General features: G+C 45.1%; 3 protein-coding genes and 1 long non-coding RNA gene across 6 annotated transcripts; 1 reads left to right on the forward strand and 3 right to left on the reverse strand.

Moving 5' to 3' along the window:
* Positions 1–22,794: 22,794 nt before the first annotated feature.
* LOC123413025 lies at positions 22,795–42,592 on the reverse strand. Its single transcript, XM_045105972.1, has 33 exons — positions 41,465–42,592; positions 41,157–41,214; positions 40,325–40,447; positions 39,997–40,054; positions 39,780–39,916; positions 33,708–33,866; positions 33,535–33,618; positions 33,138–33,305; positions 32,716–32,868; positions 32,430–32,621; positions 32,280–32,345; positions 32,065–32,160; positions 31,843–31,929; positions 31,604–31,720; positions 31,304–31,511; positions 31,153–31,217; positions 30,568–30,626; positions 30,356–30,487; positions 30,126–30,285; positions 29,708–30,037; positions 28,655–28,837; positions 28,503–28,564; positions 26,492–26,567; positions 26,059–26,208; positions 25,841–25,968; positions 25,377–25,497; positions 25,229–25,302; positions 25,006–25,150; positions 24,719–24,868; positions 24,215–24,310; positions 24,033–24,128; positions 23,739–23,950; positions 22,795–23,411 (listed from the first exon to the last, which is right to left on the reverse strand). Exons 1-33 carry the CDS (start codon positions 42,022–42,024, stop codon positions 23,150–23,152), a joined length of 4,767 nt encoding a protein of 1,588 aa, XP_044961907.1. The 5' UTR covers positions 42,025–42,592; the 3' UTR covers positions 22,795–23,149.
* A 27,134-nt stretch (positions 42,593–69,726) lies between these two features.
* Positions 69,727–79,081, reverse strand: LOC123413121 (putative disease resistance protein RGA3). 3 transcript variants are annotated; one of them, XM_045106076.1, is made up of 7 exons: positions 78,942–79,081; positions 78,551–78,823; positions 77,720–78,442; positions 71,572–73,693; positions 70,420–71,452; positions 70,152–70,321; positions 69,727–69,950 (listed from the first exon to the last, which is right to left on the reverse strand). In XM_045106076.1, the coding sequence occupies exons 2-5, from the start codon at positions 78,803–78,805 to the stop codon at positions 70,497–70,499; spliced, it is 4,056 nt and encodes a 1,351-aa protein (XP_044962011.1). In that variant the 5' UTR covers positions 78,806–78,823; positions 78,942–79,081; the 3' UTR covers positions 69,727–69,950; positions 70,152–70,321; positions 70,420–70,496. The 3 variants fall into 3 exon arrangements, with proteins under 3 accessions (XP_044962011.1, XP_044962010.1, XP_044962009.1); XM_045106075.1 differs by having other exon boundaries at positions 78,521–78,823; XM_045106074.1 differs by having other exon boundaries at positions 77,720–78,823.
* A 13,048-nt stretch (positions 79,082–92,129) lies between these two features.
* Positions 92,130–95,556, forward strand: LOC123410137. The gene is made up of 6 exons (XR_006612977.1): positions 92,130–92,265; positions 93,273–93,498; positions 93,648–93,752; positions 94,084–94,167; positions 94,303–94,667; positions 95,516–95,556. It is a non-coding gene; the product is annotated as an uncharacterized LOC123410137 (long non-coding RNA).
* Positions 95,557–99,954: 4,398 nt separating this feature from the next.
* LOC123409635 (disease resistance RPP13-like protein 4) lies at positions 99,955–115,748 on the reverse strand. Its single transcript, XM_045102494.1, has 5 exons — positions 114,708–115,748; positions 106,329–108,237; positions 106,120–106,271; positions 103,651–103,776; positions 99,955–99,981 (listed from the first exon to the last, which is right to left on the reverse strand). The coding sequence occupies exons 1-5, from the start codon at positions 115,746–115,748 to the stop codon at positions 99,955–99,957; spliced, it is 3,255 nt and encodes a 1,084-aa protein (XP_044958429.1).
* Between the last annotated feature and the right edge of the window lie 28,431 nt (positions 115,749–144,179).

Genomic DNA, 144,179 nt, shown 5'->3' on the forward strand with positions numbered 1-144,179 from the left:
TAACTAAGCTAATTATGTCATTTCGTAGGATAATTAGCCAATTTAGCCTTTCTTGGATGAGTCTAACCTACGTAGACGAAGAGAAAGAGAAGAAGAAGTAAAAGAAGGAGGAGGAGGAGGAGGAGGAGGAGAAGGAGAAGGAAGAGGAGAAGAAGAAAAAAAGAAGAAGGAGAAGGAGAAGGAGGAAGAAGGAGGAAGAAGAAGGAGAAGGAGGAGCTCCTTCTCCTTCTTCTCCTCCTTCTTATCCTCCTCCTTCTCCTTCTTCTTCTTCTCTTCTTGTTCTTCTTCCTTCCTTTCATTTTTCCTCTTTCTTCTCCTCTTGTCCCCTTCGTCGGGCTAAATTGGCTAAGAATGCCTTTTTGGAGCTAATTATGTCATTTCGAGGATAATTAGCTAAGTATAGGTCATGTTTTATTAAATAGACCATTTAGGAGCTAACTAAGCTAATTATGTCATCTAGGTGGAACCCTAGCTAGCTATAGGTCGTTTCGAAGCTAACTTGGGTAAAATAGGTCATTCCGGAGCAAACTATGCTTATTAAGCCATTTTGGATCTAGCTAGGCTAATTATAGGCCATTTAATACCTAAGTTAGGGAGAATAGGTCATCTTGCAGCTACGTAAGCCTTATTATGTCATTTAGGAGAGAACTTAGCTAACCGTAGGTCATTTTTTATTAAATAGGTCATTTTGGAGCTAACTAAACTAATTGTGTCATTTCGTAGGATAATTAGCCAATTTAGCCTTTCTTGGATGAGTCTAAGCTACGTAGACGAAGAGAAAGAGAAGAAGAAGTAAAAAAAGAGGAGGAGGAGGAGAAGGAGAAGGAAGAGGAGAAGAAGAAGAAAAGAAGAAGGAGAAGGAGAAGGAGGAAGAAGGAGGAAGAAGAAGGAGAAGGAGGAGCTCCTTCTCCTTCTTCTCCTTCTTCTTATCCTCCTCCTTCTCCTTCTTCTTCTTCTCTTCTTCTTCTTCTTCCTTCCTTCCATTTTTCCTCTTTCTTCTCCTCTTGTCCCCTTCGTCGGGCTAAATTGGCTAAGAATGCCTTTTTGGAGCTAATTATGTCATTTCGAGAATAATTAGCTAAGTATAGGTCATGTTTTATTAAATAGACCATTTAGGAGCTAACTAAGCTAATTATGTCGTCTAGGTGGAACCCTAGCTAACTATAGTTTGTTTCGGAGCTAACTCGGGTAAAATAGGTCATTCCAGAGCAAACTATGCTTATTAAGCCATTTTGGATCTAGCTAGGCTAATTATAGGCCATTTAATACCTAAGTTAGGAGGAATAGGTCATCTTGCAGCTACGTAAGCCTTATTATGTCATTTAGGAGAGAACTTAGCTAACTGTAGGTCATGTTTTATTAAATAGGTCATTTTGGAGCTAACTAAGCTAATTATGTCATTTCGTAGGATAATTAGCCAATTTAGCCTTTCTTGGATGAGTCTAAGCTACGTATAAGAAGAGTAAGAGAAGAAGAAGTAAAAGAAGGAGGAGGAGGAGGAGGAGGAGGAGAAGGAGAAGGAAGAGGAGAAGAAGAAGAAAAGAAGAAGAAGAAGGAGAAGGAGGAAGAAGGAGAAGGAGGAGCTCCTTCTCCTTCTTCTCCTCCTCCTTCTCCTTCTTCTTATCCTCCTCCTTCTCCTTCTTCTTCTTCTCCTCTTCTTCTTCTTCCTTCCTTTCATTTGTCCTCTTTTCTCTCCTCTTGTCCCCTTCATTGGGCTAAATTGGCTAAGAATTCCTTTTTGGAGCTAATTATGTCATTTCGAGGATAATTAGCTAAGTATAGGTCATGTTTTATTAAATAGACCATTTAGGAGCTAACTAAGCTAATTATGTCATCTAGGTGGAACCCTAGCTAACTATACGTCGTTTCGGAGCTAACTTGGGTAAAATAGGTCATTCCGGAGCAAACTATGCTTATTAAGCCATTTTGGATCTAGCTAAGCTAATTATAGGTCATTTAATACCTAAGTTAGGGGGAATAGGTCATCTTGCAGCTACGTAAGCCTTATTATGTCATTTAGGAGAGAACTTAGCTAACTGTAGGTCATTTTTTATTAAATAGGTCATTTTGGAGCTAACTAAGCTAATTATGTCATTTCGTAGGATAATTAGCCAATTTAGCCTTTCTTGGATGAGTCTAAGCTACGTAGAAGAAGAGAAAGAGAAGAAGAAGTAAAAGAAGGAGGAGGATTAGGAGGAGAAGGAGAAGGAAGAGTAGAAGAAGAAGAAAAGAAGAAGGAGAAGGAGAAGGAGGAAGAAGGAGGAAGAAGAAGGAGAAGGAGGAGCTCCTTCTCCTTCTTCTCCTCCTTATTCTCCTTCTTCTTATCCTCCTCCCTATGCTTCTTCTTCTTCTCCTCTTCTTCTTCTTCCTTCCTTTCATTTTTCCTCTTTCTTCTCCTCTTGTCCCCTTCTTTGGGTTAAATTGGCTTAGAATGCCTTTTTGGAGCTAATTATGTCATTTCGAGGATAATTAGCTAAGTATAGGTCATGTTTTATTAAATAGACCATTTAGGAACTAACTAAGCTAATTATGTCATCTAGGTGGAACCCTAGCTAACTATATGTCGTTGCGGAGCTAACTTGGGTAAAATAGGTCATTCCGGAGCAAACTATGCTTATTAAGCCATTTTGGATCTAGCTAGGCTAATTATAGGCCATTTAATACCTAAGTTTGGGGGAATAGGTCATCTTGCAGCTACGTAAGCCTTATTATGTCATTTAGGAGAGAACTTAGCTAACTATAGGTCATTTTTTATTAAATATGATATTTTTGAGCTAACTAAGCTAATTATGTCATTTCGTAGGATAATTAGCCAATTTAGCCTTTCTTGGAGCTAACTAAGCTAATTATGTCATTTAGATGCAAGTCTAGCTATTTTTTATTAAAACACTAGAAATAACATACCATTATCGTCATCACAGCGGTGAAGCACGGTGGCTCTGGCTTGTTTCACCTGGAGAAGGCTGCCTTGGAGAAGGGTCGCGCGATGCGTTTCGGGAGATATTCTGCACCAAACATCGTTTGCAATGTGTAGTTAGCATGAGGACACTCTTAAGATCACTGCACTGAAATGAAACTCACCGTCCCCGTCACGTTAATGACTGGCATCGATGGAGGGACTTGGCCGTTCTTCTCGCACATAGACTGTACATTTGGTTTCGACAAGTCAAACTTTTTATTTATTAATGAAATGGACATTCAAATGCAAGATTTGAAATAACATGAAGAAGAAACTTACCACGAAGAGCTCGTATATGGCCCTGTTAGACGCATCATTCCGTGCCCTCTCCGCCTCCACCAATGCAGTCGTCCTCTCCTCCAGCTCCCTAATTTCCTTATCCTTCCCCGCCATAGCCGCCTGCATTGCCTCTCTCTCTTTCTGAATAGCAGCCCGCAACACAACTCATTGTTAGCAATGTAATCATATTGGTTCCAACGCACAACATAATGTGGAAAGATAGTTGAGTCCATTAAACTAACCTCGATGGCGAGCTCGACTGGCCATGGACGACGTGTTATCTCCGGACAAGAGTTCGTTTGGCATGCCTTTATCTGCCGGAGAGTGCTAGGACAACGTATAAGGCCGTCTCCAATAGCGATCGACCCATGGGGCCTCCCGTTGCCAGCTATCATCACCAGCTCTGGATCAATAGGCCCCTCGCTCGGGTTAAAGTCCTCCCCTTTCCTCGCCTTCCTGTGATCTCTGTACTTCACGAGCTTGTGGTGCGAGATGATGTTGGTGAAGTTTTCTGGATGCTCGAGGTCAGACTCAGAGAATGCCTTGACCTTCTTGTACGAGGCAGTATGGGCCATCGCATACAAGTCATACATCTGTGGCGCCTCCGTCTTATTGTGACGCGCCTAAAAGAGAGAGAGAGAGAGGAAAATTTTATTAGTAAAGGACTCAAGATAGCATTAAGAATGAATTGCATGAGGCATGAAGCAAACCACATACCCAGTTCTCGCCAAATTGGATTAAGTTTACGCTCCCTTGATGGTGTGGCACGCCAACCATTTTGCCACGCCTCTCCTTGGCGTTGTTGTGGCTGGCCTCCCACGTTTCGGAGCACCACTGATCCACCAAGGCCTCCCAACAATCCATCTTATCCACACACCATCTCGGGGGCACCTAAGTTAGTAAAGAGAAATTTGAGCGCGTAAGAACCAAATCAAGGAAACTAACTACAAAGCCTTAATAATATGTAATTACCTTCATGTAATGCTCCTTCTCCATCTTAGCATCACGACACTTCGCCTTGTCAATCCTAATACGCCGCGTGGCATAGTAGTCTCTTACAGCCTGCACCGGAGCCTCGTGCCGAAAGTTTTGAAGTAGGCGGCGACATTCGGTTTCGATAACCTTTGCCACGTCCTCCTCGTATCCCTCCTCACACCTGTAGTAGGTCTGCAAACGAGACAACACCGATTAGTACAATAAATAGCTATGGTTGATTTATAATTGTGTGAAGGAGAAATTACCTAGAACTTTCGGATCACCATGTCCGCCCTCGTGTCGCACAAAACACCGTCGATCTGCACCTCCGGCGGGGCCGGGGCACCCAAGTAGTGCTCCCAGGTCATTCCTACCTCTCGCTCCAGACCAGGCAACGTAACAAACCCTGGGAAGTTTTTACGGCAAAGAACACCAAGGACGCTGTTGGGCTTGCGGACACCCTTGGCAACAATCCAACCCCTACAGTATGACAAATTAAAGCCAAATCATTAGATATTTGAGAAAACGCGAAGGCAAAAGGTTAAATAAGAGTAAATTAACTTACTTGTTCCCATTTGGCCTAATCGACCACCTCTGCTCGGGGGTCGCTGGCACGAGCGGGAGCCCCGAACTACCACGCTGGTAGACGGTAGCCCCCTCACCCAGCTCCTCGTCGCTACCAGCATCCCACTGGGTCTCTTGGGACGTACCCTCATCCCTGCTTTGCTCCAGAGTCGCCTGGAAGGAAGCCTCTGGGACACGAGTCTCGTGGGTCGAAGGCTCGTCGACCTGAGGCTCGTCAACCCGAGGCTCGTGAACCGGAGACCGTGTAGCCTCCACCTCAGACGAATGCACCCTAGAAGTCCTGTGCTCAGGTGAATCAGCTTGGGGTGGTGGCGGAGACCGTGTAGCCGCCACCTGAGAAGGCGTGGCAGCCACGGCCCTACCTCTCCAGCGGCCACGTGTACCTTTAGTACAACATAAATACCACCATGAGTAATAAAATGTATATAAATACCAATATACATACAACATGAGTACAACATAAATACCAACATGAATACAATGTGTACCTTTAGTGCCTCTCGGCTTCGCGGGGGGTCGACCTCCTCTCACGGGGGGCGCTCCTTGCATAGTAGAGAGCAACACTCTCCGAAGAGGCAAGGCAGGAATGGAAGTACCCATCCCATCACCCGCCGACGAAGAAGGAGCCGCGGAGTGCTTTCAACCCTTTCCCACCATCTTTCAACACCTGTCATGACAAAGAGTAAATGAAATTAGTACAACATAAATACCAACAGGAGTAATAAAATGTATATAATTTAAGTGTATCATCATCATAAATACCAACATGACTAATAAAAATTGAATACCTAACATGAACTCAAAATTTATATATAGTATAATAATTGAATACCTGACATGAACTAATAACAATCGTGCTCGTCTATATATGCTTCGGGGTCAATAAATGCATCATGATCATCACTATCATCAATAAATGCATCATCATCATCACTATCACGAAGAACATGTGGAAGGCCACCATTATGTAATCGGTCAAGAAGTGACAGGTCATCCGCAGCAGTAACCTCTTCTTCTTCCAGCTCTTCCTGTTCGGGCTCAGGGGTTAAGACGGATTCACTGTCGCTGTCTACTTCAATGTTCTGGGGTGAAGTAGAGCGGTTCTTGAAATGTTTCTTGGACATACGTGTTTCTTGGAAGAATTCTCCTTCATATGTGTCTGGGTTAATGTGAGGTTTGTAATCCTCTTCATTGAGGGTAGGTGGTCTAAAATGTGGTGGCACTTCATAAATGACATCCCAACCTTTGAGATTTGGATCAGTTTGGCAGGCCCACGGTAGATAGAAAACTTGCATCGCCTGTTGAGCCGTAATATAGACATCGGGAACATCTAAGTGGGTGTTTTGGTTGATTTCGACTAGTCCTATATGTTCATGAGTCCTTCTAGTCTCCCTCGGCTCAAACCAATAACATTTGAAGACTACGACGGTCGGTGGGTTTTTACCATAGAATAGAAGTTCATAAATTGCTTCAACTCTTCCATAATACTCGGTGTCTCCTTCGCCGATAGCAGAGACAGAACAATTTGTAGACTTTAGGTCGGGCATAGATAGCTCTTTGCCAAAGGTACGAAAGTGATACCCGTTGATGTTGTATTTGTCAAATGAACGGACCTTATAGTCAAAACCATTAGCGACTTGTCTCAACTCGGCGTCCATAGACTCTGCATCAGCCTACAAGTTTAATACGAAAGAATGGGTGCATTAGCCGCAAATTAGACCAAGAAATCAAATGGGCCCTTAATGGTAATTAATTACCCTTTGTTTGAACCAAGAGATGAAACCGGGATAGTCGCCTCCATGCTTTGCGAGAAGCTCATACTCTTCGACGGAATCCTTTTCGATGACCGCTCCATCCGAGAATTCGGCGACGTATCGACTATATCAAATATACGGGAATAAGAGTAGTTCAAAGCAATTAGAAGTTGCGGAACAATAAATTACCGAGAACTTACTCGATGTACGGCCGCACTTCTCTTAGGTTGGTGAATATATACAATGAAATGGTCCGCCATTCTTCGACATCCAACGATTTCCCTTTCGAAGCACCGGATGGTGCGAGCTTACCTTTGAATAGGCTGAGGTTGGATCAAACTTTTTTTCGATCGCCATCATTGTACCGAGGATTCGGGTTATGCAAATGATGATTTTTGGCTTCGTAGTGTGTTGTCACAAAGTTTGCCGCCTCCTCAGTAACGAATGCCTCGGCCATCGATGCTTCAATTCTACGTTTATTTTTACACTTAGCTCGAAGCGTCTTCTACATCCTCTCAGTTGAGTAGAACCATCGATTTTGAACGGGCCCCCCCATTCTTGCCTCGGTCGGGAGATGCAAAATCAAATGTTGCATTGGATTAAAGAAGCCCGGTGGAAAGATCTTTTCTAATTTGCAGATCAACTCCGGCGCCAACTCTTCCATTTCATCTAGCACGCCGGGCGATAGTTCTTTCGCACAAAGAGAACGGAAGAAATAGCTCAGCTCTGCTAGTACTAGCCATTCATCCTCAGGGATAAAGCCACGCAACATCACCGACATTACCCGCTCAATCCATATGTGCCAATCATGACTCTTGAGCCCAAATATTTTCAATTTCTCAAGACTTGCTCCCCTCTTTAGATTCGCAGCATACCCATCGGGGAACATCAACCGCATTTTCACCCACAATAGCATTTCCCTCATAGCTGGCCTTTCAAGATTGAACCATGCCTTTGGCTTCGCTATGCTTTGCTTTCCTTTCCGTTGTCGCAAGTTTTGCAACGGTCTATCACATAGAGCCTCCAGGTCGATTCTAGCCTTAGGATTATCTTTTGACTTCCCCTCTATGCCGAACAATGTACCAAAAATGGCCTCCGCAATATTCTTTTCAGTGTGCATCAGGTCAATGTTGTGTGGGCAAAGGAGGTCTTTGAAGTAAGGCAGATCCCATAAGCATGACTTGTGAGTCCAGGCGTGTTCCGTATTATACCCTTTGAAGTATCCTGGACGCAAAGGATCAGGCTCGAGAGCGTTTAACTGATCAAGGGTTTGTTGGCCTGTCAACGCAGCTGGTGCAGTGTTTTTGACAACTCTACCTTTGATGAAATTCTTCTTGTCTTTTCTGAACTGATGGTCAGGATCCAGGAATTGTCTATGCATGTCGAAGCAAGAATACTTGCGACCAGCCTGCAGCCAACGGAACTGAAGAGCTGCCTTACATGTGGTGCACGGGAACCTTCCATGCACACACCAGCCAGCGAATAGCGCAAACGCCGGATAATCATGCGTCGAGTACATGTACCACACATGCATTTTGAAATTTGTTTTGGTAGCCGCGTCGTAGGTCTTGATCCCATTATCCCAGGCTTCTTGCAACTCATCCTTAAGCGGCTGCATGTACACATTCATATTCTTCCCCGGATAGTTGGGCCCTGGAATTATCAACGTCAGGAAAATATTCTTTCTTTTCATAATTTCTCCGGGTGGCAAATTTAGTGGAATGACAAATACAGGCCAACAATTGTATTGTGTTGCCGTCATACCATACACATTGAACCCATCCATGCTGATGGCAACTCTAGGTTGCATTGGATCTTCTGATTTATCCTTATGTTATGCATCGAAGTGCCTCCACGCAAAACCATCTGAAGTGTGTACCAGCATCTTGTTCCCATCCGCATCTAGTTCGGTTCTTTTGCCCAATTTGTGCCATGTCATCTGTCTCACCGTCCCTTCGACAATGAAAAGACGTTGAAGTCTTGGTACGATTGGCAGATACCGAAGAACACTAAAGGGGATTTTGGTCTGATTCTTCTCACCCATGTCGTTGTCTACCACAATATACCTGGAAGAATTGCAAATGGGGCAATAGTTCAGGGCCGCATACTCAAGCCTAAATAAGGCACATCCATTCTCACAGGCATGTATCTTCTCACAGGGCATCTTAAGTACACGCAGGATTTTCTTTGACTGGTACAGGTTTGCAGGCAGTACATGGCCTTTGGGTAGAAAGCGTCCAAATATCGTCATCATCGCGTCGTAGCATTCTCTGCCTAGGTTGAATTGAGCCTTCAGAGCCATTACTTGTGCGATGGCATCCAGCTGACAAAGCTCAGTCTTCTCGTGGAGAGGACGTTTTGAAAACTCCAACATTTCATAGAAGGCCTTTGTAGATTCCTCTATCTCATCGTCCGAATCCCGAGCATCATCAAAGTCTTGCACCATGTCTTCAATCCCGGTACCATGCTCGTCGGTGCGACGACGAATCACCTCAGCTCTGGCACGTTGGTCAGACTCACCATGAAAAGTCCACACCGTATAATTAGGCGTAAAACCCCACTTCTGCAGGTGTTTACCCATTTCAAACTCTGTCTGCTTTTTCCAGTTGTCGCAGTTGGGACAGGGGCACCATGTTTTTTGCTGGCCATTTGCAAATGCGGCTCTCACAAACCCCTGGTTTTTGTTAACCATTCATGGGTCATGTCTTTCTGACTAGGGTGACCAGTGTACATCCAAGCACGATCACTCATGTTGCCTAGCTACCTATGGGGGCACAAGAAATAAATATATAATTCATCATCTATAGTCATACGCTAATCAAGTTTGTCAATTTTATTACGTCCATGCAACCTACACGCTAATAGGTAAAGATAGGTCCTAATCCCACCCGAGTATGTGTAGACTGGGTTCGTTTTCCCATGCTCTGCTCCAGATGCGACGCAGAATTTCGGCAGCACCTCCCCGTTGTTCTCCTGATACACGTCTCGGCAATAAGCAGAGAGGACGTGTACCCGGAGAACAACAGGGGAGGCACTGACGAAATTTCGCATCGGATCCGGAGCACAGCATACGAGAAAACAAACCCAATCTACACACACTCGGGCTGTCCATGGATAATGTTGGACAATTCGAAAAGATGGCGGTTATAAATATGCAAAGAAATGCATATTTATAGATGTCGCCCTTTCGAACGGGAGACGCATACTCATGATTGAAGAAACCTATAGCTAGCAAGTTTCATCGACACGAAGACCGGGACAGAGCAAATTAAGGGGGTAGGAGGAGAAGTCATTTGTGCTCACCAACAAACGCAAGGGCGGAGCTCGTCCGTCGAACAACTGCACATTGGAATTCACACGATCAACACAAATATGATGTTTTTATAATTAACATAATCGGAAAATATGTGACCTAACTCATAATTTACAAAACTATGACCTCGTGGGCCTCTGGAAGGCCGAAAAGCACCTTCTCGTTCAAAAGAAGGTAGAAGAGGTGTCGGGGGTCGGGGCTTAGTGGCGTTGGGAGTCAGTGCCATTGAGGGTCGGTGGTGTCGGGTGTCGGTGGCATCGGGGGTCGGGGGGTTAGTGGCGTCGGTTGTGGGGGTCAGTGGCGTCGGGGGTCCAGGGTCAGGGACGTCCGGTGTCAGTGGCGTCGGGGGTCGGGGGTTGGTGGCGTCGAGCGTCGGGGGTCGGGAGTCGTGGGCCGAGGGTCTGGGTCGGGGTCGGTGGCGTCGGGAGTCGAGGGTTAGTGGCGTCGGGGGTCAGTGGCGTCGGGGGTCGATGGTCGGGGGTCAGTGGCGTCGGGCGTCACGGGTCGGGGGTCGAGGGTCAGTTTCGGGGTGCCGGGGTTCCCTTTTCCTCTTCTTTCTTCTTCTCCTCTCTCCTCTTTTTCTTCTTCTACTTCTTTTCTTCTTCTTCTTCTTCTTCTTCTTCTTCTTCTTCTTCTTCTTCTTCTTTTTTCTCCTCCTACTCCCCCTCCTCTTTTTCTCCTCCTATTCTTTTTCTTCTTCTTCTTCTTCTTCTTCTTCTTCTTCTTCTTCTTCTTCTTCTTCTTCTTCTTCTTTCTCCTCCTCTTCCTCCTCCTCCTCCTCCTCCTCCTCCTCTTCTTCTTCTTCTTCTTCTTCTTCTTCTTCTTCTTCTTCTTCTTCTTTTTTCTCCTCCTCCTCCTCCTCCTCCTCTTCTTCTTCTTCTTCTTCTTCTTCTTCTTCTCCTTCTTCTTTTCGTTCTTCTTCTAATTATTTTCTTCTTTTCCTTTTTTCCTTTTCATTTTTTTCCTTTTACTTTTCCTCTTTTTTCTTCTAACCTAACTAAATAACCTAATTAGCCTAATAATCTAACCAAATAAACTAACTAAATTACCCTATATATAATAAAAAACTAACCTAATAAACTAACTAAAGTAATTAACCTTTTTAAAAAGAAAAAGAAGAAGAACTCAACTCACCGCGGTGGACGACGGCAGGGGGCGGCGGCGGCGGCGGTGGACGAGGGCAGGGGGGCAGGGGGCGCGCGGCAGGCGACCGGCGGGCGGGAGGGGAGGTGGCTGGCGGGCGGGGAGGAGGGGTGCCGCGACCGGGTGGGCAGGCGGCCGGCGGGCGGGGAGGAGGAGTGCCGCGGGCTGGAGGGCAGGCGGCCGGCGGGGGGGAGGAGGGGTGCCGCGGGCGGGAGGGGAGGCGGCCGGCGGGCGGGGGACGAGCGGCTGAGAGTAACAGTCGGAGCGGAGGAGACTGCCGGAGCGGATGAGAGTGAGAGGGAGAGGGAGACGGCCATTAGGGGGGGCTCGCTTTGCCGTCCGCCCCCCGACGGCAAAGAGAAGGAGGGAAGACGGCAAAGGGAGCGCCCGTTATGGGGTTCGAGGGGGTGTACGGTGGCACCCCCTTTGTCGTCTGCCACCCCTTTGTCGTCCGCCTGTGGTTCCTTTGCCGTCCGCTGGCCGACGACATAGGGAAGGCTGACGGCAAAGAATTTTTTGCCTTAGGTGTTCTCTTTGTCGTCTGCTTTGCGCCAGCTGATGGCAAAGAAGCTCTTTGCCATGTGTCAGCAGACGGCAAAGGAAAGGCAGACGACAAATTTGTGAATTCCAGTAGTGAAGGCAAACGAAAAAGGCAAATATTTTTGTAAATTTTTGTTTTTCAGAAGTGGGGGAGAGGAAAACGAGAGGCAAAAAAAGTAAGTGCAAGAGATGAGTATGTGACACATACTTGGACGAGTTCTTGACTTGATCCTCCCCGGCAACGGCGCGAGAAATCCTTCTGCTACTTCTCAAACAACAACGCCAAAAATTGACACGTTGACGGAGACTTGCTTGCGTTGGTTTTTCCCTTGAAGAGGAAAGGGTGATGCAACACAGGAGCAGTAAGTATTTCCCTCAGTTTGAGAACCAAGGTATCAATCCAGTAGGAGAATATCGTCAAGTCCAGAGTACCTGCGCAAACACAAACGAGCTTGCACCCAACGCTATAAAGGGGTTGTCACTCCCTTCAAGATTGATTGCAAAGTGAGATCTGAAGGCGGAAAGTGCAACGAAGTAAAAGAGTAAGGCTGAAAATATGGTGTGAAGTCGACCCGGGGGCCATAGTGTTCACTAGGGGCTTCTCTCAAAATAGCAAATATTACGGTGGGTGAACAAATTATTGTCGAGCAATTGATAAAACCGCGCAAAGTCATGACGATATCTAAGGCAATGATCATACATATAGGCATCACGTCCGAGACAAGTAGACCGATACTTTCTGCATCTACTACTATTACTCCACACATCGACCGCTATCCAGCATGCATCTAGTGCATTGAGTTCATGACGAACAGAGTAACACCTTAAGTAAGGTGACATGATGTAGAGGGATAAACTCAAACCAATGATGAAAACCCCATCTTTTTACCCTTGATGGCAACAACACGATGCATGCCTCGCTACCCCTTCTGTCACTGGGTGAGGTCACTGCACAGTATGAACCCAAAACCAAGCACTTCTCCCATTGCAAGAATCATAGATCAAGCTGGCCAAACAAAACCCACAACTCAAAGAGGATTACAAGGATATGAAATCATGCATATAAGAGATCAGAAGAAACTCAAATAAGATTCATAGATAATCTGATCATAAATCCACAATTCATCGGATCTCGGCAAACACACCGCAAAAGAAGATGACATCGGATAGATCTCCATAAAGATCATGGAGAACTTTGTATTGAAGATCAAAGAGAGAGAAGAAGCCATCTAGCTACTAGCTATGGACTCGTATGTCTATGGTGAACTACTCACGCATCATCGGAGAGGTCATGGTGTTGATGAAGAAACCCTCTGTATCCGAATCCCCCCTCCGGCAGGGCACCAGAGCGTGCCCTAGATGGGATCTTGCGGAGACAGAAGCTTGCGGCGGCGGAAAAGTACTTTCGATGATCTCCTGATTTTTTCTAGAATTATTGGGAATATATAGGCGAAAGACCTAGGGCAGAGGTGGCCCAGGGAGCCCACAAGCCTGGGAGGCGCGGGCCCCCCTGGCCGCGGCTAGGGGGCTTGTGGGGTCCCTGGTGGCCCCCTGCCTTGGTTCTCAAGTCCCCCGATCGTCTTCTGTTTCGGAAAAAATCTTTTGGAAGTTTCGTTCTGTTTGGACTCCGTTTAAAATCCTCCTCTCAAAAGGGTCAAAAACACGGAATAAACAGGAACTGGCACTTGGCACTGAGTTAATAAGTTAGTCCCAAAAAAATATATATAAGGTATACAAAACATCCAAAGTTTGACAAGATAATAGCATGAAATCATCAAAAATTATAGATACGTTGGAGACGTATCATTCCTCATGAAGAAAGGCTTCAAACCTGGTTCACGTGATCCTACTCTTCTCACAAAATCCTATGACAATGAACTATTTGTGTGCCAAATATATGTCGACGACATTATCTTTGGTTGTACTAACAAATGTTACAGTGATGAATTTGCTTACATGATGAGTGAAAAATATCAGATGTCTATGATGGGGGAGCTGAAATTCTTCTTAGGTCTTCAAATTCATCAACAATGCAATGGCCTCTTCATATCTTAGGAGAAATACATCAAGGACGTTCTGAGGAAATGCAACACGCATGAATGCAAAGGCGTCAAGATTCCTCTGCCTACCAACGGCCACCTCTACACTAACGAAAATGGTAAATATTTCGATCAGCAGGTATATCACTCGATTATTGGCTCTTTATTGTATCTATGTGCATCTAGGCCAGATATAATGCTTAGTGTTTGCATGTGTGCTCGTTTTCAAGAAAAACCGAAGGAATCACACCATATGGTTGTGAAACATATTCTTTGATACTTAGCTCACACACCAACACTAGGATTATGGTACCCCAAGGGGTCAAATATTCACCTTATTGGATATACTAATTCTGATTATGTTGGTGACCGTGTGGATCACAAGTCAACATCAGGCACATGCCATTTCCTTGGAAGATCATTAGTCTGATGGTCCTCAAAGAAGCAGAACTGTGTTTCTCTCTCCACTGCCGAAGCTGAGTACATTGCCGCTGGATCATGCTGTGCTCAACTGCTATGGATGAAGCAAACCCTCCGAGACTACGACATCAACATGAAGAATGAGCCCCTCTACTGCGACAATGAGAGTGCAATCAAGATCTCCTACAACCGAGTACAACACTCGAAGACTAAGCACATCCAGATTTGTCATCATTTTCTTCGTGACCATGTCCTCAAGGGCAATATCATCGTCCATGTGAAGACTGACGATCAACTAGCAGATATCTTCACAAAGCCCTTGGATGAGAGAAGGTTTTGCAAGTTGCGGTGTGAGCTAAATATCCTAGAGTCCTCAAATGTTTTGTTAAAACATGCACACATCCTAACACTTATGCAAAATTGATGACTTAGATGTGAAACACACGAAGAAACGATTTTCTTCAATCAATGAAGAACATCACTCTTAGTGTGAAGAAATTAATGAAGAATTTGGTTCTCAGGGCCCTACGACAATTGTACGCGGCGCCTGAAATCATCATTCTTACATGTTGGGTCACGTCACCACCCAACTTTGAAATTCTTCAAACTGGTTTTTCTTCAAAGTTGAAATTCATCAATCTGACACTGTGTCACAAAATCCTCAAATTTTCAAAATCTTCAAAATGTTTGATGATTTTCATTTGAGCATTATATATATATATATATATATATATATATATATAATGAGCTTTCAAAGTCCTCAACAGCATTCACTTATAGCTCAGTCCTCAATTTGATATTTCATCTAAGTGAATATGATCGGACCCGAATCCCCTCTATTCTAAGCTCAACCCAGTCTATTCTAAATTTTTCATATGCGTTCTATTTGACACTTGTTCAAAATCCTCACTGAGGCCTTGTCAGCTGAGGACTTTGCAACAAAATCCTCAAAAATCAAAATTTGTTTTCATAACGTTACACGGTTGTCACGATCGAATAACCACGAACTCCACCGCTTAAGTCGTGGGCACCACGTGTCATGCGGAGACGAAGGGGCAAGGGAAGTTCGGTCCAAAATTTTTGGCCCGAACAGTTTTTCACCTGAGCTATAAATAGGCCCTTACCCCCCCCCCCCCCCCCCCCGCTTCAGTCAAAACTCTTCCGTCCTCTCGTCTTCTCTTCTCGAGCTCAACCCTAGCGCCACCGCTAGCATCCTCGTCGTCGGAGAGGAAAAGCTTCGCTGCCTCGCCCTCGCCGTCGCCGGACTCATGATGACCGCAGAAAATCTTCCTCCGCCGCTGCCATAGCTAATTTCAGTTGACAAGTTAGGGCGCTGAAGATCTGCACCAAGGAACTTCTCCGTTTTTACTGCTTCAGTTCTTCGTGTTCTTCGCACAGGGTAAATTAAATCATTTTTACTGCGTGTGTTGATCTTTTAATTCTCTTTAGATTCGTGGAATCTATTTTTCCTCAGAAAGTGTGTCAGCCATGCACACTCATGCGTCAAACACTTGATGAATTTCACTAAGCCACTAAAATTCTTCATAAGATTCCTCAATTGTGTAAATTCTCAAATCTGCACAACTGTGGAACCCAAGATCAGAATGCTTAGTCAAATTCCTCAACTCACTTGTCAAATTCCTCAACTTTTAAATTTTTCAATTTGTTCAAATCTGAGAATGCATATGACCTCTCCAAATTCTTCGCACCTAAGCGTCACAGGTACAAAAATGTCAGCTGATGAATCTCTAGGTTCTCATCAACTTAACTCACTTGCAGCATTTCTGGAAGAAACTTTACTTGTGTCTTCAAAATCATCAACAGTTCACATTCCTCAACAAAATCCTCAGTTGAAGAAAATGGAGGAAGACCGGAAACAGAAAGGTGGAAAAAAGCTGGAACAGAATATAGCATTTGAAATTCCGGAAGAAATATATGCTGAGTACTGTAACCCTGATGAGGAAATACATGGTAAAGAGACCATGGCGAAGCAAAAAAAATAAGGCTTCAAAAGATTGAGCGCGGGTAGGCTAAAGAATAGAAGGAGTACATATATGTGACTCCAAAATAGGCAAAGAAGTTCGCCCTCAAGCCACCCCGCAAAAGGCCGCCACAGGGTGATCAACAAGCAGCTCATCCCTCAAGTGTAGCCACTATTGAGGATTATCCTGATGAGAAAGACAAATACTTTTCTAAGTTGCAGAAAAAGGCAAAAGCAGTTTTGACGAAATTCAATGAAGAATCTGTCGTTGCAGCCACTGCTGCAACTTCTTCAGCTCCTGAGGCCTCTGCTATAGCAGTTCCTCAAAAGAAGACTCTGCTGAAGAAATCCAAAGCTTCAACTACTGTGCCAAAAGAGCAATTGCCTCAGAAAGTTGCAACGGCTGCAAAATCCTCAATAGCACCATAGTCTTCACCCCCATGACAGAAGCAACTCACTAAGTTTCAACAATTGCCTCTCAAGTTTTTGATGTAATCAGTTGTAACTTAAGTCCGATGGTGTTCTAACTCTTTTGGATGGTTTTCCTCACATGCCTATTCCTCAGAGTTCATTAATGCAGGCATGTTGAAATTCGTCACACACCATTTTTCATCATGCATATCTAATTCCTCATACTATATGTCAAATGCATGCATGAATTGCAAGATACAAGGGGAGATCTCCATGATATAAATCATCAATGTGCATCTGCTGCTCAAAGAAAATTTCTCAAAATATGCACAACTTTAGGAGGAGTTTCTCTCTATCTTGAGTTCAAATTCCTCAAACTCAGTACTTACATTCCATATTATTATCCCCATTGAAAACTTAACCTAATTGTCACCAACCACCAACAAGGGGGAGATTGTAAGTGCATCTAGTGCACCTTTATGATTTTGGTGGTTTGAAGACTTATAGGTTAAGGGACTAATATGCTTGTGAGTGTACACATGCTCTATAAGTCGTTGAGGAGTTTGAGTTATCTGATGAATATCGACCCCTAAAAATGAATGTCTTCGGGTGAAGACTTTGGTCCTTCCTTGAAGACTTTGATCTCGAAGAAATTGCGAAGAAATAGATATTCCTCGTGAAGATATTGAAGATGAGGAATTCGGTGTGTCCTGAAGAAAACAGTCTGAAGACTTTGAATCGTGAAGATGTACTCTTTCTGTTTCATTTTCTTTACTCTTGACTCATAGGAACACCGTACTGTTAAAGGGGGTCGAAGTAAAACTACGGAATGAATTTCCTCATGATGCTCAACCCAAGCCTAAATCTACCAAAGCCTCAAAGTGAGGAATATTAGAGACATGAGGACTTTCACAGTTGAAAGTTCCGACCGTTGCCATGCCACACTCCACCTCACACATCTTATCCACCCAACGGTCACATTATTTAACGGCATTTATGTCAAATCATGTCGGGATGCTCCCAGGCTATAAATAGCCGCCCCCACAACCACTAGTTGGTTGGCTGCTCCGAGAGAAACTCACACTTGTCATTTAGAGCAAACCAAATTCCTCACAGTCCTCGAGTGAAAATCATCAAGTGAGGAAATACCCCAAACACCCAAACCCCAAACCAAAACCAAGTGATTCAGCATCACTGAAGAAGTTGTTCTTGTGTGGAACTGAAGCCTATTACCTTTGAGGACTGTGCATCCTCCAGACGGTTAGGCGTCATGGTCTAGAGCATCCAGCAGTCAATTGTGGATCGCCGGGTTACCAAGTTTGTGAGGGTTTGGAAGTCTGCCCTAAAGACTTACCATGAGTGTTGGGTGAGGACTGTGTGTCCTTAGCTCATGGAGAATACGGTAGGGACTGTGTGTCCTTTGGTTTTAATACCAAGCCGCTTAAAACTAGATGTACAACTGTCACAACAGTTGGAACTGGGTCATCAACAACTGTCTTCATCGAGCTACGGGTTCTATTTCTTCAACTCTTTCCTTTCCTAAAATTGTATGTTGAAGACTTTCATCTGTGCTGTTTGAAGAATTTGTCTAAAGAGTTTCTCTGAATTTCCTCAACCTCAAATTCTTCACTTGAGTTAATCTTCACCTGTGTACTCTATACTTGCGAACTGTGCAAACCGAATCTCGTAAACTTCATCGTGTATTCTGTTGTAGTCGTTTTTGCACTCTGATCCTGCACTATTTCCGCTGCACTTAATTCATCATTGAGGACTTTCCTCACAAGGAATTTCCTCAGCGATGAAATGCTAAAAATCGCCTATTCACCCCCCTCTAGTCGATATAACGTACTTTCAATATGCATCTTCTATGATGCTTTTGATGTTGGAGTTTTTGTCGGTTCTTCATTGGTAGAGGTTTCACATCTCTATATCATTGGCATTTTTATACCGCCACTTCTTAATATAGCTCTTGTCGTCTTCTATCCAATAAGCTTGAGTTTGCTCAATTTAGAGCTCGTGTACGAAAGTTATGGCGGTTCAGGTTTTATTGTATCCTTTTGTTTGCTTCGGTTTCTTTGTTGCTCTCTCGTGGTAGTACGCTCTCGGAAAGCGTTAGTATCGCCTATTAGTGGTAGTACCGCTCTAAGAAAGCGGTAGTACTGCCTATAGGTTGTAGTACCCATGTCCAGTTTCACCGGTACTACCACTGCTTCTGTGCGGTCTTGACTTTCCGTGTCGGACTAGGCGGTTTTGGCACGGTAGTACGAAGCGGTAGTACCGCCTACAACCGATAGTACCGATGATTACTACCACTCCACTTCCGCTTATAAGCGATAGTACAGCTAGGGAGAGCTATAGTACCACTCCGGCGGCACTACCGCCTCGTGGCTCCTCGCCACTACCCTGAGTACCGCTTGTCTACGGGCTGAGGGGGTAATGGTTGGATTTTTCCCCACCTATAAAAGGGGGTTTCTTCCCCAATGGATCTTATCTCTTGAGCTCTTGTTCTCCCCCCATTGTTGACCTTCTTTGAGCTTGCTATCTCTCAATCGCTCACGTGATTCTTGCTAGTTCTTGAGGGAAAAGAAAGAGGAGATCTAGATCTACATTTCCACCAATCACTTTCTCCTCTATGTGAGGGGAACCCTTTGGATCCAGATCTTGGAGTTCTTTGTGAGCTCCTTGTTCCTTCTCTCATATTCCTCCATAGATTTGTTGTGGTGGGGGGATTTGGGGGTTAGGGACTTGACCAATTCGTGTGTTCTTACCATTGCATTAGTTGCATCGGTTTGAGTTCTCCACACTGATACGTGGAAGTAAAGTTTGAGAAGCTTATTACTCTTGGGTGTTTGGACACCTTAGAGCTTGTGCCTCTTGGGTGCATTGGCGCCCTAGACGGTTGGTGGTGCTTCGGAGCTCAATCATTGTGATGGAAAGCTTCGGGCAAGCGTTGGGGTCTCGAATTAGGTTGTGGAGATTGCCTCGAGCAAAGTGTACGAGTACGGTGACCGTCCACGAGAGTTGCCAATTATACGGGTTCGGTGACTTCCCTCAAGGCTCCCTTAATGGAATCACATCATTTTTCCTTGTGCGAGGGTGTGAGGAGATTACGACGACCCTAGTGGTTTCTTGGGAAGCATTGTGCCTCCACACCGCTTCAAATGGAGATTAGCATCCGCTAGGGTGTGAACTTCAGGATACATCACCGTCTCCGCGTCCCTCGGTTATCTCTTATCCGAGTTCTTTACTTATGCACTTTACTTTGTGATAGCCATATTGTTTCTTGTTATATATCTTGTTATCACGTAGTTGTTTATCTTACTTAGAATAAGTTGATGGTGCACATAGGTGAGCCTAGTTGTTTCAGTTTTTGTGCTTGACAAATTAAACGCTAGTTTTATTCCGCATTTGTTCAAACCTAAACCGTTATTATTCTAAAGCGCCTATTCACACACCCCTCTAGGCGACATCCACGTCATTTCACTAGTTGCACTGCATCTTAGTCCTTTAGGAAGTCAATATACATCCATAGGGCAGTGTCCCCTGAGCAGTCTGGAAGCACGACCACTGTGAGAAGATACCACAGTGGATGTTCAGGAGCCAAGGCAGCGCTACACTGGATGTTAGGTTACCCTTAACAGGGGGGCAGTCACCGATGAGGGAGATAACCCTCTCATGTTAGTTCTTCCTCTTCACTCACCCAGTGAGCATGGCCTTCGATCTTTAGGGTCATGATCATCCCCCAATCCTCGAGGGTCATCGTCATCTCACCACATGGGAGATGGAAATTGTGTGCTTTCGGGCCGCCACCGGTCCACCAAAGGTGTGAGGGCTGAGTGGACGAGCGTGAGTGGCAAACGCTTAAACTACAACACGAAACCCAACAGGCAGGCTCTCCTGAAATGCAGCATGTAGCACTCGTCGTACTACATCTCAATGGCCTTGGTGTGACCCCTCATCCGCAGTGGCCGGAGCATCTGTCAAAATGTAGACGCAAATAATTAGTAACTTATTTTCATCAATTCAAAAGCTTTGGTTCAATATTTGGATCATAATAATTACCACTCCATTCTTTATGAAACGGGCACGGTGGCCCTTGTCGAACGCAGGGTCAACACATGGAGTACTAAGTGCCAATGTTTTCCGCAAGAGAGGGGTGTGAATAGGCGCTTTAAAATAGCATAAGCATAATTCAACAAACATTTGTAAAAAATCATTCATTCATTTGTAGACATGATTCATAAGCATAATTCATTCATTCATTTTGCATAAACATAATTCATTCACTCATTCATTCATTTTGCGTAATTCATTCATTCATTCATTTTGCATAATTCATTCGTTCATATTATTTTTTAACATGATTCATTCATTTATTCAACATTTGTAAAAAAGGAGCTTAATCAAAATTCCTCCAATATCCACTGTATGCATATGATTCATTCATAGCACCAACATGCATCATATCAAAACAAACATAGGAGTTAATTCCTCCAACATGCATCATATCACCATTTTTTCAAACAAAAATCATGAACTAGGGTTCATCTTCACACTACATACAATCATTCCAACTAGTGACTAGAGTTAATATTCAACCCTATAGAACATCTAGAATCAACCTAAAACAAACCTAGAATTAAAAAATGTAGTTCAAAAATGAGGTTGTCGAAAGCTATTTGACTAAAACTAATTGAAGGGATTGGAGGAGCTTACTTTTCTCTTTTCAGAGCCATCTCGATCCAAAAAAACAGCCTAGAATCGAAAGAGATCGGAGGAGGGGGTGGAGATGAGAGAGGGACCAACATAGATCTCCCTCTGTTCTTGCGGCGGGGCCCCGAGCTTACAACTACCTAGACCCTACTATTAGGGTCCCTGTCGGTAGGCTTTCACCGCTTACCGCAAGGTCATGCAACGGTAGGGTCAAACGGAGGTCACAGGAGCCGTTAGTTGCTGCTGACGTGGATTAGTCGTCTACTGCCGAAGTCGTCGGTGATAGGGTGTCTAATCCTATCCCCGGGGTCCCTGGCGGTAGGAAAAAGGGTCAATTCTCAAAGAAAATAATGAACCGGGGCCAGATCTCGCTAAACTAACTACAAAGGGTCAAAACATGAAGGCATGCCTGCTACACTATGCAGGGATGATCGGGAGGGGTGCTTATCTTGGGACGGATCTCAGTTCTTTCGCATGCACCCTCCTTGGTGTTCACGGCTAGTTGGTTCCCCGGTTGTTGTGGTGAAAGGAGTAGGTGTCCGAGCGTATTGAAGGAGTGTTGGTTTTGCCGCTAGAGGGTATATCAGTGTGTTAGAACCACATTTGCCTAAGGTTTTGACATTTGGGGAAATAAAATTGTGTTCCCAAGTGTGCCTTTGAATTTTCCTTGAATCCAACCCCTCAGTACAAGTGTACCACAAAAATACTCCCTCCGTCCCTTAATATATGATGTTTTTGTAGTTTAACCTGAATTGAACTGCAACAACGCCTTATATTAAGGAACATGTGTAATATATGTTATGTTAGTTACTTCCTCCTTTCCGGTTTATAGGGCTTAAATCTGAAATCTCATCAACCAAGGTGAACTGTAAGTGGATGACACTAGTTCTAAGTAGCCAATGAAATATTTCTCACATATTCAATTTTCAAGGCAATAAATGCATCATCCTTCCTTTCACTGGACTTGCATAGTGCATGTAGAAAAAGATGCATACATAGCCACTAATTTTCTTTCCCTTATGTCTATGAATTAAATAAGGTGTGAGACTCAAATCACTTTAACTCAATTAGACTCAAAATAAGCCTAGTATAATGAAAATCTGAATTTTTTAAGATGAGCCCTATAAACTGAAAAAGAGGGAGTATTATACAAGCGATGCCAGCAAATGAACCCTTCAATATAAAGCAAGCATGCTCTATAAACTATAAATGCGCCCGGAATTAGTTACCGATTCTGGCCAAAAATGAAATGCATTCCTTGTAGTTTACTCATAGAAAGAAAGATGAAACAATTATTTGCAAAGAACGAGCTCTCTTTTCCAACAACACGCAAGAGAGTTGTATGCCAATATAGCTGAGAAGTCAACATGTCTTCCATGAACACCAGAATGCTCTCTTGATTTACAACATCTTGACTTGGAACATAACAATCAAGTAGCATGTTCTTTTTTCATAGTTTGTGGAAAAAAAATACTACACCAAATAATACTTCCTCTGTCCCAAAATAAGTGACGCAAATTTTATACTAAGTTAGTACAAATTTTGTACTAAAACAGCAACACTTATTTTGAGACGGAGGGAGTATATGTGGACAAGTCCTCAGTCACAGTTGACATTAGTCAGCTTTACATATAACAACATAACCTGCAATATGGACATCGAATGCAAATCGAACTTTCATCTTAAATTATGAAAGAACCATCTTATTTCCCAAGTAAAGAGTACACTTTGTTTTTACAAGAATGCTAACAACAAATGTACTACAGCTCGAACCTTTACACATCATATACAATGGATGTGCTGTCGAGCCCTAACAGGAATCATGTATTGGTTACTGGGGGGGGGGGGGGAATCAGTGCGACGCTAGTCACGCTACCACTAACCAGCACAGACTATTTCTGGCAAGCTACAACTGATGGCAAGATCAAAACTGGTGGCGCAAACCAGCCATTTTCAGAAGTTGATCGGCCATAAATAAGCACATGAAAGAATCGAAAAGGGGAAAAAATAACTAGCCTGAAGAAGAATTTGTACATGCTATAAATTAGGGCCTTTAAAAGCAGAAGAAATGTTCTGGGAATATCCCACTAAGTCACTACGTCTTCTGACTGTTCTATGGGGAACCCTTTTGCTGTCCTTCCACGTGTTGTCTATTTCGCTATTTTGTCGCAGAAGCTTTATCAAATCTAGCCTAACCTGGGATTTCTCCCGCTGGTTGCTGATGCACTTATTATCCTCCACAATTTCCGGTTCATCACCGGATGCTGGAGGAGTGTGAGGTCCTGCTTCGGCACTTGATCTGAGACGTGGGGAAAACAGGTCATATGAAAGAACGGGCAATAAATAAGCACAGGATAAGCACGAGCAATTAGATCAACACTACCAGTGCCTTGCATGTTAATTGGGTATTTTGAGGGATCATTTCCAGTAATGATCATAAAAACAAATCATCATATTGGCAGTCTTAATTCCACTAATCAATGACTCCTAACGTCTTTGGTTCATGCTATCCTAGCATATAAAGTTATCAATGCGTTACTCCAACTCCAAGCAAGCACATCATGCAGTACAAACATCTAGACCAAGCTAACAGCTCCATGGACATGGTCAAAATGAGTATACATACCTATCCTCCTCCCTGGCTGACCGGGGAAGCGATATAAACCCTTCGCCATTATTAGGACTGCAAGCAGGACAATAGAATGTTTTTGGAGGGGGGCCACACAAGTTGATGCAATCAAAATGATACCACTCATCACACTGATCGCACGCTATCATGGCCCTGTTATCATATGGCTTGCGGCAAATGCAATAAAGAATGCTCCGATCTCTGAGTAACTGCAATGGAACTAGGCTGGTGAGAAAATAACTAACAAACAGCTCAATGAATAATTAATGAGATCTAGAATTCAGTATGTACCTTCAGTTCCTTCTCAACATGTACAGATAGATTCTCCCCTTGAACAATAAGTCCATACACAAGATCAAGTGGAAGCTCGCCACAATCAAACGCAGCCTGCATCACAGCATGCATGGTCTTAAGGTTTGCAGGGTTTCATTCCTATCTTGCAGAGTAAATAGCAAAAGAAACAGGCATCTCACCTTTCCTGCTTCCGCTAGCCACTGCTGACTGGTTTCCTTTATTTCACAGATCTGCGACTTGAAGAAATCTTCACCAGATATCTCTAAATTTGAACCCTAATAGAATCAGTGCATTAAAGAATAGATCAGGCCGAGTCAATTTAAAATAAGATTGCCATTGAAGAAAAATTAAAGATATAGAACTACATGATGCACTGCAACGAGGCTCATATAAACGAAGAGCATAACTGGCAACAATATCATGGACACAGTCATCTAAGGACTAAGAATACTATGTTCCATTAGCAGAATCAGAATGGCCTAAGTTAAATGGTTCATCACATCACATCAGGCAAGGGGGGCAATATTGAACTCCACAACACAGCTGTAATAGACCTCTTTTAAAACTGTCATGCTATCCGTGTCTCAGTTTCCCACATTGGTATCCTAACTTCCTAAGTCACTATGATTACCGAAGCGCCTATATTTGGGAAGAAAAAATATAGTTTGAATTAACTATATTACCTCTTTATAAAGGCGCATCACGTGTTGGATCGATGTCTTTTTTCCACCATACAAGATTTTATGAATTCGTTTCTTCCATATATATCTGCTCAATACCAACTCAATGTTACGGTTGATTTGCTGATCATATAAGCCGGCAGCTGATGTTGCCTACAAAAATGACCAAAAAGGTAAACAGCAATGCCATACTTGTTTATTTCTTCTAACCATCCATCATCGAAAGTGTCAAGAACATCTAACGTTCAAAAAAAATGTTAAAAATAAGGGACAAGATTACCAAGGATCACCTTTAGAGCAATCAGAAGAGGTTTGCACATCACACTAAGATCATTTCCGTTGCAAGAATCCGCGTCATGCAAAATTTGCACCAAATAGGACTTGAAGTCACAACCCTTCTTGATAATTTCTTCCAACAAATCCAACTCCTCAATTCTATTAAAGATCAGGTGAACCTTAGTAAGACCAAATGAGGAAGCTAAGTTTAAACTAAATAGTTATTTTTAAAATTACCCTGTGTAGAAACCCTTTGCAGAACTGAGGAGTTCACTAAGTGCACAAAGAGCAGGACGGCTCCCTTTAGAGATCTGTAACATTTGCATCGGTATCAGAATATAACATCAATCATCGACTTATTCAGATTTATGAAACTGATAATTACCTTCTCTTGTATTCCTTTCTCTAATGGATCCCCACTTTCTAAGCAGAAGCAAAATGGACAAATATATTCAGTAATTGTTCGTGTAGAAGCAAGCAGTGGTTCCACACAAGAGCTGTGGTACCTGCATAATAGATCATTCGATCAACAGACTGAGAGAAAATGCACAGAAAAATAAAACATGACAGACAGTATCAAGAAGGAATAGTTTGACCGAACTAGCTAGTTCCCTTCATTCAATACTCGCCGGAAAAAAAAATCCATTTGTAATGCATTTACTTGAGCAGAAAAATAGCGTGTTCTTGCGTTGGATTCAGAGAATCCCATCTCATGTACACTACTGATCCATGTGCATACAAACAAGCATAGCATTCTATAAGCATGATACACAGAAGCATAATATTATTTGATTGACACCTCAGAGTTTGGATGAACATGAAAAGCCAATCCAAGCACATGTAATTTACCAGTCTTGACATATTACACATCTGGAGGCTACATCATCTCCCACGTCACATGAACAGATGATACAGAACCCTTTCCTCTTACAATCCTCATCATATAACATATTAGCATTGTCCAATGATCCTCTGATCTGAAAACAGGATGTGAAAAGCTCAAAGCGTATGCAAATAAATAAATAAAATAAAACAACAAACCGTGCTCATTTCAAACAGAAACCAACCTTTAGAAGCATGGAGAGCACAGAACCATTATCACTCACATCAGGAGAAAGAGTACAGCGGCACTGATTGAACCACCCATCAATCTTTTTAATATCAAGAACAACCCTATCCATTTCACAACAATCAAGTGCAACAGACCGGCCACTGTCCTGTAAAGGTTCACATATCATGAATGTTAGCAGAAGATATTCAACACAACAGAATACAATCACTACTCAATATGTTCATGAAAATGCAAGGAAGAGCGGTGAAGCAAGTTAAAAGCTCGGTATGGTGCATATCTCGTGAACCTAAATCTTAGCAAGAATTACACAAATAAACATGAAGACAAGAAATACCATACTGCAAAATTATTTACAATGTTACAAAATTAACAGAAACAAAATAAATAAGAAATTCAGCACCTAGATATTGATAATATGAATGACTTACTCTAAGCCTTAGCAGTTCAGTCCAAGGTTGGAGATCACGCGATGTAAAGAAGGCATTACATTGCTCTGTCCATGACCTGAGAGAAAGGAAGAATTGTTGAATGATAAAATGATGGGCCTCAAATGCAACTTGATGGCTTGCACTATTACTTGAGTGCAGTAAAGTAAAGTAAAATGACTGGGAGCAGACAACGCAGCTTTCAAAAAAAGTGCACGAGGCAGAAAAAGGAGATAGTCCGGTACAGTGGTACTCTAGTAATAATCTGTTAAATCATTTCAAAGATATCTGCGCTAGTATATTCCAGCTTCAATATGGAAGCAAGATCTGGTTATTCATATCTACCAAATTGCTTCCTAGCTAGTGCAGCTGCACAATCTGGAGCGATCAAGTGCACCGTCCATCCACCCTCTGACGTGTTTTCGGCGTGATGCGCCAAGGAGAGTACGTAGTCCATAACAAGTGGTGGTTATCAACATTAATCACAGGTTGTGGGGCATACGATAATCAATGCATTCACACGAGGTTGGGGCAAATCTATGTGTCTTTGTGCATTAAATTTTGTCTCGCAAAATTTCAAAAAGTTATATCTTTTTGAAATTGCGATCTGTTTTCACCGTTAGGTGCGTTGCAACGACCTCTTAGAAACTACTCCCTCCGTCCCACAATATAAGACCTTTTTGCAAGCTATACTAGTTAATAAAACGTCTTATATTATGGGACCGAGGGAGTAGGTCCCATTTGCATATATTCTATGATTTTTTTTCCAAAATCAACTTTGGTATTATATGAGGCAACTTTTAGTGCTACAGTTGACAACTGCCTATTATGTACCTTACCATAACTGCCAATTAGTCTGATGCTCTCCTAAGTTGGCTACTATAGTTATCCTACCATCACGGCCAAATTGCTTATCATTGTCCCAAGTCGCCTTCTGTGACCAACAAGCATCCTAACACTATCCTAAGTTGTCCTGTGATATTTTCCGGTACTGTATGCAAATTAGAAACCATGAGAGGGAGAACCATGGCTTAGCCCGGTGGTGAGCAGGTGCTGACACCTGCCCACCCGCCCGAGTTCGAGTGACCCTACTTGCATTCTCGGTGTGTACTCAATTTCCGCCTTATTGAAACGCCATGGGCTTACTAAACCATGATCTGATTTTTTTTCAGAAACCATGATAAGCAACTTTGATAGCACAACCATGGTTCCTAATTTGTCTACATCACTACGAAGTTGCCTACGGGTGATGCTCAATTGCCTACAATACAATGTTAGTTGCTTATCATGCATCCTAAGTTGCCCACCAAGGGACCTAAGTTACCTACGATGTCAGAGTATTTGTGGGGCAACTTGGAACAATGTTAGAATACTCGTCAATCATGGTAGACAATTTAGAGATGATGTTATGCACCTTGGCAAACATGGTAGTCAACTTAAGGGGGCATTGGGTTGATAGGCAGTTATGGTAGGCAGCTTTAAAGGTGATATTACACAACTTGATAGTCATGATAGCCAACTTATAAGAGCTTGGGTGGATATGAAGTCATAGTATGCAACCCACCCAGAAAGTTGCTTCCTGTAGCACCGAAGTTTCCCCAAGTAGCACCAAAATTGTTCATGAGAAAAAAAAAACACATGGGATCTAGTTTTCAAGAACTTTTCACAAGAAACCCAACGGTAAAAACAGATCTTAATTCGGTTCAAAAGTTGTAGCTTTTTAAAAAAGGTAAAAACATTCCCTTTTACATGGTTGTCACAAGAAACACAGAGGTAAAAACAGATCTTGATTCGGTTCAGAAGTTGTAGCATTTTTAAAAACAGTAAAAACATTCCCTTTTACATGGGGTTTCCTAATCGCACGGATGTGACCAAGGGTGGGGGACCAGGTGATTCCATATCTGGAAACCACGTGAGGGCGAGCAGTACAGGAGCCTGGTGTTTTCCTTTTTGGAGGGTCTGCTCATCCACACTATCCCCATGAACAACACTGAGATGCTTACATGTGACTTACTTATGTTTCTTTATAGCATCCTCAAGCTTGGCAGTCATCATAGAATAAGGAACAGCAATTCCCTGTGACAAGAAAATATATAATTCAGATGAAACCCAAGAACAGCTGAAGTGAATGGAAGTGTGAAAAGTACGTCGGTTCAGAGAACTTGCCTGATGTTCTGCTAAAACATTTTCAACATTTTCCAGTCTACATCTTACAGAGTTTTCAGAACCAGGAAGCAAAACAAGTGCTTTCCTTAGCCAAGATAAACCGCTCATCAACAATGTGACTAAAGGGCAGCTTGACAAGGATGCAGGAAGGTGGACAGCTTCTTCAACTGCTCGATCCACATCCTGAAAGGTTAAATTTACATGATTCTAGCAACTTCAGCTACACAATAAAGACATATGTAGTGGAACGGTAAACTATCTGGTTAGACGGTAACAAACAAGTTTCACTCTTCAGCTAAATAATATGATTCAGTTTGGATCAGCAAGGACATGCATATCAAAAGATAACTAACTACTGTGATCTACTGGTATACACATGTCCCTCGTGAGTCATGATAAGTTGGATGTCACACACTACGTGCATGGGCTATATCAAGGATTCTTTATTTATTTTGGAAATGGTGTGCTGTGCACCATGGTGAGCTGGGTACTATGGTCATAAGGGTGGGGACCAGTGGCCTTAAGATGGACCATGATGGCCTCTACTATTTCCTGCACACCCCTACCTCACAGACATGCTCCCTCATATAATGCAAGTGAATTTCAATGATTTCAAGAATTTGAGATTTGGCAAGTTTGAGGGGTACAGTGTTTGGATCTAGAAGACTGAGAAAGACAGAGGTGAATGAGGAAAAGTGCATGTGGTGAGACCTGCAATGGAGATACAATCGTCCTGCTACAAGAAAATGGATGGACCCTTTTTTGGTGCTGAAGCTATTTAACTGTTCCTGTATTACTGTTCCATAGTATTCCGAAAACAAATAGCACACAATGATACTTGATAGTACTATAAGCATAATTATCTTCATTCATTAATGGAACCAAACATGCAGGTGAAAAATATGAGCTCAGAAATTGGATTTAGGAGGGTCACTAAAACAATAAAAGCAAATATCTAAGATAGAGGACATACTAAACAGCCCTGCTTTCTATACATGAACCAGTCAAAATGACAGATGCAGCAAGTAACAGTCATGACAGTGAACATGTTACCTCTAACAAGGGAATCCTGGAGCAGAAAGACAGTGCTGTCAACATCCATCCAAGTGTCACCAAAGAATCTTTCATTTCATTAAGAACCTTTAACTCAAAACCAAGAGATGATCCACTTTCTATTTCTGCACTGATTTTATTTTGCAGCTCCTCCAAATTTCTTTCAAGTGGGTCAACTGTAGAGCCGATCACATTCAAATGCAGCAGGGTTCTTAAATTGCTCAAGAGACTTTGTGCATTCTGTTCCCATTCTTCAATATTACTGAGAACAGAATTAAGTGCAGACGTGTCGAGGCTGACTTTCATACTTGCAGGCTGACAGATTAAATCCTGTCATATGAAGAACCAAGGTTATCAAATCATTATAAATAAGTATGCTTTCTGAAAATAATTATCATCAAAGCCATATTGAACAAACCTTCAAGTCATCAACTTTAAGACAAACTCCAAATCCAAGTTTATCACATCTAGGTATCAGCAGATAGGCCTGGCATTTGTCCATCCATAATCTAGCAGCAGTAATCTCTGCTTTCATAGCTTGTTCAGATGGAAGTATAGCTTTTATGTCCTCTGACCACCTGAAATAGGATAGTCAGTATAAAGAATAGTCTGTAGCATAAGAACATAGATCTCTATGATGACTAGTACCGGATATGGTCTTCAAACTCAGAGAGAGAAGCTGACTCCTCAAGCATATGTCGGGCCTTCTCTTCCCAAGAAGTAGCAATTTTTAGCACCTCCAACAGATCAACGAATGGTTGCTCCTCTTGAATACTTAATCTGGCAGACAAGTAATAGTGAGGCAGAGCAAAAGAATTATCCTATACAATATAAGAAACTGGTGAATGGTTTACACTTACATGGAGGCTTGTATCAGAATTTCGTTAACAAACTCCAGGGACATTTGTGTTGCAAGAGCCTGTTACATACTTGAATGTTAATGTAACCAATCTACTTAAGCATTAAGAAAAATAATATCTAAGCTCTGACTTGAACAAGGGATGTCTTATAACACTTGTTTAGAATCAGATAGCACAATGAAAGTTCATGCTTACTGTGACAGGAATATAAAGATGTTATCGGAGGATCTGACCAAGTTCCAGAGACAGATTCATGACAAAGTTGGCAGTTGCCAACTTTCACAAACAATGTTAAAAATAAGAAGAAATTAACGGGATTCAAGTTTCAACTCAGGTAAAAAGATATATGTTGGGTTCAATTCTAACATTTCATCATGAAGTTTTAATCAAAGTCTATTTTTCAGTTCATATAATGAAAAACAAACTAGCGTCCGCTCATTTTATCAGCAAGAGCTACATTGATCCAAATTTTGTAGGGGTCAATTGGTTTAATAGCGCGATAAGTAGGTTTCTGCCAAAGTGAAACTAGGAAACAAATTCACATTACATGAGTTCTTTCTCTCAGTTACAAGTTTAGAAAAATACCTCAGATGCTTGCTTCCTGCAAAAGGACCTCCTTAATTCTTCTTCAACTAATGGCAGTTCACCGACTGAGTAGAACAGTATCTCTTGTGAGTTAGATAATAAAGCATTTCAGATACAACAATCGCCATGGATAGAAGTATTTAAAACGTACCTTTTACTCTCAGTGATTTGCCGTCCTTTAGAATGGCTGTCAACTCCTCAACAATGTTGTGGTAGTCATTCCTTTCAAAAAGTTTTGTGAGTATGCTATTAACATGATTCGCCCAGGAGCAAGCACCTGAATAACGTTGCTTAAGAAGGTTCAGCTCTGGAATGCTGAACTTGGTACCATCCAACGGAAGAAGGAAACTCTCCAGTTCCTGGGGTATTTACAACAAAAGAGTAACACATCTGCATTCCTTCAATTTTGAATAGTTGAGAAAAGGAATAGAAGAATAGGATGATTGCTAACCTTTAGACCAGGCGAGTCTTGAAGATATGATTGACACTGCATTCTCAATGATTCAGCTTCTTTCCACAGTTTTGAAACAAGATCAACTTCTGGAACTAGAGCTCGAAGTTGTACCATCTATCAAGGTTTAGACATTATCAAATTCCTGACAATTCAGAATAATGCAGAAACATATGAACAGGACATGAATCAGAATTATATTTGCAGGAGAAGCTCACAGCCAAAAAATTTGGACACACCTCTAATTTCAGAGTATTCAGGCAATCTATGTCGATGACGCCCAGTTTATTCTCTTCAAGTAAATCGCGTGCTTTCTTCAACCAAGACTACAGCACAAGTGAAATGCAAACATACCAGAAGTTAAGAAACTCAATATGTTGAGAAACGAATGCATGGGAAAAGAAAATACCACTAGCATATCGAACTATCAAATTAACGCATTTCACTAATAAAGCACATACCTTTGCAGAAGAAATCTCACAAGACAATATTGATGTTTCAGTTAGCTCGAGGGGGAATTCAGAAGCCCGAGAGTACAGTGCTTCCAAGTGGTCAACCTAAGAAAACATGACAATGAGAAAACATTGTCGCCACAATCAATGAAACGGTAGGTGGGAGAATTTAAGGATGCAATGTGGATCTATTTTGTGTCCCGCAAAAAATAATTCATGATTACCGTTGAGCAGGATGATAATGCAATGTTTATTTCACTAATCAGCATTTTTCCTTTCTCTGCATAGTCCTGCAACAGGGGAAAATCATAACAACGGAGTAAATTATGGGGACTTACGATAAGAATTATACTATAGTACCTGATTTTACATACCTGCAGTTGTGCAAGACTGGGCTCACAGGATGCTTCACATCTCACAGCAATTAATTCTTCGACATCCACATACTTTACTTTATCTGAACACTTGTCTTTGCAAAGCAAAAATTCATCGATTTTGGAAAGGCAATTTCTAACACTCAGACCCCATTTTTTAGCCCCGGTTAATTTTAGTGCCATGTTTCGGACCTAACAAATCGATAGCATCACAGTAAATACAAGTCACTCAATTGTTGTAAGAATTCTACACAAACCATAGCATGTTCAGTAGAAAAAGACATACAGAGTCCATGCCATGGTCACCCCACAGAAATTGTTCAGCAGATTCCAAGGCAGTGGAATATGCAGTATCCAAGAATGGCATATGGAGAATATGATCAGATTTTGAAAGCCAGTCCTTAGCAAGTTGTGCATATGATATATGCTGATCTTTGCCCTGCAGACAGGTCAATAAGGACCCATCAGAAGTAAGAAAAGAAACGAAACAAACATAAACGAGGTGGTCTTCCATAGCACAAAATTCCTTATTCACTGTATCAGATGTCATGGGATCATGAGAAGAGGAACCACCGAGAGATTGACAATACTATCGTAAAAAGCAAGCAAATAACTCCATGCACACTCTTGTTTAATGGACAACTAGATGCAAATATTCAAAACAGAGAACTCAAATGACAGGCTGGTGCATTGCAGTCCATATCAAACCTTTTTAGATGGCGTGGGGATGTCATTAAGCAACAAGGGGCTCTGCTTAACATTCTCCCCTGAGAGGCTAGTCTTGACCTCGGAAGCTAAATCACCCAACTCTGCAAGGGTGTGGCGGTAAAGTAAGCGACGCTTCTCTGGACTGCATTCACAAAGGTGCTTCCAGTGCTGGGAAAGAAAGGAATTGTTTTTAACAAACTTGTTAAATCTTTTTTTATGAAAGCGCTATTCAGTGCCACTGCATAAGATGAACATTCTCATCAAAAGATCTTTTGCTGCCGTAGAGCAGCTAAAATATGATGTTCATACCCATGTTTGGCAATAAACGGAACAAGACATAAAGGTGACATGGAGTTAACAACTGACTAAGCAAAATAATGCCATAACAAAGACAAACCTCAAGGCAGACATGAGAAGTCCTACAGCTACAGGAAACTGCTGAAAGATACAGGTACTGTTGGCATATAATGCACTTAGGATCCTGCATGGTGAAATTTGGAAATGGTTATAACACATTATACAGAGAGAAAATTACCATGACAGGGGATGAAAGTATATTAATAGAAATACCTCTTCACTTCCAATAAAGTTTGGGTTACTCCTTGGCTGCATTGGACTGGATTTGATAATCCCATTAATCCATAGCTCCTCTCGACATTTTTTCTCTTTAACAAATATCCTCTCAACTTCTCCTTTTAAGTAGGAAAGTGATTTATTGTCTACACCATTCTGCAAATAAAAGGATTAGGGAATGCAACTATTTGCAAGCACTGTGTACAGATTATAGTTTTACTACAATATACCATCATGTAGCAAAATATGACAATCCCATTCAACACATTTTTAGGGAGAATTGTAGGGGAGCTTGTAAAGTACTCCCTCCATTCAGAAATATAAGATGTTTTAGATATTTCGATATGGACTACATGCGGACTGAAATGAGTGAACAAACACACTAAAACACATATATATACATCCTATTCAGAAAAAAGTTAAAACTGATGGATAAGTCATGTGGGGCTGCAGCACATGGTCCTTGTATGGGGCTGCAGCACATGGTCCTTGTGTGGGGCTGCAGCACATTGTGTCCTTGTGGCTGTTAGGATAGCATCCTTGACCACCAAGGACTGGCAGTTAGGATAGCATCTTAGACTAGCATCTTAGATTAACATCTTAGCATATGCTTGGCTGGCTAACGGCCTATAAATATGTATCCCCAACCCCTCAGGTTGGCATGGCATTGTGTGAGAAATAAACCAACGAAAATTGCCTCAACTCTCCCAGTGTCATCCACAACTATCAATGCTCAGGCTGAAACGACTAACAAGTGGTATCAGAGCCTCGTTGTCTTGTACCCTGAGCATTTCCTGCTCACCTCTCTCACCGGGAGCTGAGCAGCCCAACCGGTAGCAGCAGTTGCTCCGACTGCCCCTGGTTACCTCCCTCCCTCCGGACTGGCGAGCAGCAGCTCGTCAGAAGCAGCTTCTTCTTCCCGCAACAACCCCCTTGCAGCGAGTCATGTCTGCAGGTCGCTCTCAGCACACGGCTACCTCGAGCACACGGCGCCAACAGGAGGCCGAGCACGCCGTGGCAGAGGAGCATGAGCGAGCGGCTAAAGCAGCCAGGGCGGAGGTAGAAGCAGCAGCAGCACGTGAGGCTACGGCGATGCCAAGGCACTCCTTGGCGGCTCCGACAGCTCTAACGGCTCCGCGTCTGCGGACAACGTCGCCGATGCAGAACGCGCTAATGTGGCGCGAGAGCGGCCGAGCACGCCCGTGCACATTGCGATGGCGCTCTAGGTGGAACTGCGCACGACGGCGGCGGCTGCGACGACCAGGACCGCGGCCTCTACGAGGTCCGGACTATGGTCAGGGATGTTGGTCCCGGTGTTGGGTGGCCTACCCTCACCAAAACCGACTACGTCGAGTGGGCCACGATCATGAAGATCAGGCTCCAGGTGCGGCACATGTGGGAGGCGGTCCAGGACAGCAACGTTGACCACCATGAGGATCGACAGGCGTTGGACGCCCTCATCGCCGCAGTCCCGCCCGAGATGCAGTTCTCGCTTTCCAACAAGCAGACTGCCAAGGAGGCTTGGGACGCCATCGCCGCGGCACGCATCGGCAACGACCGTGCTCGCTGTTAGGAAAGCAACTTATCATTATTGAAGGCCCAAGGGGCATATATATATTACACATGACTTAAGGTGCAAGGAAAGTAAACATAGACTAATAAGGACTCCTAGACTAATACTAATAGACTAATAAGGACTCCTAGACTAATACTAATACTTCCTAACACCCCCCCTCAAATGCAAAGCGTATGCAATAGCATTGCATTTGAAGAAGTGTAATACTAAAAAACAATGATAATCCAAATCCGCGTCTTGAGAGTGTCGTCATAGCATGAAGAGTCTTCAAAACTTGTCGAGTCGCCGAAGGAGAGAACGAAGAGATGGCACATCAGAGGTAGACACCGTATCATTTGAAGATACAAGATAAGTATCAAGAGAAGATGGGTTGTCAAAAGAAGATGACACATCAGAGGAAGACACCGAAGAGATGGCACATCAGAGGAAGACACCGCATCACTTGAAGATACAACATAAGTAACAAGAGAAGATGGGTTGTCAAAAGAAGATGGCACATCAAGAGAATAAAGCATTGTGCAGAAAATCATAGTCCACGACAACCGTCGACGAAAGAAGCTCGGCGGATAAGGCATCGTCGAGCGGCACAACCAGACGGTTGTGGGGATGGCTCGGGCTCTCCTCAAGCAGAGAGGAATGCCGACTGTTTTCTGGGGAGAGGCGGTACTGACAGCCGTCTACAACCTCAACCGCTCGCCTACTAAAGCACTCGACGGCAGGACGTCGTACGAGGCCTGGCATGGGCGGAAGCCGACGGTCTCCCACTTGCGGGTCTTTGGTTGCCTCGCGTTCGCCAAGGAGCTCGGCCATATCGGCAAGCTCGACGACAGGAGCACTCATGTAGTTTTCACCGGCTACACAAAGGGCTCGAAGGCCTACCGCATCCTCGACCCAAAGACACAACGTGTGCGCATGGCGCGAGACGTCGTGTTCAACGAAGGGCGAGGGTGGGCATGGGATAAGGAGGTGGACGACGGCTCGACTCCGACGTATGACGATTTCATTGTCGAGTACGTCCACTTCAAGGAAGTAGGGGAGCAAGCAACTCCTCTTCGCTGAGCACATCTACCTCGGTTCCCAAAACTCCATCGACCCCGAGGTTTGCTAAGCCGGCGGCACCGCAACCAGCGACGCCACGTACTCCAACACCGGCAGTCACCCCTCCGGGCTCGTCTTCATCAGCACCAGCTCACGCCGAGCACAGCCAGGTGGAGTTCGCTTCCCTGCTCTCTCACGACGAGGAGCGCATCGACGCGTATCATGGCGGCGAACCGCTGCGGTATCATACGATGGAAAACCTACTCGACGACCAGTCGGTGCCGGGACTAGTGCCACGCGACCTGGAGGCACAGCTACAACTCGCGTGTGAGGACGACCTTTGCAGAGGCCGAGAGAGACGCGGCATGGCGCACCGTGATGCAGTTGGAGATGGATACGGTCAAGCAGAACCGCACCTGGCAGCTCGCTGACCTCCCTCATGGTCACCGTGCGATCACCCTTAAGTGGGTGTTCAAGTTGAAGAGGGATGAAGTCGGCGCCATCGTCGGTTGTTGGCCCGAGGCTTCTTGCAGCAGGAAGGAGTCGACTTCGACAACGCTTTCGCTCCCGTGGCACGGATGGAGTCCGTGCGACTTCTCCTTGCGCTAGCTGCCCAGGAGGGCTGGCATGTCCATCACATGGATGTCAAGTCGGCGTTCCTCAACGGCGACTTGAAGGAGGAAGTCTACGTGCACAGGCCGCCGGGATTTGCGATCCCCGACCAGGAGGGCAAGGTAATCCACCTGCGTAAGGCTCTCTATGGCCTACGGTAGGAACCTAGGGCGTGGAACGCCAAGCTGGACTCCACACTGAAGATGGGCTTCGAGCAAAGCCCGCATGAGGCGGCCGTCTACCGACGGGGCAGTGTAGGAAATGCCCTACTGGTGGGCGTCTATGTTGACGACTTGGTGATCACCGGTATCAAGGATGCAAAGGCGACAGCGTTCAAGGAAGAAATGAAGGCCACCTTCTAGATGAGTGATCTAGGGCTCCTCTCCTTCTATCTAGGGATCGAGGTGCACCAGGATCACTCCGGGATCGCGCTTCGACAGTCCGCCGACGCCAAGCACATCGTTGAGCTAGCTGGGCTCACCGACTGCCACCCAACCCTCACTCCGATGGAAGAGAGGCTGAAACTGAGCCGCGACAGCACGACGGAGGAAGTGGACGCTACGCAGTATCGGCGCCTTGTGGGGAGCCTTCGCTACCTCGCCCACACACGGCCGGACTTGGCATTCTCCGTCGGCTACGTTAGTCGACTCATAGCGGCCAACGACGGAGCACCAGCAGGCAGTGAAGAGGATCATCCGCTACGTGGCGGGGACCCTCGACCACGGCCTCCACTACCCTAGGTGTCCGGGGGCGGCACACTTCGTCGGGTATAGCGACAGCGACCACGCCAGAGACATCGACACTAGCAAGAGCACGAGCAGGATCCTCTTCTTCCTCGGCAAGTGTCTCGTGAGTTGGCAGTCGGTCAAGCAGCAAGTGGTGCCCCTGTCCAGCTGCAAGGCCGAGTACATAGCGGCCTCCACCGCCTGCACTTAGGCGCTCTGGCTCGCTTGACTGCTTGGCGATCTCCTCGTCCGAGACACCAAAATGGTGCAGCTCATGGTGGACAACACGTCCGCCCTGGCTCTGGCAAAGAACCCCGTTTTCCACGAACGGAGCAAGCACATCCGACTGAGGTACCACTTCATCCGAACCTGTTTGGATGAAGGGGGCATCAAGGCGAGCTACATCAACATCACGGACCAGCTCGCAGACCTGCTCACCAAGCCCCTTGGGAGGATCAAGTTCCTCGAACTCTGCTCCAGGATCGGGATGATTCAACCCTCCCACAAGACGACCCACAAGACTTAGGGGGAGAATGATGGATAAGTCTCTGTACTAAGGTCTTTGTGGGGCTGCAGCACATGGTCCTTGTGTCCTTGTGGCTGTTATGATAGCATCCTTGACCAACAAGGACTGGCAGTTAGGATAGCATCTTAGACTAGCATCTTAGCAACATCTTAGACTAACATCTTAGCATATGCTTGGCTAGCTAGCAGCCTATAAATATGTATCCTCAACCCCTCAGGTTGGCATGGCATTGTATGAGAAATAAACCAACGAAAATTGCCTCAACTCTCCCAGTGTCATCCACAACTATCAATGCTAAGGATGTAACGACTAACAAAAACATCTTACAATAGTGAACAGAGATATATATAATATGTTATTAATAAGAAAAAAAGGTGTGACAATAGATCTAATGCAAAACCTGATGGCTCAACAATGTCAAAATTACAATGGGGGTCTAAATTAAGAAAAATCCACAATGAAGTATTGCCAATTTATTCACATAGGGTGGCGATGTTTCAGCATGATGGTGCTCGGGACAAGAACCAGATCCTTTAAGTTCTTCATTGCTTAACAGGTTAAAGTGTAAGAGTAGTGTGTCAATGGTCCATTCGAAGGTTCGCACCATCACATGGTTACTATTAATTATGTATTTGATAGTATGTATGCTGCAGCAAAAGAAAGACAAAATCCTGTATCTCTCTTTGCTAAAGTAGTTCATCGTCCCTATAGCAGTTTTGCTTTACATAATAGCCACATTGAAGCAAAAATTACCCAAAAGGTTACTTTTGGGGGCAAACATAAACAAGGCAACAATATTGCATTTTAAATAAATGCATGTGAAATTATTAATATTTACTACAATTAATATAGGACAACTATCCGACCTGCGATGTTGTATGGCGCGGAGTGTTGGCCAACCAAGAGACGACATATCCAACAGTTGGGTGTAGCAGAGATGCGCATGTTGAGATGGATATGTGGCCACACAAGGAAGGATCGGGTACGGAATGACGATATACGAGAGAGACTTGGGGTAGCACCGATTGAAGAGAAGTTGGTCCAGCATCGTCTCAGATGGTTTGGACATATTCAACGGAGGCCATCGGAGGCGCCGGTGCATAGCGGACGGATAAAGCGTGCTGAGAATGTTAAGAGGGGTCGTGGTAGACCAAACTTGACATGGGAGGAGTCCGTTAAGAGAGACCTGAAGGTTTGGAATATCGACAAAGACTTAGCCATGGACAGGGGTGCGTGGAAGTTAGCTATCCACGTTCCAGAGCCATGACTTGGTTTCGAGATCTTATGGGTTTCAACTCTAGCCTACCCCAACTTGTTTGGGACTGAAAGGCTTGGTTGTTGTTGCTGCTGTTGTAATATGGATCGGAGGGAGTATCACTTACGACAACAAAATACTGAACTCTCTTTTCAAAGCTAACTATTAGACATACAAAAAACTGATGATGAAATTCAATAGGCAAACCAGTATAACAGCAGATAAATTTACAAACAAGGAGGTTTACTGACTCAACAAGAAGAGCTAAGCTAGCATAACAATGACTCAAAACTAATACAGAAGATAAACAGCAAAAAACTAATATGTATTCTCTAACCTTTGCGAACACATACAAAAGCTCTTCATGGGACAAAACAGGTGCCTTACGGTACATACGATACAGTTCAGCTCCAATTCCACCATGAGGCAGCCAATCAGCAGGAGCAAAATTAACAGCCTCGGCACAATTTAAACCTGAATAGAATGGCGTGTCTCAAATTTGTAATAACATCATAGCTGAAAGAAAAATGACTATGGGGTATGGCATGTATTACCTAAATTGAAACCACCATGGTAAGATCTGGGAAAAGTAATCACGAAGTTGCCAGGCTCCTAGAGAAAGATAGCAATAAACAAGTTTAATCTACTAGATGTACCACAGATCTGAGAAATTATAATTTGCATTGAAATTCCATAGGTAGCAGATGGGATAAAAGTAATATGTGTGAGTACTTATGTAATTACATGACAAGTAACATGCACAATAACCAGGCTAAATGGCATAACAGGAACACAAATATCACAAAATAATGTCATCGCCGTAAAGAACATCAGTACATATGGTAGAATCCTTGCCTGTTTACAAAAGAAGTCTGTACTAACCTGCATCACACTGTAAACAGGAACACCATTTGCTCGTAAAACTGACGGATTCAGCATGGTGACGAGGTGAAATAGTAAGTCAGGTTGTGCATCAAATAGATCAGGTAAGGCCTTGCGCATAACCTGTAGGAGTTTATAATATCAAACACTCAAGTTACAAATAAAAAACTCAAATGTTACCTAACCAGAATAGCAATACCTGAACAGAAATTGTCGCTAAGGAGCATTTTGCTTTGTTTTCTTCAAATAAATATATAACAAAAAGACAGTAACTATGTCTATACGCTTATGTTAATATTTCAACACATAAGCTGATCTATAGGTTATAAAATGCACCACCATTGTTTGATGCATGTCTGATATGAAAGATAAACAAACTACAGAATCAAGTAACGAAAATGAATGTTTTCAATAAGAACATAGTACTAACAAAGTATATGGTTATAAATGGTGTGTTTGCATAAATCAAATCCTAGAAACCGCTCAATCTTTTGAGTAACAAATACAGAAAGATCTATTGTAATTCCGATGTAGCTCAAAGTACAAAAACAGTTGCTACAGGTAGTAATAAGAGAATAACTTTACTTCCCGGTCCCCACTAAGAAGAAAAAGTGTTTATGGAGGTGCAAATAAAAGAAGCCAATGTGTTAATACAAGTGCAATCAGTATTTGCATACTACTCCCTCTGTTAACTAATATAAGACGTTTTAGATCACTAAAGTAATGATCTAAAACGTCTTATATTAGTTTACAGAGGTAGTACTCAATATCACATTTGCATGAACTGGAGAAACTAATATAATATTATTTTGTTTAGAAAAGCATAACATACCCGCTCAAAAGCATTAGCTTCAGCTCCAGGTACCCCATACCAACATTTTGGCTCGCCCCTGAAACACAGGTCAGATAACCTCAATTTACTTCAAGATGAACAACTCTAGGCCCAAATTTAACACAAAAAAATCCAGAACGTAACAAAATTGTAGCATCCCTCACATAACAACAAGAGAAAATTCTCAAGCCACTAATCAAGAATCAATAGAACAGAAGTAAGAAAAACAATGTGGGATGCACAACCTGTGATAGCAAAGATAAAAAAGGTAACATGTCCAACATGCTATTCAGGCAGGATTTGCTTACCAATGTAGATAATTAATTGAATAAAAACAATGGTCCTCAACATGCCAACAAAATGATGAAAACAGCATCCCCATGTAGAGCCACGGGACCATTACACCAGGAATTTTATCCTGTACGGTCCGGAGAACTGAACCTGGCAGGTTCGGAAAATTATTCAGATTCCACGGGCTTGAGCAATACTTTTGCCATATCTCCGGATCCACTGATGGCGGCACCGGATCACCAAGGCGAGGAAACCCACTTCCATATTTTGAAGTGTCCATGTCACTCCCATACATGACCTCCAGCTCCCCTGCCTTGCCCTCCACAATCTCCCAGAACAGCTTCTCGACCTGAACACGGCTAGGAGGCCTTTGCCCAAACCACTTCCTTCTCACCTTCTCATCAAATCGCTGTAAAGCATCGAGCTGACAGGTCTTCCTCCTTTCGACAAACCCAAAACAGTCACTGTCAGAGTTCATGCAGTCCGAGCAGTACCAGTTCCCCGGAGGCACACTCTCGAGCGGAGGTGATAAACAGTACATATGCCACCCTTTATCACAGCGGTCGCATAGCAGCATGGCGTCCCCATGCAACCCGCTCTCACACTGCTCGCAGACCTGATCGTCTTGGCTGACCTCTGCATCGAGCTTTCTCTTCTTCGGCTTCCGAGGTCCAGCAGACCCTGCATTCTTCCCGGGACTGCCGTTGCTGCTGTTACCATGGCGCTGCTGATTAGAAGCCAGTCCGGCGGCCTTTTGATTTCTCCTCTTCCGGCTGCTAGCGCCGGAAACCTCCTCCGCATCATCGATTTCTCCTCCTCCAGAGACAGGTTGGTTCTTCCCTTCATCCTGGGAACCAGAAACCGACGGCTGATTGTCCAGCTCATCCTTGTTCCTGTCGCCATCTTGCGAGGACGCGACGGATCTGTTGTTGGTGAACTTCTCGTAGTCGTAGAGATGCTCGTGGTAGAGCTGCGCGAGCACGTGCTTGGCGCACTCGGGCACGTGCCGGGGCGGCGCCTTGTCGTCGACGAGCCGGACAACGTCGTCCCACCGCTTGGCCTCGCAGGTGCCGTCGTAGCCGCCGAAGCGCTTGACGGCGTGGAAGAGGCGGCAGAGGTCGAGCGGGCGGCCGTCGGAGAGGGCGGGCGGCTTGGGGGGCGCGGTCCTCTTGCGGCCCCGGCGCGGCGGGCCGGCGTCGGCCTTGGCCCTGAGGAAGCGGGTGTAGTCGAGGAGGAAGGTGTCGCGGTCGGCGGGGGCGGGGCGGGCGAGGAGGCGGTGGATGGGCTGCCGCTTGGTGGGGAAGGAGAGGGCGGCGGCGTCGAGCGCCCTGGGCGGCGACCAGGACGGCGGCGGCACGATGCGGCAGACGCCGTAGGGCTCGGCGACGGGGCGGATGCGCGCGACGTAGGCCAGCGGGTCCGCGAACTCCTCCTCCGTCGGGCGGAAGACGGGGGCCTCCGGGACGGCGTCGTATCCATCCGAGACGGGGACGGGGACGGCGGAGGGGGAGGTGGTGGCGGCGGGGAGGGGGCGGCCCTTCCCCATCGGCGGCGAGGAGCGGTCTAGGGTTTCGGCGAGCGATGGGGAATTTTTGCGGTGCGGGGTGGGATGTTTTTTTCTTCTTCGGTGCTCTCCTCTGCTGCTGGGCCTTGATCCAAGCGGCCTGTTGAAGGAATTGACAAGAAAGAAGGCCACTCCTCCTATCCTCTCAACTTTGGCCCAGCTCCAAATTTGGTTTAAGACTTTGGGAAAACATTCTTCTTCCCTCCCTCGAAAAACAATCCTTGAAACTGTTCACCCAATTTTTTTGTTTGCTATCAGCTGATTTTTAAAATGTTTTTGTTTGTGTTGCATCCAAGGAAGCGGGTCTTGCAGATGTATAAGGCGCATGTTCGGCCATGTGGCCTCCCCCGCCGGCATTGTTGGGTCCATATGAGTTGAGCGTCAAAGGGTTAGGGATATTTGGGGTATCCGACATGATAAATGCTTGGATGGTACAAGGAGAAGAGAGATGCTAGATGTAGCTGAGACTCGTCGTAGGTGTTATCCACATCCGTATTTAGAGGTTTCAACCAAGGCACCAAAAGTAAAACAATGTTAACATATCATGGTTTGGAGTTGAACCAGTTAAAGGTTTTTAGATCAAGTTGGACTCCAAATATTTCTCCTTTTTTACAGCAAAAAAGTGGAGTTGATTGGTGTACATCACTTAGGTCCTCATACAAACTCCCTCTCACGCAATCCCTACCATGGGAAGAGAAGCCCCATCATGGTAAAATAAACTAGCGGCGCAAAAAATGTGGCCAGCGGTAAAGGTCGTGCTCATCCTTCATAATTGGGCAGCCGGGTGAACTTCCTAGAATTCGACCAATAGAAAATACGAGAGCACAACTACACGAGGATTTAGCCACCGACACTGAGGTCTCATTAATGAGCATGAACATGAACCAGATTAAGATGATCTGTCCGTGCATACACTAGTAGAAAACAGGCTTTAGGTTTGGATTATTAGTCTTGATTCGTGAGAAATGCTTTTACTCCCGGTTTATGAGTAACCTCTAGTCCTGGTTGGTGTTACCAACCGGGACTAAAGAGGTGGTGGCAGGGTTTTGTCAGTCTGGGGCCCCTGCAAGGGCCATTAGTCCCGGTTGGTAATACAAACTAGGACTAGATATAGGTCTTTAGTCTCAGTTTGTATCACCAACCGAGATTAAAAGTATCCCTATATATATTGTTTCGTCCAGCCCGAGTCCAAGCTCTTTGTTTTCCCCTTTCTCTCGTTTGTTGCCTTGCTCGAGTTCATCCTCCATCTTTCCACAGATTTGTCAAGATTTGAGGCACCCCATCCAATCCAAGTGTTCACAAAGGTTAGCAACTTTGTCCTTTCATCTCTCATTGCTAAATGCAAGGTCTTTCTTTAGTTGATTGAGATCAATCCACTGCACAGGAACATACATATTCTTCTTCGTTTTGATGATATCTACAAAGATAAGAAACTGGTCTTTATTCCAAAACAGATCACCTCCAGGGAATTGTTCCCTATTGCTATTGTAGGGATTGACCTTGCGACGCAACTGAAACTCACCAAGTGGCATGGTGTTCCAGTCAACTGTGTTTCTGGGCTTCTGAGCAATCTTTTTGAAATTTCGCTTGGGTGCTTTAGAACCTTCAGGAACATCTGAGGAGGGACGCTTGGAGCTGGCACCCCGAGGAGGGTTAGAACGCCTGGAACCACCACCTATGAGACGCAAAAATCAAACACAACACGAAGGACAGAAAATGTCAAGGCAAAGTTCAAGAATGACCGGAAAATCCAAAAAACAAATATAAGGTAATGCGTGTGCAACAGTAGGAGCGGTAGTACCGCCACTGGAGCGGTAGTAAAATTTTACTACCGCTCGGGGAGCAGTAGTGTTGGGGAACGTCGCATGGGAAACAAAAAATTTCCTACGCGCACGAAGACCTATCATGGTGATGTCCATCTACGAGAGGGGATTTCCTATCTACGTACCCTTGTAGATCGCACAGCAAAAGCGTTAATAAACGCGGTTGATGTAGTGGAACATCCTCACGTCCCTCGATCCGCCCCGCAAACCGTCCCACGAACCGTCCCGCGATCCGTCCGACGATCTAGTGCCGAACGGACGGCACATCTGCGTTCAGCACACGTACAGCTCGACAATGATCTCGGTCTTCTTGATCCAGCAAGAGAGACGGAGAGGTAGATGAGTTCTCCGGCAGCGTGACGGCGCTCCGGAGGTTGGTTGTGATCTAATCTCAGCAGGGCTCCGCCCGAGCTCCGCAGAAACGCGATCTAGAGGTAAAACTGTGGAGGTATGTGGTCGGGCTGCCGTGGCAAAAGTCGTCTCAAATCAGCATAAAACAACGTCGAACCTTAAGTGTGCAGACCCTACGGGTTCGACAACTATGTAGACATGACCCGAGTGACTCCTCGATCAATATCCAATAGCGGGACCTGGATGCCCATATTGGATCCCACATATTCTACGAAGATCTTATCGTTTGAACCTCAGTGTCAGGGATTCATATAATCCCGTATGTCATTCCCTTTGTCCTTCGGTATGTTACTTGCCCGAGATTCGATCGTCAATATTCGCATACCAATTTCAATCTCGTTTACCGACAAGTCTCTTTACTCGTTCCGTAATACAAGATCCCGCAACTTACACTAAGTTACATTGCTTGCAAGGCTTGTGTGTGATGTTGTATTACCGAGTGCGCCCCAAGATACCTCTCCGTCATACAGAGTGACAAATCCCAGTCTCGATCCATACTAACTCAACAAACACCTTCGGAGATACCTGTAGAGCATCTTTATAGTCACCCGGTTACGTTGCGACGTTTGATACACATAAAGCATTCCTCCGGTGTCAGTGAGTTATATGATCTCATGGTCATAGGAACAAATACTTGACACGCAGAAAACAGTAGCAACAAAATGACACGATCTACATGCTACCTCTATTAGTTTGGGTCTAGTCCATTACGTGATTCTCCTAATGACGTGATCCAGTTATCAAGCAACAACACCTTGTAGATAGTCAGAAGACCCTGACTATCTTTGATCAACTGGCTAGCCAACTAGAGGCTTGCTAGGGACGGTGTTTTGTCTATGTATCCACACATGTATATGAGTCTTCATTCAATACAATTATAGCATGGATAATAAACGATTATCTTGATACAGGAATTATAATAATAACTATATTTATTATTGCCTCTATAACATAATTCCAATAGTCTCTCACTTGCACTAGAGTCAATAATCTAGCCCTCACATCACCATGCGAATTACATTGTAATAAATCTAACACCCACACAGTTCTGGTGTTGATCATGCTTTGCCCGTGGAAGAGGTTTAGTCAGCGGGTCTGCTACATTCAGATCCGTGTGCAATTTGCATATATTTACGTCCTCCCCTTCGACGTAGTCGCGGATGAGGTTGAAGCGTCATTTGATGTGTCTGGTCTTCTTATGAAACCGTGGTTCCTTTGCTAAGGGAATGGCACCCGTGTTGTCACAGAACAAGGTTATTGGATTCAGTGCGCTTGGCACCACTCCAAGATCCGTCATGAACTGCTTCATCCAGACACCCTCCTTAGCCGCCTCCGAGGCAGCCATGTACTCCGCTTCACATGTAGAATCAGCTACGACGCTTTGCTTGGAACTGAACCAGCTTACCGCACCCCCATTAAGAATAAATACGTATCCGGTCTGCGACTTAGAGTCGTTTGGATCTGTGTCAAAGCTTGCATCGACGTAACCCTTTACGGCGAGCTCTTCGTCACCTCCTTACTCGAGAAATATCTCCTTAGTCCTTTTCAGGTACTTCAGGATATTCTTGACCGCCGTCAAGTGATCCACTCATGGATTACTCTGGAACCTGCCTGCCATACTTATGGCCAGGCTAACGTCCGGTCTAGTGCACAGCATTGCATACATGATAGATCCTATGGCTGAAGCATAGGGGACGGTGCTCATATGCTCTCTATCTTTATCAGTTGCTGGGCACTGAGTCTTACTCAATCTCCTACCTTGTAAAACTGGCAAGAACCCTTTCTTGGACTGTTCCATTTTGAACCTCTTCAAAACTTTATCGAGGTATGTGCTTTGTGAAAGTCCTATCAGGCGTTTCGATCTATCCCTGTAGATCTTAATGCCTAGAATGTAAGCAGCTTCTTCTAGGTCTTTCATAGAGGAACTTTTATTCAAGTAATCCTTTATGCTCTCCAAAAACTCTACGTTGTTTCCAATCAGTAATATGTCATCCACATATAATATTAGAAACGCCACAGAGCTCCCACTCACTTTCTTGTAAATACAAGATTCTCCAACCACTTGTATAAACCCAAATGCTTTGATCACCTCATCAAAGCGTTTATTCCAACTCCGAGATGCTTGCACCAGTCCATATATGGATCGCTAGAGCTTGCATACCTTGTTAGCATTTTTAGGATCGACAAAACCTTCGGGTTGCATCATATACAACTCTTCCTTAAGGAAACCGTTAAGGAACGCCGTTTTGACATCCATCTGCCAGATTTCATAATCGAAAAATGCAGCTATTGCTAACATGATTCTGACGGACTTAAGCATCGCTACGGGTGAGAATGTCTCATCGTAGTAAACTCCTTGAACTTGTGAAAAACCCTTTGCCACAAGTCGAGCTTTATAAACGGTCACATTGCCGTCAGCATCCGTCTTCTTCTTAAAGATCCATTTGTTCTGAATAGCCTTGCGGCCCTCAGGTAGTACTTCCAAAGTCCACACCTTGTTTTCATACATGGATCCTATCTCGGACTTCATGGCCTCCAGCCATTTGTTGGAATCTGGGCCCACCATTGCTTCTTCATAATTTGCAGGTTCATTGTTGTCTAACAACATGATTGACAAAACGGGATTACCGTACCACTCTGGAGCAGCACGTGGTCTCGTCGACCTGCGCGGTTCGATAGGAACTTGAACCGGAGTTTCATGATCATCATCATTAACTTCCTCCTCAACCGGCGTCGCAACGACAAGGGTTTCCCCTTGCCCTGCGCCACCACCCAGAGGGATGAGAGGTTCGACAACCTCATCAAGTTCTATCTTCCTCCCACTCAATTCTCTCGAGAGAAACTCCTTCTCGAGAAAAGCTCCATTTTTAGCAACAAACACTTTGCCCTCGGATTTGAGATAGAAGGTGTACCCAACTGTCTCTTTTGGGTAACCTATGAAGATGCACTTTTCCGCTTTGGGTTCCAGCTTTTCAGGCTGAAGCTTTTTGACATAAGCATCACATCCCCAAACTTTAAGAAATGACAACTTTGGCCTTTTGCCATACCACAGTTCGTATGGTGTCGTCTCAACGGATTTTGATGATGCCCTATTTAAAGTGAATGCAGTTGTGTCTAATGCATAACCCCAAAACGTTAACGACAAATCGGTAAGAGACATCATAGATCGCACCATCTCTAATAAAGTACGATTACGACGTTCGGACACACCATTACGCTGTGGTGTTCCAGGCGGTGTCAACTGTGAAACAATTCCACATTGTCTTAAGTGAGCACCAAACTCGAAACTCAGATATTCACCCCCACGATCAGACCGTAGGAACTTGATCTTCTTGTTACGATGATTTTCAACTTCACTCTGAAATTTCTTGAACTTTTCAAATGTTTCAGACTTGTGCTTCATTAAGTAGACATAACCATATCTACTCAAATCGTCAGTGAAGGTGAGAAAATAACGATATCCGTCGCGTGCCTCCACGCTCATCGGACCACACACATTGGTATGTATGATTTCCAACAAGTCACTAGCACGCTCCATTGTTCCGGAGAACGGAGTTTTGGTCATCTTGCCCATGAGGCATGGTTCGCACGTGTCAAGTGAATCAAAGTCAAGTGACTCCAAAAGTCCATCGGTATGGAGTTTCTTCATGCGCTTTACACCAATATGACCTAAGCGGCAGTGCCACAAAAACATGACACTATCATTGTTAACTCTAACTCTTTTGGTCTCAATGTTATGTATATGTGTATTATCACTATCAAGATTCAATATGAACAATCCTCTCACATTGGGTGCATGACCATAAAAGATGTTACTCACAGAAATAGAACAACCATTATTCTCTGACTTAAAAGAGTAACCATCCGCGTCATTGTAAGCCGTCTATTGGGTCGCTAGTGAGTCGCCCGTGTCGTTATAGACCAACGGTGGAGGCGCTCCGATCCGTCAGGGGAGGCACTAGAGGAATGCTGGGCGGCGCGATGGGCGGCCGGAGCAACACCGGGTGGCGCGGCAGATGCACGTGAGCAGATGGGCGGCCGGTGGAGCAGGTGGCACGGATGGGCGGCCGGTGGCTCAGGTCGGGGAGGCGTAGGGGATGCAGGCGCGATGGGTTGAGGCTGACCCGACCAGAGCGCGGCGCAGCAAGGCGAGGCGGCGAGGCACTGGGACTCGGAATCGGGGTTGAGTTCGAGACGACTAGGAGAGGCGCTGGTGGAGGTGAAGCAAGATAGGCCTGACGGGGCCGCTGCTGTGGGGGCGAGCCACGGCGGCGGAGGCGCGGATGCTGCGGGGTGGATCTGCGTCCAGCTCCAGCTCCAATCCGCGGCGGCCGGGTCGGCCGAGCCGGCGGCGTGGCGAACCATGGTGGTGGTGACAAGCGGCGGTAGATAGGGGCGAACTGTTGGGGAACGTCGCATGGGAAACAAAAATTTTCCTACGCGCACGAAGACCTATCATGGTGATGTCCATCTACGAGAGGGGATGAGTGATCTACGTACCCTTGTAGATCGTACAGCAGAAGCGTTAGAGAACGCGGTTGATGTAGTGGAACGTCCTCACGTCCCTCGATCCGCCCCGCGAACAATCCCGCGATCAGTCCCACGATCTAGTACCGAACGGACGGCACCTCCGCGTTCAGCACACGTACAGCTCGACGATGATCTCGGCCTTCTTGATCCAGCAAGAGAGACGGAGAGGTAGAAGAGTTCTCCGGCAGCGTGACGGCGCTCCGGAGGTTGGTGATGATCTTGTCTCAGCAGGGCTCCGGCCGAGCTCCGCAGAAACGCGATCTAGAGGAAAAACTATGGAGATATGTGGTCGGGCAGCCGTGAGAAAGTCGTCTCAAATCAGCCCTAATTGCTCCATATATATAGGAGGAGGGAGGGGGGGCCTTGCCTTGGGGTCCAAGGACCCCCAAGGAGTCGGCCGAGCCAGGGGGGGAGGACTCCCCCCCAAACCGAGTTGGACTTGGTTTGGTGGGAGGAGTCCCCCTCCCTTCCCACTTCCTTCCTTTTTTTTCTTTTTCCTCTTGATTTTCTTCTCTTGGCGCATTGGGCACTTGTGGGCTGTCCCACCAGCCCACTAAGGGCTGGTGTTACTCCCCAAATGCCTATGGGCTTCCCCGGGGTGGGTTGCCCCCCCCGGTGAACTCCCGGAACCCATTCGTCATTCCCGGTACATTCCCGGAAACTCCGAAAACCTTCCGGTAATCAAATGAGGTCATCCTATATATCAATCTTCGTTTCCGGACCATTACGGAAACCCTCGTGACGTCCGTGATCTCATCCGGGACTCCGAACAACATTCGGTAACCAACCATATAACTCAAATACGCATAAAACAACGTCGAACCTTAAGTGTGCAGACCCTGCGGGTTCGAGAACTATGTAGACATGACCCGAGAGACTCCTCGGTCAATATCCAATAGCGGGACCTGGATGCCCATATTGGATCCTACATATTCTACGAAGATCTTATCGTTTGAACCTCAGTGCCAAGGATTCGTATAATCCCGTATGTCATTCCCTTTGTCCTTCGGTATATTACTTGCCCGAGATTCGATCGTCAGTATCCGCATACCTATTTCAATCTCGTTTACCGGCAAGTCTCTTTACTCGTTCCGTAATACAAGATCCCGCAACTTACACTAAGTTACATTGCTTGCAAGGCTTTGTGTGTGATGTTGCATTACCGAGTGGGCCCCGAGATACCTCTCCGTCACACGGAGTGACAAATCCCAGTCTTGATCCATACTAACTCAACTAACACCTTCGGAGATACCTGTAGAGCATCTTTATAGTCACCCAGTTACGTTGCGACGTTTGATACACACAAAGCATTCCTCCGGTGTCAGTGAGTTATATGATCTCATGGTCATAGGAACAAATACTTGACACGCAGAAAACAGTAGCAACAAAATGACACGATCAACATGCTACGTCTATTAGTTTGGGTCTAGTCCATCACGTGATTCTCCCAATGACGTGATCCAGTTATCAAGCAACAACACCTTGTTCATAATCAGAAGACACTGACTATCATTGATCGACTGGCTAGCCAACTAGAGGCATGCTAGGGACGGTGTTTTGTCTATGTATCCACACATGTAAATGAGTCTTCATTCAATACAATTATAGCATGGATAATAAACTATTATCTTGATACAGGAATTATAATAATAACTATATATTTATTATTGCCTCTAGGGCATAATTCCAACAGTCTCCCACTTGCACTAGAGTCAATAATCTAGCCCTCACATCACCATGTGAATTACATTGTAATAAATCTAACACCCATACAGTTCTGGTGTCGATCATGTTTTGGCCGTGGAAGAGGTTTAGTCAGCGGGTCTGCTACATTCAGACCCGTGTGCACTTTGCATATATTTACGTCCTCCTCCTCGACGTAGTCGCGGATGAGGTTGAAGCGTCGTTTGATGTGTCTGGTTTTCTTGTGAAACCTTGGCTCCTTTGCTAAGACGATGGCACCAGTGTTGTCACAGAACAAGGTTATTGGATCCAGTGCACTTGGCACCACTCCAAGATCCGTCATGAACTGCTTCATCCAGACACCCTCCTTAGCCGCCTCCGAGGCAGCCATGTACTCTGCTTCACATGTAGAATCTGCTACGATGCTTTGCTTGGAACTGCACCAGCTTACTGCACCCCCATTAAGAATAAATACGTATCCGGTTTGCGACTTAGAGTCGTCCGGATCTGTGTCAAAGCTTGCATCGACGTAACCTTTTACGGCGAGCTCTTCGTCACCTCCATACACGAGAAACATCTCCTTAGTCCTTTTCAGGTACTTCAGGATATTCTTGACCGCTGTCCAGTGATCCACTCCTGGATTACTCTGGAACCTACCTGCCATACTTATGGCCAGGCTAACATCCGGTCTAGTGCACAACATCGCATACATGATAGAACCTATGGCTGAAGCATAGGGGACGGAGCGCATATGCTCTCTATCTTCATCAGTTGCTGGGCACTGAGTCTTACTCAATCTCATACCTTGTAGAACCCTTTCTTGGACTGTTCCATTTTGAACCTCTTCAAAACTTTATCAATGTATGTGCTTTGTGAAAGTCCTATCAGGCATTTTGATCTATCCCTATAGATCTTAATGCCTAGTATGTAAGCAGCTTCTCCTAGGTCCTTCATAGAGAAACTTTTATTCAAGTAACCTTTTATGCTCTCCAAAAGCTCTATGTTGTTTCCAATCAGTAATATGTCATCCACATATAATATTAGAAACGCCACACAGCTCCCACTCACTTTCTTGTAAATACAAGATTCTCCAACCACTTGTATAAACCCAAATGCTTTGATCACCTCATCAAAGCGTTTGTTCCAACTCCGAGATGCTTGCACCAGTCCATAAATGGATCGATGGAGCTTGCATACCTTGTTAGCATTTTTAGGATCGACAAAACCTTCGGGTTGCATCATATACAACTCTTCCTTAAGGAAACCGTTAAGGAACGCCGTTTTGACATCCATCTGCCAGATTTCATAATCAAAAATGCAGCTATCGCTAACATGATTCTGACGGACTTAAGCATCTCTACGGGAGAGAAAGTCTCATCGTAGTCAATTCCTGGAACTTGTGAAAAACCCTTTGCCACAAGTCGAGCTTTATAAACGGTCACATTACCGTCAGCGTCCGTTTTCTTCTTAAAGATCCATTTGTTCTGAATAGCCTTGCGGCCCTCAGGTAGTATCTCCAAAGTCCACAGTTTGTTCTCATACATGGATCCTATCTCGGATTTCATGGCTTCTAGCCATTTGTTGGAATCTGGGCCCACCATCACTTCTTCATAATTTGCAGGTTCATTGTTGTCTAACAACATGATTGATAAGACGGGATTACCGTACCACTCTGGAGCAGCGCGTGATCTCGTTGACCTGCGTGGTTCAACAGAAACTTGAACTGGAGTTTCATGATCATCATCATTAACTTCCTCCTCAACCGGCGTCGCAATGACAGAGGTTTCCCCTTGCCCTGCGCCACCATCCAGAGGGATGAGAGGTTCGACAACCTCGTCAAGTTCTATCTTCCTCCCACTCAATTCTCTCGAGAGAAACTCCTTCTCGAGAAAAGTTCCGTTCTTAGCAACAAACACTTTGCCCTCGGATTTGAGATAGAAGGTGTACCCAACTGTCTCTTTTGGGTAACCTATGAAGACACATTTTTCCGCTTTGGGTTCCAGCTTTTCAGGCTGAAGCTTTTTGACATAAGCATCACATCCCCAAACTTTAAGAAACGACAACTTTGGCCTTTTGCCATACCACAGTTCGTATGGTGTCGTCTCAACGGATTTTGATGGTGCCCTATTTAAAGTGAATGCAGCTGTTTCTAATGCATAATCCCAAAATGATAACGGCAAATCAGTAAGAGACATCATAGATCGCACCATCTCTAACAAAGTATGATTACGACGTTCGGACACACCATTACGCTGTGGTGTTCCAGGCGGTGTTAACTGCGAAACAATTCCACATTGTCTTAAGTGAGCACCAAACTCGAAACTCAGATATTCACCCCCACGATCAGACCGTAGGAACTTGATCTTCTTGTTACGATGATTTTCCACTTCACTCTGAAATTGCTTGAACTTTTCAAATGTTTCAGACTTGTGCTTCATCAAGTAGACATAACCATATCTACTTAAATCGTCAGTGAAGGTGAGGAAATAACGATATCCGCCGCGTGCCTCTACGCTCATTGGACCACACACATCGGTATGTATGATTTCCAACAAGTCACTTGCACGCTCCATTGTTCCAGAGAACGGAGTCTTAGTCATCTTGCCCATGAGGCATGGTTCGCACGTGTCAAGTGAATCGAAGTCAAGTGACTCCAAAAGTCCATCAGCATGGAGTTTCTTCATGCGCTTTACACCAATATGACCTAAACGGCAGTGCCACAAAAATATGGCGCTATCATTGTTTACTCTAACACTTTTGGTCTCAATGTTATGTATATGCGTATCGCTATCAAGATTCAATATGAACAATCCTCTCACATTCGGTGCATGACCATAAAAGATGTTACTCATAGAAATAGAACAACCATTATTCTCAGACTTAAAAGAGTAACCGTCTCGCAATAAACAAGATCCAGAGATAATGTTCATGCTCAACGCAGGCACTAAGTAACAATGATTTAAGTTCATCACTAATCCCGATGGTAGCTGAAGTGACACTGTGCCGACGGCGATTGCATCAACCTTGGAACCATTTCCTACGCGCATCGTCACTTCGTCTTTCGCCAGCCTTCGCCTATTCCGCAGTTCCTGTTTTGAGTTGCAAATATGAGCAACAGAACCAGTATCAAATACCCAGGCACTACTACGAGAGCTAGTTAAGTACTCCCTCCGGTCCTTTTTACTCCGCATATTAGATTTGGGTCAAGTCAAACTTTACAAAGTTTGACCAAATATATATTGAAAGATATCAACATCTACAATACCAAATATACGTATCATGAAACTACCTTTCGTAATGAATCTAACAATATTAATTTAACATTATGAATGTTGATACATGTTTCTATAAATTTGGTCAAAGTAGATATACTTTGACTTTGGACAAAGCTAATGTGCAGACTAAAAAGGACCGGAGGGAGTACACATCAATAACATGTATATCAAATATACCTGATTTTTCTTTGCCCGCCTTCTTATCTGCCAGATACTTGGGGCAATTGCGCTTCCAGTGACCCATACCCTTGCAATAGAAGCACTCTGTTTCAGGCTTAGGTCCAGCCTTGGGTTTCTTCGGCGGATTAGCAACAGGCTTGCCGCTCTTCTTCGAATTGCCCTTCTTGCCTTCGCCGTTTCTCTTGAAACTAGTGGTCTTGCTCACCATCAACACTTGATGCTCTTTACGGAGTTCAGACTCTGCGACTTTCAGCATCGCAAACAACTCGCCGGGAGACTTGTTCATCCCTTGCATGTTGTAGTTCAACACAAAGCCTTTATAGCTTGGCGGCAGTGATTGAAGGATTCTGTCAGTGATAGCCTCTTGCGGGAGTTCAATCCCCAGCTCAGCTAGACGGTTTGAGTACCCAGACATTTTGAGCACATGTTCACTGACAGACGAGTTTTCCTCCATCTTGAAAGCATAGAATTTATCGGAGGTCTCATACCACTCGATCCGGGCGTTCTTCTGAAAGATAAACTTCAACTCCTGGAACATCTCAAATGCTCCATGATGCTCAAAGCGACGTTGAAGTCCCGGTTCTAAGCCATACAAGACTGCACATTGAACTATTGAGTAGTCCTCCTTACGTGCTAACCAAGCGTTCTTAACGTCCTGATCAGCCGTAGTGGGTGGTTCATCTCCTAGCGCAGCATTAAGGACATAATCCTTCTTCCCAGCTTGTAAGATTAGCTTAAGATTACGAGCCGAGTCTACAAAGTTGCTTCCATCATCTTTCAACTTAGCTTTCTCTAGGAACGTATTAAAATTCAGGATGACACTCGCGTGAGCCATGATCTACAACACAAATATATTCAAAGTGGACTTAGACTATGTTCAAGATAATTAGAGTTTAACTTAATCAAATTATATGCTAAACTCCCACTCAAAAAGTACATCTCTCTAGTCATTTGAGTGGTTCATGATCCACTTACACTATCCCAAGTCCGATCATCACGTGAGTTGAGTATAGTTTTAGTGGTAAGCATCCCTATGCTAATCATATCAACTATATGATTCATGATCGACCTTTCGGTCTCATGTGTTCCGAGGCCATGTCTGTGTTGGGGAACGTCGCATGGGAAACAAAAAATTTCCTACGCGCACGAAGACCTATCATGGTGATGTCCATCTACGAGAGGGGATGAGTGATCTACGTACCCTTGTAGATCGTACAGCAGAAGCGTTAGTGAACGCGGTTGATGTAGTGGAACGTCCTCACGTCCCTCGATCCGCCCCGCGAACAATCCTGCGATCAGTCCCACGATCTAGTACCGAACGGACGGCACCTCCGTGTTCAGCACACGTACAGCTCGACGATGATCTCGGCCTTCTTGATCCAGCAAGAGAGACGGAGAGGTAGAAGAGTTCTCCGGCAGCGTGACGGCGCTCCGGAGGTTGGTGATGACCTTGTCTCAGCAGGGCTCCGCCCGAGCTCTGCAGAAACGCGATCTAGAGGAAAAACCGTGGAGGTATGTGGTCGGGCTGCCGTGGAAAAGTCGTCTCAAATCAGCCCTAAAACCTCCGTATATATAGGTGGGAGGGAGGGGAGGAGGCAGCCTCAAAACCTAAAGGTTTGGCCGAAATTGGAGGTGGAGGAGTCCTACTCCAATCCTACTTGGAGTAGGATTCCACCTTCCCACTTGGAAACTCTTTCCACCTTGTGTTTTTTCCTTCTCAAACCTTATGGGCCTTAGTGGGAACTTATTCCAGCCCACTAGGGGCTGGTTTATCTCTTCCCATAGCCCATGAGACCCCTTGGGGCGTGACACCCCTCCCGATGGTCCCCGGCACCCCTCCCGGCACTCCCGGTACACTACCGATGAGCCCGAAACCTTTCCGGTAATGCACGAAAACCTTCCGGTAACCAAATGAGGTCATCCTATATATCAATCTTCGTTTCCGGACCATTCCGGAAACCCTCGTGACGTCCGTGATCTCATCCGGGACTCCGAACAACATTCGGTAACCAACCATATAACTCAAATACGCATAAAACAACGTCGAACCTTAAGTGTGCAGACCCTGCGGGTTCGAGAACTATGTAGACATGACCCGAGAGACTCCTCGGTCAATATCCAATAGCGGGACCTGGATGCCCATATTGGATCCTACATATTCTACGAAGATCTTATCGTTTGAACCTCAGTGCCAAGGATTCATATAATCCCGTATGTCATTCCCTTTGTCCTTCGGTATGTCACTTGCCCGAGATTCGATCGTCAGTATCCGTATACCTATTTCAATCTCGTTTACTGGCAAGTCTCTTTACTCGTTCCGTAATACAAGATCCCGCAACTTACACTAAGTTACATTGCTTGCAAGGCTTGTGTGTGATGTTGTATTACCGAGTGGGCCCCGAGATACCTCTCCGTTCACACGGAGTGACAAATCCCAGTCTTGATCCATACTAACTCAACTAACACCTTCGGAGATACCTGTAGAGCATCTTTATAGTCACCCAGTTACGTTGCGACGTTTGATACACACAAAGCATTCCTCCGGTGTCAGTGAGTTATATGATCTCATGGTCATAGGAATAAATACTTGACACGCAGAAAACAGTAGCAACAAAATGACACGATCAACATGCTACGTCTATTAGTTTGGGTCTAGTCCATCACATGATTCTCCTAATGATGTGATCCCGTTATCAAGTGACAACACTTGCCTATGGCCAGGAAACCTTGACCATCTTTGATCAACGAGCTAGTCAACTAGAGGCTTACTAGGGACAGTGTTTTGTCTATGTATCCACACAAGTATTGTGTTTCCAATCAATACAATTATAGCATGGATAATAAACGATTATCATGAACTAAGAAATATAATAATAACTAATTTATTATTGCCTCTAGGGCATATTTCCAACAGTCTCCCACTTGCACTAGAGTCAATAATCTAGTTCACATCACCATGTGATTCCAACGAATCCAACACCCATATAGTTATGGGGTCTGATCATGTCTTGCTTGTGAGAGAGGTTTTAGTCAACGGTTCTGAAACTTTCAGATCCGTGCGTTCTTTACAAATCTTTATGTCATCTTATAGATGCTGCTACTACGTGCTATTCAGAAATGCTCCAAATATCCACTCTACTATATGAATCTGTTTCACTACTCATAGTTATTCAGATTAGTGTCAAAGCTTGCATCGACGTTACCCTTTACGACGAACTCTTTAACCACCTCCATAATCGAGAAAAATTCCTTAGTCCATTTGTTACTAAGGATAAATTTTGACCGCTGCTAGTGATTCAAACATGGATCACTCTCTGTACCTCTCAACATACTTTGAGTCAAGGCACACTTCAGGTGCGGTACACAGCATGGCATACTTTAGATTCTACGGCTAAGGCATAGAAGACGACCTTCATCTATTCTCTTTATTCTGCCGTGGTCGGGTTTTGAGTCTTACTCAAATTCACACCTCACAACGCAACCAAGAACTCCTTCTTTGCTGGTCTATTTTGAACTCTTTCAAAAACTTGTCAAGGCATGCATCTTGTTGAAACTTCTATTAAGCGCTTTCGATCTATCTCCATAGATCTTTGATGCTCAACCTTCAAGTAGCGTAATCCAGGTACTCCTTTGAAAACTTCTTTCAAACAACCTTGTATGCTTTACAGAAATTCTACATTACTTCTGATCCACAATATGTCAACCACATATACCTATCAGAAATTCTATAGTGCTCCCACTCACTTCTTTGGAAATACAAGTTTCTCATAAACCTTGTACACACCCAAAATCTTTGATCATCTCATCAAAGTGCTTATTCCAACTCCGAGATGCTTGCACCAGTCCATTGAAGGATCACTGGAGCTTGCATACTTGCTAGTATCTTTAGGATCGACAAAACCTTCTGGTTGTATCACATACAATGTTTGCTCAAGGAAACCGTCGAGGAAACAATGTTTTGACATCCTACGTGAAATATTTCATAAATAATGCAGCAACTACTAACATAATTCTAACAGACCTTTAGCATCGCTACGAGTGAGAAAGACTCATCATAGTCAACTGTTTGATCTTGTCGAAAACATCTTTGCGACAAGTCGAGCTTTTCTTAATAGTGACTTATCACCATCATCGTCTGTCTTCTTTTAAAGATCCATTTTACCCAATAGTCCCATGACCATCAAGTAGTTCTACCAAAGTCTACACTTTGTTTTCACACATGGATCCTCTCTCGGATTTTATGGCTTCCAGCCATTTGTCGGAATCTGGGCCCGCCATCGCTTTCTCCATAACTCGTAGGTTCACTGTTGCTCAACAACATGACCTCCAAGACAGGGTTACCGTACTACTCTGCAGCAGTACGCGACCTTGTCGACCTACGAGGTTTGTAGTAACTTGATTCGAAGCTTAATGATCACCATCATCAGCTTCCACTTCAATTGGTGTAGGCGCCACAGGAACAACTTCCTACGCCCTGCTACACACTGGTTGAAGTGATGGTTCAATAACCTCATCAAGTTCTACTACCCTCCCACTCAATTCTTTCGAGAGAAACCTTTTCTCGAGAAAGGATCCGTTTCTAGAAACAAACACTTTGCTTTCGGATCTGAGATAGGAGATGTACCCAACTGTTTTGGATATCCTATGAAGATGCATTTATCCGCTTTGGGTTCGAGCTTATCAGACAGAAACTTTTTCACATAAGTGTCGAAGCCCCAAACTTTCAAGAAACGACAGTTTAGATTTCTCTAAACCTCAGTCTATACTGTGTCATCTCAACGGAAATACGCGGTGCCCTATTTAAAGTGAATGCGGTTTGTCTTTAATGCATAACCCATAAACGATAGTGGTAATTCGATAAGAGACATCACAGCATGCACCATACTAAATATTGCGTGGCTATGACGTTCAGACACATCATCACACTATGATGTTCCAGGTGGCATGAACTGTGAAACAATTTCCACATTGTCTTAACTGTGTACCAACAACTCGTAACTCAGATATTCATTTCTATGATCACATCGTAGACAGTTCATCTTCTTGTTACGACGAACTTCACTCTGAAACAGAATTGAACTTTTCAATATTTCAGATTTGTGATTCATTAAGTAAATACTTCTGTATCTACTCAAGTCGTCAGTGAAGTAAGAACATAATGATATCCACTGCGTGCCTCAGCACTCACTGGACTGCATACATCAAAATGTATCACTTTCCAACAAGTTACTATCTTGTTTCATCTCAATGAAAACAAGGCCTTGCTCATGTGGTATGATTTGCATGTCACTAGTGATTCGAAATCAGGTGAGTACAAAGATCCATCAGCATGGAGCCTCTTCATGCAATTTATACTAACATGACTCAAGCGGCAGTGCCAAAAGTAAGTGGTACTATCATTATTAACTCGTATCTTTTGGCACCAATGTGTAACACTACAATCGAGATTCAATAAACCATTGAAGGTGATTATTCAAGCAAATAGAGTAACCATTATTCTCTTTGAATGAATAATCGTATTGCAATAAACACGATCCAATCATGTTCATGCTTAACGCAAACACCAAATAACAATTATTTAGGTTCAACACCAATCCCGATGGTAGAGGGAGCGTGTGACGTTTGATTATATCAACCTTGGAAACACTTCCAACACATATCGTCACCTCGCCTTTAGCTAGTCTCCGTTTATGCTGTAGCTTTCATTTCGCGTTACTAATCACTTAGCAACCGAACCGGTATCCAATACCCTCGTGCTACTAGGAGTACTAGTAAAGTACACATCAACATTATGTATATCACATATATACTTCTCTCGACTTTTGCCAGCCTTCTTATCCACCAAGTATCTAGAGTTGCTCCGCCTCAGTGACTGTTCCCCTTATTACAGAAGCACTTAGTCTCGGGTTTGGGTTTAATCTTGGGTCTCTTCATTAGTGCAGCAACTGTTTTGCCATTTCACGAAGTATCCCTTCTAGCCCTTGCCTTTCTTGAAACTTAGTGGTTTTACTAACCATCAACTATTGATGCTCCTTCTTGATTTCTACTTTCGCAGTGTCAAACATCGCAAATCACTCAAAAGATCATAGTATCTATCCTTGATATGTTATAGTTCATCACGAAGCTCTCATAGCTTGGTGGCAGTGACTTTGGAGAACCATCACTATCTCATCTGGAAGATTAACTCCCACTTGATTCAAGCGATTGTCGTACTCAGACAATCTGAGCACACGCTCAACGATTGAGCTTTTCTCCTTTACTTTGTGGACAAAGAATCTTGTTTGGAGGTCTCGAACCTCTTAACAAGGGCACAATCATGAAATCACAATTTCATCTCTTCGGAACATCACTTATGTTCCGTGACGTTCTACAACGTTTTCGGCGCCTTGCTTCTAAGCCATCAAGTATCTTGCACTGAACTATCGTGTAGTCATCAGTAACGTGTATGTCGGATGTTCATAGCATCCACAGACGACGCTCGAGGTGCAGCGCACCGAGTGGTGCATTAAGGACATAAGCCTTCTGCGTAGCAACGAGGACAATCCTCGGTTTTACAGACTCAGTCTGCAAAGGTTGCTACTATCAATTTTCAACTAAATTTTCTCTAGGAACATATAAAAACAGTAGAGCTATAGCGCAAGCTACATCGTAATTCGCAAAGACCATTAGACTATGTTCATGACAATTAGTTCAATTAATCATATTACTTAAGAACTCCCACTCAAAAAGTACATCTCTCTAGTCATTTGAGTGGTACATGATCCAAATCCGCTATCTCAAGTCCGATCATCACGTGAGTCGAGAATAGTTTCAGTGGTAAGCATCCCTATGCTAATCATATCAACTATACGATTCATGCTCGACCTTTCGGTCTCATGTGTTCCGAGGCCATGTCTGCACATGCTAGGCTCGTCAAGCTTAACCCGAGTGTTCCGCGTGTGCAACTGTTTTGCACCCGTTGTATGTGAACGTTGAGTCTATCACACCCGATCATCACGTGGTGTCTCGAAACGAAGAACTGTCGCAACGGTGCACAGTCGGGGAGAACACAATTTCGTCTTGAAATTTTAGTGAGAGATCACCTCATAATGCTACCGTCGTTCTAAGCAAAATAAGGTGCATAAAAGGATTAACATCACATGCAATTCATAAGTGACATGATATGGCCATCATCACGTGCTTCTTGATCTCCATCACCAAAGCACCGGCACGATCTTCTTGTCACCGGCGCCACACCATGATCATCCATCAACGTGTTGCCATCGGGGTTGTCGTGCTACTTATGCTATTACTACTAAAGCTACATCCTAGCAAAATAGTAAACGCATCTGCAAGCACATATGTTAGTATAAAGACAACCCTATGGCTCCTGCCGGTTGCCGTACCATCGACGTGCAAGTCGATATTTCTATTACAACATGATCATCTCATACATCCAATATATCACATCACATCATTGGCCATATCACATCACAATCATACCCTGCAAAAACAAGTTAGACGTCCTCTAATTTTGTTGTTGCATGTTTTACGTGGTGACCAAGGGTATCTAGTAGGATCGCATCTTACTTACGCAAACACCACAACGGAGATATATGAATTGCTATTTAACCTCATCCAAGGACCTCCTCGGTCAAATCCGATTCAACTAAAGTTGGAGAAACCGTCACTTGCCAGTCATCTTTGAGCAACGGGGTTACTCGTAGCGATGAAACCAGTCTCTCGTAAGCGTACGAGTAATGTCGGTCCAAGCCGCTTCAATCCAACAATACCGCGGAATCAAGAAAAGACTAAGGAGGGCAGCAAAACGCACATCACCGCCCACAAAAACTTTTGTGTTCTACTCGAGAAGACATCTACGCATGAACCTAGCTCTGATACCACTGTTGGGGAACGTCGCATGGGAAACAAAAATTTTCCTACGCGCACGAAGACCTATCATGGTGATGTCCATCTACGAGAGGGGATGAGTGATCTACGTACCCTTGTAGATCGTACAGCAGAAGCGTTAGTGAACGCGGTTGATGTAGTGGAACGTCCTCACGTCCCTCGATCCGCCCCGCGAACAATCCTGCGATCAGTCCCACGATCTAGTACCGAACGGACGGCACCTCCGTGTTCAGCACACGTACAGCTCGACGATGATCTCGGCCTTCTTGATCCAGCAAGAGAGACGGAGAGGTAGAAGAGTTCTCCGGCAGCGTGACGGCGCTCCGGAGGTTGGTGATGACCTTGTCTCAGCAGGGCTCCGCCCGAGCTCTGCAGAAACGCGATCTAGAGGAAAAACCGTGGAGGTATGTGGTCGGGCTGCCGTGGAAAAGTCGTCTCAAATCAGCCCTAAAACCTCCGCATATATAGGTGGGAGGGAGGGGAGGAGGCAGCCTCAAAACCTAAAGGTTTGGCCGAAATTGGAGGTGGAGGAGTCCTACTCCAATCCTACTTGGAGTAGGATTCCACCTTCCCACTTGGAAACTCTTTCCACCTTGTGTTTTTTCCTTCTCAAACCTTATGGGCCTTAGTGGGAACTTATTCCAGCCCACTAGGGGCTGGTTTATCTCTTCCCATAGCCCATGAGACCCCTTGGGGCGTGACACCCCTCCCGATGGTCCCCGGCACCCCTCCCGGCACTCCCGGTACACTACCGATGAGCCCGAAACCTTTCCGGTAATGCACGAAAACCTTCCGGTAACCAAATGAGGTCATCCTATATATCAATCTTCGTTTCCGGACCATTCCGGAAACCCTCGTGACGTCCGTGATCTCATCCGGGACTCCGAACAACATTCGGTAACCAACCATATAACTCAAATACGCATAAAACAACGTCGAACCTTAAGTGTGCAGACCCTGCGGGTTCGAGAACTATGTAGACATGACCCGAGAGACTCCTCGGTCAATATCCAATAGCGGGACCTGGATGCCCATATTGGATCCTACATATTCTACGAAGATCTTATCGTTTGAACCTCAGTGCCAAGGATTCATATAATCCCGTATGTCATTCCCTTTGTCCTTCGGTATGTCACTTGCCCGAGATTCGATCGTCAGTATCCGTATACCTATTTCAATCTCGTTTACTGGCAAGTCTCTTTACTCGTTCCGTAATACAAGATCCCGCAACTTACACTAAGTTACATTGCTTGCAAGGCTTGTGTGTGATGTTGTATTACCGAGTGGGCCCCGAGATACCTCTCCGTTCACACGGAGTGACAAATCCCAGTCTTGATCCATACTAACTCAACTAACACCTTCGGAGATACCTGTAGAGCATCTTTATAGTCACCCAGTTACGTTGCGACGTTTGATACACACAAAGCATTCCTCCGGTGTCAGTGAGTTATATGATCTCATGGTCATAGGAATAAATACTTGACACGCAGAAAACAGTAGCAACAAAATGACACGATCAACATGCTACGTCTATTAGTTTGGGTCTAGTCCATCACATGATTCTCCTAATGATGTGATCCCGTTATCAAGTGACAACACTTGCCTATGGCCAGGAAACCTTGACCATCTTTGATCAACGAGCTAGTCAACTAGAGGCTTACTAGGGACAGTGTTTTGTCTATGTATCCACACAAGTATTGTGTTTCCAATCAATACAATTATAGCATGGATAATAAACGATTATCATGAACTAAGAAATATAATAATAACTAATTTATTATTGCCTCTAGGGCATATTTCCAACAGTCTGCACATGCTAGGCTCGTCAAGCTTAACCCGAGTGTTCCGCGTGCGCAACTGTTTTGCACCCGTTGTATGTGAACGTTGAGTCTATCACACCCGATCATCACGTGGTGTCTCGAAACGACGAACTGTAGCAACGGTGCACAGTCGGGGAGAACACAATTTCGTCTTGAAATTTTAGTGAGAGATCACCTCATAATGCTACCGTCGTTCTAAGCAAAATAAGGTGCATAAAAGGATTAACATCACATGCAATTCATAAGTGACATGATATGGCCATCATCATGTGCTTCTTGATCTCCATCACCAAAGCACCGACACGATCTTCTTGTCACCGGCGCCACACCATGACCATCCATCAACGTGTTGCCATCGGGGTCGTCGTGTTACTCATGCTATTACTACTAAAGCTACATCCTAGCAAAATAGTAAACGCATCTGAAAGCACAAACGTTAGTATAAAGACAACCCTATGGCTCCTGCCGGTTGCCGTACCATCGACGTGCAAGTCGATATTTCTATTACAACATGATCATCTCATACATCCAATATATCACATCACATCATTGGCCATATCACATCACAATCATACCCTGCAAAAACAAGTTAGACGTCCTCTAATTTTGTTGTTGCATGTTTTACGTGGTGTGCCAAGGGTATCTAGTAGGATCGCATCTTACTTACGCAAACACCACAACGGAGATATATGAGTTGCTATTTAACCTCATCCAAGGACCTCCTCGGTCAAATCCGATTCAACTAAAGTTGGAGAAACCGTCACTTGCCAGTCATCTTTGAGCAAAGGGGGTTACTCGTAACGATGAAACCAGTCTCTCGTAAGCGTACGAGTAATGTCGGTCCAAGCCGCTTCAATCCAACAATACCGCAGAATCAAGAAAAGACTAAGGAGGGCAGCAAAACGCACATCACCGCCCACAAAAACTTTTGTGTTCTACTCGAGAAGACATCTACGCATGAACCTAGCTCATGATGCCACTGTTGGGGAACGTCGCATGGGAAACAAAAATTTTCCTACGCGCACGAAGACCTATCATGGTGATGTCCATCTACGAGAGGGGATGAGTGATCTACGTACCCTTGTAGATCGTACAGCAGAAGCGTTAGAGAACGCGGTTGATGTAGTGGAACGTCCTCACGTCCCTCGATCCACCCCGCGAACAATCCCGCGATCAGTCCCACGATCTAGTACCGAACGGACGGCACCTCCGCGTTCAGCACACGTACAGCTCGACGATGATCTCGGCCTTCTTGATCCAGCAAGAGAGACGGAGAGGTAGAAGAGTTCTCCGGCAGCGTGACGGCGCTCCGGAGGTTGGTGATGATCTTGTCTCAGCAGGGCTCCGCCCGAGCTCCGCAGAAACGCGATCTAGATGAAAAACTATGGAGATATGTGGTCGGGCAGCCATGAGAAAGTCGTCTCAAATCAGCTCTAATTGCTCCATATATATAGGAGGAGGGAGGGGGGGGGCCTTGCCTTGGGGTCCAAGGACCCCCAAGGAGTCGGCCGAGCCAAGGGGGGGGAGGACTCCCCCCCCAAACCGAGTTGGACTTGGTTTGGTGGGAGGAGTCCCCCTCCCTTCCCACTTCCTTCCTTTTTTTTCTTTTTCCTCTTGATTTTCTTCTCTTGGCGCATTGGGCACTTGTGGGCTGTCCCACCAGTCCACTAAGGGCTGGTGTTACTCCCCCAAATGCCTATGGGCTTCCCCGGGGTGGGTTGCCCCCCCCCCCCCCCCGGTGAACTCCCGGAACCCATTCGTCATTCCCGGTACATTCCCGGAAACTCCGAAAACCTTCCGGTAATCAAATGAGGTCATCCTATATATCAATCTTCGTTTCCGGACCATTCCGGAAACCCTCGTGATGTCCGTGATCTCGTCCGGGACTCTGAACAACATTCGGTAACCAACCATATAACTCAAATACGCATAAAACAACGTCGAACCTTAAGTGTGCAGACCCTGCGGGTTCGAGAACTATGTAGACATGACCCGAGAGACTCCTCGGTCAATATCCAATAGCGGGACCTGGATGCCCATATTGGATCCTACATATTCTACGAAGATCTTATCGTTTGAACCTCAGTGCCAAGGATTCGTATAATCCCGTATGTCATTCCCTTTGTCCTTCAGTATATTACTTGCCCGAGATTCGATCGTTAGTATCCGCATACCTATTTCAATCTCGTTTACCGGCAAGTCTCTTTACTCGTTCAGTAATACAAGATCCCGCAACTTACACTAAGTTACATTGCTTGCAAGGCTTTGTGTGTGATGTTGCATTACCGAGTGGGCCCCGAGATACCTCTCCGTCACACGGAGTGACAAATCCCAGTCTTGATCCATACTAACTCAACTAACACCTTTGGAGATACCTGTAGAGCATCTTTATAGTCACCCAGTTACGTTGCGACGTTTGATACACACAAAGCATTCCTCCGGTGTCAGTGAGTTATATGATCTCATGGTCATAGGAACAAATACTTGACACGCAGAAAACAGTAGCAACAAAATGACACGATCAACATGCTACGTCTATTAGTTTGGGTCTAGTCCATCACGTGATTCTCCCAATGACGTGATCCAGTTATCAAGCAACAACACCTTGTTCATAATCAGAAGACACTGACTATCATTGATCGACTGGCTAGCCAACTAGAGGCATGCTAGGGACGGTGTTTTGTCTATGTATCCACACATGTAAATGAGTCTTCATTCAATACAATTATAGCATGGATAATAAACTATTATCTTGATACAGGAATTATAATAATAACTATATATTTATTATTGCCTCTAGGGCATAATTCCAACACGAACCTAGGATTGAATTTTAAGGGGGGGGCAAAGATGTGTTAAACGAGAAAAAACGTATTTGTTTAGTGGGGGCAAATCACTATTTAGCTTGGCATATTACAAAGGCACAAAAATTTGAGTGGGGGCAGCTGCCCCCATTGCTTATATGCTGGATCCGCCCATGCCGGCGGAGCCAGAGTCCACGGTGGTGACTTTGCAGCGGCGACTGCGGAGGCGCGCTGGAGGCGAGGTTGAGCCGACACGTAGAGGCAGGAGAGGTGGCGAGGCCGGCTCAGATTCGGCCACTGCGTCGGGCGAGACCGCTAGTAGTTAATTTTCTTAGGTCTTGACGTGATGATGTAGTAGTCAGAAAAAAGATAGTGGGCATCAATCAACAAAATTTAACCACGACCATCATTAACGAGGATGGAAGAAAAGATAAGTGACAACATGATGGGCCACCGTGTTAAGTACAAAAATAGAGGATGCTCATATGTCGGGATATTGAGCCATACTTATTTGGCTATAACGTAATATTTTTGTCTCCCGTTGCAACGCTCGTGCTTACATGTAACCATCTTTTGATTTTGCATTTTAAAAAAGATTTATCTCTCAAACCGTTATCTCAATTAATGATCCGTTTTGACCACTGACTTTATCGCAACGAGATCTTCAAAACTAGATCCCATGTCGACATGTTTCGATAACTTTTGTTTTCGTCGGTACTTGCCAGATTATTATCACTTACTTGTCACATTATTTGTCGCATAGTTCTCACATTAAATCAATTTGGTTATCGGGTTTATGAATGTCGATATACCCCACTAGAAAACTTGATTCATTGTACTTGTGCTGGTTCATGAATTTGCTTTCTTATTGTTAGTGCTTTAATAACCATTTTTTAGCTCCACATAATACTGCAATACTTAAAAAGTATAAAATTATTGTTCCGGTAACTATGTATAAATTTTGTGACAACGATACACTCGTAAGATGACAACTATTATGACATAAATATGGCAACTAGGAACGACGAAAAAAGTCCTCGAAACATGTCAACATGGAATCTTATTTTGAAGGTCTCATCGAGACAAACCTAACGGTGAAGATGAATCTTCAATCAAATTATTAATCTATGAGATAAATTATTTTTAAAATTTAAAAAACATTTAATACGATGATGTAATCATGAGGTAGAAGATTCTTGCAAGTGCATGAACCGCCGCATGGGAGAGCTGTTATGCGGTGCTTCTCCTTAGATTTTCCCTTTTCTGATATTGTGTGTGTTGTGTATAACAGGTCGTTATGTTTGTTCCAAGCACAAACAGTGCACAAAATTGCAAATGAAATTGTTAATCATAGAAAATCAATTAATTATAATAATAAAAATACAAAGACCGACTTTTATTAAATTTATAGCCCGTTGCAACGCACGGGCATTTGTACTAGTGTATACTAAAATAGACTTGTACATATACTATAGATTTATTGTTCATTGTTTTTTTATATAACTTACCACTCATGTCAAGTGGTACATATACTATAGATTAATAAGTAGAAGCATGTCATTTTATTATTATTATTCTATGTAATGCATAGGGATTCGGCAATGAACTTTTTTATGAACACTATTTCAAAATAGAAACAAATAAACACATTATCCTTGCAAAATGTGGCTTATAATGCAAGTGCTTAGTAAGGAGGCATAATTCATGTGATCAAAATATTGTGTACTTATTTTTACAACATTGTTCTGTGTCTTATTATTTTGTGTAATAGCAAAGTATAGTCTTTTCTATGTATAGTCGCATGTAGGCACAAAGAAAAAATCCCACCAGATCAACTCTACAATTGTTGTGTTTATCAAACAACTAGCCGATGGGCTGCCGCTTGGTGGGGAAGGAGAGGGCGGCAACGTCGAGTGCCCTGAGTGGCGACCAGGACGGCGGTGGGACGATGCGGCAGACGTTGTATGGCTCGACGATGGGGCGGATGCGCGCGACGTACGCCAGCGGGCCCGTGAACTCCTCCTCCGTCAAGCTAAACACGACCGCCCCAGGGACAGGGGCGTATCCTCAGGTATGAAGGCGCAACCGATGACGGTAGTGGTTGTGGACGAGAGGGGACGACCCTTCCCCATCGGCGGCGGGTCAGAGATATGATTTTCGAGGGATGAGGAATTGCGGGGCGGGTGGGGTGGGGTGTGTGTTCGTTTTTTTTGGAACGGTCCACGCACAAGTTGGGATACAGCAAGAGGGCCTCATGTGCTGGGCCTTCTAGTATATCTTGAAGGGCATGTTTAAGAAATTGAGAAGAAAGAAGGCCACTCCTATCCTCATGCATCATGTATGTACAACCGTAAGACTTGCAAACAAGCAAGCAACATGCCGACCCAACAAAAATAGTCTTGTCTCAACACCATACTTGTCTTGCCAAAGATGTGACAAATCCTACATGACACTTGTCTTTTTTCGCGATTCATCGATCTTTTCATTCATGTGGCAGCACCAATTTGGCTCCATAGTCATGGCCTATGCAGAAAGGGAATATGTACATGAGAGCCAGTCCTAATACGTAATGTTCTGCTTAGCAAATTGCTAATAAAATAGGTGCAATTATAGATCAGATTAGTTTCTTAATTTTCATGTCAATTTAACATGTATCACCAAGGGATTTAACGTCATGTGTAGCGACTAGAAGCACATTTGATAATCGGGCTGGAAAAAGAATACCAGGTTAATTAATTAGGCGGAGAAGACGGCTTGATTTGATTTGATGTCTGCAGCTAGCTATCATGCATCTCTTTTTCCTGGCCAGCTTTTTGTCGCTGATGTGTTTCTTGTTCCTTGTTTTCATCTTCTGAATCGGATGCAATTAATTGTTGCTGCTTCTTGTTCCTCCTCTACGGTTTAAATTAATGAGATGGAATAAATAGGATAGGATGGAACAAAAATGAAACGAACAAATACAATACTGTCTGGGCCATGCTATTAATTTTACCTCCAGATTCGATCATGTATTGGGGCAGTGCATCCCTCACCCCGATGGCGCCCTCATCTGCCACCTGCGGCACTTGCTCAATGCATGTAATTATCCTCCCGATCGCGCGGCATGCCTACACCCTCCTTCTCCATTTCTATCACTATGTTATGCAACATGCAGCATGTGCTCACTGTCCAGTATATCTCACGTTCATTATTTGGATTCCACCCTTCTCCCTCCAGGCACTTCCATGTTTCTTTTAACCATGTTAGCGGCCTCAGCGCAACATCTGTAGCTGCAGAATGTCTCCTCTTGAACTCAACTTTGGCGTCTGAGAGTGAGAGGTCATTATCCAACTCGTAAGGTGTGGGGAGCCAGGGGATATTATCATCTATATCACCAATTACGTACTCACTGACTTCCAATCCCGCACCTGATGATACATTCAGCTTTCTACCATTCAGACGAACACCCTCCACGCGGGACTCGACGACGACATAAGCGTCGTGAAAAAATCTTGATTTGTTCATGGTACCTTGCGGCCGCAATGAAATGCCCGTAAACCTCATATCTGCATCAACCACGACATGCAATAGCATGCCATCATTTTCCTCATTCTCATGGTTTTTTGATCCAAATTTGATGTGGGTTGTATGTACAACCCCGCAGTGGTTTGGGAGGCCATGGATCTTGTCAAACTTGCGCCTGATCTTCTCCACTTGAGCGGAGCCAGACAAACTGATATGGTGCATTGCTCGCTCTTCCAAAGCCTTAACAAACTTCCGAGTTAACAGCGAAACCAATGACCCATCCACACCAAATGAGGATCCTACAATCTCCGGCGTCTCACCAGAGTTCAACATTCTCAGGGCGATGGCTACTGCATCATGGAGAGACAACACCCTCTCATCAACGAAGGTGTGACGGTTTACCATCATATGTTCGGAAAGGGGCACCTTCACCAAGCTGCAAATGTAACTAAAGGTACTTCTTCTCATTTTGTACAAAGACTCAAATCCTTGTGTTCCTACCATAGAAGATGATAAAGTTTCTGCATGAAAGAAAAGTACAAAACTGGTTATACATAATCTCAAGCCAAGGACTAACATATTACTCTAGATTTGTTTAACTTGAGGCAATTGATCTAGCAGAAACTTTATCATCTTGTACCTTTCAATATGGAAGAGCGGCTAATATTTGAATCAATCTTGAAGTTGTCTCCTCCTGTGTACAACACATACCATTTCCTTTTGTTCATACCATCATATTCATAGGCATATGCCTTAACATGCTCCATGTGGCTGAATTTGTCCCACTCGAGACTAGATTGGCCTGCAGCCACCGAACAGAGCAGCCATAGCCTGCAGAATAACTGAAAATGCCTTGGCTCTATATCTCGCATGTATTCCGGGAGTTCTTCCATGTTGTAATCCTCAAGGACCAACATCTCGAGTGCAGGGATACTCTCCACCACATTCAACTTTGGGCAATCGGTGATGGTAAGCTTCTCGAGATTTGGGAAATTGGTGATCCTCTCCAAGTCGGGGCTTCCAAGCAATGTAAGATCAACAATAAAAGGAAAGTTCTCAAGATGGCTCAGGTGTTTGATATCTTGTATGATTAATTTTCTCAAAGACCTTGCACTGGAGGCAAGCCCAGGAGGAACACGCCCGAGTCTGCAATTACAGAGCAAGAGCTCGTCCAAACGAGGCATAGCTTCCACCTTCTCCTCCCACTCCCATTCCTCCCATTCAACCATTCCTATTAAGGATAAATTGTTTAACCTTGGAAATGGTGTTGCCGCTGCCTGGAAGAATCCACTCCCAACACGCTTGATGCATGGAGCATTGCAGACCTCAAGCAATTGCAGATAGGGGAGCTGACACAACCCATTGGGAAGTTGTGTGCAGCATGCCAGGTCAGAAAAATATAGTGTCTTCAAGTTGTTGAGGGGCACTGTCAATGTGGACATCATCCAGCTCGGGAGTTGCTGGCCAAAATACCCTTCGATATGAAGACCTTCTACACTAGGGGGAGGGCAGAGCACATCGAACACCTTCTCAATTCGTTGCTGCTCCTGTACGGATATGCCTTCATACTCTTTACAAAACCAATAATCTCCCAATTTGCTGGTGCAGTGCAAGAATAGGTCGATGAGATGTATTTTCTCACCAAGCCTAGCATTAGCAGCAAACGAAGCAGCAGATACACTCTCCATTTGAATTACTTTAAGAGTCCTGAGTTGGGAAAGTGGACCCAACTCGTCCAAACTGCACCAATCACCGTCCATGTGGGCTCGAAAGCCATCTAGTCTCCTCATACTTGTCAGGCTGCAGAAACCTCTAGGTATCATATCTATGCTTGGAATACTAAGTAACCTCAGCTGGCCAAGGTTTACAATGCTATCAGGAAGTTTCACCAATTGTGTGCATCCACAAAGGTTAATGAACTGCAATAATTTCATATTGCCAATGTTCTCTGGAAGTACAGCTATATCACTATTTATCAATGCCAGATACCTTAGGTGCTTGAGTTGATGCAACGATTCAACCAATGTGGCCACATCCACAGATTCTATATGTAAAACCCGCAGACAAGAAAAGGTATCCAATGAATCACCATGCTTCATCTTGATCTGGATAGTTGAGATCAACGTTCTCACATGTTGCTTGTGTATAGATTTCCAATAAATTTCACCTGGCTGTAGTCCGTTGGCTTCTATAGACAACCGAAGAAACTTTTGTGAATTGAGTTCAGCAAGAATATTGATGTCTCCATTGTGAGCTATAAGTGCTTCATCTTCAGTCATATATTGAGCAAATGAGCGAACAATATCATGCATGCTACAATAAGATTGATCAAAATGAGATTTATCTGGCTCTATTAGGTTCCTAGATATCAGCTCATTGTAGTAATATCTTCCAGATTCTTCTAAATCATCCAAGCTTCCATGAATACATCCTTCACTAATCCACATGGCAACTACTTCACTCACATGAAATTTTTTCCGTTTAGGAAGAAGAGAGTAGTATAGAAAGCACTGCCTCAAATAAGAAGGCATGTCTTCATAGCTCAAGTATACTGCATAATTGAGCTCTCGAGGCATTTTAGCCATTGACCACTTAGAATCATCCAACACCTTCTCCCAGTAATGACGCGTCCCTCCTCTTTCACGCAACAATCCTCCCATTAATTTAATGGAAAGTGGTAAACCACCAATTTTTTGTATAATTTTCAATCCAATATCCGTCAGCATATTGATGTGTTTTTCATCTATATCACTTGAGAGTACCTGGAAACATGTAATTGAATAGACCGATACAATTAATTGACTATGTACCAAGCTCCTCTAAGGCGCTCAAATATACCTCTTAAGAGACAAGAGGACTATTGGATGTAGTCTTCTATTTATCGAGCTAGGTTTGACCATATAACATTCAAAGTACAGAAAGTGCTTGTCAAAAAGGAAATGTTATAATTGTATTTACTTATCATGCTCCTATATATGCTCCAAAGATTTGCACAATGACTTCCACATATGACGTACACACGAGTTCACGTCTGCGGCACTGGGGAACACTTCGCAAGTACCGGCGTACAGCGCCATCTGACGGCACCGTACTCGCCACAGCAGAACGGCGTCGTCGAGAGGCGCAAACAGACGGTGGTGGGCATGGCCAGGAGCATGATGAAGGCGAAGGGCATGCCAGATTACTTCTGGGGGGAGGCGGTGACTACAGCAGTCTACCTCCTGAACCGGGCGTTCACTCGCAGCGTCCGTGGGGTGACTCCCTACGAGGCGTGGCACGGCAAGAAGCCCGAGGTGAGCCACCTGCGCGTATTTGGATGTGTCGCCCATGTCAAGACCGCACGCCCAAACCTCAAGAAGCTGGAAGACAGGAGCACGCCCATGGTCTTCATAGGATATGAGCCTGGCTCCAAGGCATACAGAGTCTACGACCCGGCAAGCCGCCGGGTGCACGTCTCTCGGGACATAGTGTTCGACGAGAACGCCAGCTGGGATTGGGGGAACGAGGCGGTGAACATAGGCGGGACGTTCACAGTGGATTTCATCTCACTAGGGAGCACGGAAGAAGCACCGGCGCCGACGAGATCATCGTCGGCGCCACGATCACCGCCGACACCGCAAGACCCAGCAGCCGAAGCACTTGATCCAGTCGCGGCAACACCCATTCCCACACCCACGGCGACTGACCCAGAACAGGGGATTGGAGCGATGCCCACACCTGCAGGCTGGCGAGACGTGCAGTACGCCACGCCACCGCCATATGATCCGGATCTGTACGACGACGTCGACGACCCTGATGCGGTTCACCGCTTCCGCCGGATGGAGGACATACTCAAGACTGGAGCCAACGCTGGGAGGACAGAACAGCTGCTCCTCTTGCCCGAGGGGGAACCAGCTACGTTCGCAGAGGCCGAGCACCATGCGGCATGGAGGGCAGCAATGAAAGAGGAGATGGAGTGCATCGAGTCCAACCAGACCTGGTCTCTCTGTGATCTGCCCGCAGGTCACCGCCCGATTGGGCTCAAATGGGTCTTCAAGGAGAAGAGGAACACAGCCGGCGAGGTGATCAAGCACAAGGTGCGCCTCGTCGCAAAAAGGCTTCGTGCAACGCGCTGGCATCTTGACTCCGTGCGGGTCTTCCTCGCCGTGGCTGCATAGGAGAGCTGGGAGGTGCATCATCTAGATGTCAAGTCTGCCTTCCTCAACGACGAACTTGAGGAGGAGGTGTAGCGTGGTGCAACCGCCCGTTTTCGAGGTCGCCGGCGAAGCACACAAGGTACTCCGACTGCACAAAGCCCTCTATGGACTGCGTCAAGCACCTCGCGCATGGTACGCAAAGCTAGACCGCAGTCTTCACGCGCTCGGGTTCGAGAAGTGTCCGTCGGAGCATGCAGTCTACACACGCACGGGAGACGGAGGGCGCCTTCTCGTCGGCGTGTATGTAGATGATCTGATCGTCACCGGAGCATCCACAACGGCGATTGAGGATTTCAAGGGGGAGATGATGTCGCTATTCCAGATGAGCAACCTGGGCTTGCTGTCCAACTACCTTGGGATCGAGGTGGAGCTGAAGCCGGGACGGATCGTCATCACGCAATCCTCGTACGCCGGAAAGCTTCTTGAAAAGGCAGGCATGGATGATTGCCACCCAGTCGCCACACCGATGCAGCCGCGCCTCAAGCTCAGCAAGGAGGGCTCCGGCGATCCCGTGGACGCCACGCACTTCAGAAGCGTGGTCGGGAGCCTCCGCTACCTCACCCACACGCGGCCGGACATCACTTACGCCGTAGGCTACATCAGCAGGTTCATGGAGGCACCGAGAAGCGAGCACTGGGCGGCGGTGAGACAGCTCCTGAGATACATCGCCGGCACACAGCAACTGGGATGCTGCTACGCCCGACGAGCCCGGGGCGCAGAACTCGTCGGGTACAGCGACTCGGACCTGGGAGGCAGCCCGGTGTCTTGGCAGTCCGCCAAGCAGAAGATCGTCGCGCTTTCGTCCTGTGAGGCGGAGTACGTCGCCGCGGCGGGAGCAGCGTGCCAGGGAATCTGGCTCAGGCGGCTGGTGGGGGAGCTACTCGGGCGTGTCGACGGCGCTATCAAGCTCTGTGTCGACAACAAATCGGCGATCGCGCTAAGTAAGAACCCTGTTTTCCATGACAGGAGCAAACACATTGAGCTCCGCTACCATTTCATCCGCCAGTGCGTCGATGACGGAAGCATCGACATCCAGGATGTGCGAACTGGTGATCAACTCGCTGACGTTCTCACGAAGCCGCTCAGACGGATTCAGTTCCAGGAGACGCGTGATCGTGTGGGGGTCATCAGCTGCAAGCCAGCCTAGCTTAGGGGGAGTTTGTTGCACAATAAGCTAGACTAGCTAGCCCGTTAGTTGGTTAGGATTTGCTTCTCAGTCGGTTTCTGTTAGCTAGTTAATAGGTCAAGTTCAGTTAGCAATTAGCCAGTAGCTAAAACCCCGCCAGACGTGAACTGTGCGATCGGCGGGGGAGTAGTTGGCGTCGTGGATCGAGTGCTCGACCGTGGGATGGCGCGATTCTGTAGGAGCGTCGGGATCACGGCACCGTTTCCGTTTTCCAGTTAATAAGAAGAAGATCGAAAAGTAACAGACAGTTAGAGCTGCACAAAACACTCCTCTCTCTCTCTCGTCATTGACACACGAGCTAAGCTCTTCGTGAGGCGACAGGTTTGACCATATACCATTCAAAGTACAGAAAGTGCTCGTAAAAAAGGAGATGTTATAATTGTATTTACTTATCATGCTCCTATGTTCCAAAGATATACACAATGATTTCCACATATGACGTACACACTATATACCAAGAAATTATTTCCTTTCCTTTATAAAATGGAATGTATTGCCTGAAACACATACTTTTACACTACTCTCTCTCATCGCTGTTACAAAAAAACTAAACTCTAAGTATAACAAAAACTGCAAAATTCATGATACTACACGAACACCGCAGCCAAAAATCCGAGTGCGATTTTGTACGCAAAACCACTGCAACTTTTAGTCTAGTTATTTTTATACAATTTTGCTTGTATTGGTAGGGTTTGACAGAGACTATTGCTTTCCCATCTTAAATAACATTTTGATTTTTTTTATATCGCGTGGTAGTGGAGGAGCAGCTGATCACTTAAATCTTCATCCCGGGTTTGACAAAACAATTAAAAAATAGCAACAATCGAACCACTACATGTATGTACGCGGTACGCCCCACATTTCTTCAATGGTAAAAACTACATATCAATTATTTATGCGGATTTTCTACCAATTACTCAAGTTCGGTAAAATAAAATCCTAGTGTTCCAGTATGTCATATCTTCAACCGGTTTGGCTGGCAGGCTAAAAGGATAGGTGGCTAGTCATCGTCTTATTTATTTCCGTCGCTGGTTGGAGCGCATTGGGCGCTTTGTATCTATCTATTATTTGTTATTTGCGGATTGATGTACTTTTGGTGGACTCGTTTACTTTATTTTAATAAAAGGCTGCATGCATCTTTCAATGCAGAGGCCGGGACGATGCCTCCATTTTTTTTAAAAAAGGCAACAAGCTGTGGAAAACCATTTGGCACCGTGATATATTTCTTTGTTTAACACCATGCTTTGATGACATTATCATTTACTTATTTATTTGCAAAATGGCAAGGTTAATATCAGAGCTATAAAATCATTGACATGGCTTGCATTCCAACAGGTATTAGTGCATGGAAACCATTGAATAACGAAAATATACTATTTATTCATTTGATTAAGATATGTACTAACCTGCTTCTTGAGCAATAACCAAGCGTCGTCAGGTGGTAATGTGTTGACATGGTGGTAGGGCCATGTGGCTATCATGCCCAGCGCAACACCTTCATCTCTGGTGGTGATTAGGACTTGGCTGCCTGAAGCAGCAGCATTGAAGGGAACTTTGAGCACACCCTCCCATACTCCATGGTTCCACACGTCATCCATTACCAGTAAGGTCTTGTGGCCAATCAAGGCATCCTTGAGGGTTTGATCAAGTGTGGCCTTCGTATTTCCAGCCCGCCGGTGGTCTCCTCCGGCTTCAATAACCGCTCTTCTCAAGAGCTCAACCTCACTGAAGTTTTTGTCGATGCTCAACCATATCTTTTTGCTGAACTCACCTTGGATGGCCTTATCATTGAAGACCTTCTGAGCGAGCGTGGTCTTGCCAACCCCGCCGACACCTATGATGGCAAGCACCATGATGTTGTTGTTGACTTTGTTTCCTGCCTGCATGATCTGAGCCACCAGTGATTTTGTGTCTTCTTCGATCTTCTCTCCAACCACGCCGAACCGGTCGGGATCCCCCGACATCTCCCGGCTAGGATTACGACGATGGGACATGTGCATATTACTGCTATGCTCCTCATTGGGCCCAAGATTGATGAAGCCGAAAGCAACACTCTGCTCCTTGATGGTGTCAAGCCTCTGGTTGAGCGCCTTGATGCGGGTGCCGATCTCATGAGCATCAGAGGGATTCTGCATGCACAGGAGCAGGGGATTGAAACACCCTCTGAAATTCTGCATGCAGAAGAGAAGGGGGTCTAAACACCCTACGTTTACATGTGATGTTCCACTCTCCACGACCTTGAGCTGGCAAAGGTCGAGGATGTCAGCAGCTTCATACATTGCACGCTTCAGCTGCCCCACCCACTCTTGGACGCTCTTGTCGGTGATGTTGCGCCTATCGGCATCTGCGAGGAAGTTCTTGAGGTCGTGAAGCTTGTTCCCCATCTTGTCTATCTCGTCAGAGGCATCAATGTGCATTTCCAGCTCCTGTGCATCCACCTGCGTGAGCAAGTCTGCCAAGTAGGATGCAAATGCATCCAGCACCATTGCCATTGCACTTGATGGCTTTTGCTGTGATAATAATTAAAGGTAAGGTGAAAGTTAAGTAGATTTGAGACCCAAGTAGGAAAACGAGCAAGAAGCTTAGCTAGGTGTAACTAGCTAGACGAGACAAATTGAACTTACTAACCTTCAAGATGGACGGATGTCCTCCCCTTTCAGCTCCAGAGATCAAATGTTGGCTTCACGAATTGTGTTTGTGTATGAATGAAATGGGAACTAGCTACCTAAATGATCGATGTTTAACAAAAGGGAAGCTTCCGCTGTATTATAACATATCGCCATCACATATCATTCACAATAACATGGGTTGCGTATCTTTTCATTGATTGGCATGATTCGTTCAGGTCAACTAGCTCTAGGCCTCTAATTTTGTAGGTTCGTTGCAGGCACGACGTGTATCTGTCAAAAGGTAGCTATGACCCACGTATTATTTTCCACGATGGGCCTAATTAACTAACCAAATACATAACGTGGTCTAGCTGTCCGGTTGTTGATGTGCATAATTGCAATTTTGAACGAATTAATAGTTTGTTAATGCCATCGGTACTTAAGATTTGGATCTGAGTTTAATATTAGGAAAAAGTCTGAAAAAAACCTTGAATTCGTATCCCAAGTCTTAATCAAACCCTGAATTGAGAATCCCTGAAATCGTTACCTTGTCTTTCTTAATCCCGGTTTATCCCAGCCCATTAGTGCTAACAGCTGGTTTGGGGCGTTGGGATTGCTGGCGTTGCTAGGATTAGAAGGTAACTGCACAAATTATGGACAGACTGTGGGCCTCTTCGGGTATTCAGGTACTGTTAGTTGCAGCGGTGAAAACAACAAAGCTTCATAACCCCCACTACGAACCTGCTCCCTCCCCTGTTTCTTTACCTGAACGCCTCCCCTCGTACCGCCAATGGTGATTGGCGGTGATTGATCGCAGAGGAAGCAAGACAACCACGGCGGCCGGAAAAATCTTCGGTAATCCCCTTCCTTCTTGTATTCGTCTTCTTGTCCTCACTTTTTTCACCAAAGATTGTCTTTGGTTAGGGTTTCTAGGCGTGGAAAAAATCTGGTTATTAGCGCGTTATTAGGGTGTTTACTTTATGCAGAAAAAATAGATTATTTTGTACATCTAGTTCGTAATAATTGTATCAGTCGTTGGTTTGATCAAAAAATCTGTGGCAATGCAGTTTTGTGTTGTCATCATGGATCCTTGGGACAAACTGAATGTGCGGTTTCATTTTGGCGGACAGTTTGTTCGCATTGGGCCTATTTTAGACTATGTTGGTGGAGATGAGGCAATTTCAGAGATTGAAAGGGATAAATTGTCTTTGCCAGAGATAAAAAGCTTTCTTGGTGATCACATACCAGTGAAAGAAAGCATGAAGATTCACTTCCTGATGCCTGGTAAAGAACTAGTGGATGGCTTATTATTTTTGTGTAATGATGCTGGTTGTATGAAGATGTCTGGATACATAACTGGTGGAGGAGTGGCTGAGGTCTATGTGGAGTATTTTGGGGAGCAAGATGATGAAAGTGCAAGTGACAGTGGTAGTGATTTTGAGAATGAGATGGGTAACGAGTCAGAAAGAGAGACTGATGTAGAACCAGATGCAATCATAACCGCAGAGGATGATGTGCACATAATTAGTGTGGATCCATCATCATTTACTGTAACAGAAAATGTGGCTGTACCAACCGAGAGTGGTCTTATTACCCAGGTGATTAGCAGCCCTACAGAGCACAATTTCTATAGGAAACAGAGGACTGGAAGTTCACAAGTTCGGGTACGGAGTTCTCAGTTTCAGACACAAAGTTCCCAGGTTCATATATATAGCTCTCATGTCGTTAATCCAGGAACACATAGTGGTAATGCAGCAGTTCAACAAACACATGAACATGAGGGTGATGACAATGGCTCTGTAGTTTCAGACAGTGAGGAGGATGATAGTGATTATGTGGCAGGAAGTGATGACAGTGGACTAGAAGAGGAATATGTGGAACTAAGGGAACAAGCTAAGGCTTTTAAGAAGAGAATTAGAGATTCAAAGAGATGGGCTCAGAGAAATCCATCTGGTGTTGTTCCAATAGATCTAGTGGCAAATGTCGAAGAAGTGGTAGGAGAAGACCACTTTGACTCAGATGATGAAGATTACTCATATGACGAGGACAGTGATCACGAAGGAGTGTTTGTTAGGAGAAAGACTAAGTTCCCAAGGTATAACCCTAAGGTAGACATTCCATTATTCTGCTTAGGAATGGTTTTCAGGAGTAAGGAGCAGATGAGAAAGGCACTAATAAAATATGGACTTCTGACATTTAGAAATATAAACTTCATGAAGTCAGAAGAAGGAAGGATCAGGGCTAAGTGTGGATGGCCTGGATGTCCCTGGACTATATATGGTGCTTATAGTAGTAGGTGTTCTCGATTTCAGGTGATCACATATGAAGATCAACATGAGTGTGCACCTAACAGAGACAATCACCTTGTCACAGCAAAAGTTATTGCTAGGAGATATGAGCACATCTTAAGAGCCAATCCCACATGGAAAATTGATAGCATTAAAGCCACTGTTCTGAAAGATTTCTTTGCTGATGTTTCAACATCAAAGTGCAAGGCTGCTAAAAAGATAGTGTCAGAGAAGCTACTTGCTGGACTGAAAGATGAGTACACCAAGGTGTTTGATTACCAGCTTGAACTACTTAGGAGCAATCCCGGGAGCACAATCCTTGTTGGCTTGAACCCTGAGTACATGGATCAAAATATTTTCCAAAGCTTCTATGTATGCTTCAGTGCTATGAAAAGGGGTTTTAAAGCTTGTAGAAGAGTTATTGGGCTTGATGGATGCTTTTTCAAAGGAGCATGTCAAGGTGAGCTTCTATGTGCTATTGGTAGAGATGCTAATAATCAAATGTATCCGGTAGCTTGGGCAGTAGTGGAGAAAGAAACTAGTGAATCTTGGGCGTGGTTTGTTGGCCTTTTGATAAAGGACTTGGATATTAATGACCAAGGTGAAGGATGGGTGTTCATATCAGATCAACAAAAGGTATGTTCTTCATATGGGTGTTCATTTTGGCATTTTGTTAATTATTTACTTATTAGTGATACCTTGTTAATTACTAGGTTGGTTAGGTTCACCCGCCTTGCCGTCGCGTGTCCTATCTACATTTGTCTTATGTACCTATTGTAATTAATATTTTGCAACTTCTATGTAGGGCCTTATCAGTGCAATGCAAGACTATCTACCGAAGGCACAACATAGAATGTGTGCTAGACACATCTATGTTAGCCTGGCCATAAGTATGGCAGGTAGGTTCCAGAGTAATCCAGGAGTGGATCACTGGACAGCGGTCAAAAATATCCTGAAGTACTTGAAAAGGACTAAGGAGATGTTTCTCGTGTATGGAGGTGACGAAGAGCTCGCCGTAAAAGGTTACGTCGATGCAAGCTTTGACACAGATCCGGACGACTCTAAGTCGCAAACCGGATACGTATTTATTCTTAATCGGGGTGCAGTAAGCTGGTGCAGTTCCAAGCAAAGCGTCGTAGCAGATTCTACATGTGAAGCGGAGTACATGGCTGCCTCGGAGGCGGCTAAGGAGGGTGTCTGGATGAAGCAGTTCATGACGGATCTTGGAGTGGTGCCAAGTGCACTGAATCCAATAACCTTGTTCTGTGACAACACTGGTGCCATTGCCTTAGCAAAGGGACCACGGTTTCACAAGAAGACCAGACACATCAAACGACGCTTCAACCTCATCCGCGACTATGTCGAGGGAGAGGATGTGAATATATGCAAAGTGCACACGGATCTGAATGTAGCAGACCCGCTGACTAAACCTCTTCCACGGCCAAAGCATGATCAACACCAGAACTGTATGGGTGTTAGATTTATTACAATGTAATTCACATGGTGATGTGAGGGCTAGATTATTGACTCTAGTGCAAGTGGGAGACTGTTGGAATTATGCCCTAGAGGCAATAATACATATAGTTATTATTATAATTCATGTATCAAGATAATCGTTTATTATCCATGTTATAATTGTATTGAATGAAGACTCATTTACATGTGTGGATACATAGACAAAACACCGTCCCTAGCAAGCCTCTAGTTGGCTAGCCAGTTGATCAAAGATAGTCAGTGTCTTCTGATTATGAACAAGGTGTTGTTACTTGATAACTGGATCACGTCATTAGGAGAATCACGTGATGAACTAGACCCAAACTAATAGACGTAGCATGTTGATCGTGTCATTTTGTTGCTACTGTTTTCTGCGTGTCAAGTATTTGTTCCTATGACCATGAGATCATATAACTCACTGACACCGGAGGAATGCTTTGTGTGTATCAAACGTCGCAGCGTAACTGGGTGACTATAAAGATGCTCTACAGGTATCTTCGAAGGTGTTAGTTGAGTTAGTATGGATCAAGACTGGGATTTGTCACTCCGTGTGACGGAGAGGTATCTCGGGGCCCACTCGGTAATACAACATCACACACAAGCCTTGCAAGCAATGTAACTTAGTGTAAGTTGCGGGATCTTGTATTACGGAACGAGTAAAGAGACTTGCCGGTAAACGAGATTGAAATAGGTATGCGGATACTGACGATCGAATCTCGGGCAAGTAACATACCGAAGGACAAAGGGAATGACATACGGGATTATACGAATCCTTGGCACTGAGGTTCAAACGATAAGATCTTCGTAGAATATGTAGGATACAATATGGGCATCCAGGTCCCGCTATTGGATATTGACCGAGGAGTCTCTCGGGTCATGTCTACATAGTTCTCGAACCCGCAGGGTCTGCACACTTAAGGTTCGACGTTGTTTTATGCGTATTTGAGTTATATGGTTGGTTACCGAATGTTGTTCGGAGTCCCGGATGAGATCACGGACGTCACGAGGGTTTCCGGAATGGTCCGGAAACGAAGATTGATATATACGATGACCTCATTTGATTACCGGAAGGTTTTCGGAGTTACCGGGAATGTACCGGGAATGACGAATGGGTTCCGGGAGTTCACCGAGGGGGGGCAACCCACCCCGGGGAAGCCCATAGGCATTGGGGGAGACACACCAGCCCTTAGTGGGCTGGTGGGACAGCCCACAAGTGCCCTATGCGCCAAGGAGAAGAAAATCAAGAGAGAAAGAAAAAAAAAGGGAGGAGGTGGGAAGGAAGGGGGACTCCCTCCCACCAAACCTAGTCCAACTCGGTTTGGGGGGGGGGGAGAGTCCTCCCCCTTGGCTCGGCCGACCCCCTTGAGGGTCCTTGGACCCCAAGGCAAGGCCCCCTCCCTCACACCTATATATACGGAGGTTTTAGGGCTGATTTGAGACGACTTTTCCACGGCAGCCCGACCACATACCTCCACGGTTTTTCCTCTAGATCGCGTTTCTGCGGAGCTCGGGCGGAGCCCTGCTGAGACAAGGTCATCACCAACCTCCGGAGCGCCGTCACGCTGCCGGAGAACTCTTCTACCTCTCCGTCTCTCTTGCTGGATCAAGAAGGCCGAGATCATCGTCGAGCTGTACGTGTGCTGAACGCCGAGGTGCCGTCCGTTAGGTACTAGATCGTGGGACTGATCGCGGGATTGTTCGCGGGGCGGATCGAGGGACGTGAGGACGTTCCACTACATCAACCGCGTTCTCTAACACTTCTGCTGTACGGTCTACAAGGGTACGTAGATCACTCATCCCCTCTCGTAGATGGACATCACCATGATAGGTCTTCGTGCGCGTAGGAAAATTTTTGTTTCCCATGCGACGTTCCCCAACAGAGAACATGTTCATATATTTTCACAAATTTACTAACTGTTTATGTGATATCTTATGAGTAACATATCACATAAATAGCACTTCCTGTTGCTTTCTCAAGTTGGACACTGCTTTTCTCTCCAAACTATCACATCTTGCACTGATTGCTTTAATCTCTGCATTCTTCTCCAGAACTAGTTGTCTCAGTGCATCCTCTGTTCCAATTGTCTGCCCTGTTCCATTCATGGTTGCCAGCCATCATCTCCTGCAACTTCAAACCTCCTGATTGCATCCTTGAGATAGAGCAGTAGCTGTACCATTAGAAATAGAAAGAAGGAGAAGGAGGAATTTGTACAGATGATTTGAAGCTTACAATTTCATGGATGCTTCCACGTCTCCAGCACCTTCACCTAACTACGACGCACGCGCGGAAGGGGTGGGGGGGGGGGGGGGGAAGACATCGCGGCGGCCGCCGCCGCCGCCGCCGCCGTCGTCATCGCCGGCCGACGGACCAGTCCTAATATGGTTCCCCTACTGAAGCTCTGTTCTTTCCATCGTTGCAACTTACAGTACGTAAATACCCAAAGAGGCCCACAGTCCGTCCATAATCCGTGCAGTTAACTCCTAATCCTGCCTTAAAAAAAATTCCTAATCCTAGCAACGTCAGCAATCCCAACGCCCCAAACCAGCTGTTAGCACTAATGGACTGGGATAAACCGGGATTAAGAAAGACAAGGTGACGATTTCAGGGATTCTCAATTCAGGGTTTGATTCAGACTTGGGGTACGAATTCAAGGTTTTTTCAGACTTTTTCCTTAATATTAAATAAGTCCATTACCTGGAGACCATGCATGCACGAACTAGGATTATATTTATCCAAAACCATAACTATCAGTCGACCGGTACAAATTTAATATTAAATAAAGATGGCTGTAAGCATCGACTGATGTAGAGGCCCGGGGTTTTAACACCCTTTTAAAAAAGAAAATAGTCCGTACGAATTAAAATTATAATATCGACCATCAATTGTTACAGCTAGGCAGCTTCTGCGGTTTTAGACCCATACACACCCTCTGTGTCAATATCATCAAAATTAAGACGAGAGTTGTAGACCAAATAGAAAGGCAATTAATTCTGGAGAATTAGGCTGCAAACTGTGCTGCCATGCCATGCCCGCACAGTTTGATTTGGGGGGAAATGTGTTTTCTTGTATAGACTGACAATAAAGGCAAAGATTGTAACTACCACAGGTGGAATGGGGAATGGCGACTAACCATGTGTACTTCACCGCCGCCAACATGCAATCAGGGGCCGGCTCTAGGATTTCAAAGGTCCCAGGGCGGACTCCACCAATGGGCCCAATAGAGAGAAAAATCTACACCCTTCATTACAGTATATTGGGCATATCTCACAGGGCTTTCGGCCTTAGATGTTTTTCTATTGATAGAAAAAACCAAACCGACGAGCTGTAAAAGCGTCTAATTAATCGCAATGCCAGGAGATGTCCAGTACATGATCAGTGGAAGTGGGAGGCTATTCAGCATGGATCCGATGCGTACCTTGTTAGCTTCCCATCTTTAAAGGATTTGGACAGGGTGGATGGAATCCAGATGAACGTGCCGTCAGTTAATGCCCAGATGACCGTTACCGCATGGAGATCACAGGAGGTTCCACATAAGATCGAACTTGAGCAGATTTGGCTCCATGTCGACGGTGTTCCCCATACGGTGCGTCATTTTTTGGGCTTATGGGCCGTTGGTACTCTTATGGGTAATACCTTGGATGTGGATCTCTTATGGGTCTGTGCAGCCGCGACGAGATCCACGGGGCGGCGACGCTACGGCCCGACGGGGCGACGCAGCGCCTGCCCGGTGCTCGCTTGGTGGAGGGTGCGCTCTACTTGTGACAGTCTTCGCAGGACCTACGAAGACGCGTGCAACCGACATGACAGATCGGTCGCACGACGTAGATGAGGTGGATTACGGATGGATGGATGACCAATCCGATGGCGTGCGATGTCAGGGACATCGGTCGATGAAGGCGGGGTGGCGGCTTCCAAGTTGAGGCTGGCGACGACGGTCGCGGGTTGGAGCCGACAACCGACCCGAGGCAGGCAACGAGGCCGACGCGGCCGAAACTGGCAGCCGACCCGAGGCAGCCGACGTCGGCCGGAGCCGGGAACTGGCCCGGCACTGCCGGTGCGGGACTGTGCGAGGCGACGATGAAGGCGATTGGTGATGAAGCAGTCCCGGTCGAAGAAGGACGGCAATGGCCGATGCAAGGCGAGAGGTGAGCGGCCATGATTTCAGCTTTCGGTCCTTCATCCATCCTAGGTTTAGACTAGGTTTAGTTCCAACAAACACTCCACCCGACGTTCTTTGTCATGCACTAACCTGCTTATTTGGATTGGATTTTCTTCAACTAGCTAATACAAAACCTAGTGCTCTGTTAGTTATTTTTTTTATAGACCACTGCCTAGCTGGGGTGCCCACGTTCTTTGTCATGCACTATCAGGAAAACTTGTTTCTCACGTTTGTATCGTCCATTAAAATTCCAGAGGAAATCCTCTAACGGTCTCATATTTCCTTCTCGAGTAACGATACTGTTGGAAAACTGGGCCAGGCCCGGTCGCACACGCATAGTTAGGTACTTATTCCTTGACCCTCATAGCCCTATATAAACAGAGGATGGATAATTATTGTAACTGAGACCATCATCAATAAAACTTGATTCCTCTTTACTTTCTTTGTTTATTTTTATTTTTGTATGATTGTCTACGACACTGCTCCGCTCCGCAACCTCGGACCGGACTCGTCGGCAGGAGTTACAGAACACGTTATCAGCACGCTCCACCAACTCTCCATCCACTACGGGAAAATTACGTTTACCGTGTGGTAAGCCATAAGCCTAGTGTTTTATCTAGGCCTGCAACTTGAACATTCCCCTGATGGGATTCTAGTGCACCGGTCGGCCTGTGCCCAGAAGATGTTGGAAAGATTTGGATTTGATAAGGGATATCCTTCTAAGACCCCGATGGTCGGGATATATCTACAGCCGGAAAAGGACCCGTTCAGGCCTAAGGAAGAGGGGGAGGAAACTCTGGGACCAGAGGTTCCTTACCTGAGTGCAGTTGAAGCACTCATGTACCTCACAATTTGTTTGCTAGGTACAGTTCTAAACTTACCAAGAGACATTAGAAAGTTATCAAGGACGTCTTCCATTACCTGCAAGGGACCAAAGATCTTGGCCTATTTTATAAAAGGAATCAAGACATATCTCTTGTAGGCTATGCCGACGCAGGGTACCTGTCGGACCCGCATGATTGCAAATCACAGTGTGGATATGTTTTCCTTGATGGTGGAATTGCGTTTTCCTGGAGATCAACCAAGCAAACACTTGTGTCAACCTCCATGAACCACTCGGAAATCATGGATCTATTTGAATCGTTAAAGGAACGCGTATCGCTTCGGCGAATGATCAGTCACATTCAGCAGACGTGTTGGCTGAACACCGTACAAACACCAACCATTATCTATGAAGATAATGCTGCTTGTGTTGCACAATTTCAGATGGGTTATGTGAAGAGTAACCTCATAAAGCATATTAGTCCCAAGTTATTCTATGTACACGAACTTCAACAAATGAACGAGGTGAGAATCTTGCATACCAAGTCATGTGATAATCTTGCTGATATGTCCACTAAATCATTACCGGGGTCTTCCTTTGAGAGGTGTGTACGTGGAATCAGTATGATGAGACTTAGAGAGATGAAAGGTTCAGGGGACAAACTTCACAAACTCGTCGCTAAAATCTCGGTCCCGATGATTGGGTACTCAACCGAGCGGTTGATTGGATTGTACTCTTTTTCCGTTGTGTGAGTTTTCTAGATGTTTCTCACCTAAGATTTTTAACGAGGCAATTCGTGCAATACAACAACGTATACTATGTGCTCTTTCTCCATATTTTTCCTACTGTGTTTTTTAGAGTTTTGTGACATGGATATATAGATAATTACCCAAGGGGGAGTGTTGGGAAACTGGGCCAGGCTCGGTCGCACGCGCACGGCAGCGAGGCTGGCTTGCGTGCGAGGCATGCAACCAGCTCCTATCATTCCCTAATCTCTCGTTAGGTGGGTACTTATCCCTTAACCCCCATACCCCTATATAAGCACAGAAGAGACAATCATTGTAATAAAGACCATCATTGATAAAGCTTGATTCCTCTCTACTTTCTGTGTTCTTCTACTTTTGTGTGTTTGTCTACGACACTGCTCCGCTCTGCAACCTTGCACGAATACATCTACGAATAGGCTACGAAAGCCTACGCAACCTTCCAACTAAAATCCTCTCGACCCCCTTATTTTTACCAGGGGTGGCCCCCAACCTATAATTCTGGCCCAATTAGTCACCTCCATGTCAGATTTTACGTAAAACACTCACGTAACTTTTCGTAAGTGTAGCCCACTGGTGGGTCTACTGTGTGGGTTCTCAGCGTTTCAAACCATCCCTTCGAGGGTGTTTGGTTGCGCTTTCAGCCAACTTCCGACTTCTAAACCAAAAGCTCCTATTTAGAAGTTTTCGGTTGCAGCTGTGGCTTTCGTCTTTGTCACATTCATAGCCGAAAGCAGTGGCGAAGCCAGAAAAATGAAATGAAAAGGGCCAAAGGTTGCTAAATCTATTTTGGACGGCCAGTCCATTAAAACACATTGGTTTAACAACGAAAAATGCAGTATTTACACTAATATTAGGCGTCCAGGCGTTGCATGTAAACCATGCACACATACTTACGATCCACTCAGTTCCTGCCCCTGCATACATGTGTATCAACAATGAGAAATACACTTTGGTTCTAGGTTGTATATGCGTTTCATATATAATTTTTCTAATAATTAAATAAAACTCTTTATAGTTCGTAGTAGTTCAATAATATACAACGAAAGATCAAATTTATTTCAAAAAAATATATTTTTTGTCCTTTTTGTTGAATTGCTATAATTTTCTTGCATATATGGTGTATATACACCCAGGAACCAAATGTTCCCCTCCATCAGCACTCCGTTACCATCGCCGCTGGCTCTCCTACAAGGCACACGCCCGGTCCTATTGGCCCAAGCTAGTCGTATCGTCATGCTCTCCCCAAAAATCTCGCACGCTCCCGAGGCTCCTCTCGCTTCTCTCGCCGCCTCACATCCCATCTAAACCTCTGTGCTTTCGCTATAGAGCTCGGGATCATTCTACTACGAACTATAAAGAGTTCTACTGCTTTAGCTATAGAGGGACTACAGATACCCTCTTCGTTGTGCATGTTGTGGCTGCAACGGACACAAAGCCTTCTACTACTCGAGCTCGAGTGGTCGGAAAAGGCACTAGTGGTCGGAAAAGCCTTCTACTACTAGTGCCTTTTCCGACCACTCGAGCTCTTTTCTAAAGCCTCTTCCGCCGCCCTTTTTCCACCATGAATCCGGGTCCGCAGCCGGTGCTGCTCGTGTGCAGCCCAAGGTCATCGTCATCCGCTCCCAACAGATTGACCAGTCTGCACCCCCACCCCTCTCGTCGGCGGTCACCCTACCTACCTCTCTCCAGCGTTTTGATTTTCGTTTTGTATTTTTTCTCGCCACAGGCCGAGATGGCCGAATTTCGGTCATTTTCAAAAATTTCGGTTGAAATTTGACTAAAATTTGACCAGCATTTGACTGAAATTTGACCAAAATTTGACAAATTTGACCAAAAATCATTCTTTTCGGCTGATAGATATTTCTCGCCCCAGGCCGAGATGGCCGAAATTCAAATCCCTGCCTCTCTCCGGTCCACATCTCTCCCTCGTCGGATGGCGACTCGTCCCTGTCTCCCAACGCGCGTGCCACCTTTCTTTCGGTGCTCTCGACTGCCGCTAGTTACACGTCGGCTGTGCGGGGAGCGACCGTGCTCCCTCCCACCTGTCTTCCTCGTCCCGCATGGCTTGGTGTAAGACGTCAGCACCTTCTTGTTCGCCCACCTCAACACTACCATGATCAAGCCCCACAACTTTCTCATGCACCTTTTCAAATCCCACCTTCCATGAACGGCGTTCCAGTTTGTTGTGGCGTCGAGAAGATCTGCCCTCCTTGTCTTCACTACCGAGGAAGGCCGGGATCCACTGGACACGGTCCGGTCCGGTCCCGATCCGACCCAACATTTGCACCGGCCGCCGGCGGTCCGGTCCGGACCGTACCGATCTGTACGACGAGCTCCTTTTCCAAGACCGGACCGAAATGGAGCTGGCTCGATCAAGCCTGAGAGGACCGTGTGGATCAATGCCATAACTTTTGCCAGCTCTCGTTTATGTCCACTACAAGAAAAACGCTCAATTATGACCTAAAAATGACGATGGTTTAATTGGTCACTGATCCATGACCAAAATTCTGAAATTAGTCATGGCAAGTCTAAAAGAGTCCAAAGCCCATAACGTTATGACCTTTTGCGTCCATTAGGTCATGATTCTATTGCACAAAATGGTCATTAAGATGTGTAGAATTGTTTATGATCATATTTCAATGCTACCATGACCAAATATAAGACCATAAACATATGTGTGGAGGTGACTGGACGACACCTCATTAATTTTGCCTATGTGTGTCATGTATAGAGAGAAAAAGTTTGTTTTATACGTATATGTATGAAGTAAATTATATTATATAAACACCAATAAATTATAATTATTCATTTTAATATCCTAAATATTTTAGAAAATACAATATAATTACGAAAATGAAATATACGAGCCCATGCTAATCTCATAATGTGTAGACCATATTTAGATAATTATTTTTGAAAGGTGGTATAGGGTACCTTAACTTGGTGTTTGAGACAATAAAATCTTAAACATGACAATAAAAAATATGTGGGTGAATTTTTCAATAATGCCAAATTCTATCGTAATTAAATGCAAAGTGTTTCCAACCACAACACTCAACCAAAAAATATAGCTTTCTTTTGAGGGAAATAATAAATATTGTACAACTCATTTTAGGCAATAAAAAAAGTACAACTAAAGACAACAATATGGGTCCATATTTCCTAAATCCAATATCTATATGGACTAATATCTAAATCCAATATGGGTCCATAAATATTGGGTCATTTAAACATACCACATGAGGTTAATATGTTGAGTGTTTACCCGAAATAAGAGGATAAAAAATATAAAAGAAACAAAAGAAAAAAACATAATTACATAAGCTGGATTCTGATTAGTGCAACCATTTATGCCATGGATCGATGACATGGCACAAATCCTACAGTCGGTTGCTAGGAATCCCACAGCCATCCATCCATTCATCCATATGAAGAAAAGTAAAAAAAAAACTAGCAGACCCACTCCCATCCCCTCGTCGCCTCCTTCCCTTCCAGATCGCCGCTGCCACCTGCCTTCCCATCCCCTCGCCGCACCTGCTGCAGCTCCCCCCCCCCCCCCCCCCCGCGGTCTCCCTCCCGAAGATCGCTCCGGAACCCGCTGTCCTCCTCCACCTATAGCGGGAGCATGCAGGAGCAGCAGCGAGCCAGATCTGGGCCTTGTTGACGAGGTCGGCTTCTCCAAGCACGGGAGCGCACATGGCGGCCATGACGGGCAAAGTAGAGAGAAGCCGGCGCGACGGCTGGGAGACGGTCCGGACTGGATCCCGCCATCACCACAAGTCACCGCCTCGTCCATGCACCAAACTGGCTGGTGAGGTTACCTGCCTTAATGCCATCGCAGCGCCAACACTCCGTAGAAATCAATGTTGCTTGTCCCATATGCCATAGCAATTGAAACTCTACGAAGTATAGGAGTACTCCAGATCGCAGTACTAGTACATTTAACAACGCTCCAGATCGCTTCTCGGTGCTCCTCTTGATTTGGGCTGCCACACGGACAGGGGTGGGGAAGGGAGAGCGGCCTCCCAGCCCATGGCGCTCATGTTGGTCTTGGCGCCCTCCATCTTTGCAGAGCCCCAGCAGCTTCTTGACCTCATCCCTGCATCTTCTTTCATCTCCTACATATAGTTGCTCTCTCCTTCTTCTGCCACCTACGTCCCCACGCGCTTCCTTGGCATACGGCCGGCTAGAGTAGAACGGCTACTGACGGGTAGTGCCACAACGGCCGGCGACCGGCTGCCGGCTCGACGCATAGCCAGCAGCAGCGCGTGTACTGCAGAGATGGCCGTGGAGCAGCAACGCTCCAGATTCTAATCAACGTTTCTTGTCCCACATACAGTACTATGTGTGCTGGAACATTGGTTGATGTGCTTGCTCTGTACACCTTAACTAGAGGGGCCCAAATTTTCTGCAATGATCACCCAACTTCATGCTTTGCTCGTGCTGTGTGGAATGGGCGGGCATTTTAGTTAACGACTGTTGAACATAGTTTCAGTTTCGTCAGTTTTGACAGTAGAAATTTTCTTTAGTTTAATTAGCCGGAAATAAGCTGAGCTGCGACTCGGCTAGTTAGTTAGAATCTCTTGCCACCCTGACATCGTGGGATGGCACAATGCAACGGTCACAACGGCATCACGGGTGATGTGCGGGGAGCGCCGAGATGGTAGCGCTCACGGCCCTGGCGTGCCCTGTTTTCTCGTTTTTCAGTTAGAGTTTGTAATCTCTGAATAAAAGGAATGGAAGCAGAAAAATTGTAAGTTGAATGCGGCACAATCTTTGTCTCTCTCAGCTGATGAGCTCTAGTGTTTGGTCTAACAGGATCGTGGTCCAGCCTAGGGCGCGGTGCTCGATACAAAGGATGCGATGCGGGATACACAGGAGCGGGCGGTTTGCGTCGATCGAGTGTTGGCGCGGGATCCAGCTGAGGTGCTCGAGCAGAGGCACGGGAGGACGATGCCCTTCCCTTTGTGCCCCCACTCCCGGCGTCGCCGGTCACATGTAGCCGCCTCTAAACTCCTGGCCCACACGTTGCTTGGGCTGCTTGGTAAGACCAATTCTCTTTTGTTTGTTCCAGAGGTCCACGTTGTGTTGTAGTGATTCTTTATTTCAATACCATGCTACCATTCCTGCGCATCTACAGGTCAAAACTCAAGAAACCTTTAAACCTATGATTTTTCAATCCCTCTAATGCAGCATGTAGACGTCCCCGTCCCTTCAACAAGAGGAATGAGGCCCTGTTGGAACTACAAGCTACAACCATCAATACAGAGAAAGAGGACTTGCGGCCTTTTATCCCAGGTAACTATCCTAATTCATAGTGTCACTGTATGGATGCTAGCCATTTTCTATCAATCATGAGTTTTGTTTGAACATCTTCTATGTAGAGAGAAAAATAGCACCAAGGATGTCTTTCAGCCTTGCTATGTTATGAAAAGGTTATTTAATCATGGTTGTCTATCAGTCTTGCTATGTTATTTTGTTCTTCACCTTTAACAACTATCTAGGATGTTTCCTGCCTGATAATTAGCTTATGATAAAGATAGTGTGTGTGTGTGTGTATGTGTGTGTATTTCTCAATTCGTCAAACAACTTGCTGATGGTTGAATCTCTACTGCTCCTTTTCCTGCAGTGCCTGATGTTGCAAGAGTAGCTGTTGATGTTGGTCCTAGAGCGAAAGTTCTCACAACAGGTCATCGCCATGTTGAACTATTTTGTGAGTGAACGTCACTCATGACAACATATTTCCATTGTTGTCATCTTCATACTTAGAAAAGAAGATTATTTCAAAACAAATCCTCTTATTTTTTGTTGTAAGCTCATGGATGTGACAATATCTTTGCTGTTACAGAAGGTGGGTGGACTCTCAGAAGGCCATCTGAGGTTTCTGCAGCTGAGGGTGCTAGGCTTCCCATTGATGCAGGCACAACACTATACACATTGAGGTCCATTGGTGCCAAGTTTGCCGGCATCGGGAAGCCATTAAACGCAGCGCTGCTTCTCGTGGCGTAGACCTATACACGGTGCAGCCTGCAAAGCTAGCAACCTTCATGATACCGCCACCTGCGACGCCCACAACATAACTCCGTCTGTCACTGCCCGATGCCAGTCTCCATTGATTTCATTTCAGAAAAAAGTCTCCCTGGATACCCTCACCGCCCTAATCAGAGACCACCGAGGCCGGGAACGACTCTCCATGGAACCAAGTGGTGACTGGTGAGTCGATTTGACATCTTCCTATCCTTATCTATTTTGTGCTCCTTCCGTGGTGTGTGCCCACCTCTTTTTTTGCCTCCTGTATTACCCAACTAGAAGCATGATTCGTGCATATCATTTCTTATTCTGATTGATATTGTTCATGTTCTCCTACTACTACTGATATTTTGTAATATTATAAAGAACATATGTAAGCTTGTTTGTAAATGCTCAAAAGTGTCACTCAATGACAACCAATTATTCATCAGAAAAAACAAACACGGGAAAACAAATAATTTCTTAATGTGATATTCTAACCATATTGGTGAGTTAGTTCATTCATTTACACTTAAATATTTGGCATTAGGGTTTTATGAATTATACAATGTTTGACGCTATGCCCTCCCTTACGCATTGATCAAATTATGTGTTTTGGTATATAAGCTTTTTTATTTGGTTATGTCGTTATCACTCGTATGTTCGTGGTCTTTGTTGGACAATGCTATTAATATAATTGTATTTCTTTTTCATGCATGTGTAGATTTAATTTGCACACTGCACCAAATTTCATATTTAATTTTAATTGTACTGTGCACCCAACAACAACAAATTTTTTATAATACGATACAATTCTATGGGCGCGGCAACGCGCCCGGGTCACTATCTAGTAGTCTAACGGAAGGGAGACCAAAGGGAGCACGTCTCTTGTAGATTCTTTTTTCTTTTCAAAAGCATAGAAGGAAAGACCAATGGGGTAGACATCTCCTGTTTCATCCTATGGCTACAAAAAAATTACATATTAGTTGGACGGTTGGATTTTTTTTACTTTCTAGGTTTAACCTGGAGTCGGTATCATTTTCTTCTTGCAGGCGGCAATGGCAAGAGCATATTGTGCAGAGGAAGAGGATAAGAAGAAACTTGTGGTTCTCATCCAATCTTTGTGGAACTCTCGTTATGTGCGATTGTGCACTTGTTGGGTCCTTTTTCTGTGTACTTGTACTTGCAGAAGTATTCTGTTGTGTACATGTAAAATTATTTTGATGTGCCCTTGTTAGGCGTTGAACCTTAATGCATAGAGTCGTTGGATGATGTATTGTATTTGATGTGATATGCTACTGAAATGAAATATACATTTTATTTGCAATCTTTTATTTTGTTGTATTTATTTTTATTGGGCCTATCTTGAGATATGCGTGCTTCTAGCAATAAAAATGCTTCAACCCAAAGAAATCAGACATTTTTAATAGTAAAATAGGTATTGGTCCAGGCCCATGTAGGCTAGATTGGCGGACAGGGATCTAAAATTTATGATGATTCCATTTGGTCATTAGCAATGCCACGTCAGCATGACCACGTCAGATCCTACGTGGCTCACACAAATGGGTAATGACCAAATCAAAATTTTGGTCAATAGAGACCTACGACCAAAATTTTAGAAAGGTCATGTTTGTTCATTCTTGACGGCCAATTGTTGACGTTGTAAATTTGGTCAAAAAAGGTCAATAAACGACAACAATGACGAATCAATGACCAATATAGGGAGTCATAATTGACCTTATTTCTTGTAGTGGTCCTGTCACTACAAGAAATATGGTTGTTTATGACGGAAAAAATGACTGCGGTTTAATTGGTCATAGATCAATGACTAAAATTCATAATTTGGTCAGGACGAGCGTTGGAATGTTCAAATCCTATAGTATTATGACAATTTGTGTCCATATGGTCATAATTGCATTACCCACAATGGTCATTAACATGTCTAGCACTATTCATTATGTAATTTATACCAGCAATGACCAAATTATAAGGTTATAATCATAGATTTTATGTGACTGGACGATACCTCGAATATTTTCCTACATGTCATTTTTTCCATGTGTCAACCACACTTGCGGGTGGGATCAATCTGTCATTCAAACCGAATAATCTAGCAAATCGATGAACCCATTATAAGATTCGGGTCTCGAAGGCTTTGTTGTGGGACCCATGTGTCATATGGACCTACTTACCGAGCTAATCGGTGGAACCACCACCATGTGAAGTGTGTTGACATGTCAGACCCACTTGGGAGACCCATGGCCCAATAAGAAAATAAGGATGATGAATGACCTCAAAACATGGAAGGGGGCGGTCTAAACGACAAATTTCAAGCTAAGGAGTGAAAAAATGTTTTTAATATGTATGTGTGCAAGACATATTAGATAAAATCCAAACGAATTAGGAAAAAACCAAGATTACTCGCTTCGATGAATAAAACATCAAAATAAAATATGAGTGTCCATGCTAATTTCATAATTTTTAGGACATGTTTAGATTTTAGAAAAAAAATATGTCACTAAGACGTGTTAAGATGATTAAATGATCCCAAGAAATGATTCAAATTAGTTAAACATTATCCAGACATCAGATAAAAGTTCTAAAATTGTTGAACTATAAATTTTATTTTTGTTTCGAAACATGATTTGTGATAAATGTACTTCAAGATTTAATTATATCTAATAAAAATCATTTAATACTTAAATAATAGAAGATGAAATATCGATGAAATATCTTTAATTATTGTTAATGGCATATATATCTTAGTATGTTTTATGATTTTTTAAACAATATCAATGAAATATCTTTTCAAAGGTAGTAAATAATGCACCCTAACTCGGTGTTTGGGAAAATAAAGAATAGATTATATTACAGAACAAGATTTAATACGAAGAAGTATTTGTTAGTTCTAATGTTTATACAGGATAAAATGGTAAACATAACATGCACATTATTACTGTACAGAGCAACATGCGTACCATTATCACTTATCAGCCACACTGAAAAACCGGCTTCTCTTAACAACGTCTCTAACAGGCGCGTGATATTAGGACCGTGCTGGATAAATTGCATTTTTTGCGCACGTCACTTCAGTGAAGGCACAAAAAATATGCGCGCGGCATAAGTGGTTCAGCGCGCGAAGCGAAATGACATCACGTGCCACTTATTTTGTGTGCCCGTTCCTGCGCGCTGCACACACATATATTTTTTGGCCACCAAGCTTTACCTAAAAACAGGGGGGCATGTGTTGATAGTCAAATTTGACCATGGATCATGAATCAAAAGAGATTCAATGATGCTGATCTGCTAAGGCTTGTACTGAGCTGAATGTTGTTTTCCAACTCAAGGTGTCCACACGTCTATGGAGTTGGGGTGCTAAAGTTCGTACAGATTCAGGCTCTAATTTTATTCACATACAGCAGTCATCGGATATGAGATGAAGATAGGTCTACGGTTGATATATTCCTGATTATTTTAGAGTATGGAGAGCAGTTGACCTGGCTGGTTTATACAGTGTTTTGTTAGTATCAAGGAAACCAGGTTTCTTTTGAGATTTTGAACATACAAATAAGGACCTAATAGAGTTGTAATCAGACTAGAAAAAGAGCCCGTGCGTTGCAACGGAAGAGAAAATAACACACGCGTTTGTGTTGCCGCGATGGTTTTAGTGCTCACATAACGAAAACGCGTTTGAATATACAGTCACTCGGAATAAGATGAGAAATATGTTGTTTCTCCCCATGAGGTTTTCGAAAGGTGTGCATGTGTTGTTAACGATGTGTTCTTTCCTCTCAATTTGGTTTTAATTAAATGGATGTTTATTGCAATTTGTATCGTCGCCGGAAAGAGAGAGAAAAAAGGACCGTGCACTACAGATTAAGTTTGCACCAAAAATAATATTTAAGAAGTATTCAACAGCTAAAAATAACATTCTATTTAGAGTCTATACATTTTTTAATCAAATTTCATATATAACATGTTAAAATCGGAGTTACGGTTTAAAAGATATGGATAATTTTGTTTTAGATAAAATGTGGATTGATTAACTGGAAAGGTAGGGCTTTTTTCGTTAAAATACGGAGGTAGGGTTGATTACCTAAAATATCAGGGGTTTTTCGAAAAAATGCAAAAAATGATTCGCTTTCTGACTTAAATCCAGACTGTGGGTTGATTACCTGAAACATCAGGGGGTTTTCTGTAAACTACAAAAAGATTAGTTTTTTGACTTAAATCCGGACAGCGGATTGATTTAAGGAAACATTAGGTTTTTTTTTGTAAAATTGGCCCGACGGACGACGGAGCGGTCGTCCCTTTATCTTTACCTAATAATAAAGAGGCTATCGCTTCTGTAGGAAAACCCACCGCCGTTTTTACAAACAAGCCCCTAAGGTTTTAGTTATTCAATCCGTAGTCCTCATAGAGTTAACCTGAACAGTTACAGCGATCGAAGAGAAAAAAACACCCACGCTCCCACAACCCTAATCGCATCTCCAACCTCCAGCATGTTGCCGGCCTCCGCCACGCTGCCACACGCTGCCGGCCTACGCCCCGCCACCGCGTGCCGCCACCACCTTCCTCGCCGACGCTCCTACCCCTTCCCCAAGTGCGCACATGCCCGTGGCGTTCTACAGGGGCCGTTGCCGCTCCCTCACCCGTGGCTCGTCCAGCAGGCCGGCCCCATCCACGGGCTGGCGTAGGGGCTACCCACGCTCTCCCAAGCCTGTGTGAGCCTCATTCTGCCCTTCAGTCACGGACGACGCCACGCCCTGCAGCTCCACGGATACGTCCTCAACCCTGATCGACTTCTCTGAGCCTGATGAGATCTCGGTGGCCATCATACCTCGCACTACTGATGTGTCACCATTGAGGCCATGGCTCGCGGGGGCTAGGTCGTTGTCGATCTGTTCCTCTAGGTCGATGACCTCCTTCATCCATGGTCAGATGTGCTCATGGCCGTCCACATGAGGATAATGGTCTGGCCGTTCTCCACGATGACTACCACCAAGCGAGGGAGTATTGCGCTGGTCTCCTCTCCTCTGAATTCAAGTCAGACCACCACCACGACCAGACTTGCTTCTGCGTAGGTAAGGAACTTTCTCTACAGATTGCTTCAACACTTTTGTGACCACACTGTAGAGCTTAATAAATTAGTATATGCAAGTTCTGTACTTTGTGGTTGTATCAGCCAGCGTAGTGAATTTGATGTTTCAGACAGTTGCCCATACCACTCAAACTCACTACTTGGATCCTTTTTTTGTTTTTCCCTATGAATCTAGATTTGACCTTGCGCATGTAATTCAGGGTGTAAAAAAGGAAGCAGGCAAGCTTAAGAGATGGTTCAATAACAGCTTTGTTCACAAATATGGCTCATTATTTCCATCTCAGAGGTTGTCATGTTGATTACATCTGGGTGTGCGCAGAGTGCTGACGATGAATTAAAAAATAGGCCCCTCTTTCAATGTGTAAAGATTGGTCGTCTCATAACGGACTGTCAGAGGAAGAAATTCAGCTCCATAACCTGAACGTAATTACCATCTGTTCATATTCACTTCTATGTGTTGGCATGTTCTATAGAAGTTCCACTTTTTTCCTTGTCAGTAAATTATCAGAAATCTAGACTCACGGGAAAATGAGTTGCTTGATTCAGTTCTTTGCCAGATCAACAATAGAATCGTTCTAAGTAGCACATGTCCTTAAGTTTTTAATAATGGTGCAGGTGAGATATACTCCAAGGCATGAAGACAGGTATTGTTAGTAGAACATTCATTGCAATTGTTTTTTAGTTTGATATGTCTCCACAATTATTCGTATTATCCTATGAACCTACTTCTTCCCATTAATAATTTGCGAACTACTGGCAATAATGTTTGTGTGCATTTATCAAATACAGAGGCCCTATGATCTTCTTAACTTATCTGAAAAATGTTATTCGACATTTCAGGCCTTGGATTACTGTCAGCTAGGAGATGAAGTTGAGAGCAAGGAGTTAAAACTTGATTCGCGAGGTTTGCTCTATATTGTACCATACAATTCATATTCTGGTTGTCTTGCTTCTTCCGAAATTACTAAAATTCTAAATTACCTTCGAAGTGGTAGAGAATGGAGAAAACTGTTTGTAAGGAGAATCTATAGAAACATTAAATGCAACTAAATTGCTTCTCTGATTCTGGAGGCTATTAGGGCTTAGCAGATCATGTGTGCTATCGCAACTTTCGAAAATATTATGGAAATCCATGTAACTATGATTCATTAGAGTCTAATTAACATGGCTCATGAAAATTAAAAATTTATTGTGTGATGTAAACTTAGAACTCTTTTGCCATATCGTTTGATTGTCTTCCTCCCCTCTTCAATGTCCCCTCCACCCTGCACGGTATGTTTAGAACTACGAGTATTGGATGGTCGCAAGTCCACAATGTGTATTTTGAATGAAGTCTGCAATACATAGGGGCGGTTGTAATCAGTGCTCGATGGTAGCTTGGGTACGAACTTCTGCTCTAATTACTATGTGCTTGACGCTGATTTTAATTTCTTGGATAAATTATAATTAGGTTGTTTGTGTTTTTTTGGTTTACACTGCCTTCCTAACAAATGAACTTATTGTTCATACTTTGGATATCATGTAAGCTTCTACGATCTTTGAACGAACACTCCATTGCTCATAATACAAATCAATTCTGAATCCTATAAGCTTCTCTAACCTTTGAATGAATTCTTCCCTTTATGTTGAACTAGCTTGTCGGTAAGGTATAAGATGATATTCAAGACTATTGCTGGATGATCAATTCATTTGGCTTAACTTTAAAAAAATGAGAGTATTGCTGATTAAACATTTGATTTATATTGACTTCTAAAAATGGGACCGTATGCACCAGCTGGTGATATTTTTTTAGAAAGGAAGGGTGTATGCATGTTTGGGGTTATTGAAAATGTAACAGAAGTTCTTTAGTATTACCGAGAGCTAAGATATGTAAGTAGATTGTATTTTCGTTTGTTGACGTCATGAGAAAATTTGGAACATCACATTGTAATTATGGAATCATTCAGGCATCATGCTATGGATGAGCCTATTTTTTTAGTGAAAGTATCGTGTGTTATGAGATTGTTAATCTATAGTTACGTCTTATTTCTGATATTAACTATGAATGAAATGCAAGGTTCTTCAACCTGCTATAATATTTTCTTGTTGCAGTGATAACAAGTGATTTACTGCTTTGATATTAAACTAATATAATTATTCTGAACTGACATTGCATCCCCTATACAAAATACACAAGTTGTTGGATTCAAAAACATAGTGTTAGTTAGTGCTATGATTTTGCCTAATTTTTTTCCACTTTGAAATATTTTCCGCTCTACAAAACTATTAATCCATTACTTGGTTTATATGTTATCTAACAGCTTCATCATTTTTCTTTAGCAGTTGCACCAGAATATTGACCAACTAGAGTATATGTACTCCTAATGCTCTCTCTTAAAATACTGAAGTCCTGATAAGTACCACATGCTTTTAAGTTATGCAGTTATGCAGGTCTTATTGTAGACATGCGCTTCTGTGCCGTGAAACTTCTCATCGCCTTCATCATTGCCATAGTCTGTAGGGTGTGCCGAAGGACAAGCTGCCATCAACGACAATGACACGGATGGTGAGCGACCTACAAAGCGATGGTTGGCATGCAAGAGTACTGATTGCTTCCAGCATTAGATTAGAAACAAATGCATACAACGTTGCACTATAAGTTAGAAGATTTCGGTAAATATATATATTAATTTCAGAAAATATGTAAATAGACCAGCTATGTATATGCTCAATTATGAATTATATGTTGTATTGAATTTTCTAAATTTTGGTCAATACGTGAGCGATGGTCAGACTGAAGGGAAGAATTAGTTGATTCATTTAAATATATGCCCGTCCTAACTTGATGAGCAATAAAATTTCGGTTTAAGGTTATACGTGCATTGCATATCATGAACTAACTGGAGGAGCGGAGCTGGATTTGCACGGTGTGCTCTGTTCTTTTGTTCTACCCGGATGATAGTATGTAAAGGAATGAGTAGCTACTTTTCATCAGGAAAAAAGGAACAATATAAATTTTACTTGATTTTCTTTCATGCTGGACTTAACTAACAAACATGTTCCCATTCCACCTTTGCCATGTGACGAGAACCATACAAAACAGATGCTATTGAGTTGTATTGCCAGGTCTGTTTACACACTCTGAATTGAGCAATGCTACATCTACAGGGTATTACGGGGAAGAAAGGTTTACATGGTGATGAGGCATTTTTTATTGGTCAGTTTTGGGGGCACGGACCCACCCCTAAAATTCAGGGGGCGGAGGTTTCGTTAGAAGAGAAGGGAGGTCCGTAACCTTTCATTAAATATCCGTAGGTGTAGGATTATTGCTCTGAATTTTACTTAAGAGTGAACCTCAAAGGTTGTACCTTTCTACAAAGTGCTAGCTTCTACACATGATCTGAATTTCGCGGGGGCACGGGCACCTAAGTGTTGTTATTAGTAGTTTGACTTATATATCAATAAAATATCAGGATGACCTGCATTCTAAAAATTGTAGCATCCTGTGTACCAATATTATATGTTTTTGAATGGTTCTTTTTATTGAGCGGCTGGCCTCCACCATGGTCTCCTTGATCTCACGATCTTCTCCTTCTCCACGCCTGCCCATGTTTCCATGAGGACACAAGGAGACACAGTGATGGCCACTAGTAGCGCCAGATCGAGTGTGCATTCAAGCAATGATGGTGCGCGAAGTTCATCTTTTTATAAACCTCGGGTTCCTCTTTCTTGCACAAGTTACTCCTTAATTGTTGATTTTATTGTAGTATATACATGATACTAATGCAATTTGATGAACCTTAATTGTTTTATGTTGGACTTTATAATTTTGGTCAGTTTTTGTTGTTCACCCGTTGCAACGCACGGGCACTTTTACTAGTTATTATATTAGAGAGAGAGGAGAGATTAGTCTCCTGATCGTTCAAAGGATCGAAGTCCAGATCGCCGTATCTTCTATATCTAAATAGACGCCTCCCACTACCTAATTTTCCTGGCTCCTCGTGAGTCCATGTCATCATCCTCCGCTGGCAACAGAGCTACGCGATGGAACTCTCACTGCCTCCCTGGCCCGAGATTGCCCGTATGCACTAACTTGCTGCCACTAACCTTCAGCTTCGAGGACGCACTAACTTCACTTGGGATTATTGATTTGTCTTCCATCCTGCTGCTTTTATTGCTGGCGCTGTATCTTCCGCCTCCACGATGGAAGCTGAAACGCTCGCACGGCAGCGACTTAATACAGATGAAACAACAGCATTCATACCGTCCATTACCTTGGAAATGCAAGTAGTCGCCGCCTTAGTCTTTAAAAAGACGTCATCAACCACACAAGATTGCTCGCGTCCTCCTACTCTTTGATCCAACCTCCATCCCTAAATTCTCGTAGGTCTCTGCACCTATTTTCAGGCGTTGTTTGTTTTTCTTATTCTGCTCAGTTTGCTCTCTGGGTCGAGTTTTTGACAGGTATAATCTAACGAAGCTAGCTAGAGCGTAATCTCTCAAATTTGACATATGCAGTTTGTTGAAAATGGGAACAGAGAATAGTAGCTCTGCCTACTAGATGAACTGACGGGAAAGAGACCAAGGTGAGGTTAATTTATTTTTGCATGCTGTTGTAGAGTATCTTGGAATTTGATATGTACTTTCCTCAAGTTGTGAAACCCCAGATTAGCAAATCACTTATTCTCTAGAAAACTGACTTTGCCCCTTGCATGTTGTTGAATAATATACTCTGTAAAACTCATATTTTCCCCTTGCATGCTTTTAAAGACACTACTCAGCCGATATTCCAATTGTTAATCTATATATAACATCGCTTGATATAAGATATGTGGCAGTTTTAATATAGAAGTTTATTTTGGCTTGAAGAGACTACGCAGCAGATATTTCAGTTGTTAATCTATAGATAACACCGCTTGATATAATATATGTGGTAGTTTTATTATAGAAGTTTATTTTGGCTTGAAGAGACTACTCAGTAGATATTCCAATAAGTGTGCATTTTATTTAGCCTCATTCCATAAGCAGCAAGTAAAATGCATTTTATTTAGCCTCAGTTGGTAAGCAGCAATCCAACTTACCACTATAAAACACACATCTATATAACATCATCCTATCGCATTTTGAGCTTACTACTTATCTTTTCAACCACGGGTGGACAAACCAGTTCAAATGGACAACCGAGACAACAGGTACTCCTACTGAAATTAGTCTGCTCTATATTTTCATTTCATTTCTTTCCCTTATTGACAACATACACATATCTTTCTTACCCTTATTGACAACATACACATATCTTCTCTAGGATACCACCTAATTCTGCAAACAATAATTTTCCATGTTCTACCGTTGGTTCAATAAGAGAAGCTCAGAAGAAATACATGAGTGCAATTGTAAATATGACGAGCACAAAAGACCCAATATTTATAACTTGCAAACGCGAGTCCAAGCCTCAACACAACACAAACCCATTCTTATCTGTTGGATACATTGTTGAATATGAAAAGAATGGGATGTCATATATCCATGTCACACTAACCGAAGAAGGCAAACCTACAAACAATATCTAACAGATCCTGTAATAATATGGTTCGTGCTACAAACTACTATAGTTGTTACTATTCATGCTTTGACTGATATAGATTTTGATCACATGTTACATATTTGTACCGACAATAAAAATTTCAGACATTGCCTATGTATGAAATCTATCTATCATTTTATTAATTCAAATTATTTTCTTCTTTGAGATTTCCATGTTACTCCGATAATCTGCAACAAATTTCCGCAGCAATGCGCGGGGCATCAACTAGTATATATAGGGTCGAGGCCGGTAGACCGGGATCCCCAACATCGACAAAAAACAAATTTACTTTTCCTATGCACAGTTTTTCTTTCGTTCGTTTTTTTCCATCGCCTACCTCTGTTCTTGCCTGCAAGTTCAGAGATCGCCGCAGCAGTAGGCCAATCCTACATCGCTGCACCCGGAAAACGGGACCTAGACGTCGCTTAAGTTCTGTTTGCCATTGATCCATTGAAGTTTACTGAAGAAATCAAGTTTTCTTGAGATCAGCAAGAAGAAGGCCGTTCTGTTCTTCCTACAGCAAAAGAGAAGACCCGCTAGATTGTTCATCTGTTCAGGAATTGAGTGTGTTGCTGTGCAAACGATTTTGCTGTCAACACTAGTACAAGTACTACTGCCATCTCTCTCACTCTGCTCTTCTCCAAGTACAATAGGGACAGCCAACACATCACCACGCCCAAACATCTGTCATAAACATACAAAGACTCTCCCTTGACAGGCAGGAGGCTTTCGACGGACATGTCCTCCACACGTAAGACGGGAGGTATTGAAGGAATTAGACACCACAAATAAAACATAATGTATTATATTATATTGGTGCATAATTTCAACGAAATCTAAATACACTCTCATCTAAATAAATGATGTTACACATAGTCGTATTTACTCCCAAAAAATAGATAAAATCTAATAAATTTATAAACTGGAAGAGTGAGAGGAGAGTGCTGAAATTAAGACAAAGCTTATATTTGATTTTCTTTACGTTCGGATACAATAGAGATGCTAATATTTGAATCCAACTTGTAGTTATCTCCTCTTGTGTAAAACATATACCATTTTCGTTGGTTGTCTCCATCAGGCGCATATGCCTTGACATTGTCCACATGGCTGAACTTGTCCCACTCAAGACCACACTGTCCCGCGGCTAACGAAGATAGCAACCCTATCCTGCAGAGTAGCTGCAGATGCCTTGGCTTTATACCTCGCATGTATTTTGGGAGTTCTTCCATCACGTAATCCTCCAGTACCAACTTCTCAAGTGCAGGGATACCCTCCAACACCATCAACTTTGGGCAATCGGTGATGGTAAGCTTCTGCAGATTGGGGAGATTGGTGATCCTCTCTAGATCGGGGATTCCATACACAATAAGCTCAGCAACTGAAGGAAAGCTCCCAATGTAGCAGAGGTGCTGGACATGTTGTAGAATTAATTGTTTCAAAGCCCTTGTGTTAGAGGTAAGGCCTGGAGGAACATGCCTCAGTTTGCAATTTACAAGCTGAAGCTTCTCCAAACGGGGCATGGCTTGTACTTTTTCCTCCCATTCCCATACCTCCCATTCCACCATTCCTACTAAGTTCATCTTGTTTAAAGTCGGAAATGGAGATGCTGCATCCTTCAAGAATCCAGCCCCAATCCGCTTGATGCATGGAGCACGATTAACCTGAAGTAATTGCAGGTAGGGGAGCTGACACAACCCGTTGGGAAGTTGTGTGCAACAAGCTAGGTCAGAGAAAAATAGAATCGTCAAGGTGTTGAGGTTCACCGGTACCATTGATGTAGACATCATCCAACTCGGGAGTTGCCAGCCAAAATACCCTTTGATATTAATAATCTCTACACTGGGCGGAGGGCACAACTCATTGAACACATTCTCGATTCGCCGTTGTTCTTCCTCAGAGACACCTTGGTTCTCTTTGATCAACCCGTCATCTCCTAGTCTGCTGGTGCACCACAAGAATAGTTCAATAAGATGCATCTTCTCACCAAGCCTTGCATTAGCAGCAAATGAGGCAGCAGATATATTTTCCAGTTTATTTAAGAAGAGATTTTTGAGTTGGTAAAGAGGCCCCAACTCGTCCAAACTGCAGCAATCATCATCCATGTGGCCTGGAAACCCAATTAGTTTCCTTATGCCTGTCAGACCACAAAACCCTCTAGGTATCATGTGTATGATGTCGGGAATATAAAGAAATTGCAGCTGGCTAAGCATCACGATGCTAGCAGGAAGATTCACCAATTTTGTGCATCCACGAAGGTCAAGGAATTGTAATAGTTTCATCTTGCCAATGTTCCTAGGAAGTACTGAAATATCAGTATCTAATAGTGCCAGATACCTCAGGTGCTTGAGTTGATGCAACGATTCAACCAATGCAGCCACATCTGCAGCTTGTATATATAGGACCCGCAGACTTGAAAAGGTAACCAATGAATCACCAGGATTCATCTTGATCTGAATAGTTGAGATTAATGTTCTCACTGACTGTTGTGCTTGCAGAGATGTCCAATCAAGATCACGTGATTGTGATCGGTTAGTTTCTATGGACAACCGAAGAAACTTTTGTGAACTAAGTTTTGTAAGAATATCATTGTCTCCGTCTTGAGCTACGAGTGCTTCATGTTTACTCATATACTGAGCAAATGAGCGAACAACATCATGCATGCTGCAAACCCATATGTGGGGATATGATTTATCTAGCTCTATAATGTTCCTATATATCAACTCCTTATAGTAGTTTTTTCCCAATTCTTCTAAATCACTAGAGTTTCCATTGATAAATCCTTCGCTCATCCACATTGCAATGACTTCATCCATGCGAAAAACTTTACTTTTAGGAAGGAGTGAGTAGTATAGAAAGCACTGCTTCAAATAAGGCGGCATATATTCATAGCTTAAGTATACTGTGTGGTTGAGCTCTTGGGGCATTTTAGTTATTGACCATTTAGAATCATCCAAAACCTTCTGCCAGTCACGACGGAGCCCCCCTCTTTCACGCAAGAGTCCTCCCATTACTTTAACAGCAAGTGGTAAACAACCACATTTTTGTATAATTTTCAATCCAATATCCATTAACGTATTGATGTGCCCTTCATCTATCTCACTTGAGAGTACCTGTGAACATACAGTACAATGTATTATTGATGGTATATACTCAAAGACAAAGTAAATGTCGAAAGGAAATGTTATTAAATGTGTTTACTTTTCTTGCTCCTACATACCAAGGATTTGTGCATTGGCTTGCACATATAGCATACATACTTTATACCTAGAAAACAGTTCTTCTTTCCTTTTATTCTTACAAAATGGAGCGTATTGCTAAAAACATACTTTTGGACTACTTTGCCATTGTTGTTATACAAAACTATATTCCAAATTTAGGAGATCATGTCAACTTATGTTATCTCTTAATCCCTATAATGCGTAATACTAAGGCAAACATTAATGAATAAATTTCTGTGCAATTTTTCTAGCAAAATTAGAACCAACTTCTAGTCTAGTTACTTTTTTTTTGTGTTATATATAATTTTGAGGTATTGGCAAGGGTTCACCAAATTTGTTATTTTTCCTATCTTAAAATAATTTTTCATTTATATCATGTCCTACAACACTCTTGAGTAGCTGATCACTTAGAGCATCTACAGCCGGTTGCCTCAACCCCACCCTCACCCTAGCTACCCCCATACAGATGCCTCAGTGACGGTAAAAAAAGCCGACCCAGATGGGCACCCCAAACGGGCCTTAAACGCCCGGAATTACCAACACACCTTATAACCAGCCCAAATGTAGGGCGGATATGGGTGTGCTCGGGCGCACCTAGCGCGTCCATCACGTTGACCCAGACAAGCCTACCCCATCGCAAATTGTACTAAATCCACTCCTTGACCTATCTAGTATATTTGCTCTCTCCTCTATTCTTCCTCCTCCGCGACGGACGCCTCACGGCTCCACCACCACCCTTGCTCCACATCTGTTCCCAGCCTCTATGCCACCAGCAAAGGCACAACAGCCCTTCTCCCATTCTATCCACTGTAGACGTCACCATCGACCCAGACGCCACCGCGGTACATCCGGAAACTCTCGGGCTACGCCTTGCGCTCTATGTATTTGACACATTATCTTAAATGTTTTTTATTGATTTATTTGTAGGGAAAATGATAAATTCTGATGCTTCGTCGAAGGGTGAGTATGGAGTGATGGAGCTTGATCAAATGTTTCAAGATGAGTTATTTGATTCTCGGATTCGGATAAAGAAGTGGACATAATCATGCTCATAAGCATGCAAAAGGAAATGGACTTGCAGGGATCAATTGGGATAAAATCCTTGGAGCACGGCTACCGTACAAGGACTAATTTGCTCTGGACCCAACTTCCCCCGATGATCCATGATTTCTTCATCATTTTCGCATGAGAAAACCGTTGGTTTTGTGCATTGTGAAGGGAATGAAGGCACATGATGACTACTTAAAGCTCACAAGGAATTGCTGCGTCCAACTTTCTTTCTATACTCCGTGATCTCATATGTGGATCCATAACGACACCCAAAGAGCTAATGTTTGAGTTGTGGGTAACTTTTAACATGCTCCCTCTTACCCCTTTTGTTTGAAATATGCCCTAGAGGCAATAATAAATTGGTTATTATGATATTTACTTATTCATGATAATCGTTTATTATCCATGCTATAATTGTATTGATTGAAAACTCAAATACATGTGTGGATACATAGACAAAACACTGTCCCTAGTAAGCCTCTAGTTGGCTAGCTCGTTGATCAAAGATGGTTAAGGTTCCTTAGCCATAGACAAGTATTGTTACTTGATAACGGGATCACAACATTAGGAGAATGATGTGATGGACAAGACTCAAACTATGAACGTAGCATATGATCATGTAATTTTGTTGCTATTGTTTTCTGCATGTCAAGTATACATTCCTATGACCATGAGATCATGTAACTCACTGACACCAGAGGAATACCTTGTATGTATCAAACGTCACAACGTAACTGTGTGACCATAAATGTGCTCTACAGGTATCTCTGTAGGTGTCCGTTTCGTTAGCATGGATCAAAACTGGGATTTGTCACTCCATGTGACAGAGAGGTATCTCGGGGCCCACTCGTCAATACAACATCACAAACAAGCCTTGCAAGCAAAGTAACTAAAGAGTTCGCCACATGATCTTGTATTACGGAACGAGTAAACAGACTTGCCGGTAACGAGATTGAAATAGGTATTGGGATACCGAAGATCGAATCTCGGGCAAGTAACATAGTGAAGGACAAACGGAATGATACACGGGATTAACTGAATCCTTGACATAGAGGTTCAACCGATAATCTTCGTAGAATATGTAGGATCCAATATGGGCATCCAAGCCCCGCTATTGGATATTCACCGGAGAGTGTCTTAGGTCATGTCTACATAGTTCTCGAACCCGCAGGGTCTGTACACTTCAGGTTTGGTGATGTTCCGGTATAGTTGAGTTATAGGTGTTGGTGACCGAAGGTTGTTCAGAGTCCCGGATGAGATCCAAGATGTCACGAGGATCTCCGGAATGGTCCTGTTTTGGTCACCGGAAAAGTTTCGGGCTCATCGGTAGTGTACCGGGAGTGCCGGGAGGGTGCCGGGGGACCACCGGAAGGGGTGTGACGACCCAAGAGCCTTATGGGCTGTGAGAGGAGGTGGACCAACCCCTGGTGGGCTGACCGAAGCCTCTCTCAAAGGCCCATGCGGCTGGGAGAAGAGATAAAAGGTAAAAGACCTTTAAAAGGAAGGGAAGGAGGAGTCCTCCCAAAGTAGTCCACCTCCCTTGAGGGAAGGTGGACTCTTCCTTGGTTCGGCTGACCCCTCCTCCTTGGAGTAGGGGCCAAGGCTGCCTCCTCTCTCTCCTCCTATATATACTAGAGGTTTTGTGGGTTTTTGAGACACAAGAAATCAGCCACGTGCTGCCCTCTCTCTCTAGATCTGTTTCTCCTCTAGTCCAGTTTCAGCGATGCTTAGGTGAAGCCCTGCTAGAATAGTTCCATCACCACCACCACCACATAGTCGTGCTGGAGAACTCATCTACCTTTCTGCCCCTCTAGCTGGATCAAGAAGGCGGTGATCGTCATCGAGCTGTACGTGTGTTGAACGCGGAGGTGTTGTCCGTTCGGCACTAGATCGGGATGGATCGTGATTGTATCGCAGGAGGGATCCTTTTGAGATCGCGGAACGGGCTGCGATTTGGATCACGAAGATGTTCCACTTCATCAACTGCATTATATACTCTTCCGCTTAGCGATCTACAAGGGTATGTAGATGCACTCTCTCTTCTCATAGATGATCATCACCATGGATAAATATTGCGTGCGTAGAAATTTTTTTGTTTGCCATGCAACGTTTCCCAACACCCTTCTTTTTTACATGTAAGGTAAAAAAGTAAGAGTTAATCACACCATTGATTAATAAGATCAATGACTTAGATCTATTATATACTCTTACCACTCATGTGAAAAGAGGGGGTAAGAGGGAGCATGTTAAAACTGCTCTTGAGTTGTGCACTTATAATAAATTTTATGTATTTGTCATTTACGTGCGATATGAGCGTGTGTTAATATGAACCCTCTATTTTCACTATCAGCATTTGTTATTTACGTGCAATATGAGCGTGTGTGATGGACATATATGTATTTGCATGTATTTAAGAGTACGTATTTGAAGTATTTGAACGTTGGGCATGACATACAAGGGGCCGGTTTTGCTAAGTCCGATTATAAATGCTCTTATATCTTTCATCCGTAAGTTGGAAAATAAGACTATATATTTGCAAAAAATTAGTAACTGGACACATGTCTTCACTGGTACTCCCCCGTTCCTAAATATAAGTCTTTTTAGACATTCCACTAGGGGAATACATATGAAGCAACATGCGTGAATCTACACCTTAAAGTGTGTCTATATACATCAGTATATAGTCTCCTAATAAAACCTTTAAATAGACTTATATTTAGGAATGGAGGAAGTAAAAAAGATATATACATGTATAATTATCTGAATGTCTAATTATTACTCAAGCTCGGCTAAACAAAATTGAAGTGTGTCTGAGCATTTATCATGTTTGCATATATAAATGAAATGCGGAAAGCCCAATTGGTGGCATATTTCCTTGTTTAGCACCATGCCTTGCTGGCACTAGCGAAGTAGAGTAATATTAGCCGTGCAAAATTACCCACAACCTCTGACCTTCCAAGGGCTAATGGTACGTACAAGTTCTTGAACATTACGTAGGTATGGCTCATACTCCATCCATTTCTAAATATAAATCTTTTTACAGCTCGTTTGGCTTTTGTCATTTGGACAGAATTCGTGGATTTCATTTTGGAACTCCAACCCCAACTCGTTTTGCTGTCAAGCAATTAGACGTAGGAATTCATTCTATAATTCCAGCGAATGGCGTACCGAAATCCCTCCCCGACACTCGTCATTCCTCAAGATTTCACGCACTCGTCTACCTCCTCTAGCCCTCTCATCCACCTCTGGTTCGTCGCCATGGCATCTGGATTCGCCGACGCCGGAGTCGGGTCTCCTTTGCACCTACCCTCTCCTTCCCCAACTCTTATTTTTAACCGAATCCTGGTTGCTCCATCCTCGACCCCCTCTTCCCCAAGATCCCATCCCACCGTCGGTGAGAGTCGCAGCTCGATTCACCTCACCCCTGGTTAATCTCCCGCTCCACTTCTCTTCTCATCACTTCTCTCTCACACACCCTCTCCCTTTTCGTCAGAATGAACACAAACGTTGTGGTGGTGGTGGTGACCTTCACCGGCGCGGGCGGCGGCTCCTTGTCATCGAATTGGAACATCAAGGAGGACGAGCAGGCAAGGGGGAAGAAGGCATTGCCAGAGTACATCTGGCAACAGTAATTGTGTCGCGGGTTCATGCAGTACCCGATCAGCTCAATGCAGGTGCTGATCCATGTCGCGGCGGGACCAGATCAGCTCAGTGCAGGTGGAGTACCTATATATTGGTGCCCCGGGTCCAGAACGGCGCCACGCTGCTTCCCTCCAACTGCGGCGTGCTTGAGTTCTTTGCGGAGGAGGGGTTTGTGCAAGTGCTCGCCCACACCATGGCACGGATCGGACTGTGGGAGGATTTGCTCACCAGCGCATCGCTCCCTATGGGCTATGGCTGGCTCCGTCATTTGAATGTCCAAATTCTCGTGGAAGCCAAACATGTTTTCTTGCAATTGGATTTCCATTCCATCAAATGAAATCTCAACAAAAGATAAAAGGTTTTCCGGCTTTATATTATAAAGCAACCATCCAATACATAGCTTGATGGGGCCGCAACACAACTAAGCCCAAAAGAAAACAAGAGAGAAAATAAAAAGAAAAATGATGACATCGACAGAACAACGAAATGAAGATGATCGGCCAACGCCGCGCCCTTTGGAGAAGTCCCACCATGCCCCTAGCACTTTGGAGCATCGTGTACCGAGCATCACCTTTAAGAAGGAATTCGACGACGACGCCGTTGCTTCCCGGACTAGTCATATGGTTTCCCCCGGCACACATAAGACAGTGTGGAAGGGGTATACCCAACGCCCCTCAAGAAGGAACGGCGGTGCCCGCAGACGTCACCGCGCCGGTGACGGACGAGCCGCCAGGGGATTTCTCCCGACCCAAACAACCACCACCATCTCTAACGCTCCGTCGAACTCCACCCACCTAGCTGCCCACCAGCATGCGCCACCACGGTCTTGGAGTCATCTTCGTCGTCGCTCAGAGATCACCGACATGAGGCCTAGCGAAAGAGGAAGGGACATCGAAATCGGGGGAAACGGCCACACAACAGAACGGGAGGGAAATGCCTCCACCGCCACAGCGGCAACCGTCCGGACGCGTCAATAGGGAGAAACCAGGTCCCTAGAAGCCCGACCCGACCCAAACGGGCCCGCAAAGCCCCGGTCGTCGCGCTGCAACACGCCGGCAGACCGCACAGCCGCCACCCGGAGACCGAAGACACCCAACCTCCACCGCTAGGGAGCGCCGCCGCCGTGCACAGGACAGCTGGCTCGCACCAACCCAGAGGGGCCCAGATCTAGGCCGGGCAGGTGCCGTCGGTCATGGCTGCACCCACGTCGCCCCACAGACAACGCCTGCGCCGCCGCGTCGAAGAGCCCTCGGCCAGACAGAGGGGGAGGGGGGAGGGAGGCTGTCCGAGGTGAGGAGATGGGGTGGCGGCGCTCCGTCGCCGCGGGGGGGAGGGGGGGGGGATATCTCCCCACCAAAGTAACTGCAGCTTCCAAATGAAATCTGAACAAAGATTTCATTTCATTTGATTTGTAACAAATGAAAAGAAATGAAGGGTGCCAAACGAGTTGTTAGAGGTTTCATTAGGGGACTACATACGGATGTATATAGACATATGTTAGAGTGTAGATTCACTCATTTTGCTCCGTATGTAGTTTCCTAGTGAAATCTAAAAAGACGTGTTTTTAGGAATAGAGGGAGTATTAATTGGGGAGCATACTAATGTTTATTTAATTAACTACATAATATTGAGTCGAGGCAGAGATTAGTACTATTTAATTAAGTACATACCTGCTTCTTGAGCAATGACCAGGCATCTTGAGGTAATAATGTGTCGACTTGGTGGTAGGGCCATCTGGCTATCATCCCTCGAGCAACACCTTCATCCCTAGTGGTGACGAGGACTCGGCTGCCTGAAGCAGCAACAGTCGTTAATGGTATTTTGAGCACATGATCCCATGCTCCATGGTCCCACACATCATCCATTACAAGCAAGATCTTGTGGCCAATCAAGGCATCCTTGAGGCTTCGGTGAAGCGTGGCCTTTGCATTTCCAGCTAGCTGGGCGTCTCCTCCAGCTTCGATGATGGCTCTTCTCAGCAGCTCAACATCACTGAAGTTTTGGTTGACGCTTAGCCATATCTTTTTGCTGAACTCATCTTGGATTGCCTCATCATTGAAGACCTTCTGAGCGAGAGTGGTCTTGCCAATCCCGCCAACACCTACAATGGCGACCACCATGATGTCATCGTCGACCTCCTTTCCTGTTTGCATGATACGGGTCACCAATGCTCTTGTGTCGTCTTCAATCTTGCCCCCAACCACAGTCGACCGGTCAAAGTCTCCTACCGTCTCCCGGCTTGGAGTTGGATTACCATGGCTGCGATGATCCTGGTAGTAGGATCCAAGATTGATAAAGTTGAAAGCAGCGCTCCGCTCCTTGATGGCGTCGAGCCTCTGGTTGAGTGCCTTGATGCGGATGCCGATCTCACGAGCATGGAAGGGATTCCGAATGCACAAGAGCAAGGGATTGAAACACCCTGCGTTTACCGAGGATGGTTCAGGCTTGCCCAAGGCCTTGAGATGGCAGAGGTCAAGGATGTCACTGGCTTCGTACATGGCATGCTTGAGCTGCGTCACCCACTCTCGAACGGTCTCGTCGGTGATGTTCCTCCTATCGGCGTCGGCCAGGAAATTTTTGAGGTCTTGGAGCTTGTCGCCCATCTTGTTGATCTCACCCGAGACACCGAGCATCGCCCCTACCTCATCTGCTGCCACCTGTGTGAGCATGTCCGCCAGGTAGAACGCAAATGCATCCAGCACCATCGCCATTTTTTCTGGCTATTTTGACTGTAATAATAAACATGATGTTACATCCGTATCCAAGCAGCAGGAAGCCTAGGTAGCTGTAAACTAAAGATGAGATGGGAGTAGAAGCTGAGCTCCTCGTCCGACGCATTACCTCCGACTCCGAGTCCGAGAGCAGCAGCTTAGCAACCCCCTCCAGCGAGCCGGCACCGGGAGCAGCAGCGCTTAGCAACTTGGCTGCGTGTGGAGCAGCAGGTGCTCTCCGGCCAAGGAAAAAAGGCCAAGGCGCAGCAGCTGGGTTGAAATGGACGAAGGAAAAAAGGCCAAGGCGCAGCTGGGTGGAAATGGACAGCCAGGAACGAGGTCCATTCAATGGAGTAATAACAGCGGCGTGCTGCACTGAGCGGGGCTGATTAATTAACTGATTTCATAACATGGGCTGTTGTCATGTTTAATCATCTTAGCTTTCCAATCCACATGCAGTTTTTTTTAAGTATTCGCCATCACCTTCAGATCGAGCTGGATGATAGCTAGCAACTCAACCCCCGGCCAAGTGTCTTTAAATTAACAACAAAGTTTTAAATAGCCTCTTAGCGGCGGGCGTCATCTAAATGTTATACTGTGCAAAAGTGATGCTATTTAAAATGTTTGCTCATGTGTTTGGACAAAAGATCCTTTGCGTATAACCTTTTCTAAACACTATATATAGCGGGATATTTAATACCATGATCAACAAAGTAAAGTCTACTTTGATGATGCATGATGGCTTAATTTTTTTTAGTACTGTATTCGCCATCACCTGCAGATCGAGTTGGATGATAGCTAGCAACTCAAGCCCCAAGTGCCTTTAAATCAACAACAAAGTTGTAAATAGCGCGCTGAGCTTCTTAGAGGCAGACGTCTTCTAATTGCTATAGCGAGCTATTTAAAATGTTTGCTCACACTAGTAGAAAAAGACCTATTGTCCCGGTTCGTGAGGGCCATTTGTCCCGGTTCGTGAGGGCCATTTGTCCCGGTTTTTGAACCGGGACTAAAGTGTCGGTATTAATGCCCTAAACCTTTAGTCCCGGTTCTTGCATAAACCGTGATAGATGGGCCTCCACGTGGCCGGTGCGGTGAGCCCAGGCAGGAGGCCCTTTGGTCCCGGTTGGTGGCACCAACCGGTGTTGGGTTTTTTTTTTGAAAGGGGGGGAAGGGTTTGGGGGTTTTGGGGGTTAATTTAGGTGTTTCATATATTGTGTTAGCATGCTAATTAATAGAGAAAAGTATCATTTCTTATCTCCGTGCTTGGTCGACGCTACGTACTATACGTATAGAGAGGACTAGACACGCTAGCTAGTTAAGCAAATGAAGGAAACAGAAGATCGTCATGAACAGATGCATACAAAGAGAAGTGATATCGACCACCTCTCCTTCTCTGAGAGATTGGTCGAACAACAAGTTCTCGTATATCTATCCGACGCTACTGGCTACATATATACAATATAAGTATGTTTTACAATATAATCTCCTAATTAAAATTGAACCCTGCAGGGTCCACATAGTATTCTCCGTCTTTAGCGACCACGTGGTCAAGAAAAAATGCCGCCAATTCCTCTTGAATTCCTCGCATACGATCTGGTGCTAGGAGTTCATCTCACATTCGAAATATCTAATTTGAAGAAGGGGGTCAATATGTCGCCCGAACTCTAGCTGTCGAGAGAGGGCAGGGAGGAAGAAGCACTATGTTCCTCTGAAACAAGTTTTGTGCTGCTAAAAACCTCTGCAGCATTTTCGGTTCTTTCTTCCTCTTGTTCGTTGCGAATACAACCGATCATGCCCGAGCTAAGTGCTCCACTACTGACCACGTCCATCCCCATGATCCGAGCTTCGAGCTGGGCCTACTACGACTAAGCCAGGGCGCACAAATCGCAACCAACTGGCGAGGGAAAAGTGCTAACAGAAACGAAACACTAGCTAGACTCTGACGAAACTGAATGTGTCTAGCGACACTTATCTGAAGAAGAAAAAAACGTGTGGAGCAAGGGAGGGAGACAGGGTTTAAGCCAACAATCTCCCCCTCAACCCTGTCGAACGATCTTGACGTCGCCAATCCCAATCTTGCCGAGCAGTTCCTCGAAGCGAACACGGTCCAACGGCTTCGTCAATATGTGTGCCTTCTGCTCCCGCGTACCGATGAACTCCACGGCAACAAATCCCTTCTCGACATAGTCTCGAATGAAGTGGTACCGTAGGTCGATGTGCTTGCTGCGATCATGGAGGACTGGGTTCTTGCAGAGAGAGATCGCAGACTTGTTGTCGATGAACAAACTGAACGGCGCCGCTGCTTGGTTCATCAGCTCGCCGATGAGGCGCGCAAGCCAAATGCCTTGGCAAGCCGCCGTAGCTGCCGCAATATACTCTGCCTCACACGATGAGAGGGCGACAACCTTCTGTTTTTGGGATTGCCAGCTGACAGGGCTCCCCCAAGGAAGAACAACACGCCTGAAGTGCTCTTCCTGGTGTCCACATCGCCGGCATGATCTGAGTCGCTGAAGCCTGTCAGGATCTCGCCGTCGCCGTAACGATACATGCAGCCATAGCTTAATGTACCAGCTATGTATCGAAGAAGCTGCTTACCTGCTGCATAGTGATCCGCTGCTGGTGCCTCCATGAACCTGCTTAGGAATCCCACGGCGAATGAAATATCCGGGCGTGTGTGTGTAAGGTACCGTAGGTTGCCGATCACGCTGTGGTAGAGTGTGACATCCACCGCAGCCTCCTTGCTTTCCCTCCTCAGCGAGCACCGTGTCTCCATGGGAGTGCGTATCGGGTAGCAGCCGGTGAGCCCAGTCTTGTCGAGCAGCTTGCGTGCATACGCCGTCTGCGTGATTGTGGTGCAACCAGGCTCCTGCTTCACCTCCAAGCCGAGGTAGTAGCGAAGAAGGCCCAGGTCGCTCATGGAGAAGAGCTGCTGCATCTCCTTCTTGAACCCGAGCACTTCCTGCTCCCTTGTACCGGTGATCACCAGGTCGTCGACATACACCCCGATGATGAGCAGTTCTGCACCGGTTCCCCGTGCGTACACACCGTGTTCCGCGACGCTGCGAGTGAAACCGAGAGATGTGAGGCTGGCATCCAGCTTGGCATTCCATGCCCTTGGAGCCTGCCGCAGGCCGTAGAGGGCTTTGTGCAGCTTGTACACTTCTCGCTCACGCCCCTCCGCTATGAACCCAGGTGGCTGGGAAACATAGACCACCTCCTCGAGTTCGCCGTTCAAGAACGCCGACTTGACATCCATGTGGTGCACTCGCCAGCCTTGGTGTGTCGCCAATGCCAGAATGAGCCGCACGGACTCCAGTCTGGCCACCGGCGCAAACACCTCCTCAAAGTCCACACTGGCGCGTTGTACGTAGCCTTTTGCGACGAGGCGGGCCTTGTGCTTGACGACATTCCCGTTCTCGTCCTTCTTCAACTTGTACACCCATTTGAGGCCGATCGCACGATGATCTGGTGGGAGCGTGGTGAGAGACAAGGTGTTGTTGTCGTTGATGGACTGCAGCTCATCGAGCATTGCCTGACGCCAGCAGTCCTCGTGCTTGGCTTCCTCGAATGACGTTGGTTCCTCCCCCGTCACCATGTGTAGCTCCTCATCGTCGCTGTCACCCTCCGCTGGCGGAGGCATGTCAGCACATTGTGATGTCGTCGAGGTTGCGCCAAGCAGGTCCTTGAGCAGACGGTATCGGCGCGGCGCGGAGCCGTCGTCCGCGTCGTCGAGCATTTCTGGGTGCACCGACGGTGGGGACACGAACTTCACCGGTGTGACCTCTGGTGTGGCTGCAGGAGCACTGTCGTCGTGCACGGGCGACGACGTGGCCGCAGGCGTGCCGAGCACGGCGCTCCCTACGATTGGCGAGGCACCGGACGCACCCGCTGAGGCTGGCGTTGGCGTTGCTCCTTCTGTTGCTACAGCCGTGGCGGTGACGCCTCCCGTGGCATACACGGGGTGTTCGACAGTGAAGGAGCTGCACACCGGCGACTCCCCGGTGCCTCCCAATCCCAGCGCGCCGCTTCGTCGAACACGACGTCTCTGGACACGTGCAGCCGCTTCGTCGCTGGATCGTACATGCGATATGCTTTGCATCCGATCTCGTAGCCGATAAACACCATCGGGGTGCTTCTGTCGTCCAGCTTGCGGAGGTGAGGCCCGGCCACCTTGACATGGCCGACGCACCCGAAGATGAGCAGGAACCTCACGTCAGGTTTCCTTCCGTACCACGCCTCGTATGGTGTCATGTTGTCGACGGATCGCGTGAAGCTGCGGTTGAGGATGAACGCAGCGGTGAGCACGGCCTCCCCCCAGAACTGGTTGGGTACCTGCTTAGCTTTGAGCATGCTCCTTGCCATGCCCAGGAGCGTCTGGTTGCGCCGTTCGACAATTCCATTCTGTTGCGGCGTGTACGGCGCAGTCAGGTGCCGCTGCACACCACTCTCCTCGCAGTGTTTGTAGAATGTGGCCGAGGTGAATTCTCCACCACGATCGGTACGGAGTACACGGAGCTTGTGCCCGCACTCCACCTCTGCTGCACTCAGGAACTTTACTGTGGCGCGTGCGGCTTCGTCCTTCGTCTTGAGCAGCTCCACCCACATGAACCGACTGCGATCATCGATCAGGACGAGCACATAGCACCGCCCGCCAGGTGTCGGTGGAGTGATGGGGCCGCACAGGTCACCGTGCACAAGCTCCAGTGGTGTCGACGCTCTGTACTTGGCCTTCTGCGGGAGAGGCATGCACTGCTGCTTCCCGGCGAGGCAGGCCTCGCACAGCTCCTCGGTGTGAGTGATGTGCGGGAGCCCGTGCACCAGCTTCTTTCTTGCCCATCTTCTCAAGGCCATCGAAGTGCAGGTGGCCAAGTCTCGCGTGCCATCGCCAGGCGTCAGAGATCACACCCACAGCTAGGCACACGGGATGCACAGGCGTGAAGGTCAGCTTGTACAGGCGATTCGTGGAGCGATGTACCTTGACGAGGAGCTTCCCGCGGTCGTCGCGGATGGTGAGGATCCCACGGCGGATGTGCACGTCGTACCAGCTCTCGTCGAGCTGTCCCAGGCTGACCACACTGTTCTTAAGTGCAGGGATGTAGTACACCCTGGTGAAAACGTTGTGATCACCTGTCTCGGCGGCGAAGACCACCGTACCACAGCCGCAGATCTTCATCGTGGAGCTATCAGCGAAGCGCACCGTACCGGACACCGATCTGTCCAGCTCCGCGAAGGATTCCACGGAGCTTGTCATGTGGTTCGTGGCTCCAGTGTCGAGGAACCACGACTGTCGCCCCTGGTCGCCGTCGAGGGAGGGCGTGATGGCGGCCTTCTCTTCGTTGAGGAAGACTTGGCCGCCGTTGTGCACCGCAGAGTTGCATGACGCAGTCACCAGTGTTGATGCAGGGGTGATCGCGTGGCCGGCGCCCTCGACTTCGTCCTCCACACACGCCATCATGAGACCAGGACCGCCGTCCTCTTCTGCCTCGGTGAGGTTTGCAGCAGCCGTCGGCGGTGGTGCACCTCCCTTGGCTGCCTTGGCGTCCTCGTCGCGCTGTTTCTTGCGGCAGTCCCTGGCCCAGTGGCCTTTCTTGCGGCAGTAGTGGCACTGATCCTTCTCCACGCCCTGGGCCGAGCCAGGTGGAGACGAGGTGGGAGGCGGGTTGCCTCCTCTCTTGCCGCGATCGTCGTTCCTGGCGCCAGGGCCACCACCCCGGGGCTGGCGTCTCTGAGCCTCCCATTGTTCCCGGGTGAGGAGCAGCTCTCCGCCGGCGGGGCTGCTTCCCTGGTCCCCATCCATGCGTTCCTCAATCGTGCGCAGGTGGCCCGTAACCTCCTCGACAGTCAGTGATGCAGGCTCGAGGAGGGTTTCCATCGAGAAGGCGATCTGAGCGAAACGTGAGGGAACAACAGAGAGGAATTTTCTCACAATTTTTTCTTCGTCGACGGTGTCCCCTAGCGAGGGTAGTGTGGCCGCGAGTTTGGAGATGTGGATGGCGAAGTCCTGGATCTTCTCGCCGTCCTTGAACGCCACGGTCTCGAACTCAGTTCGAAGACGCCGCAGACGTCCATCACGCACACGATCAGGTCCCTGGTACTGGACTCGGATCGCCTCCCATGCCACCTTGGCTGATCGTTTCCCGATCAACATGCAGTGCATGTCGCCCGGGATAGATCGAAGCAGCGCCGCCATGGTTTTCTTGTCGTCGACGCGAGGGAGGGTGTCGTCCTCGATCACGTCCCAGAGCGACGCGGCCTGAAGGTTGACCTCCATGACCATCGCCCATTGCGTGTACCCGCCGTGCGTCAGCATCGGGAACCGCAGGTTTGCACCGGAGCCACTGCTGGACTCGTGCACAACCTGCTGAACAACGACCTCGTCGCCACCACGCTGAGTTCTGCTCCTGTCGCGGCTGAGCGAGCGCCGTCGCTCCTGCGCAGGAGGAGTCCCCGACTGGTGCGGCGTTCCGCCTGCCGATTTGTGTGACATGGCAACAGGATCTAACCGGCTCTGATGCCAATTGTCGCCTGAACTCTAGCTGTCGAGAGAGGGCAGGGAGGAAGAAGTAGTGTGTTCCTCTGAAACAAGTTTTGTGCTGCTAAAAACCTCTGCAGCGTTTTCGGTTCTTTCTTCCTCTTATTCGTTGCGAATACAACCGATCATGCCCGAGCTAAGTGCTCCACTACTGACCACGTCCATCCCCATGATCCGAGCTTCGAGCTGGGCCTACTACGACTAAGCCAGGGCGCACAAATCACAACCAACTGAGGAAAAAGTGCTAACAGAAACGAAACACTAGCTAGACTCTGATGAAACTGAATGTGTTTAGCGACACTTATCTAAAGAAGAAAAAAACGTGCAGAGCAAGGGAGGGAGACAGGGTTTAAGCCAACACAATACATATATATGAATAAATGAAACTGAACACAAATGATGGTAATAAAATAAAATTGTGAATATAATTATTTACGCACTTCATATTGTTTCTCGGAGTAGCCCCGCTCACAGTTCGTGTGTCGGATGGACTCGCAAATATAGTATCCACAGTAATTAGTCTCTACTTCCTGCCACAACCACTTCACAAGAAATAGAGGTCAATCAAACTGATAATTGGCAAGTATGCTAAATGATATTGATGAAACTAGCGCTTGAATCACTAGGATATGCGTGGAACATATATGCTACTATAGTACTTACTTTCGGGTGTCTAAACTGCAGCTTCTTTGGCAGTCCCGGAGTTTTTGAGGTGAATTTACTCCAAACCCTGCCAGACAAAGAAAACAATTACTTGATATCAGGAAATGAACAAATTGAAGTTGCCGATATGGTGCGATAATGATAGATTTAACTTACTTCTCTAGAATTTCAGTCATGTTCGCGTACTTCTTGGGATCTTTTTGTCTCGAGTCTAAGACGGTTACTAGTCCCTGCTCAAGCGTAATCTCTAGGAGAATATAGTGGAACCTGCGCACGCATGCATAACTCATCAATTACATTACTATAACCTCGACTAATAAGGGAAACCGAATATGCACAAGACAGTAACACTCACTCGAAGTTGTAAGGGAAGAGTATTATAGCTTTGTTTTGATTTAATATAAACGATTGTAGCAGCTTGGCCTCGGTATCTTTGGCCTCAAATTTAACCATATATGCATCTATGAGATTTGTGTTAATGAACCCAATATCACCGATTTGTCTTTTCTTCAATTCGGCGATCTTCAATCTGCATAATATAGTGAGAATAATTAAAGATACATGCAATGAAAGAGCTGACCTATATATAGAGACTTAATGACAGAAGTAGTACTACTTACAGACAGTAGCAAGTGATCATTAACTTATCAAGGGCCTTTAGATTGAAAAATTCGAAGGACTCCTCAAATGGAACATTCAACAGATCAATTCCAATGAGGTCATGCTCATCTTTAACTCTGAGCGTCAAAATATTCCTCCCCTCAGACTCTCTGCAGGTTTTCATATATCAATCATGGAATCTTCGCATCATCGTTGTTAGAGATTTTTCATCTTTGACGAGAGGGTTCCTATCTGTGTTCGTCCACCTCCAAGAAATCAAAATGTGCATCGTCGGGCAGGTAATCTCCTAGATCGTTATAACTGGGCACCATCCCGCCCGGATGATTCGCAACGACGCTAGACACCTGGAGCGGGGGCAACAATTGGTTTGCTTGTTTGTCGAGCTGGGCAACTTTTTTCCCAGCTCGTCGTTCTGCTAACCTTTGAGCACTGACAGTACTTCCCGACCGCTCCGCTTCGATAAATGACTTTGTAAGAATGCGCTCATAGTTGTCTTTCATCGGAGACTTTGGTGGTTTCGTCAGGGCAGCCAGAGTACGCTTCGCTTTTACCGGATCTATCTTCTCCTCCGGAGGTGGATTTTTCTTTGCTTTGACCCCTTCAAAGAAGTTGGTCACTTCGGCTTGCACGAGCTTCTCGTTTTCCTCCTGGCTCCTCTCGTATGGTAACTTCTCTGGAGTCTTCAGAGAAGGACCGTATCTGTATTGCATGCCTCTGGTTGTACTGCTAGACGCCGGAGCAGACGGAGCGGCTACGGCTGTCTTTCCTTTCTTACGAGGCGGAGGAGAAGGACGACGCGCCGGATGAGCCAGAGCGGCGGCGGGTCTCTTCCGCCCTTGTTGATGAGGCGGAGAAGGAGGAGGCAGCTAGCTGCTCGGGCGCGCCGGCGTAGGCGGAGAAGGAGGCGGAGTGCCGCCACGCGCCGGAGAAGGAGGCTGAGTGCCCTGATCACTCGCCGGAGGAGGCGGAGTGCCCTGACTCGCCGGAGGAGGAGGAGGAGGCGGAGGCGTCCAATTCGGACGGTTGATGAGCTCCTTCCGCCATAGGCATGGAGTCTTCAGAGAAGAACCCAGCCGAATCTCCCCTTCACCCGTAGAGTGGTCAAGCTCAAGGTCCTCAAATCCGTCCGTTATTTGATCCACCATCACCCTAGTATATCCTTCTGGAATCGGCTGGCCGTGGTAGGTTGAGCCAGGTTCATTAGGTATAACAGAGCCAACAGCCGCCTTGACTTTCAATGTCATCCATCGCGTCATAAGGTGGCAATGTTGAGACTCTGTGATAGCATCCACGGGGTAGCCCGTGAAGATAGGCTCCAGCTGCTGAGTCTGCTCGGTGGAAGCCACGCTGCTTCTCCGCTGAGATGGCGGGGTAGCTTCAGGGGAAGCTTCGGCAGGTTGTTTGCTGTGATCTGCTTCTCGTTCCTCTAGCCCTTGTACCCTTTCGTGCAACGCCTGCAGTTGGCTATGCTCCACTTTCTTCCTCCTCTCCTGGCTTTTGTAACCCCCTGCGTTCGGAAACCCAACGTTCCACGGAAGGGAGCCTGGCGTGCCTCGTGTCCGTCCAGGGTGCTCAAGATTCCCGAGGGCCATTGTGAGCTCGTCCTTCTCTCTGTCTGGAACGAACGTCCCTTCCTGTGCTGCGGCGATATAGTGCCGAAGCTTCCTGACGGGTATTTGCAGTTGCTCTTCGGTCCAAACACACTTTCCTGATACAGGGTCCAAGGTTCCGCCAACTTCGAAGAACCAAGTCCGACAACGGTCTGGCCATCTCAATGTCTCTGGTTCGACCCCTTTAGCAATCAGGTCATTCTCAGCCTTGTGCCACAAAGGTCGGGCTTTGAGGTAACCACCTGACCCCGTGCGATGGTGATGCTTCTTCTTCGCAGCATTTTTCTTGTTTGTCGCTGACATCTTCTTACAATTTTCCGATGTCTTGTGGGCCACAAATGCGGGCCATTGATCTCTGATCTTCTCAAACCGGCCGGTGAGTTCTGGTGTCTCTTCTTTGTTGACAAACGTTTTCAGCTCATTCTTCCACCTCCTGAATAGTTCTGCCATCTTCTTAAGAGCATGAGACTTGATCAATTCCTCTTTAACTGGCTTCTCTGGATCCTCCTCTGGCGGTAGGGTGAAATTTGCCTTAAGCGTTGTCTAAAGATCTTCTTTCTGCATATCGGAGACATAAGACGTCGGCATCTCAGGGTCTTCCTTCTTTGGCTTTAACCATTGCTGGATACTGATCGGGATCTTGTCCCTAACAAGAACCCCACACTGAGCACGAAATGCATCCCTTGTCCGGATGGGTTCAATCGGCTTGCCATCGTGCGCGATTGCTGTGATCTCAAACCTTTCATCCGAGCGCAACTTTTTCTTCGGGCCTCGTTTCTTTACCGAAGTTGAGCTCGATCCGGAGGGCTAGAGAAAAAAGAAGAAAGACGAGAGTTAATTAATATGTGTACGTATGAAAACAATGAATGCATCAATTAACTAGTCAGCACGGGCTTAGCTAATATATATATACCTGGCCGGACTCGGTTCGGTCACCGGAGCCGTCATCACGGTCTCCTTCTTGTACCTCCATTGGGTCACCGGAGCCATCATGAACATAGCCCTCTTCTTGTACCGGCATTAATGGGTCACCGGAGCCATCATGAACATAACCCTCTTCTTCACCCGGTCCTTCCTGACCATCGGTGTCGTAGAGAAACGACGGAACGGCATCACTTCCTTGTGCGATTATCTCCCCCAACATCGCTTCTGTTGCTTCGTCTCGGGAGTGATCCATAGTTTCTGCAAATATTTACAACATGTCAATTATTATTCAAACATGGTATAGATGGATGTGTTTCGACAAAAGACTCATGGCGCACAACCTTTTCTAAACGCTATAGCGGGAAGTGAAATTGGTTTTCTTTCTTCCCCTCGCCCCGCGGGCGACCCGGGAGGAAACCCTAGCCGTCGTTCTCGGCCCTCCTCCACTTCTCCCCCTCCTCGACGCCGTTCGCAGCGTCGTCGGGCGAAGGCTGGCCGACAGGGCGCGGCGGGGCTTCTCCCCACCCTTTTCGTCTCGGCTGGCGCGGGACAGCGGGATCGAGAATGCTCCGCCAGGCGAGTGTGGGGTCCGGCGGCACGGCGGGCAGGTCACCCAACGGCGTCGTGCGCGGCGCGGCGTCGACGACCTATTTGTGGTGAGATTGTGGCTGCGTTGGGCATGGGTTGTGGTCGCGGGTGCCGCCAGATCCTGTCTTTGGACGTCGTCGGCCGCCGTGGTGTGTGGTGGTCATTGCTGGCCGTGGTGTGTGGTGGTCGACAGACAGCTCCACTCGGCGGGGCTGATTAATTTACTATAATAATTTCATAACATGAGCTGTTGTCATGTTGCTGATCTTGTTTAATCATTTTAGCCATTGGAGCCTCCCGATAAAAACGGTTCGGCCCTGCGTCGCTCTCACCGGCGAGACAGGGAAGACCCAGCCATCGGCCACCGCAAGTCCCATCCCTCCATCCTCCCTCGCCGTCTCCGGTCCGGTGAAGGCGATAGGGATAAGCCCATGATACGGACGGCGGCAGCGGGACGAGCTCTTTTTCCCCTCAGATTCAAGGCCGAGGTGGCAGCCGGTCTTGGCGTTAGTGCTTGTCCATGGGTAGAGCTCAGGCCGTGTGTGGCCTGCTCCTCCATGGCGCGACGGGTTCTCCGTTGGCTACCAGCGAGGTGCCTTTCATGTGACGGCCGTCCTCGCGTTGAAGCGCACGTGCTGTCGATCCCTTTGATCTGATCCGGGATGACGTCGCGGTGTGGGGGTTGCGCGGGCTCGCCCCGAACTAAAGGAGCGGTCCTAGGGTTCCTCAAGTAACAAGACGAATATCTGCCTCAGAGTGTCAGGTTCCGGAATGCTCCGCCTGAGACCTTTCATGGGCGTTTTATGCCTGAAGATTACTGGACCGGGTCGGATTCGGTCGTGCCCACTGGTTCTCCATTAAGGAGAGAGCAGTATGAAGCTCTGCTATCTGTTGCCGTCCTGGGATGTGCTTCGTTCCATATGTTGAAGTTAGAGCGGAGAATTTCATGCAAACCGAGATCGGAGGACTAGTACTGGTGATTGAAGCATTTATGGCGATGAAGAACTTGCTTAGAGTTTTTAATTTTGTAACATCGGTATGCAAGTAGGGGTGACAGCATAGATGCAGTTCAAAATCTTACCTTTTATGATGAAAATCTAAGGTGTGACCTTAATTGATTGTGTCCGAAAATAGCCTTGTTGAGTCATTGTTATAAGTGCTGGGACTTCTTTAAGGTGAAAACCCAAGATCTATAATCGGGTGATGATGGCGCTTCTGCACTTTTTTCTTCTTTGGGGCGTCATTTTTGGAAAACTTGGACTTCTGATGTTCTTTGTAGCGGGGCTTCTTTTTTTAGCTTCTTCTTTCTTTCTTTTTTGGCTGTGTGCATCCATAATGTCATAAGGGTATTGCGTTATTGCAGAGGTTGGGTGTAGTTGATTTCTTCACGATACTAATATATCCTATTTATTGAAAAAATTAGTTTAACTTTCCATGCACATGTTGTATGCATCAATTGATGCAGAGGACGGCGGGGATTTTAACCTTCTTTAAAAAAAATGCAGTTTGGAAGTATTCCACCTGTAAGTTACTTAGAGGGTGCTTGGATCCAAGGGACTAAAACTAGTCTGACTAAAACTAGTCTATTTAAAAGGCTAAAGTTCCAAGCACCCCTGACTAAAGAGAGGCTAAAACTAATTTTGAGGCTAAAATCTTTTAGTCAGGGGTACCCATACTAAAATGTGCATTAGTCCCCTCTCTCCTCATTTAACTCATCAAACAAGTTTTGGATTGGAGGGTTTGGAGGATAGTAAATGCTCATTAACTCGATTTTAATCTCTTTAGTATTTGGATCCAAGCATGAATGAGGCTAGCAAGTTTTAGTCTCATTATTTTTAGTCATGAGACTAAAACGTATCAAGCACCCTCTTAGCAAACTTTCAGATGTAAATCGATTTAGCTAGCTAACTCCAGAATTGGTCCACATTTGGTTAGCGCGAACAGAGCTCCATCGATTGGCTAAGAAAACAAATGATCTTTCTTAAATAGGACGCCTATTGATTTCAAGAATTTATCTGGCTACTTCCTATAAATAGATCGAGGCTGTGTGGAGAGGTATGCACGCAAAACAAAGTCTATTTTAATGATGCATGATGGCTTAATTTTTTTGGTATTCGCCATCACACCTTCACATCGAGCTGGATGATAACTAACAACTCAAGCCCCCAAGTGTCTTTAAATCAACAAAGTCTACTTGGATGATGCATGCTGGCTAAATTTTGGTTTTACCGAAAAAGGTTTTCGCCCCGTTTTATATATAAAACAAACCGCCAGAGCATAACATCCAACAAAGGTTCAACCCCCCCCCCCCCCCCCTCCACACACACGAATAGCACACGACAAAAAAATGGGATTCTGCTGAGGGCACAGCTCAACAAGCCCTAAAAACACACACACCCAGACCCAACACAGGGTGGGGCAGCCAAAACAAGTTACTCAGGCTCGGGAGGAGGCAGCGGGAGCGGGGGCGCCAGGCGAAGCGCCATCGAGCGAATGTCGGCGATGATGGTGTTGATGGCGTCCCGGTCGGAAGACCGGCTAAGCGGCCGCCAGAGCTCCAGGGAACCACACATTTTAAAGACAGCGTCAGCGGCACGACGAAGGGGAACTCGCTGAATCACAAGCCTGTTGCGGACCGTACGGAGCATCCACACGAGCAGCCCAATGGCCTGCCACCTAATGTGGCGGGCTGATGGGGGAACGGACTCGATTTCCGCTAAGAGGTCAGGGGCGTTGGTATGGCACCAGTGACCGCCAACAGCTACGCGAAAACAACTCCAAAGGAATTGTGCCGTAACACACGCAAAGAAGATGTGGTTTGATTCCTCCACCGTATCGCAGAGGGGGCACATCCCATCCCCAGGACCATTATGTTTGAGCACCGACACCTCAAAAGGTACCCGACCCCTAATGCACCGCCACAAGAATATCCTGATCTTGAGCGGCTGTTGGATGGCCCAAACACGTGAGATGCCCTAGTACAGAGACCTATTGGAGAAGCGGCCCGAGGGCTCCAAACGTCAGTGCATGCAGGCAGGCTAGCTGGCTCATGCCGTGCATGCATACCAGGCTTTTGCATAGTGGCAGCATGCATCAACAAGTTTCTATATCGTGGCAGCGTCCATCAGCGCATAGATGCAGGGGTTTCATGCAATAGCCCAACAGTCCAGCGAAACCACGACCCAACAATCCAACCAGCCCCACCGTTGAACGGGGCCCCAGTTAGCAGGTACAATGGGCAGCACAATCCAGCGCGGCCCCGCTCGTCAACAGTTAGTGGTCAAACAATTGACCCAATGGCATCCTCCGTTATGACCGTTTCTGAGTGTTTCACACAAGGGAGTAGGAAAAATTAAGCAAAAGTTAACAGCGTGGGAATGAATGAGTACAACTAAGGAACCAAGGGCACAAGAATAGAAAACTCTTATATAAAGCGGGACAAAAGTCTTTTATGGTTAACTCAAAAAGATCCGACCAAGGGTAATGATCGAATACATTATTTTCTATTGAAGTGGGAGCATACTATGACCCCATTATATATATATATATATATATATATATATATATATATATATAGAGAGAGAGAGAGAGAGAGAGAGAGAGAGATCATAGTAAAGATCTAAGGAGCTCTCCACAGTCATCCCGAGGACATGATGCCAAAACTCAACGAACCAGGGACTCAAAAGTTATGCTTCAATGAAAGAAACGGAACCATAAAGCCGTTACCGTCAATTATGCTGAATTTAAGGTTTTCACCTCGAGTAACATGAACGATGAAGAGCCACCGCGATGGAGCCTTCTAAAAGGGAATGCCACATGGACGCCGCCGAAATCATTCTGGCTGGAGCCAGATGAGGTTTTCACCTCTGCCACCACCCTCCACCTATGTCTGGCATACGACCCTACACGAGATTGTTGGCCGCACCACCACCATAGACCGTTGAGAGACCGCCCCCATGGCGCCCACGCAGCCATGACAACAAGCCCGTGAGCTCCCGAGCCACGAGCTCTCGCCACCAAGGTCCCTACCCTGCATCTAAACACTCCACAGACCATCAAAGGAACGGTCTTTAAGTCGACTGAATGATCCCTAGCACCAATGGTACCATAAAGCTGTTACCCACTGAATTCGGGTTTTCACCTCGAGTAACATGAACAATGAAGAGCCACCGTGATGGAGCCTTCCAAAAGGGAATGCCACATGGATGCGACCGTCGTCATTCTGGCGGGAGCCAGAAGAGGTTTTCACCCCGGCCACTGATAACCCACAAGTATAGGGGATCAATTGTAGCCTTTCTCGATAAGTAAGAGTGTCGAACCCAACGAGGAGCTAAAGGTAGGACAAATATTCCCTCAAATTCTATCGACCACCGATACAACTCTACGCACACTTTACATTCGCTTTACCTAGAACAAGTATGAAGGAGGGATAGGATAGGCTTGCAAGAAAAAAAAGAACATGTATATAAAACCAGGGGCTGGTTAGATAAAGAAACAACTACGAGTGTCTAACGAGTGTGGAAAAGTGGTGGTAGGAGTTGCGGAATTGTCCCTAAGCAATTGACTACGTTACTAGATCGATAGCAAGTATCATGTGGGAGAGGCCTCTGCTAGCATGTCATCCCTTACTTGGAATTCTATGCACTTATGATTGAAACTATTAGCAAGCATCCGCAACTAATAACGTTCATTAAGGTAAAACCCAACCATAGCAATAAGATATATTGGTCCCCCTTCAATCCCCTATGCATCAATTTCTATGCTAAGTTAGAAGCTTCTGTCACTCTAGCCTGCGAATACATAGTCCTATCAACATACAACTAACCCTATGGTGTGATCCACGCGCGCGATCATATGATGGGCACCAAAGGACAGCAACATAACCACAAGCAAATTAAACCAATCATCGCAATTCATGAATCACCGATAGGACAACGATAATCTACTCAGACATCATAGGATAGCAACACATCATTCGATAATAATATGTAGCATAAAGCACCATGTTCAAGTAGAGGGTACAGCGGGTTGCGGGAGAGTGAACCGCTGAATATAGATGGGGGAAGATGATGGAGATGTTGGTGAAGATGACAGAGGTGTTCGTGTAGATCGCCGTCACAAGATGATGTCCCGGGCGGCGTTCCGGCAACGCCGGGAGAGAGGGGGAGTGAGCCCCTCCTCCTTCTTCTTCCTTGGCCTCCTCCCTAGATGGGAGAAGGGTTTCCCCTCTGGTCCATGGTCTCCATGGTGGCGGAGGGGCGAGAGCCCCTCCTAGATTGGATCTCTCTCTGTGTCCTTTTGTTTCTGCGCTCCGAGATTCTGCGTTTCACCGTTTCTTAAATTCCCGGAGATCCGTATCTTCGATTGGGCTGAAATTTTAACACGATTTTCTTCCGGATAGTATCTTTCTTGCGGCCAAAGATGGGCTCCAACTGCCTTAAGGAATGGCCACAAGCCTGCCAGCCACCGCCGTACCTCCTGGTGGCGGCTACAGGGCTTGTGGGCCCTCCGTGCATCGCCTCATGTTGATTCTTCTTCCCAAAAATCATAATCTTCCAAAAAAATCCCCGTAAGTTTTTATTACGTTTGGACTTTGTTTGGTATGGATATTCTGCGAAACAAAAAACATGCAACAAACAGGAACTGGCACTGGGCACTGGATCAATATGTTAGTCCCAAAAATAGTATAAAAAGTTGCCAAAAGTATATGAGAGTTGTAGAATATTGGCATAAAACAATCAAAAATTATAGATACGACAGAGATGTATCAGCATCCCCAAGCTTAATTCCTACTCGTCCTCGAGTAGGTAAATGATAAAAAGGATAATTTTTGATGTGGAATGCTACCTAGCATAATCTTGATCATCAAATCTAATCATGGCATGAATACTAAAACACGAGTGATTCGAGGAAATAGTCTATCATTTGACATAAAGACAATAATATTTTAAGCATACTAACAAAGCAATCATGTCTTCTCAAAATATCATGGCCAAAGAAAGTTATCCCTACAAAATCATATAGTCTGGCTATGCTCCATCTTCCCCACACAATGTATTTAAATCATGCACAACCCCGGTTTTAGCCAAGCAATTGTTTCATACTTTAGTGTTCTCAAACTTTTTTCAACTTTCACCCAATACATGAGCGTGAGTCATGGACATAGCACTATAGGTGGAATAGAATATGGTGGTTGTGGAGAAGACAAAAAGAAGGAGATAGTCTCACATCGACTAGGTGTATCAATGGGCTATGGAGATGCCCATCAATAGATATCAATGTGAGTGAGTAGGGATTGCCATGCAACAGATGCACTAGAGCTTATAAGTGTATGAAAGCTCACAAAAGAAACTAGTGGGTGTGCACCCAACTTGCTTGCTCACGAAGACCTAGGGCAATTTTGAGGAAGCCCATCATTGGAATATACAAGCCAAGTTATATAATGAAAATTCCCCACTAGTATATGGAAGTGACAACATATATAGGAGACTCTCTGTCATGAAGACCATAGTGCTATTTGAAGCATAAGTGTGGAAAGAGGATAGTAGCAATTGTCCCTTCTCTCTTTTCTCTCATTTTTTGTGGGCTCTTTGGCCTCTTTTTTATTTTTATTTTTTTATTTTGGTGGGCATCTTTGGCCTCTTTTTTGTAAATGGGCTTCGCTGGCCTCTTTTATTTCCTCACATGGGACAATGTTTTATTAATAATGATCATCACATTTACAACTCAATACTTAGAGCAATGATGACTCTATATGAAATGCCTTCGGTAGTGTACCGTGACAATGATCTAGCATAGCAATGACATCAAAAAATGGACAAGCCATGGAAACATCATCGTAGCTATCTTACGATCATGCAATGGCAATATAGAAGTGGTGGCACATGTCATGAGATGAAACGGTGGTAGTTGCATGGCAATATATAGCGGAATGGCTATGAAAATGCCATAATAGGTAGGTTTCACTAGTGGAAAACGGGCCTTTGGCCTGGACCCTTTAGTCCCGGCCTGCCTCTGGGCCGGGACTAAAGGCCCGGCCACGTCGCCCCAATTCTCAATGCCTCCCTCGAGGCTTTAGTCCCGGCCCGTAAGGAGCGTTTATTCCCGGTTCGTGTCCCAAACCGGGACTAAAGGGCTACGCGGTGGGCAGCCCGCATGTGCGCCACCTTTAGTCCCGGTTTGTGTCCCAAACCGGGACTCAAGTCCTCTGCCTATATATAGCACAACCCCCTCTCCCCTCTTCCTTGCATTTTTCTTGGATGGAGGATTGTGGGTGGGTGCTTGCTCTCCACTTTTTTTGATGCACTAGAGGTGTTTGTTGAAATGTGTGTTTGAGCGATGCCGCTTCAGTTCACCGAACACAACTACGATATGAGATGCCTGAGCACGCTTAAACCTCTTCCTCTTTATTTCTACTTATTCTAAAAGGTTAGCAACTATATTTCCTCGTTTAGACCGTGCGGTACTAATTTTTAGGATCGTGATTGTATTTGATATACTGTCCTATAACACAGATGAGCCATCCATGGATGTACGGTGATCGACGCACAGCCGCTTACAGAGAAGGCGTGCATTCTTTTCGAGATGCAGCCGATGCGAACAAGCATGGTGGTGGCTATATGTTTTGTCCATGTGTTGAATGTCGGAATGAGAAGGATTACACTTCCTCAAGAGTCATTCAGAGCCACCTGCTTCGGTCCGGTTTTATGTCGGGCTATAATGTTTGGACCAAGCACGGAGAAAGAGGGGTTATGATGGAAGACAACGATGAAGAAGAAGAGAACGATGATGACAACTACGATCTATGTTCCCTGAGTATGCTGATACCGCAATGGAAGACAATGAAGAAGAAGATCAGGATGAAGAACGGGAACCAGATGAGCCCGCTGATGATCTTGGCCGGGTCATTTCTGATGCACGGCGAGGTTGCGACACAGAAAAGGAGAGGTTGGAGTTCGAGCAGATGGTACAGGACCACAACAAATTGTTGTACCCAACTTGTGAAGATGGCCAGAAGAAGCTGGGTAGCACACTGGAATTGCTGAAGTGGAAGGCAGAGACCGGTGTGACTGACTCGTCATTTGAAAAGTTGCTAGTACTGATGAAGAAGATGCTTCCAAGAAAGAACGAATTGCCCGCCAGCACGTACGAAGCAAAGAAGTTTGTCTGCCTTCTAGCATTAGACATGCAGAAGATACATGCATGCCCTAATGACTGCATCCTCTACCGCGGTGAGAAGTATGAGAATATGGATAAATGCCCGATATGCACTGCATTGCGGCATAAGATCAGAAAAGATGACCCTGGTGATATTGAGGGCGAGCCACCCAGGAGAGGGTTCCTGCCAAGGTGATGTGGTATGCTCCTATAATACCACGGTTGAAACGTCTGTTCAGAAATAAAGATCATGCGAAGTTGTGGCGATGGCACATGGAAGATCGTATGAAAGACGATAAGTTGAGGCACACCGCTGATGGTCGGCAGTGGAGAAAAGTCGAGAGAGAGTTCCCGAGATTTGCAGCTGACACAAGGAACTTATGGTTAGGTCTGAGTACAGATGGCATGAATCCTTTTGGGGAGCAGAGTTGCAGTCACAACACCTGGCCCATTACTCTATGTATCTACAACCTTCCTCCTTGGTTGTGCATGAAGCGGAAGTTCATTATGATGCCACTGCTTATCCAAGGTCCAAAGCAACCCGTCAACGATATTGATGTGTACCTAAGGCCATTAGTTGATGAACTTTTACAGCTGTGGGCCGAACCAGGTGTACGTGTGTGGGACGAGCACAAACAAGAGGAATTTGACCTTCGAGCGTTGCTTTTCGTAACCATCAATGATTGGCCTGCTCTTAGTAACATTTCAGGACAGTCAAACAAGGGATACAATGCATGCACACACTGTTTGGATCAGACAGAAAGTATATATCTGGACAAATGTAGGAAGAATGTGTATCCGTACAATCGTCGTTTTCTTCCGCCCAAGCATCCCTTAAAGAAAAAAGGCAAGCATTTCAATGGCAAGGCAGAACCCCGGGGGAAGCCTGTCATCCGTACTGGTGCTGAAGTATTTGATATGGTCAAAGATTTAAAAGTAATCTATGGAAAGGGTCCTGGCAGCCAACCTGTTCCTAACGGCCCTGATAAGCGCGTACCCATGTGGAAGAAGAAATCTATATTTTGGGAGCTACCCTACTGGGAAGTCCATGAGGTCCGCTCGGCAATCGACGTGATGCACCTGACGAAGAATCTCTGCGTGAATATTCTAGGCGTCCTAGGCTTGTATGGGAAGTCAAAAGATACACCGGAAGCACGGGAGGACCAGGAACGTCATAAAGGAAGAGATGGCATGCATCCAGAGCAGTTTCAAGGGCGTGCCAGCTACGCTCTTACTAAGGAAGAGAAGGAAATCTTCTTTGAAGTCCTTTTCAGTATCAAGGTCCCGACTGGCTTCTCGTCGAATATAAAGGGAATCGTAAATATGAAAGACAAAAAATTCCAAAACCTAAAGTCTCATGACTGCCACGTGCTTATGACACAATTGCTTCCGGTTGCATTGAGGGGAATTCTACCGGAAAATGTTCGCCTGGCAATTGTGAAGGTATGTGCATTCCTCAATGCAATTTCTCAGAAGGTAATCGATCGAGAAAGTCTATCAGGGTTACAGATTGATGTGGTCCAATGTCTGGTCAGCTTTGAGTTGTTGTTCCCACCATCCTTCTTCAATATAATGACACACCTCCTAGTTCACCTAGTTGAATAGATTAGAATTCTCGGTCCTGTGTTTCTACACAATATGTTCCCCTTCGAGAGGTTCATGGGAGTCTTAAAGAAATATGTTCGTAACCGTGCTAGGCCAGAAGGAAGCATCTCCAAGGGCTATGGAACAGAGGAGGTCATTGATTTTGTGTGGACTTTCTTTCTGACCTTAAGCCGATTGGTGTTCCCGAATCTCGGTATGAGGGTAGGCTGACAGGAAAAGGCACACTAGGAAGGAAAGCAAAAGTATGTATGGACGGGCATTCTTTCTCTCAAGCACACTACACAGTTCTACACAATTCCACCGTGGTGGCTCCGTATATCGTGAGACACAAGAATATTCTACGCTCCGAAAACCCGGGGAAGGCTGACTCTTGGATTAAAGGGGAACACGAGAAGACTTTCGGCAATTGGTTGCAGACAGATCTCATGAATGACGACACCGTTGGAGATGAGCTGTACTATTTGGCCAGGCCACCATCTTCGACTATATGTACTTTCCAAGGGTATGAGATAAATGGGAATACATTTTACACGGTTGCCCAAGATAAAAAGAGCACCAACCAAAATAGTGGTGTCCTCTTTGATGCAACAGACGAGAATAGGCACTGTTTGGAAACATATTACGGGTACATAGAGGAGATATGGGAACTTGACTATGGACCTACTTTTAAGATCCCTTTGTTTTGGTGCAAATGGGTGAAGCTGACAGGAGGCGGGGTAGTTGTAGACCAAAAGTACGACATGAGAACAGTGGATCTGAACAATCTTGCGTACATGGACGAACCATTTGTCCTAGCCAATGATGTCGCTCAGGTTTTCTATGTGAAGGACATGTCTACAAAAACGAGAAAAAGAAATCAGCAAAAGAAGATATCGTCTGATGAGCCAAAACGCCACATAGTTCTTTCAGGGAAAAGAAACATCGTGGGAGTAGATGACAAGACAGACATGTCCGAAGATTATAATAAGTTTCATGAAATTCCGCCCTTCAAAGTGAAAACTGACCCAAGCATCCTACTGAATGATGAAGATTCTCCATGGCTACGACCCAGAAGAAAACAGAAATAATAGATAGGAATATTGGTGCAATAATGTAATAATGTATTAAACCTTTTATGTAATGCATGTATGGAATGTACTAAATTTCAAACACTTTTCATTTTCATAGTATCCATGTAAGAGATGACTTCTCGTTCGAAACCCTGATACTTCGAGAGAGATTGTCCGTTTTGTACACGAAGTGCATCCAGTTTTTGTCGTAGCCCTCTCAACTTTTTAACACATGCTATGTGGGTGAAATGATGATAGCATGCCAACTTTCAACATTTTCAGAGTTCATTTGTAGTGCTTTTCAATTTCAGGGTCAACTAGCTAAAAAAAAGAAGTAAATGCACGAAATATACCAAATGAAGTCAGAAATTGTTGAAATTTTGTAATGTGCCTTTGAATGGTGGATTTTGAACACACAAAAAGTATGGAGTTCAAATAAGTTCAAAAAAATGAAATCCCTTTGTAAGAGATGAGTTCTCGTTCGAAACCCCGATACTTCGAGAGAGATTGTCCGTTTTGTACATGAAGTGCATCCAGTTTTTGTCGTAGCCCTCTCAACTTTTTAACACATGCTATGTGGGTGAAATGATGATAGCATGCCAACTTTCAACATTTTTAGAGTTCATTTGTAGTGGTTTTCAATTTCAGGGTCAACTAGCTCAAAAAAAATAAGTAAATGCACGAAATATACCAAATGAAGTCAGAAATTGTTGAAATTTTGTGATGTGCCTTTGAATGGTGCATTTTGAACACACAAAAAGTATGTAGTTCAAATAAGTTCAAAACAATGAAATCCCTTTGTAAGAGATGAGTTCTCGTTCGAAACCCCGATACTTCGAGAGAGATTGTCCATTTTATACACGCAGTGCATCCAGTTTTTGTCGTAGCCCTCTCAACTTTTTAACACATGCTATGTGGGTGAAATGATGATAGCATGCCAACTTTCAACATTTTTAGAGTTCATTTGTAGTGCTTTTCAATTTCAGGGTCAACTAGCTCAAAAAAATAAGTAAATGCACGAAATATACCAAATGAAGTCAGAAATTGTTGAAATTTTGTGATGTGCCTTTGTATGGTGCATTTTGAACACACAAAAAGTATGGAGTTCAAATAAGTTCAAAAAAAATGAAATCCCTTTGTAAGAGATGAGTTCTCGTTCGAAACCCTGATACTTCGAGAGAGATTGTCCGTTTTGTACACGAAGTGCATCCAGTTTTTGTCGTAGCCCTCTCAACTTTTTAACACATGCTATGTGGGTGAAATGATGATAGCATGCCAACTTTCAACATTTTCAGAGTTCATTTGTAGTGCTTTTCAATTTCAGGGTCAACTAGCTCAAAAAACCATTGCAGAACATATGACCAAATTAATACAAGTTCATCATCACATTAAAGCCAAAGAACAGTAGTGATCAAATGTTATTATTGCAAAAAATAAATACATAAATTTCTCTCATAAAACAACATACAACTATGTAAAACATTTAAATGCAACAACAAACGCGACCAAAATCGCAACTAAGGTAACAATTGACCCAACAACATAATGATACCAAGCCTCTTTATCAATGGCATATTTTATAATATTCCTAATCTTCAAGCGCATTGCATCCATCTTCAACCGCATCGCATCGATCTTCATCTTGCGATCATCGATGACATCGGCGACATGCAACTCCAGTTCCATATTCTGATCCTCAATTATTTTCAATTTTTCTTCAAGTATTTGTTTTCTTTTTCAACCAAATTTAACTTCTCGACAAGAATTTTTATGTGGGTTGGAATTTCCGGTTCACATACCTCCTAGCTTAAAAAAATATATGTCACGTTGGTCGTCATAATTGTCATAAACACTAAATAAAACAAATAGTTATAAAAGATAATATATACCACATCTGAATCATAAACAGGACGAGGGCCGACGGAGGCGGATACCAAAACCATCGCACTATATAATAACAAAAAATAATGAAAGTGAGTAATTTATACAAGTATGTATCTAAATCATACAAGTAAGATTTTTTTTCTTTGAAAAAGAAGATAAGAACAAGAGGCTCACCACGGTGGTGCTCGCAACGAGATCGGCACGGGGCGATCGACAATGGTGAGGACGGGCACGGGACGACACCCTACGCATGTGCAGACTCTAAGAAGTTAATTTGAGCATTTGAAATGAGCTACACTAGCAGTGACAAATGAAAGCATGAAGTAGCTAACCTTTTAAAACACTTGTGCAGTTGGTGCACGGCCAAACCAAGACAAATATTAAGGAAAATGGAGCTTGGAGGTCGAGCTTGGAGAGGAGAAAGCTTAAGTAGAGTGGCTTGGGCATTTCATCGAACACGTCATGTGCATGAACTAGAGTGGCAAGAGCAATGGCATGGTCACACTTCAACAACCAAAAAACAGGGGATATGATGGGCAGGGGCGAGGGTTTATATAGGCAACACTTTAGTCCCGGTTCGTTCCATGCCCCGGGAATAAAGGCCCCTGCTTCCCGCCTTCTGGTCTGCCGAAAAAGGGCCTTTAGTCCCGGGTCGTGGCTCCACCCGGGACTAAAGGGGTGTCTTTAGTCCCGGTTCGAGCCACGCCCCGGGACTAAAGGCCCCTGCTTCACGCCTTTTGGTCTGCCGAAAAAGGGCCTTTAGTCCCGGGTCGTGGCTCCACCCGGGACTAAAGGGGTCTTTAGTCCCGGATCGAGCCCCGAACCGGGACTAAAGATCCACCAGTATAAGCGGGAGTTAGAAAATTTCGAACCCAAATCGTCCCTTTCTCTTCTTCTTCCTCTCGTTTTCCTGCCCGGCGCGACACAACTAGCGACGAACTCGACGACGCCGTCCTGCTCGCCGCCGCCTGCCGTCCTCCTCGCCGTCGCCGTCGTCCTGCTCGCTGCCGCCGTCCTCCTCGCCGCGCGCCGTCGACACCTCCGGCCGGTAAGCCCCACGCCCCCTCATCGCCAACAATCTGGCCAGCACAAGCAAAGAAGAAAAAGGAGAAGAAAAGAAGAAAAAGGAGAAGAAAGGAATAAAAAGGAGAAGAAAGGAAGAAAAAGGAGAAGAAAAGAAGAAAAAGGAGAAGAAAGGAAGAAAAAGGAGAAGAAAGGAAGAAAAAGGGAAGGAGAGAAGAAAAGAAGAAAAAGGAGAAGAAAAGAAGAAAAAGGAGAAGAAAGGAAGAAAAAGGGAAGAAAAGAAGAAAAAGATTTTTTTGTCATTTCATTCCTATTGTTATTAGGTTTGTGCTAGATTATTAGGGTTAGTAATATGTAGAATTAGGAAAAAGGAAAATAAGAAGAGGAGGAGAAGAAAAGAAGAAAAAGGAGAATAAGAAGAGGAGGAGAGGAGAAGAAGAGGAAAAATATAAGAAGAGGAGAGGAGAAGTAGTAGAAGAAGAGGAGAAGTAGAAGTAGAAGAAGAGGAGAAATAGAAGAAGAGGAAAAATTAGTGTAGGGTAACAAGAAGAAGAAATAATTTTTTTGTCATTTAATTTTGCTATTGTATAGTGTATGCTTAAGTGTTAATAGTGTTTCTTAGATTATTGCTTAATTTTGCTATTGTATATTCTTAAGTGTTAATAGTTTAATTTTGCTATTGTATATGCTTAAGTGTTAATAGTTTATTTTTAGCAAGAAAATTAATAGAACTAGTTTAATTTTGCTATTGTATATGCTTAAGTGTCTGGGACTGGGCTCCACCCGGCTGGTATTTTAGAGTTTAGGTTCTAGCCAAGACCCGGGACTAAAGGTCCTCCTATATAAAACGACACTTCGAAGTTTCCAACCCCTCTTATATAGTTTGTTAGTTTATTAGTTAATCAAATGTCCGTTTTTTGCAGAACTATGGATCCACATATCAGGAACCTCGAAGAGGAAGAACTTCTCGAAGATATAATCAAAGACGGCCCCAACGTTGAACCAGCTGAATCTCCGACGTCATATCTAAACGACTCCGGATATGGAATGGAGGTCGAGCGACACGAAGATGAAGCCGATGGGCCAGGAGATAGGTCCAATGACGGAGAAGGTGATAGCTCCACTGATGGAGAAGCCGGTGGAGAAGCCGGTGAAGAAATAATAAAGTCCGGCGAGGTATACATATGAAGTTCGACAATCACTTGTAATATGTGAAAAATATTGGAGATAGCTCTATATTGTATACATATTCATTCATTTGAAGAATGTTTCTCCCTCTTAGGCCTCCACATCAAGCAAATCTACGAAACGAGGCCCGACTAGAAAGTTGGATGCACGGACGCATTACACCTTTGAGGTGATAATGCCTACGGGCAAACCCAAGCTTCCTAAGAATGCTGCTGACATATTCAAGAAGCAATGCGGAGTTCTCATTAGGGATCACGTCCCGATCAGCGTTCGGGAGTGGAACAAGCGCAAAGGGGCAGCCGATAGTGACTATGTCGCCGAAAGGTACAAAGATAATCTTTGGAATGAACTCATGTCACATTTCAACCTGCCAGAATGTGAGAATGAAGACGCCGCAGACAAACTGAGGGCCAAAGTCAAGCAGTGGACTCTAAAGAAGATGGCTGAACTGTTCTGTAGCTGGAAGAAGAAGCTATGGAAAAACTATCTGAAGACAAAGAAAGTGCCAGTATTCGAGAGATATCTAGCCAAGCAGGCGAGTCACTGGAAGGAATTTCAAGAGTACAAGGAGTCAGAAGATGCCCAGGCATTATCAGAAAAGAACAAGATAAATGCCGACAAGAAGAAATATCACCACAAGCTGGGGCCAGGGGGCTATGAGACTGCCATCCCAAAGTGGGATAAGAAAGAGCAAGATTTGATAGATAAAGGCATCGTACCTGAACCACTCCGTGATGAGTGGGAACTGAGAGCAAGAAATTGGTTCCTTGCGCATGGTGGGTCGTACGACGAAACAACAGGGGACCTCATCTGCAATGACGATCTTAGGATACCCAGGGAGAATTGGAAAGGATAGTGAAAGAAATTAAGGAGGGACAAAGAAAGTTCACTGCAGATAGAGATAAAGATTTGCTCACACTGGTCCTCGGCAATGAACGAACGCGAGGCTTCGGTCCTTCTTACCCGTGGTGGCTTGGGTTTGCCAGAGACCAAGACACTTATAGAAGCCGAGAGAGAGCAAAGAAGTGGCAGCAGGATGAGGAGAATGACAAGTTCAACCAGTTGCTTGCCAGGATTAATGAGCAACAGAAGCAGATTGATGAGCTTAGAGGAGTACCGCGCCAGGAAGATCCTGCACTTGATATTACCGGCGCCCCATCTAAGCGGAAAAGCAGCGTGGCTGAATTTGAGGCCCCGCCGACGATGAACGAAGAATGATAGAGGGCGGTCCCGGCTACCCCGTGGATGGAATCATGACGGGGTTTAATGATATGGAGCTCGACATAGCTGGACCCGAAGATGAGAGGACACTCGGAGAGGTACTGGGTGGAGTCATCCTATGGGACAAGAACTACATCAAGCTTCCAGGCTCGGCCCCAAGGACAACACCGCCTCCGAGTCGTCGTAGGTCACCTACACCTCCATTACCTCCAAGCCCTCCACATGACGTCGGCCAGCACAACACGAGTCCATCTCGATCACCGCCGCCGGACTTGGGTCGTCCGTCTCCGCCGCCGCCCGCTCCGGATACTAAGCGGGAGCGTGCCACCAAGAACGCTCCGCCGATGATTCCTAAGCCACAGAGCACCCCAAAGCGCAAACGGTCGCCCCTCCCAAAGGTATGTCATGCTAATCTTCCTATCAGACCTTATGATCGTAACCCCGAGGAAAACGCCAGGATAGCAAAGGAACATAATGATGCGCAGATGAAAAATAAGGAACCCGAGCCCCGCCCGGAATACACCGAGAAGCAAATAGCATTTGCAAAATACTTCACGACCCTTCCATCACAGTATGAATTACACCATAAGCCTGATGACTATACACGCACATTGCAGAAGGAAGTGAAAAAGAGCAGATCACGTGCAAGTGCAAGTGGGAGCAAATCAAGTTCAACTACAAGCAAGAAAAAATCAGACGTTCCTCAGCTTGGACAACAGGCCAAACAGTCGATCCCACCCCTCAAGGTGTTAACCGAGAATGTTCCCCCTCCGGTGCAGGGGCTAGCTTTAGAAAGAGCAAAGGAGTTGGCGGCTGCATGTGGTGTCTCGGTTGAAGAATTCCTGTCTTCCCAAGACGACAGGATACCCAAGGCTGTGGTAGCCCCTAAGCCACAGTTTGTCATGGGTGAGCCTTTGGTCAGCAAAGATGATCTCCCAACAAATATGTGTTACTTGCATCAATGGTACTTAAGTGAATCAAAGAATGGAAGAACGATGATCGTGCTGAGTGTCCCACAGGAGTACTACGACCGCCCCGAACAAATCCATATCGACTTTGATGAACTCTTCCAGATGTACAATGGCGACGCCCTCGACAAATCGCTTATGAGTTGCTATTGTCTGTAAGTTTTTCAATTCGTTGTCTACATATAACTTGTTTAGTTATTTCAATTCATTGTCTATATATAACTTGTACTCTATTATGCAGAATGAAGAATCTGGATTGTAAAAGTAAGAGCATCCTAAATATTGGGTTTATTGACCCAGATAAAATACATATAGCGGCGCTAACTAATTATCCCAAGGACACGGAGGAAAACCTTCTAAGGTTTCTAACAGATCAAAATTTCTGTGACCACATACTG

Source organism: Hordeum vulgare, chromosome 7H (genome assembly GCF_904849725.1).
Source record: "Hordeum vulgare subsp. vulgare chromosome 7H, MorexV3_pseudomolecules_assembly, whole genome shotgun sequence".
NCBI classification, from domain to species: Eukaryota; Viridiplantae; Streptophyta; class Magnoliopsida; order Poales; family Poaceae; genus Hordeum; species Hordeum vulgare.

Bases quoted from the DNA above. Each gene is read 5' to 3' on its own strand.
- LOC123413025 (XM_045105972.1), bottom strand. From the start codon at position 42,024: ATGCTGCTATGCGACCGCTGTGATAAAGGGTGGCATATGTACTGTTTA. The intron at 32,161-32,279 runs GTAATCATGAAT...ATGTTTTCTTAG, and splicing joins CATTATCATCCTGCTCAACG to GTTGACCACTTGGAAGCACT. The intron at 24,129-24,214 runs GTGAGATGCCTG...GCTGTGATGCAG, and splicing joins GGCTAGCGGAAGCAGGAAAG to GCTGCGTTTGATTGTGGCGA.
- LOC123413121 (XM_045106074.1), bottom strand. From the start codon at position 78,805: ATGGCAATGGTGCTGGATGCATTTGCATCCTACTTGGCAGACTTGCTC. The intron at 73,694-77,719 runs GTTAGTACATAT...ACATGTTTCCAG, and splicing joins GGTTATTGCTCAAGAAGCAG to GTACTCTCAAGTGATATAGA. The intron at 71,453-71,571 runs GTACAAGATGAT...TCTTTCATGCAG, and splicing joins CCGCTCTTCCATATTGAAAG to AAACTTTATCATCTTCTATG.
- LOC123409635 (XM_045102494.1), bottom strand. From the start codon at position 115,748: ATGGCGATGGTGCTGGATGCATTTGCGTTCTACCTGGCGGACATGCTC. The intron at 108,238-114,707 runs GTATGTACTTAA...GTATGTTCACAG, and splicing joins GGTCATTGCTCAAGAAGCAG to GTACTCTCAAGTGAGATAGA. The intron at 103,777-106,119 runs GTATCCGAACGT...ATCTGTATTAAG, and splicing joins CAAATATTAGCATCTCTATT to TCGCTGCCGTGCGAGCGTTT.